The 139,023-nt window shown below is 54.8% G+C and overlaps 4 protein-coding genes across 6 annotated transcripts; 2 read left to right on the top strand and 2 right to left on the bottom strand.

Moving 5' to 3' along the window:
- The first annotated feature begins 3,863 nt into the window (after positions 1 to 3,863).
- Positions 3,864 to 16,627, top strand: IVNS1ABP (influenza virus NS1A binding protein). Its single transcript, XM_056109593.1, has 15 exons — positions 3,864 to 4,012; positions 7,349 to 7,510; positions 8,224 to 8,352; positions 8,436 to 8,605; positions 8,705 to 8,780; positions 9,046 to 9,219; positions 9,321 to 9,446; positions 10,473 to 10,580; positions 12,508 to 12,643; positions 12,761 to 12,982; positions 13,107 to 13,228; positions 13,313 to 13,439; positions 13,517 to 13,648; positions 13,731 to 13,904; positions 16,057 to 16,627. The coding sequence occupies exons 3-15, from the start codon at positions 8,242 to 8,244 to the stop codon at positions 16,308 to 16,310; spliced, it is 1,932 nt and encodes a 643-aa protein (XP_055965568.1). The 5' UTR covers positions 3,864 to 4,012; positions 7,349 to 7,510; positions 8,224 to 8,241; the 3' UTR covers positions 16,311 to 16,627.
- Positions 16,628 to 17,024: 397 nt separating this feature from the next.
- SWT1 (SWT1 RNA endoribonuclease homolog) lies at positions 17,025 to 52,495 on the bottom strand. The gene is made up of 18 exons (XM_056109594.1): positions 52,484 to 52,495; positions 51,838 to 51,927; positions 50,028 to 50,087; positions 47,921 to 48,469; positions 45,648 to 45,707; positions 44,354 to 44,483; positions 41,507 to 41,608; positions 40,601 to 40,789; positions 37,281 to 37,374; positions 36,250 to 36,392; positions 34,671 to 34,831; positions 33,552 to 33,690; positions 31,488 to 31,636; positions 30,320 to 30,480; positions 27,107 to 27,238; positions 18,902 to 18,968; positions 18,014 to 18,078; positions 17,025 to 17,309 (listed from the first exon to the last, which is right to left on the bottom strand). The coding sequence occupies exons 2-18, from the start codon at positions 51,916 to 51,918 to the stop codon at positions 17,204 to 17,206; spliced, it is 2,388 nt and encodes a 795-aa protein (XP_055965569.1). The 5' UTR covers positions 51,919 to 51,927; positions 52,484 to 52,495; the 3' UTR covers positions 17,025 to 17,203.
- A 4,840-nt stretch (positions 52,496 to 57,335) lies between these two features.
- On the top strand, positions 57,336 to 76,172 carry TRMT1L (tRNA methyltransferase 1 like). 2 transcript variants are annotated; one of them, XM_056109592.1, is made up of 14 exons: positions 57,336 to 57,433; positions 57,866 to 57,979; positions 58,993 to 59,060; positions 60,342 to 60,471; positions 64,810 to 64,933; positions 66,093 to 66,172; positions 67,414 to 67,645; positions 68,564 to 68,776; positions 70,194 to 70,384; positions 72,681 to 72,756; positions 74,013 to 74,179; positions 75,092 to 75,154; positions 75,660 to 75,786; positions 75,884 to 76,172. In XM_056109592.1, exons 3-14 carry the CDS (start codon positions 59,001 to 59,003, stop codon positions 76,095 to 76,097), a joined length of 1,677 nt encoding a protein of 558 aa, XP_055965567.1. In that variant the 5' UTR covers positions 57,336 to 57,433; positions 57,866 to 57,979; positions 58,993 to 59,000; the 3' UTR covers positions 76,098 to 76,172. The 2 variants fall into 2 exon arrangements, with proteins under 2 accessions (XP_055965567.1, XP_055965565.1); XM_056109590.1 differs by having other exon boundaries at positions 57,353 to 57,433; positions 72,678 to 72,756; positions 75,884 to 76,169.
- Positions 76,173 to 81,002: 4,830 nt separating this feature from the next.
- On the bottom strand, positions 81,003 to 97,171 carry RNF2 (ring finger protein 2). Of its 2 annotated transcripts, none has more exons than XM_056109588.1 (7): positions 97,047 to 97,171; positions 87,931 to 88,019; positions 87,222 to 87,382; positions 85,658 to 85,873; positions 84,286 to 84,558; positions 83,203 to 83,374; positions 81,003 to 82,956 (listed from the first exon to the last, which is right to left on the bottom strand). In XM_056109588.1, exons 2-7 carry the CDS (start codon positions 88,015 to 88,017, stop codon positions 82,855 to 82,857), a joined length of 1,011 nt encoding a protein of 336 aa, XP_055965563.1. In that variant the 5' UTR covers positions 88,018 to 88,019; positions 97,047 to 97,171; the 3' UTR covers positions 81,003 to 82,854. The 2 variants fall into 2 exon arrangements, with proteins under 2 accessions (XP_055965563.1, XP_055965564.1); XM_056109589.1 differs by lacking the exon at positions 97,047 to 97,171 and adding an exon at positions 91,530 to 91,609.
- Between the last annotated feature and the right edge of the window lie 41,852 nt (positions 97,172 to 139,023).

A 139,023-nucleotide genomic window follows, 5' to 3' on the forward strand; every position in this document is an offset into this window, starting at 1 on the left:
TGTGTGTGTGTGTTTGTGTGTGTCTGTGTGTCTGTGTGTGTGTGTGTGACAGTGCGTGTGTCTGTATGTGTGGTGCTGTGGATTCAACCCAGGGCCTCACACACGCAAACCAGGCACTTCCCCTCCGAATCCTATTCCAGAGCCAAATCTATTTATTTTGGGGGAGGGTGAGTCAGGTGGGCACAGACGACAACACTCAGGGCTGACTCCCGGCTCTGTGCTCAGGGCCCACTGCTGGTGGGCTCAGGGGCCACTCCCCACCCTACACTCAGGCGTCACTCCTGGTGGCTGAGGGGCCACAAGGTGTGTCGGGGATTGAGCTGGGTCTGAGGCAAACCCCCCACTTGCTGTATCTCTTCAGCCCACTCGGGAGGTCTCTGAAGGGTGAACAGAGATCATCTCTTAGAGATAACGGACGGAGGAGGAGGAGGAGGAGGAGGAGGAGGAACAAGAAGAAGAAGAAGAAGAGAAAGAAGAGGAAGAAGGAGGAGGAGGAGGAGGAGGAGGAAGAAGAGGAAGAGGAGGAAGGAGGAGGAGGAGGAGGAGGAGGAGGAGGAGGAGGAGGAGGAGGAGGAGACTGACCCTCAATGAATGACCCCAAGGGCAGCCGCAGTTTGATGCAAAATGGCCCCAGGGAGGAATGTCAAGAGAAGAAAACTTAGATAAGCCAGAAGCCCAGTTCTCTAGAACCTTCTAGAATTCCCCCCACCCCCTCAGCCCTCCCTTCCCCTTCCCCATCAGAAGAAGGGAGTTCTCCTAACTCTCTCCAGTTTATTTGGGGGTTACATGCAGCGGTGCTCAGAGCTGACTCCTGGCGCAGTGCTCAGGGCTGACTCCTGCCCGCAGTGCTCAGGGCTGATTCCTGCCCGCAGTGCTCAGGGATCATTCCTGGCAGGGCTCACTTTCCAACTGTGTGCCAAGTGAGCTTTCTCCCTTACCCCAGTCCTGCTATCTGCTAATGAGACTCAGTCTCTTGGCTTCCTCTTCCCGACACCTGCTCTTCCCGACACGAGCAGGCGGTCGGTTGCACCCAGCTCTGCCCGGTAACTTCCCTCCTTGGGTGTGCGAGTAGTTCCACACCCTGAATTATGCCGATGGCCCAATTGCTGGCGTTTTTGGAAGCGAGGAAGGTTTGCCGGGCTCCTGAAAACTGTCCCTTGCTTATTCTCAGAGATCAGGTGGATGGGTCCCAAGTTTGGGGGTTCCTTTCCCTTCCTTCCTTCCTTCCTTCCTTCCTTCCTTCCTTCCTTCCGTCCTTCCTTCCTTCCTTCCGTCCTTCCTTCCTTCCTTTCTTTCTTCCTTTTGGGTCCCACCCAGCGATGCTCAGGGCTGATTCCCAGCTCTGCACTCAGGAATCACTCCTGGTGGTGCTCAGGGGACCCTATGGGATGGCGGGGATCGAACCTGGGTCAGCCGTTTGCCAGACCAACATGCTACCTGCTGGACTATTCTTCCAGTCTGTCTTTCTTTCTTTCTTTCTTTCTTTCTTTCTTTCTTTCTTTCTTTCTTTCTCCCTCCCTCCCTCCCTCCCTCCCTCCCTCCCTTCCTTCCTTCCTTCCTTTTCCTTTCTTCGTCACACCCAGCAACGCCCAGGGCTGACTCCCAGCTCTGCACTCAGGGATCACTCCTGGCGGTATTCAGGGGGACCCTAGGGGATGCCAGGGATCGAACCCGGGTCGGCTGCGTGCAAGGCCAACACCCTCCCCGCTGTGCTACCGCTCCAGCAGAACACAGCATGATTCTAATGCTTATGCTACTGATTTTGTGAGACTATGATTTCTTTGTCTTTTTTTTTCTTTTTGTTGTTTTGGGTCCCACCCAGCGATGCTCAGGGCTGACACCCGGCTCTGCACTCAGGAATCACTCCTGGCGGTGGTCGGGGGACCCTAGGGGATGCCGGGGATCGAACCCGGGTCAGCAGCGTGCTAAAAAACGCTCTCCCATGTATGACTGCTCCAGCTCCAGCTCTGAGACTGACTCTCTCTGCTTTCTGAAGAATAATTTCTGCCTTTGGGATGCTGGGAATCGAACCTAGGGTCCCTCCAAGCAAAGCCTGTGGTCCGGCTGTTCGAACTGTCTCTTTGGCCCAGTCAGTTTTTGACTGCAGATTTCTTCTTTGGATTTTAGTTTAGTTTTTTGGGGGCCACTCAGGGAGGCAGTGCTCAGGGATCAGTCCTATGGGCCGTTCTCTCCTTCACAGGTTAAACACTTTTCGTTAAAACAATATACAATAGCTTCGCTTCCTTGGCATATTAGGAAACATAAGGCCAAAAAAAAAAAAAGACAAAAAAACCCCAAACAAAACCAAAAACCCAGAGACAGTGGTAAATGTTAGGATTTTTATTTTTTCTTTTAGAAAAACAACCCTGCTGCTGGAGCAATAGCATAGCCGGGAGGGCATTTGCCTTGCACAGGGCTGACCCGGGTTCGATCCCTGGCATCCCATAAGGTTTCCTGAGAACCACCAGGAGTGATTCGCAAGTGGAGAGCCAGGAGGAACCTCTGAGCATCGCTGGGTGGGACCCAAGAGCAAACACACACACACACACACACACACACACACACACACACACAACCCAAAACAACAACCCTCTTTAAGAGAGAATTTTTAGTTCCTGTTTCTGCAAGCAACTAAGAAAACCACCACTCCGGAAACAAGCTTCCTGGCCACAAGATTGTAGAATCAAGAAGCTGCCACGGAGGCCAGAGAGACAAGACAGCCAGGAGGGCGTTGGCCTGGCACGTGGCCGACCCGGGTTCAGTCTCCAACACCCCATAGGGTTCTCCGAGCACCGCCAGGAGTGAACACAGAGCAAGGAGTCAGCCCTGGGCAGTGAGCCCTGAGCACTGAGCAGGGAGTGAGCCCTGAGCACAGAGCCAGGAGTCAGCCTTGAGCACAGAGCCTGGAATGAGTTCTGAGCACAGAGCTGGGGGTGAGCCAGGAATCAGCCCTGAGCACTGAGCAGGGAGTCAGCCCTGGGCAGGGAGTGAGCCCTGAGCACTGAGCCGGGAGTCAGCCCTGAGCACTGCCGGGAGAGGCCTCTTACTAGCCAAACCCTATGAGCAGCAGCAAGAAAGCGTCCTGGGGCCAGTGGGGGGGGTCAGGGGTCTCGGGGTCCGGGGCGCGGTCAGGCCCAAGTCCTCGCGACCCCAACGCCCCGCCCGACCTGCAGGGCCCGGACGGGCGGGGTGGGGCCCCGGGGTCACCTGGCGATGACCTAGGTGGGCCGCGCACGTGGGCTAGCTGGGACTTGGGACCGGGTGGGTGGATGGGCGGGGCCTGTGGGAGTGGGGACTTTAGGGCGCGTGCGGGTGGGCGTGGCCAGCGCGAGGGGGCGGGGCTGTCGAGAGCGGGGCCAATCGGGCGCCTGTGGGCGGGGCCGGCGTGAGCGTTGCAGTCGGGACGCGTGCGGGTGGACGGGGCCGAGGAGAGGGCGGGGCCTACGAAGCGGGGCCAATAGGGCGTGTGCATGCGCGGAAAGCGGGCGGGGCCTACAAAGCGGGGCCAATAGGGCGCGTGCATGCGGGGAGGGAGGGCGGGGCCTACGGAGCAGGCCTATCGGGCGCGTGCGCGCGGGCCGAGGGATTGGCCCCGCCTTGAGCGGGCCAATCGGGCGCGTGCGCGCGGGCCGGGGAGGCGGGGCCGCCGTAAGCGGGGCCAATCGGGCGCGGGCGCGCGGGCCGAGGGGGCGGGGCCCGCGCGCGGCGGCGGCGGCGCGGCGCTGACGTCGCGGGGTGGTGACGTCGAGGGGCGGCGGCGGCGCGGGCGGTGACGTCGCGGGGCGCGGGCGGCGGCGGCGCGGCAGAGAGTCGCGGGCGCGCGCCGAGGCCGGAGCCGCGTCCGAGCTGCGCCGCGTGACCCCGCGACCCCGCGACCTCGCGACCCGCGACCCGGGTCCGCGACCGCGACCCCCGCGCGCCCGCGACCCCCGCGCGCCCGGCGGTTGGGCCGCGCCCGCCGGCCCCGCGCCCGCCCGAGATGAGCGTGTCCGCGACGCCCGAGCGGAGCCAGGTCGGCGGCCGGGGCGGGCCGGGGCGGGCCGGGTCGGAACCGCCGGGCGGGCGGCGGGGGGGCGCGCGGGCCTTTGTTCGGCCGCGCCGCCGGCCTTTGTCTGGGCCGCGGGCTGCGGCCGCCCCGGACGCGGGCCGCGCTGCCAGTGGTCACTCCGGGGGCCTGGGGGTCCCGGGGGGGTCTCGGGGTCCCGGGTCAGCGCCCAGGGGTCGTCCCGGGGGTCTCGGGGTCGCGGGTCGGCGCCCAGGGGTCATCTCGGGGTCGCGGGTCGGCGCCCAGCGGTCATCCCGGGGGGTCTCAGGGTCCCGGGTCAGCGCCCAGCGGTCATCCCGGGGTCTCGGGGTCCCGGGTCAGCGCCCAGTGGTCATCCCGGGGGTCTCAGGGTCCCGGGTCAGCGCCCAGCGGTCACTCCCGGAGGTCTCGGGGACCCCAAGCCAGTGCCCAGCGGTCACTCCCAGGGGTCCCGGGAGTCTTGGGGTCCTGGAGGCCCCGGATCATCGCCCAGTGGTCATTCCCAGGGGTGAAGGGGTCCAGGGTTTGTACTGCCCAGTGGTCACTCCTAAAGGCTTTCAGGGTCTTGGGGTCCAGGGCCTGCACTGCCCAGCGGTCACTCCTAAAGACTTTCAGGGTCTTGGGGTCCAGGGCCTGCACTGCCCAGCGGTCACTCCCAAGGGTCTTGGGGACCCCAAGCCAGCACCGAGCGCTCCAGTATGTCTTGGAGTTCCTGGCCAATGCCCCTGCCCGCTGGACACCGGTTCCTGCTCGCTTAGGGTCAGCACTGCCCAGCGGTCACTCTCGGCAGGTCTCAGGGTCCAGGGCTTGCACTGCCCAGTGGCCACTCCTGGAGGATCTTGGGGTCCTGGGCTGGTGCCCCAGCCTGCTGGACCCTGACTCCTGCTCCCTTGGGGTCCACAGTGCCCAGTGGTCACTCCCAGTGGGTCTTGGGGTCCCAGGCCAGTGCCCCTGCCCGCTGGACTCTGGCGCTGGACCCCAAGATTTGGACTTTTTTTTTCTTTGACCTGCAAAATATTTCCCCTTGAGCCGAGACTGGCCAAGGCTAGAAATAACCGGACTGACCGCCTCGGCGGGGTCAGTGTGTACTGCCACGTGGGCCGCAGGACGGAGCCCTGAGGGGGGGGTCCCTCCTCCACAATCCTGGCCATCTTGGGACCCCGCCGGTTTTATTTGGATTTTTTTCCCTGCAAAACTGGAGCCCCTGCGTGGCCTCCCTCACCAGCGCCCTGCAAACTGTGTTCCTGGAACCAGGGGTGGACGCGGTGGACGTTTCCCGTTCCCCGGCCTCTCTGCGGGGCCAACTGGGATGAGGCCAGGGTCTGGGGTTCTAGGAGTTGGAGCTTGGGTGGGATTTTGTTGGTGTTGCCTTTATCTCACTAGAGGGGCTGGACGGTGGGGGTGGGGGGGTGGGATTGGTATTTATATTGACTTTCTGTTCTTCCGGAGATTCAGTGGGGCTGGAAGTTTGGGTCACGTTGGCCACCAGGAGAGTCGCTTACTTGCCTGGACGCTTTGAGAGCGGGATAAGTTTCTTGCTGTTTGTGTTTTTGGCCTTTTTGGGTCCCACCCGGCGGGGCTCAGAGGTCCCTCCTGGCGCTGCACTCAGGACTCGCCCCCTGGCGGGCTCAGGGCACCCTCTGGGATGCCGGGGCTCGAACCCTGGCCCAGCAGGGCAAGGCCACAGCATCCTCCCCGCTGCCCTGTCGCCCTGTCTCGCTCTGGCCGAGAGTTGGGTCGGTTTTGCCCCAGTGACTCTGGCCAGAGACCTCGGAGGCAGGTTTGGGTTGGGTTCCAGTCCTGCGCGTCGTCTGGACGCTGGGGTAACGTGTCACCGGGCGGTGGATTCCCTCCTCCCGGAACCCTTTTGCGCCTCTCCTTTCCCGGGCCACATTTAGGAGTGAGTGAGTTCAGGAGCGGCTGAACTTGATTTGCCAAGAGACGTGGTTATTTGATCCCTGTTTTCATCTTAAACGTATTTTAAAGACTCCCTGAAGTCTTTCTTGGGCTTTTTGTTGAACTCTGGGGTGTTGGGTCTTTGCCCTTAAAAAAAGAGAGAGAAAGAAAAAAATCTGCCTGCTTTTTAATCCACACGCTTCTGAGCTCGAGTTTCATCCATCACACGGAGCAAGAGCTTTGAATTTGGGGCCTGATTCAAGGAAAACTGTTGGGGCTGGCTTGGGCCTGCTCGGTGAGGGGTGGGGGTAGGTGGGGGGACACCGCTGACCCGCGTGGGTGGTGACGCGGGCCCCCCTCCAGACCCTGCCCTGTGTGAAACCGAGCGGTGGTGGCGCTGCCTGCCTGCCGTCAGATTGGAGAGGGAACATGCCCCTTAGCTGGTGTCTGCAGGTGTCATTTGAGTCCCTGCCGGGTGAGGCAGCTTTAAGTCTCCGTGTCGTGGCGCTTCCGGGCTTCCTCGTGAAGACCCTCCGTGGGCCTGGAGTGCGGCTGCCGCCCCACTGTGTGCCATGCAGGAAGCGTCTGCCTTGGGCTGACAGGGTTTAAAGCCCGCCCCCACCGCCCACGGTGTTTCCTGTGCGTCCCCCTGAGGGGCCTGGGTGGGACACGTGTGTGGAGCTGGTTTAGAGGCAAGGAAAGGGCTTTGCTGGCGGCAGTGTGCGATGTCCTGAAAGCCGGCGAGTGGCACGGGGGTCCCCGCGGGGGCAGCCTCGGGGGTCTGCAGGGCTGGAGTTGGGGACAGGAATGGGTGGGCTTGAAGGGCCTCCGGATTCAGGCAGAGTGTTGCTCCCTCCATTCTGTTCAGGAGCCCTGGGCGAGGGAGGGGCACTGTGTCAGCTGGGGAGGGAGGGCGCCACCACGGGGCCATGGCCTGGCACGCGGCCGGCCCGGGTTTGATCCCCCGGCATCCCACAGGGCCCCCGAGCACAGTGTGGCCCCCAAACCCCAAAAAGCAAAATTGTAGAGAAGCCGGGAAGGGAATGGGCTGGAGTCGCCCCTGGGCGCAGGTCCGGCCAGGTGAGGAGGAAGAGGAAGGCAGCAGCCCGAGGCCACGTTTTAGGAAACTGCATTGTGACAGGGTGTTTGTGCCTGGGAAGAAGCCCAGAGCGGGGGCTGGGGACCCTGTCCCCTGGGTGGCGCAGGAAAGTGCTAGTGTTGATGTAGGTAATGCCCCTCCCCGGGGACCCCGCGGTGGCGCCTCCCAGGTGGGCTCCCAGGCGGCTCCCTGACTCTGCCGGGCCCCTGGGGTGGTGAGGGGTTGGCGGGGCGACGGCAGCTCCCCGCCCAGGCCCTGTGGGGTTTGGCGCCGTCCGAGGAATCTTCCAGCGCGACGGCCCCGCTAACCCGCAGTCTGTCTCGCCGCAGACTATGACGCACGATTATCGCAGAAGAAACTCGTGCCTCTAGCCCAGGACCCGGTCACGTCAGGTGGCGCCTGTGAGCGAGGGGGGCAGCGGCCGAGCGGGGACGCTCCTTCGCCTCGGGGTTACTGAGGGACCCCAGACATCGGTTTCTCCAGGACAGCGTGTGAGTGAGGGCCCCGGGCGGCGCGCGGTGACCCTCGGCTCTTGCGAGCACTGCCAGGAAGAGAAGTGGTCCGGGAGGGTCACCCCCAGCAATACGCAGGGCTTGCTCCGGGCCCTGCGCTCAGGCTTGTGGCAGGGCTCAGTTAGAGAGCGTTGACCACTGTGCTTTCTTTTTGGCCCCCGACTTGTTTCTTGACAAGAGCAGAGCCAGCTTTTGTAGAAAACCACGTTTTCCTAATTTTTCTTTTCTAGGGGTCGGAAAGATTAGCATAGTGGGGAGGGTTTTTGCTTTGCATGGTGCAGACTTGGGTTCGATCCCTGCATTGTCGAGCGTGGCCCCCACATGAAAAACAAAACTAATGTTTTGGGGCTGGAATGGGTATGGCGTTGACCTACGCGGCTGACCCAGGTTCGATTCCCGTCATCCCAGAGTCTCCCCGAGCACTGCCAGGAATAACCCCTGAGCACCGCTGGGTGTGACCCCAAAACCAAACCAAAACAAACCAAAAAAAAGCCCAAACCAGACACAAACTTAATGTTAAATCTGTTTCCCGGTTCCTGCAGTTTCCTGGGGCCTCAGTTGCTCAGAGCCGGGCTGGGGAGGCGGGCGTGGAGGCAGGGAAACTCACACCGGAAACCCCGACTCCCGCGGCCCACGTCCCGCGCTGTGTGAGGCTGGGCCGTCAGACCCGGCCCTCTGCTCTCCGCCTGCAGCCGGATCTCCCAGGAACCATGATCCCCAACGGGTATCTGATGTTCGAAGACGAGAACTTCATCGAGTCCTCCGTGGCCAAGCTGAACGCGCTGAGGAAGAGCGGCCAGTTCTGCGACGTCCGGCTGCAGGTACCGGCCCGTGCCCGTGGGGTGGGATTGGAGGCGGGGTCGGCGGGTGCCCACCGTGAGGGCCCTCCCCGCCTCTGTTGCAGGTGTGCGGGCACGAGATGCTGGCGCACCGGGCCGTGCTGGCCTGCTGCAGCCCCTACCTGTTCGAGATCTTCAACAGCGACAGCGACCCACACGGCGTGTCCCACGTGAAGTTCGACGACCTCAACCCGGAAGCCATGGAGATTCTGCTGAACTACGCCTACACAGCCCAGTGCGTGCGGGCGGGCCCTGGGCGCGGGGTGGCTGGGGGGTGGGGGTGGCGGGGGTTTTCACTCCGCCCCCCGGTTTCTGTCCCCCTCACACGCCCTAGGTTGAAGGCAGACAAGGAGCTGGTGAAAGACGTGTATTCTGCAGCCAAGAAGCTGAAGATGGACCGCGTGAAGCAGGTGTGCTCCCTTTCCGGTGCTCCAGGTGGTCCCAAAACTTCTTGATGGCCTGTACGTCCCTGTCGCCTCCGCCTCGGCCCAGAGCCGGGACCGGGGCGTGCTGCTCCCGGCCTGAGTCCTGGTCCCCCTCCTGGGGGCTGCCCAGAACCCCCGTCCCCGAGTCCAACTCTGCCTGTGGACACGCCTCGCCCAGGGCCAACGCTGCTGCCTTGGCGCCGCGACCGACCGTGCGAACTCCCCCCCCCCCCCCCCCCCGCCCCGGCAGGTGTGTGGCGACTACCTGCTGTCCAGGATGGACATCACCAGCTGCATCTCCTACCGGAACTTTGCCAGCCGCATGGGCGACTCGCGCTTGCTGAACAAGGTCGATGCGTACATTCAGGAGCACTTGCTGCGGGTGTCGGAGGAGGAGGAGTTCCTGAAGCTGCCACGGCTCAAGGTCCGGCGGGGCCGGCCGGGGTGGGACCCTCGGGGCCGGGGCCGGGTGGCAGCCCCCGGCTGACGTCCCGTCCCCCCCCCCCCCCCCCCCCCCCCCCGCAGCTGGAGGTGCTGCTCGAAGACAACGTGTGTCTGCCCAGCAACGGCAAAGTGTACACAAAGGTAATCGACTGGGTCCAGCGCAGCATCTGGGAGCACGGCGGCACCCTGGAGGCCCTGATGGAGGAGGTGAGCCGCGGGGAGGTGGGTCACACCACCGCTACGTTGTCTGGCCGCCCCGCGGAGGGGCCCCTCGGGCCTCTTGCTTGATTTCATAACCGTGACCCTCCAGGATTGAAATTTCGCTGTAGGTACCCCTCAGCGGAGAAACGGGGGGCCGGCGAGCCGCCGAGCTGTTTGTCGCGTCTCCCGCCTCCCGCCGCCTCCGCGCCTCTGCTCGTCACGGCCGTTGACGTCCTCCAACCTGGCGTGGAGCCGGCTCGGCCCGGCTCGGGGGGCGGCGGCGGGGGCGTAGTCGGAGCTTCCCTTCGCAGGTGTTGGCTGGCTCGCGGGCGCGGGGAGGGAGCCTCTAACGGTGGCTCCTCCCCGTTGGTCTCTCTCCCCGTAGGTTTCTTAAAGCTAGGACCCCGAGACCGAAGAGGCCCGAAGACCCTCAAGTGCCCAGGCACGGAACGACGTCGCGCCCGGCGCTCCCAGACCCGGCGGCCGTGGGCGGAGCGCCACCCGCCGCGCTAACGTGCTTACTCCCTACAGGACCGGCCCGCCGCCCGCCGGCCCGCGCCTCTCGGCTCGGCCGCTTTTTGGAGACCCCCGAGAACACTTTGGGGCCGGCTGGGGCGCACTGGCCTGGCCCCGGCCTCTGCCGAGGGAGCCGCCCGCGGCCTGTGCGCGTGTCCGCGTTGGTTTTGCAGCCGTTTTTCTTGGCGTCGCGTCTAGACGGGCGCGCAGCGTCCCCGTGAATGTCTGTCCTTCTAGCGTCCGTAGCTGATGCCTCTGAAAGTGCCCGTGTTTTTGGTTTTTGGTTTTTTTTGTCCTAATGCCGTGTAACTAGAAGCTCTGGGACGACGGAAGACGTGCTCGCTCGAAGCCTCCCAAGCCCGGCGTGAGAAGACGATTTTGCGCTGGACTTTTTTTGCCTCGACGATCTCGCCACCCGCGTGCCGAGCGTCTCTCTGCAGCTCGGGGTCCAGCCAGCACCGGAGGCGGCGCCCGGGCAGGCGGCCGCCACATGGGTGCCCTGTTGCTGTCTTGCAGGTTCAGACCCTGTACTACTCAGCTGATCACAAGCTGCTCGATGGGAGCCCTCTAGATGGCCAGGCCGAGGTGTTCGGCAGTGATGATGACCACATTCAGTTTGTACAGGTACACAGGCTGGCCGCGGCCCCCGGCCCCCGGCCCCCGGGCTGGCCAGCCGCAGCGCTCAGCGCTCGCCCAGGGGAGACGAGGGTTTCCCCGGCATCGGCAGCAGGAAAGGAGCGGCTGGCCTCGGTTTTCCCAGAGTCTCCGGGCTGAGGTGCTGCGTTTCCAGACAAGTAGCAGAGAAAGCCCAGGCTCCGGGCGGGGGGACTCGCCGGAGCAGTGCTCGGCCCCCTCCACACACCCCCGAGCCTGGACTTGTCGGTGGCCTGGTGGCCGGGTTGGCAGCAAAGGCGGGGATGCTGGCCAGGTTTCACATCTGCGGAACGCGGCCTCACAGGGAACCCCAGAGAGGGACCCCATGTGCCCGTGGCGCCCGCCCGGCCTGTGGCAGGGACTGTGCCCTTGGCCAGCCTGGCGTGGTTCAGCTCTGTTCAGGCTGCCACGAGGTCACCACTGTCTGCAGCGTCCGCTTGGCAGGCCGAGGCCTGGGGACGTGCCTTGGAGTCAGGCCACGGGACTGGGGTGGAGACAGCAGGTGCCCCAAGGGACAGGTAGCGGATAGAGTGGGGGCTGGGAACTCTGTGACATCACCGTGGGCCCGTGCAGGCCAGACCCAGGGCATCAGACCTTCCCTTCCCCACTAGGTCTGGGGCAGGCTCAGGGTTCGGCTCCAGGGCGGGGCGGGGTCGTGAGTACTTGGGGGGACCCCGGTGCCACTCTGCGGGGACCCGGGGAGATGGGGACGGAGATGCTGGGACTTCGGGGCTTGTCCAGACAGGCAGTGGCCGCGTGGGGCTTCCTTGCGCCGTGGCTGGGTCAGGTCCCTGGAAACAACCTCCTTTGGGGAGCCGGCCCATGTGAGCCGGCCCAGGCCCGGCGTCCACCCCTAGCACTGCTCTGGGAGCGGGGTGTGAGGCCGCCTGCGCCTGTCTCTGAGAAAGGGCAGGGCGAGGTTTGCGCACTCTGCAGCTGCAGTGACGATTGCCTTCTCCATCCCGTCTGCCCCCTTCCTGCAGTGTCACCTGGGTGTGAGTGTGTCACCCGGGTCCTAGCCTACTGTGAGCCATGTCCCCTCTGTGTCTGTCCTGCAGTGAGCCACGCACGTCACCCCTGTTTCCTCCTGCACTGAGCTGTGTCCTCTCTGTGTGTCTGGTCTTGCCGTGAGCGCATCCTCTGTCTTTGTGTCCTACTGCAGTGAGGCGCGTCCTCTCTCTCTGTCTGTCCTTTCCTCCCAGAAGGCCCCCGCTGGGGCTGCCGGAGCTCGGGACGGGTGCCGGGGCCGGTCACGGCAGCTGTGGGAGTGGGGGTGTCTGTCGCATCACTGGGAGCAGGGCCCCCCACATCTGTCTTCAGCTTCTGGAAGCTCTTGCTGGGTCGGGCCTGCAGTTCTGCTGGGGCACGCCGTCGTCACACCGTTCCGGGGGCTCCTGGGTCTCGGGCCCGCATGTGCCCCCATCCCCCTGGGGGGTTGGGCTCTTCCTGGTGGCTGTCCCGTAGGCCCGGGCTTGGAGATGCTTTTCTTTCTTGAGTGACTTTAAGGCGTTTTCCATAGAGTTGCCACATTTTACCTCGATCACGCTTCCAGCGGGACCAGAGTGATACTCCGGCGGGGAGGGCGCTTGGCTGGCACGTGGCTCCCCTCAGGCTTCCCCTGCGCTGGGCGAATCCGCACCCCTGGATCCTCTGGTCTTGGGTGTCCAGAGACCTCGGGGCCCCGAGTTTTGTGGCATCGGTGGCCTGGAGGGTAGCTGTGGCTCGCGCCCCCAGCCCGGGTCGCTGGCGGCGGTGACTCGGTGCCCAGTGGTTGGCGCTGGCCGGGGCGTGTCGGTGGCCTGCACGGCGGGCGCTGCCTGGGCCCACCGTCGGCCAGGAGCACAGGTGCCCTCGGAGCGGCGAGGCCGGGCGCTGGAGCTGCCTTTCGGTTTTGCAGAGGAAGCCGGCCCGAGAGAACAGCCAGAAGCAGACGAGCGGCAGCAGCGGCTCCACCGGGCGCCTCCCCTCCCCCACCGCCCCTCTGCAAAGCCCCAAGCACGAGTGGAAGATCGTGGCCTCGGAAAAGACGGCGAGTGAGTAGCGCATCTGGGGCCGGGGGCGTGGAGGCCTGCCCGTGTGCCGCGTGGACGCAGGCCGGCGAGCACGCCACGAGCCCCCGGCCGAGGCTCAGCCGCCCTCTGCCCCTGCAGACAACACGTACCTGTGCCTGGCGGTGCTGGACGGCGTCTTCTGCGTGATCTTCCTTCATGGGCGGAACAGCCCCCAGAGCTCGCCCACCGGGACCCCCAAGCTCGCGAAGAGCCTGAGCTTCGAGCTGCAGCCCGGCGAGCTGGAGAAGCCCATGGCGCCCATGCAGTACGCGCGCTCGGGGCTGGGCACGGCCGAGCTGAACGGGAGGCTGATCGCGGCAGGTAGGGCCGGGCGGGGGCCGGGCGCGGGGTGGGGCGTGGCGGGCGAGCCCTCGGCCAGCGCCTGGGTGGACCCTGGGCCCCGCGGCTGGCGCGGGTGAGCGTCAGCTGGTCTCTGCCCCCGCAGGCGGCTACAACCGAGAGGAGTGTCTACGGACTGTGGAGTGCTACGACCCGCACGCGGACCGCTGGGCCTTCCTGGCCCCCATGAGGACCCCCCGCGCCCGCTTCCAGATGGCCGTCCTCATGGTGAGCTCGGGGGTGTCCCTGCCCGGGGCCAGGGCCCCTCACCCCGGCACTCACCCCTCGGCCCTTCCTGTCCCCCCCGCCCAGGGCCAGCTGTACGTGGTTGGGGGCTCGAATGGCCACTCGGACGACCTGAGCTGCGGTGAGATGTACGACCCCGGCGCCGACGACTGGATCCCCGTCCCCGAGCTGCGGACCAACCGTTGTAACGCAGGTACGAGCCCTTGTCCCCCACGACGGCCCTGCCCGGCCCGGCCCGGCCCGGCCGACCGCTCCTCCGTCTGTTGGCAGGCGTGTGTGCTCTGGGTGGAAAGCTGTACATCGTCGGGGGCTCGGACCCGTACGGGCAGAAGGGCCTGAAGAACTGCGACGTGTTTGACCCCGTGACCAAGTCGTGGACCAGCTGCGCGCCCCTCAACATCCGTATGTCCCCGTGGGCGGCGGGCGGGCGGCTGGGCGGTGCAGAGGGTCACTGGGCCACTGACATCCCCCCGCGCGTGTCCAGGCCGTCACCAGGCCGCCGTGTGCGAGCTCGGCGGCTACTTGTACATCGTCGGAGGTGCCGAGTCCTGGAACTGCCTGAACACAGCTGAGCGCTACAACCCGGAGAACAACACCTGGACACTCATCGCGCCCATGAACGTGGCCCGGCGCGGGGCAGGGGTGGCCGTACTGGATGGTGAGTGGGGCCCGGAGACGGGCAGGGATGGACGCTCTGGGCGTCAGAAAGGGGAACCCGATTCTCTGGGGCCTTCAGCAGGGCACGGGGGTGTCCCCGGCCATCTCGGCCTCCCAGCTGAGCTCGGGGCAAGGGCCCGAGGACGCAGTGCTGGGAGCCTTGGGGCTGCGCCCAGGTGCAGGGACCACACGAGGCCCCACCTGCCACCCTGGAAAGTCTTGGAAGCAGGTCGAGCCCTTTCTGGGTGCTTGACCCGAATCGCACTCGTCTGGGGCTGCAAGTCGGCTGGAGTCCAGATTGGTGGCCCTGACGGGAGCTAGAAGCTGCTTCCTAAGCCTCGGCCCCGAACTCCAACTTACTTTCACAGTAGCGTTGGTTCTGCCCACCCCACGGGCTCCAGGCCCCAGGCCGCAGGCGGGCACTTGCCTGGCACATGACGGGCCCAGGTTCCGGATGAGAGTCTCCCAACCCCACCAGCATTGAGCACCGCGGGCCCGCCCCCGAGGCTCCTCCAGCAGGAGAGCTCAGCTGCTCTGCCGCTGGCCCTGGGTCCACTTGCCACCCCCGGCCTTGTCTGCTACTGGTGTGATTGGCAGCGCTGGCGTCTGTCTTCCTTTCTCTGACTCATTTCACTTATTCTGACCCCTCCCCCAGTTCGATGCCACTTGTGTAGCCAAAGGTGGGATTCTTAAAGAGGTTTTATTTTGTAACTTAAAAACTTGTAACTCCACTACCTCAACATTTCCTTTAACGATCATTGCTTTTTTTTTTTTTTGCTTTTGCTTTTAGGGTCATGCCCCGTGATGCTCAGGGCTGATTCCTGGCTCATGCGCTCGGGAATCACCCCTGGCGGTGCTTGGGGGACCCTAAGGGACGCTGGGAATCGAACCCGGGTTGGCCGCGTGCAAGACAAACACCCTCCCCGCTGTGCCCCAATCATTGCATTTAATTTGATTCGCTTTTGTTTAGAAAAGACTTGGAATCCACAGAAAACATCACTGATATATGTTCACACAAATACTATTTGGGCATTCTACAAAGATCGAAAGATTAAGCGTAAAACACAATTTGTGGGGCACATAAATAGAGTGGGGAAGTGCCCGCCTCGCACCAAACCAGAGTGACCTCTGGCACTGCATGTGGGTCCCTGAGCGCCACCGAGCCAGAAGTAAGCCTGGAGCACAGCTGGGCGTGGCCCCAAACAGGCAAAAAAGAAAGCCTTGTTCAGGGTCATCCGGTACATATTTTTTGAATATGGAAATTAACCAAAAAGCATTCTCCAATACTTTTCTTCCTGGAACCCAAACGTTGTAATTTCGAGTTCCTCTCCATTTCTCATATTTGGTTCCTCTGCTCCATTTTTTTACTTTGCTATATTAGTTCGCGAAGATATTTTCTCACCACAGCTTTTTGTATGGATTTATGTCATTCTGTTCACCCTCCAAATTGACGTCAGTCGTAGGGAATCGCACCCGAGCTCTCCTTGCAGCTACTGTGCTGTTCTTCTCCGTCTCTCTTCCGTCTAGCCTCTCCGCTTTCTTCCTTCGCTCAAGTTATAAGGGAAACTGGCACATACCGATGCACTCGTATTCCATCTGCAGTCTTAGTATTCTGCGTTCCCTTCCCAGCCTTCATGGACTATTCCCTCTTGGCGTCTGCAGCTGAATGCTTGCTCCTGTCCGGCTGGGGCCGTTTCCGGGCTGTCCAGGCGTGCATGTGGACGTCTGTCTGTCTGTCTGTCTTTCGCTGTTTGCATTCCTGGGGGAGCTGCCCCTGTCCCTGCTCTTCATCTCTGTCTTCGCTGCACTCTGCTGGCGCTGGTCGCTCCTGTGGGTTTCGGAGGGTGCCACACCTGGCTCGGTGCTCGGGGGTCACTCCCGGCGGGGTTCGGAGGACCGTGTGGGGATGGAACCCGCGTGGGCTGCCCATGAAGGCCAACGCACTCCCCACTGTGCTGCCGCTCGATCGGCACAGACTCCAGGGAGAGATCCTCTGGGCTCGCTGTGGGACTGGCGTCTCGCCGGCTGGCGACTCTTCCTTCCCTGGTCACGGGGGCTGGCACTTAAATGGTCCTTCCTGACCGAGCGCCGGGGGCTGAGGTGGACGGGATGGTTTCCAGGCTCTCCGCTGACCCCACCCTGTGTCTTCCCAGGCAAGCTGTTCGTCGGCGGCGGCTTTGACGGGTCGCACGCCATCAGCTGCGTGGAGATGTACGACCCGGCGCGCAACGAGTGGAAGCTGGTGGGCGCCATGACGTGTCCCCGCAGCAACGCGGGCATGGCCACCGTGGGCGGCACCATCTTCGCCGTGGGCGGCTTCGACGGCAACGAGTTCCTGAGCACGGTGGAGGTGTACCGGCCCGACGCCAACGAGTGGAGCCCCTACGGCAGGCCCGGGCCGCTCTAGCGGGGCCCGGAGGGGGCGGCCGCCTGGCGTGGGGCTCGGCCAAGGCGCTGTACATATTTTCTGTTTCGGGGGAGCCGTGCGGACGAGGGGCTCGTGTCTTTGTAGGATTCCGTTGGTTACTTGGTGTGGAGAAGTTGGCATGGGGGGGATGAAGCCCGAGGTTGGCGCCTGGCGGCCCCCTCGAGTGTGTGTGGGGCCGGGCGGAGGCCCGTGGGCTTCCTCGGGGCCCCTCGGCACGAACTGGAACTTGCTAACAAACTTATTTAACTAGATGATATTTTTGTTTTTATTAAAAGGGAGCCAACTTGCCGACCAAACCCGCCCTGGTGCTTGTCTGTCACGTCGGCCGGGCATTGGGTCTGGGGGGCGCGAGGAGGAGGACCGTCCCCCCTCGCGGGGCTCTGATCAGAAAAGGGAGCTGGGCAGGCCTAGGGCAGCCCCAGGCTCCTGGAAGTGACCACAGCCACAGCCCCACTGAGGGAGCCCGTGGGGGGAAGGAGCAGCCCTCGGAGGTTCTGGAAGCTTCCCTGTGCCCTACCCTGCTGGGGGCCCACCCGAGCGGCTCTGGCCGTGCCAAGGAAAGCAAAAACCCCACTGAAAATAAACTCTTTATTGTTTAGAAAAATAGATGAACATTCTAACAGAAAGCCTGGACCTGCGCAGGAGGGTCCCCGCCCCTGCCGCCGGGTGATGGCCTCGCTCTCTCCCGGGCCGGGCGCGGCCTCGTGTCTCCGCTGCGACACCCTGGCTGATGGTGCCTGCCCGGTGCTGTCCTGACCAGGGCCCCCGCCTGCCCAGCAGCGCCGCGCGCCCCCAGACACCAGGACAAGCCCACGTGGCTGCCCAAGGTGACTTGCCAGTGCCACCGCCGTGGCGGCGTTCCCCGGGAGGCGCTAAGTCGTGGGCGGTGGCCGGGCCCCCAGGCAGACGTGGGCGTGGCACTGCCGCATGGCGCCCTCCAGCTCCTCCAGCTGCCCACAGCCGATGGCCAGCTTCTCCCTGGGCCCGAGGAAAGGTGTGTTAGGGGCCTAGGGGTCCCGGCGACCCACACTGCCTCTAACCCAGGGCCCGCTAACCCTTCCAGGACTTGGGCACCCAGCAGGTCACCCTGCCGTCACCGTGGGGGCCCATGGGGGTCCACTCCCGCCTTCTCCCCCAGCTGCCCAGAAAATACCAGCAGAGACCCGAGCGCCAACCTCGTAGGGCTGGACAGCGCTGTCGCTGAACAGGGCCAAGCGGGCCCAAGAGACTTCTCCAGCAGGGCGCTTGTCGTGCCCACTGCAGACCCAAGTTAGAACCCAGGCACCACACGGCTCTCTGAGCCTGCCCAGGGGCGGTCCCTGAACGGGGTCAGGAGTGGCCCGAAAACTGAGCCCCAGGAAGGGAACCAGCGCAAAGGGCAGGGCAGACGCGGTCCCTGCTGCTCCCCAGCCTCTGAGTCTGTTTCTGGGCTTGGTGCTGGCTGCCGCCCGAGGCGAGGATCCGGAACCTTCCACCGGGTTCCCCTGCAGCCCCCGGCAACACCCTGTGAGTTCCGCTCACCTGGCAGGCCTCGGCAGCCTAGTCTCATGTCTCGTGACTGCTAGAAAGTTCTTTCTTGACCCTGAGGCTTCCTGACAATCACCCAACCAGAGGGAACAGCAGCTGATGCTGGGACCCAGACACCCTCCCCTCTCCTCCCACAGGGCAGCCATGCCACTTACCGGTACTCGGCCAGCGACACACAGTCGTAAAGCTCCCGGGCGGTGAACCTGATGTGTGCGTTGACCTGCAGGGAAGCAGGCCGCGGTCACCGAGGGGCCAGTCTGGGCTGCCGGGACACGGCCGGCACAGGGACACACTGCAGGGCGGCTCCGTGAGACACTGACCACCCCGGGCTCCAGGGGCAGTGGGGACCGTGGCTCAATGCCCGTGTCCAGCTACTTCCGGGGTCTGAAAGCCACCCCCATCTATGCAGACACCTGACCTGGGTCGCAGATGGCGTGTGAGGCCACGGCCATGGCCAAGCAGGTGACCTGCTGAGAATCCAGGCAGCCCCAGGAGCTGGCCACAGACGGCCGGTTCTAGTCAGAAACGTCTCTTAGGCGGACACGGGCTCGGACTCAAGACCATTTGAGTATTCGTCAGGACACTTGACATCACACTGAGAAATCCAAATCCCTGGACTGGGGCTGTGTGGCTCAGTGGTACGGTACGTGCCTCACGTGAGTGAGGCCCAGGGTTCGATCCCTGGAGCTTCAGGAAGTGCTGGATGTTATTTCTAAGCCGAACCTCACACTCTGAATCCAGGATCACAAAGACAAATGCTGCTTTTTTTTTGGGGGGGAGAGTGGGGGAATCCCACCCAGTGATGCTCAGGGCTGACTCCTGGCTCTATGCTCAGACTGACTCCAGGCTCTGTGCTCAGGGCTCACTCCTGGTTCTGTGCTCAGGGCTCACTCCTGGAGGGGCCAGGGGGTCTCTACAGGGTGCCAGCGTGCTCCCCGCTGCCTCCAGCTATGGTCACTCAGTTTCCCTGCAGCACCCGCCCCCAGGCTTGGAGGGTGCCTTGGCCAGGGCACGGTCAAGGCTGCAGGGCGCTTCTCTCTCACCTCATACTTGACCAGGGAGCTGTAGAGGGGCTCAATATCTTGGTAACTGCTGTTGGGGGCCAAAATCCTGAAAAGAAACAAAAATTGAATGAAGAACTGAGGGGGGGGGAGTGAAAAATGTTGATTTTCCCCTCCCTCCCCCCGGCCCCAACCATCTTCATGCTAAGAAAGAGAAGTTGCTGTTTTGGATCAGGAGCGATAGCCCAGAGTGGAGGGCGTTTGCCCTGCATGTGGCCGACCCGGGTTCGATCCCTGGCATCCCTTAGGGTCCCCCGAGCACCGCCAGGAGTGATCCCTGAGTGCAGAGCCGGGAGCAACCCCTGAGCATCGCCGGGTGGGACCCAAAGACAAAAAAAACAGAATTTGTAGTCTCCTAAGTGCGTGAAAATGTCTACACTCTATTTTTTTTTAAGAAGGATAAAACTAATTTTAATTCAGTGTAAGTTCAAAAGAGCATAATTCATGAAAGTAATGCTGCCTATTCAAGTTGATACTATATCAACCAAAAAACGAGCACAGCATTCTGAGGTGAAACTGAACTTCGTGTTTTAAATTAAGAGTAATTCGGACTTGGGCTGGAGCAAACAGAAAGAAACACGAGGAAAGTCTCAGGACCTGACAGGAAGTACATCACTAGAGAACAGGACAGCTTTTCTCTACCCTGAACTATTCTGCAGGAAAAACCACCAGCCAAAAACCAGAATTAGGTGTATTAGTCACTCAGAATAATAATAGCACCTGTTGGGGCCAGAGAGACAGATCAGGGGAGAAGGCGATTGCCTTGAGCGTGCTGACCTAAGTTCGATCCCCGGCATCCCGTAGGCTCCCTGAGCCCCGCCAGGAGTGACCCCTAAGTGCAGAGCCAGGAGTCAGCCCCAGAAACGCACTGGGTGTGGTGGTCCCCAACCAAATCATTCAAACAAACAAAAAAAATAGCAAGAAGACAAGAAATAAGCATGATATCACCCAACGTTTCCATTTAGCTGAATATTTAAAACAAATTTTTTTTTTCACTTTTTTGGATCACACCTGTGATGCACAGGGGTTAACTCCTGGCTCTACACTCAGGAATTACTCCTGGCAGTGCTCGGGGAACCCTATTGGATGCTGGGAATTGAACCCGGTCGGCCGCGTGCAAGGCAAACGCCCTACCCGCTGTGCAATCTCTCCAGCCCCTAAAACAAATTTTTTTAAAAAGGGGAAAAAAAGGACCATTTCTACCCCCAGGTAACAATGATCCACAGTACATTACAACCATGTCGGGCAGGGGGGAAGGGCCAAGACTTAGGGGGCTGGTGGGGGAAAGATTCCTGCCCAGATACACTCTGATGGACTCGAACCCCCTCCTCTTCTCCTCCACACACTGACGTCCGCCACAAGCCAGGCGCCATCGGGCCCCTGAGTGCATCCCGGTCAGTCCTAAGGCCCAGGGCAAGCAGCAAGTGACCAGGCCTGGGGCAGGCCCACGGCCAACAAGCGCCTGAGCAGACCCAGGAGAGAAGGAAGGAGGGAGAATCCTCGGCTCATTCTCCCTTTCAGTGACTCCTCCCCCTCCCCCTCCCCCCCTCTTCCTCCTCCTTTGCTTCTTGGAAACGAGTTTAGACATTAGTCCTTTGGGTGAGCCCCAGGGATTTTGTTTCTATGAAAACAACTGCTCATTCCAAAGGTAAACACGCACGAGGCAGATCCATAGAGAGAATAACACGTGAACAAAGGTTTACTCAGCTACCTGCTATTACCACCAGAATTAGACGACACAGAATTCCAATCCCCCCATCCTAGTCAATTCTACTTTTTAATTTATTTTTCTTTTTCTTTTTGGGTCACACCCAGCGATTCTGGCTCTGCACTCAGGAATCACTCCTGGCGGTGCTCGGGGGACCCTATGGGATGCCGGGGATCGAACCCGGGTCAGCTGCGTGCAAGGCAAACGCCCTACCTGCTATGCTATTGCTCCGGCCCCTATTTTTTTATTTTTGAAATTGTTTTGTTTGGGGGCCAAACTGGCAGTGCTCAGGGGATGCCAGGGAGCCAAAACAGGTCAGCCGCGTGCAAGGCAAAGAAATGAAATTTAAACCTTTCATTGCACTTTGGTTAAGAGAGTTCTAACAGTATCCAAATTTATCACTTTGATGCATAAAGTCACTGTACCTTCGCCACCACCATCCTTACTATCCCTTTTGGTTTGGGGGCCCTACCCCAAGGTACTCAGGGCTCTGTGCTCCTGGATCGCTGCTGGCAGGGCTTGGGGAACCATCTGAGGTGCTGAGGATCGAACCCGGCTTGGCCACAAGGAAGGCCAGTGCTATCACTCCAGCCCCCCACACGTGCGACTTCTAAAGAATTGTTCATTCTACAGGATATTCAATACTACTGGCAGCCTGGGTAGACTACAGTAACCTTTGTCAACTGGGAGCCGTAGAGTCCCCTGGGGCCCCCAGAATACTTTACGGGGCTCCCAGTGAAATAGCATAAATGAGAGAGCTATGCATGAACTGGGTGGGGGGTAGTCACAGGAAGGAATGAAGGTTGGAAGCGCCTGGAGATGGGGGTTAAGTTGCGAGGCCCCATAGGCGAGAACACGGGGACGAGAGACGTATGCTACGGGTTGAAGTGAGCCGGACTCACACCCTACAGAGGCCAAGAGAGGCCTTTGGCCTGGGAGAAAAGCGTCGCAAGCTCTCAGTCACAAGGCTGACCTCTGGGGAAAGAACGCGCAGAGATGATTTAAGGCCTTGCGTGCCCCGGCCCTTCCCCACACAGAAATTCCGGAGAGGTCAGCTTTCTCTCTCCCTCCTCCCTTTCACTCGGAGAGGGACAAAAGGCCGTCAGAAGGGGCCGGGTGACCACCGTCCTTCTGCGGGACTTCTTGGAAGCGTGACACAGTGAACCAATCAGCTCTCAGAAGCCGCAAACCGCGACTCCCCAAAACAGCTGTTTCCAAACGGCCAAATGTCTCTCTCCATGCTTGTCCTTCCGAGAGAGACGGCTGGACGATCACCGATTGATCAAATGCGAAAAAGATCATCCGTTTAAACCGGGAGGGCGGGGGTGGGTGGGCAGGCTTTGGGGCTGAAGCAATAGCACAACGGGTAGGGCGTTTGCCTTGCAGGCGACCAACCTGGGTTCGATTCCCAGCATCCCATAGGGTCCCCCGAGCACTGCCAGGAGTAATTCCTGAGTGCCTGAGCCAAGAATAACCCCTGTGCATTGCCAGGTGTGACCCAAAAAGCAAAACAAACAAACAAAAAACCCGGGGGGCAGGGGGGGGGGCTTTAAGATGGGTGTTTCTCTGTTTGACAAAATCTTCCCTCAGGAAAATTTTGGGATCAGAATCGGGGAACAGAAGGTGTGAACAGGACTTCATTTGCCGGCCATGGTGTATTTAAAAATCAAGTTGGATCTGAACTTTTTTTTTTTTCCTACCAGCACCAATCATAAGGCAAACTGCAGGCCGGAGTGACAGTCCAGCAGGGAGGGTGTTCGCCTTATACACGGTCGACCCGGGTTCAAGCCTCAGCATCCTAAATGGTCCCCCGAGCACTGCCAGGAGTAATTCCCGAGTGCAGAGTCAGGTGTAAGCCCTAAGCGCCACCAGGTGTGGATCCCTCCCCCTAAAAAACAAACAAACAAACAAAAACAACAAAACTTGGGGCAGTAGTGATAGCACAGCAGGTAGGGCGTTTGCCTTGCACGCGGTCGACCTGGGTTCGATTCCCAGCATCCCATAGGGTCCCCTGAGCACCGCCAGGAGTAATTCCCGAGTGCATGAACCAGGAGTAACTCCTGAGCATTGCCGGGTGTGACCCAAGAAGCAAATAAATAAAATAAAAACCCACAACGCAAAATGTTTCCATGAACACCCAGAGCCTGATGCTGTTACATGAAGTATCTGCATCTGCTCAGCACCCCAAACTGAGTTACGTGACAGCCTCCAGTTGGCCTTACTGCGCCCTCAGTTCTACAACTCTGAATAAGGAGAAAGCTCCAACTGATTCTGAGCCCACTAAGATGCTGTAAGTATTGAGCCTCGGGCTAGAGGTGACATCAGTAATATCTGCAGTTATCGTAACTCGTTTTCTTTTTTCTTCTTTTTTCTTAGTTATTTGTTTTTTTATTTAGTTCATTTGTCCTATTTCTTTACATACAATGTCACTGTCACTGTCCTCCCGTTGTTCATCGATTTGCTCGAGCGGGCCCAGTAACATCTCCACGGTGAGACTTGTTGTTACTGTGTTTGGCATATCGAAGACGTCACGGGGAGCTTGCCAGGCTCTGCCGTGCAGGCGAAATACTCTCGGTAGCTTGCCGGGCTCTCCGAGAGGGGTGGAGGAGTCGAACTCGGGTCGGCCAGGTTGGCCACTTGCAAGGCAAACGCCCTACCCGCTGTGCTATCGCTCCAGCCCCGTAACTCGTTTTCAAACGCAGAAATCGAGGGTGACCAGACGTGGGAAGTAACATCACGGAGGTTAGAGATGGCCCAAGTGCCCAGGGCCCTTCTGGGCCACGAGAAGGGCTGAGTGTGTGTCTTCCCCACTGGCAAGAGGCCGGCTACCACCATCCTGCTGTTCTAGATGAAAATAAGGGAATGAACTTCTTCGGCAAGAATGAAAGAAGGGCCAGAGAGAGCACTGGGGGAGTGAGCATGGCTCAGCCGGCCTTGATCCCCAGCTCCCGTCCGTTCGGCCTCAGCTGAAGGATTTTCTATGTCAGCAGGAAAGTTTTCATTCTCATGGGTACAGCTTTCTCTCAAAGCCGCAGATGAGGGGTTACATTTCCCACCTTTCTTCATCCCATTCAATGTTAGTTAGCAATCTTTCTTGTCCAGGGAGGCAAAAAAAAAGGCATGCTCTATCAATTTTTTTTTTTCTTTTTTGGGTTCCACCCGGCGATGCTCAGGGGCCGACTCCTGGCTCTGCACTCAGGAATTACTCCTGGCGGTGCTTGGGGGACCGTATGGGATGCGAACCCGGGTCAGCCGCATGCAAGGCAAACACCCTACCCGCTACACTATTGCTACGGGCCCCTAAATCAAATTCCTTATTTAAAAAAAAAAAAGACATGGGTTAAGATTAATCAAAAATTAAAGAACAAGCAATACTTTAAAATGGACTCATTTAAAGGTAAAAAGGTAAAGGCCCTCCCGTTGATCGTCGATTTGCTCGAGCGGGCCCAGTAACGTCTCCATTGGAGACTTTGTTGTTACTGTGTCTGGCATATCGAATACTCTCGGTAGCTTGCCGGGCTCTCCGAGAGGGGCGGAGGAATCGAACTCGGGTCGGCCATGTTGGCCGCTTGTAAGGCGAATGCCCTACCCGCTGTGCTATCGCTCCAGCCCGGACTCATTTACAAGTTTAATATTAAAAAAAAAAACTGTGCTCATACAGCTGGAGCGATCGGACAGCAGGGAGGACACTTGCCTTGCACACGGCCCAACTGGCTTCAATCTTCGGCATGTCATAGGGTCCCCTGAGCCCCAGTGGGAGAGCCTGAGCACAGAGCCAGGAGTCAGCCCTGAGCACAGACGAGTGTGACCCAAAAAAATTCAAAAGGAGAAAAAAAAACTGAGGGTCCAGAGAGAGAGAGAGTTCCACAGAGAGATTCACAGGCTTTGCGTGGATGGGGGCCTGGGTCTGATCTTCAGCACTGCATATGGGCCCCTGAGTTCTGAAGGGAGTTGATCCAAATATCAAGCCCAGAATAATACCAACCCCCATCCCCCAAAAAAAGATTTTTAAAAAACTCAAAACTTTTCTCCAATTTAGGGACAATAAGGCAGCAGATTCCAGAATTGCTTAAGAAATCTAGACTATTCAAGTTTAATACCAAATTCTAGGGATTCAGGAGAAAAAGCATGTTCTTCAGTATCTCTAAATCGTAAATCACATGGCACAAAAGCAAATAAGTTATGTTCTCTGCTGGCAATGTTGAACGTTAATGGAATATTTAAAATAGTTTTTGAGAGGGTGGGAAGAAATTTACATGTACAATGTTTATACTACGCATGTACTACACTTAACAGGAGGTCCTCTGCGCTCACCCAGATAAAGCAGATCCCAAAACTTCTCCCCCCACCATTTTTTTTGGGGGGAGGGGGATCACTGAGCTGAGAATAACTCAAAGGAAAACATGAGAAAGAGCCTAGAAATTACATAAGCGGAAATATTAGTTGTCTTTAATTTTTTGGTTTTGGGGTTACATCCAGCAGTGCTCAGGGCTCATTCCTGGAGGTGCTTGGGGGCCCCGTATGAGGTGGGGGGTGGGGATCAAACCTGGGTCAGCTGTGTGCAAGACAAGCACTTTAATCTCTGTTCTGTCTCTCGGGCCCAGTGAATGCTGCACTTCCCCCTCACTGATGACAGAATCAGAGATGGCCAGGGAGGGCATTTGCCCTGCACATGGCTGACAAGGGTTCAATCCCCAGCACCCCACAGGGTGTTAAGAAGCGAGACAGCGGTAAGCCCTGAGCACCGCCAAGTGTGGCTGAAAAAAAAATCAAGAAGGAAAACAGAATCAACACGTACCCATACACATGGAACTCGAAAGAAACATACCCGGCCCCATTCCGGGTTTTTGTCTGGTGCGCTCTGGCCCTGATTCTGTTTAAGGTTCCATGTACGCCCGGTGCGTGTTGACCCAAAGGTCAAGATCAAACAGCAAAAAAATGCTCTTGGGACTTTTCTTGGCTGGGGCCAGTCATCGGGGAGTCACAGTGCCCTCCAGTGGCGGCCCTTGGGCAGCTCACTCTTTTCTTCTTTTTTTTTTTTTCTTTTTGGGTGCCACCCAGCGATGCACTCAGGAATTACTCCTGGAGGCGCTCCAGGGACTCTATGGGATGCTGGGGACCGAACCCGGGTCGTTCGCGTGTCAGGCCAACGCCCTCCCTGCTGTGCTATCGCTCCAGCCCCTTCAGCTACTTTCGTGTGTTTTGGAGTCACACTCTGGGCTCAGGGTCACCCTGGCAGTGCGCTGGGGATGGAGGCTTCCATGGGATCTCTCAGGCCCTGGGGCCTGGAGGGGGGGGGGGGGGGGGCGGGAGGTCACACCCAGAGGTGCTCAGGGATCACTCTGGGGATCTGTGCTCTGGATCTGGTTCAGGACTGGCTCCTTACGCAAACCCCACAGTATTCTTCAGTCACCAAAATCATTCTCTCATTCAAGCAATTTTGGTATAGATTAATATATATATATGTAAAACAAAACAATAAAAACTCCTGCAAGGCTCCACGTAGAATCGGCCCTTGTTGAGGGTGACACACAAACTTATAATCTGTCTTCATGTTGTAATCATGCCAGGTTGGTAAGTTTCTGGCACTCTGAACATTTAATCACAGAGGTGTAATTCTCAAAGGGTCGAGACCAAGCCGGAGCCAAAGGACAGCAAGGAGGGCATCTGCCCTGAACGCGGCCAACCCAGGTCCTACCCCATATGGTCCCCCGAGCCCCGCCAGGAGTGATCCCGGAGCGTAGGGCCAAGAGGGACTCTTGTGCACCAAACACACAGACAAAATAATCCAAGGATTAAATGACGTGATTTCTCAACATCTTTTCAGTTTGGAGGAAATCAAGCTTGTTGCCAAATAACAGCATCTGCTTGTTTGAGAAGAGCAGGGATTACCGATCCCTGCTCTTCTCAAGGGATGTATAGTTATATAAAACATGGAAATAAAGGCCGGAGAGAAAGCTTGGAGGGGAGGGCGTTTGTTTGCCTCGCCCAAAGGATGCCCCGAGCACTGCCAGGAGTAATTCCTGAGTGTAGAGCCAGGAGTCAGCCTGGACCACGGTATTGTGTGACCAAAAGCAAAACCAAACAGAAAAGAAAATAAGGAAAAGAAAGAAAAGAACAGGGCTGGAGTGATAGCACAGTGGGGAGGGTGTTTGCCTGGCACACGGCCGACCTGGGTTGGGTTCCCGGCATCCCATAGGGTCCCCCGAGCCCCGCCAGGAGTGATTCCTGAGTGCAGAGCCAGGAGGAACCCCCAGCATCGCCAGGTGTGACCCAAAAAGAAAGAAAGAAAGGAAGGAAGGAAGGAAGGAAGGAAGGAAGGAAGGAAGGAAGATTTCTCACAAAACTCGCAGCCTGCTGTGTCTTGGCGCAGAAGAGAAAGAGGTAGGGATACAAATCACACTCGTTTCTGAAACTTGCTGGGGCAGAGAAACCAGAGGGAAGGAAGGCGGGGGACACGCCATCGGACTCCGTTTTACCTCTGGATTCCCTCAAGAATGTCCTTGGCGGCGGCCATTAACTTCTGGAGAGAGAGAAACGCCTCTTCCAAGGATGCTATTTTTGATGACACGGGAGGTGCGTCTGAGCCCAAGGCCTGGAACACTTCTGTGCTGAAACAGAGAAGGCATCTGGGTGAGCCCACGAGAGATCCTCTCTGGTTCACGCGCCTCATGCCCAGCACGCCAGAGAGCGTCTTGGATTCCTCTCGCCATGCCTGGCCACTAGCCTGGTAGTAAGAGACAGTCACTTAGGGACTGTCCGGCTCGTCAGTGAACTGGACCAATGAACTGTCCTCCCCTTGGTGTCCGAACTGAAAGCAAGCACAGAAGTGTGCCCCCGGGCCAGTCACAAGAGGAACAGGTGGGGATTTATACACAGACCCTCGGAATGTCAAGGACGCTGATACCAGGGCACCCAGGAGAAGCTAGAAAAGAGGGTCACGGGACTGCAGAGATAGCACAGCAGGGAGGGTGTTTGCCTTGCATGTGGCCAACCCAGGTTCGAGTCCCAGCATCCCATATGGTCCCCTGAGCACCGCCAGGAGTAACTCCTGAGTGCAGAGCCAGGAGTCAGCCCTGAGCATCGCCGGATGGGACCCAAAAAGCGAAAAAAAAAAAAAAAATGAGGGCCAGCTGGCATCTATTTGGCAAGTTCTACACCTCCCTTGTGTAATGCACGCAGCCTTCTTTCTTTAAGAACTTGAGGGGCTGGAGCGATAGCACAGTGGAGAGGGTGCTTGCCTTGCATGCTGCCAACCCAGGCTTCAATTCCCAGCATCCCATCTGGTCCCCTGAGCACCGCCAGGAGTAACTCCTGAGTGCAGAGCCAGGAGGAACCCCTGTGCATCGCCGGGTGTGACCCAAAATGAAAAAAAAAAGAACTTGAGAAAGAGATAATTGGCTGCAAACGATTTTCAGATGCCTGGACCCAGCTGAGACCACTTCAAGGGTGATCTCAGGAGGGGGCGGGCCAGCTCCCACCCTACCGAAGCCCCCAGGCACACCTACACCCCAACAGCCACCGCCATGCCCCGGGTCGGCCGCACAGTTAAATATTCTGGACTTTCTGCAGTTAAACAATTCTGGAGCATGTGGTCACATTTGCGGCCGCGTACCCTCTCTCAGCTCTCCGATACTAACATAACATGGCACGCAGGAGCACACCTTTTGGATGGGAAGATAACAAACCTAGAAGCCAACTCATCTCGACGGACAAAAACATGAACACGGAAGGCTTCGCTTGCAACAACCGTGCAGTAAACCCTCTGAGCAGGGCTGCATGTCCCTTTGGCAGATAACGGCAATTTTCACAAGCTTTCTTTGGCTGAAATACTTTTTGGATCCTTTCGTGAGCCACTGAGAGGGGCGAACTGTAAGATCAAGTCTTGTGGGCCCGCGACGGAGGCAGGCTGAAGAGGCGGTTGGGAAAATGGGGACAATGGTAGAAGGAGGTGGACGGGGGTTGTGGGGTTGGGGTTGAACACTGAGTGCCTGTGACAACTTTATCATGAGCAACACCGTCAACCACAGTGTCTGAAGAACTAAGGCGAGCAGGGGACGGAGAGCATCGAACGATAGCAAACTCCTGGCCTCTGACACCAGGAGGTGGGAAGGAAAAGAGGCCAGAGGCAGACAGGAAGTGATGTCAGGACTGATGTGGAGGGTCTCTGGCAGATAGGTGGGAGGGCAAACCACGCACGGTTAACACTGCTGTCACCAGGTCTGTCAACTACAAACAAAATAAGGAGAAAAAGAACAAGCAGAGTCACGATAAAGACTCCCCTTTCTCTGAAGAGGTTTGATGCAGATCAATGTTTGGTTATTTCTTTATGGGGCTACACCCAGCAGTGCTCTGTGTTCTGGGATCATGCCTGGTGGCCCTGGGGGACCCAAGGGGGTCCCGGGGATCACACTTGGGATCGTAGCATGCAAGGCAAGCACCCTCCCTGCTGTACTATCTCACCAGCTCAATGAATAGTTGTTTTTTTTTTAGAGGATCAAATGATAGAATATGAATTATCATGCAAGTATTTATTACCAACAAAATCATTTTTCCCCCCTTTTTCCAGTTTGTGGGCCATACCCAGTGGTGCTTAGGGCTCACTCCTGGCTCTGGACTCAGGGTGTCACCGTCCTGGTCCCTAAGAGGTTTATAATCCACAACAAACTGCTCTGGGCCCCTGACCCTGAATGAATCACCGTCTAACCCATGTAAGAGGCTTAAAATTAAGTCTATGAGGATTAGGGGCTTGGGAAAAAAGAGTGGGCAGAAGCAAGGCCTACTTTCAAAGGAATTATCCTCCACACTTTCGAAGCGCCTTTTAGGGAGAGACCTGGGAGACAGCACTGGAGGTGGGGGAAAGTGCTGGCCTTCCCTTGTTTTAAATCCCCAGCACACACACACGGGCCACTGAGCGTTGCCAGAACTGACTCCTGGCGCACACCAGAAGCGGTCCCAAACCAAAAGCAAATGCAAAGAAGAAAAAAAAAAAAGAAAGCTGTTCTAGGGGCCTGTTTAAAAACCTGCTCACACCCTTTCTCTGGCTCTATTTTACCAAGTCCTGGCATTTCTATGTGCAGGAGAGCAACATAAATAAAGCAGTCTACCTATGAAAATGCTAGTTTTGCTCTTCCTTACCAAAAAAATAAATAAATAAAAAGGACCAGAGATGTTGTCTTCCCTAACCCAGACTGAGGTTAAGGCCTTTGTCCTATAGCCTCTCAGGTGACCGTCCCTGTGTCTTGTGACCCCTCCGGTGACCGTCCCTGTGCCCTTGGCCCCTCAGGTGACCGTCCCTGAGTCCTGTGGCCCCTCAGGTGACCGTCACTGTGCCCTGTGGCCCTGCAGGCCCTCAGTGATGTCACTGGCTGGAACCTAAGCCAGGCTTCTCATTCTGGAATCACGAGTGATCCACCTGGAGAAGCAGGGAGGGGTGGGGTTGGCTTCTGTGGCTTTGGGCCATGCTCGGTGGTGTCTGCGGAACCGTGTGGTTCCCGGGATGGAGCCGGGGCAAGCGCCTGCAGCAGTCCGGACCCTCTCTCCGACTGAAGGGACAGCTCCCGGTTCAGCATCACCTCTGCTTCCCCTCCCACCTCCTGGAGGGGACGCAGCACCCAGATACCCCCACGTGACTCTGGGGGATTCTGACTTGCACCCGCACTTCAGCCCGACCCAGCTCCTGCCCAGGGTACCTGCTCTGATAGATGGTGGTCCAGACTTTCTCCAGGACGGACCAGATCTCCTGATGCCTGCTGGCCGGGGGAAGGGCAGGGGCCGAGCAAGCGGCCACTTCTTGGCTGCGGGACTGCCGGGCCGCTCCCCCCTGCCCGGTGCCCGCTGCCTTCACCTTCACCTGGGGAAGAACCGGTTCTGGGTCAGAGACGGCCCGTGGCAGGTGGGAAAAGCCCCCCCATTCTTGGAAGGGCTGGCGGGTCTCCAGACTGGTTAGTCCCAGAAAGATAGCAGAGCCCGGGCAGGAAAATAAAACAACAGGGGCTGGAGTGAGAGCACAGCGGGGAGGGTGTTTGCCTGGCACGTGGTCGACCCGGGTTCGATCCCCAGCATCCCATGGGGTCCCCCAAGCACCGCCAGGAGTGATTTCTGAGTGCAGAGCTAGGAGTCAGCCCTGAGCATCGCCAGTGGGACCCAAAAATAATAATAAATAATAATAATGTGAGGGGCTGGAGCCATAGCACAGTAGGGAGGGTGTTTGCCTTGCACACGCCAACCTGGGTTCGATCCCCGGCATCCCACAGGGTCCCCCGAGCACCGCCAGGATTCCTGAGTGCAGAGCCAGGAGTCAGCCCTGAGCATTCCCAGGTGGGACCCAAGAAAACAAAATAATAATAATAATAAATAAATAAAACAGTTTCTTTCTCACTGGGAGACCATCTGCCCACGTGGGCAGGTAAGTCCCACGCTGACACGGGGCTCAGGCAAATCTCGGGGCCCTGCTTGACGGGGCCAGAGAGAGAGCAAAGCAGGGAGGGCATCTGCCTTGTCATATGCAGTTGACCTGGGTTCAATCCCCAGCACCCCATAGGGTCCCGCCCTGAGCACAGAGCCAGAAGTCAGGCCTGAGCACTGCTGGGCGATAGCCCCTCTCAAAGCACAAACAAAAACAAGCCCCTTTGTAAGTCTGACAGCGTGCTAGACTCCACCATCGGAGCACTGTAGATGGAGCAGCCGTCCGACCAGGAGCTCCACGGATAGAAGCAGCACCCTCCACCCAGGGTGCAGGGTGAGGGCACCCGTCTCCCGGCCCGACAGAGCCAATTCCGAGTCGCAGGTCGGAGCCCCTTAACCCGCCCGTGCTCTGCTGAGGCGGCGGCTGGAGAGGGTTTTCCCAGGAGCCCTCACCTCCGAGAAGGCCTGGAGGAGCCCAGTCACGTGCGCAAAGGCCTGTGGGAGAACCCCGTCGTAGTTGGACCTCGCGCTGAAGGCCAGGAGCAAGGTCTTCGCGTCCTGGAGCAGGAACTTCACCGTCACCAGATCCACCGCCCTGTTTGCTGGGGACGGGAAGGGAAGGAAGGGTGAGAACCCGCGGCCTACCCGGTGTCTTGAGAACACCTACTGACAGGAACAGCGTCTACGCAGGAAGCGCACATTGGTGTCACTCCGGATTATCATGTCAGTGTTTGAACTTGCAGGGGGGCGGGTTGAGTTTCCCTCCCCGCCCCGAGCAGAGCCCCGGCAGCCGAAGACCTCCAGAACCAGCCACCACCATGCTGAGACCACTATCCGCACACATGAAGGTACCAGCAGAGGAACAAAGGCGTGCGGGTCCCAGGGCTGGGATCTCCAAGCCTGCTCAGATCAGGGCTGAGCATCCTCCACCCAGATCCTCCATCTTACAGGCAGGGGTCACACCCACCAACTAGCCCCCTGGCACCGTGTAATCCCATAAACGGCCAAGACCCAGAGATTATAAAACCCAGCTCCCAGAAGCGCGCAGCCGCATTTGCGGCCCCATGACATCTTATTATCTCATTCTTACTTTGGACACCCTGGCAGGCTACCGAATGTAACCTGCCCACACGGCAGAGTCTGGCAAACTCCCCGTGGCATTCCCAATATGTCAAATACTAGTAACAATGATGGGTCTCATTCTCCTAACCCTGAAAGAGCCTTGAATGTGGCACTTTTTAAAAAATCTCAGGGCTAGGACAAAGGAGACATTACTGGGGCCTGCTCGAGGCAATCGAGGTGTTTGAACCAAACACCCAGCGACTTAGGGACCAAGTCACAAGCACTTTGTATCACAATTCCACAGCTGCCACAAACAAAGAACATTCTGGCCATGAAAGGCGCCAGAGTAAAGGGACTGGCTCCAAACTCAGGCTTCCAAGGCTGTGGCTTCGCCAGGTGGGGACACACCTCACGAGAGAAAAACGAACTGAAGGGCTGGAGCAATAGCACAGGGGGGAGGGGGTTTGCCTTGCACATGGCCGACCTGGGTTCGATTCCCGGCATCCCATAGGGTCCTCTGAGCACCACCAGAAGAGACCCCTGAGTGCAGAGCCAGGAGTCAGCCCTAAGCATCTTGGTGGGACCCAAAAAGCCAATAATAATAATAATAACAACAACAACAACAATAGCAGCAACAATAATAATAAAGAGGGAAGGAGGCTGGAGTAATAGCACAGCAGGGAGGGCGTTGGCCTTGCATGCAACTAACCCGGGTTCAATCCCCATTCCATAGGGTCCCCCGAGCACTGCCAGGAGTGATTCCTGAGTGCAGAACCAGGAGGAACCCCTGAGCATCACTGGGTGTGACCCAAAAAGAAAAACAAAAAACAAAAACCAAAAACCAATAAAATGATGGCACTCCAGGATGCTCCCCTCAGAGTCAGCCCCGCTGAGAGGCTCCGGGCGCTCCTCACAGCCCCACTAAGGCCAGGGACTGACCCTCAAGTGCCACTGCACGCTCTTTCTGACCCCGGAGCCTCTGAACGGAATCTACGTTCTGTTGCCAAACAATCAGGAATCTTGGGGCTGGAGCAACAGCACAGCAGGGGAGGGCGTTGGCCTTGGCATGTGGCTGACCCGGGTTTGATCCCCAGCATCCCATAGGGTCCCCCGAGCACCGCCAGGAGTGATTCCCGAGTGCAGAGCCAAGAGTAACCCCTGAGCATTGGCTGGGTGTGACCCAAAAAGCAAAAAACAAAATAAAAACAAACAATCAGGAATCTGGGTCATGGCGGCAGCCATGCTCCCCGCCAAGGCCAGGAGACTGGCACCCCCAGAGTCAGCCGCTGGACAGAGAGTGCAGGGCGGAAGGCGCTGGCCGCAGAGTGGCCAAGCCTAGCTGGATGCCTGGCACTGCATGGGGTCCCCGAGACCCAGCAGGCGTGCTCCTGAGCACTGGCGGGCGTGGCCCCCCAACAAACCAACAAAACTAAGAGAGAGAGAGAGAGCACATACCTTTAGAGAGGTTATCATAGAGACTCTCAACGGTTGCCAGCAAGCCCTTCTCCACAGCCAGGCCAAATACGGCCAGCCAGTGTTTGCGAAAGCACTGCAGCAAGTGTAGCAGGGTCCAGGGCGGCTTCAAATACAGCACCTGCAAAGGCACACGGGCCAAATGAGCACTTGGGGTGGAGCCACAGCACAGCGGGGAGGGCGCATGCCTGGCACACAGCCCACCCGGGCTCGATCCCCGGCATCCCACAGGGTCCCCCGAGCACCACCAGGAGTGATTCCTGAGTGCAGAGCCAGGAGTCAGCCCTGAGCATTGCCGGGGATGGCCCAAAAAGATACACACACACACGCACGCACGCACACACACACACCCCCTCCGGCCAGGGGTCAGAGTGATAGCACAGTGGGGAGGGCATTTGCCTTGCACACAGCTGACCCGGGTTCGATCTCCGGCATCCCACAGGGTCCCCTGAGCACCTCCAGGAGTGATCCCTAAGTGCAGAGCCAGGAGTCAGCCCTGAGCATCGCCGGATGTGGCCCATACCACACTCCCCAAAATCAGCATCATTATTTGGGGGACTAGAGGGAGGGTGCTTGCCTTGCACATGGCCAGCCCGGGTTTGGTCCCCAGCATCCCAGAAGGTCCCCTGAGCCCTGCCGGGTTTGAGCGTGGAGTACTGCATGCAGATGTGACCTAGCTCCCAAAATACTAAGGTGACATTTTTAGCATTAAAAGAGAAATTTTCAGAGGTTAGAGCAATAGTACCACAGACGGCATTTGTCTAGCACACGGCAGTCCCAGATTTGATCCCCGGCATCCCGTAGGGTCCCCTGAGCACCATCAGGAGTGATTCCTGAGCGCAGAGCTGGGAGTCAGCCCCGAGCATCGCCAGGTGTGGCTCAAAAAGCCAGAAAAAAAAAGAAAGAAAGAAAGAAAGAAAGAAAGAAAGAAAGAAAGAAATGTTCAGAGCCAGAGAGAAAGAGGGTACAGGGTTAAGGGCTTGCCTTGCACGGGACAGAGCCAGAACCCCATCTAGTCCCAAGCACAGAGCCAGGAAGGACCCGAGCAGTGCCCAGACGCCGCCCCATGGCCCGAGGCAGGAAGAAGAGGCGAACGCTCACCTCTACCCAGAGGTCTCCGAAGGCAAGCTTCATCTCCGTCTCCAGGATCGACGACAAGGCTGAGCCGAGAGACTTTTCCAGCTGAGACATGAACTCGCTGAGCCGAATGCGCTCGGAGTCTGCGGCATCTTCCAAGGGGCGCCCTTCTGAGGGCTTCGTTTCTTAGAACAACAACAACAAAAAACCGCTTTCATTTGGAGGCTAGTAGGAAATCCGGCTCCAGTCTACCTAGCATCCTGCCACCAACAGTGAACACCTGAGGTGTTAGCGCCTAGATTTAAAAAAAAAAGAGAGCCTCTAACTACCTAGAAAACAAACCATTACACCCGGCAACACTCAGGACTGACTCCGGGTTCTGTGCTCAGGGATCATTCCTGGAGGGGACCACATGGGATGCTGGGGATCGAACCCGGGTTGGCCACATGCAAGGCAAAAGCCCTCCCTGCTGTATCGCCTCTCTGGCCCCATCAATACTTATTTTAAAACAGAAGTTAGAGGACACAGTTCAAAGAGGGTCGGGAGGTTTGCTTTGCGGGTGGGAGGCCCTGGGTTCCATCCGTGGCATTCCACGGTCCCCCGAAGCTGTGCCAAAGTTAACCCCAAACCAAAATCAAAAATAATAAATTAAAAACCAGTATTTAGACACTGAGAGACAGTAAAATTTAGAAATTACAGGGGTAGGGCGATGGTACAGTGGGGAGGGCATTTGCCTTCCATGCAGTCGACCGGGTTTGATCCCTGGCATCCCACAAGTTGCTCCGAGCACCGCCAGGAGTGATTCCTGAGTGCAGAGCCAGGAGTGAGCCCTGACCACTGGGTGTGGTTTCAAAACCAACACCAAATAAAACAAACTAAAAAACCCCCCCAGTGTTTCCCATTGGGTTACCAGGATAACAAGTCATTCATTTCTGGGTCTGGAGTAATAGGCCAGTGGGTAAGGTGCTTGATTTCACACGGCTGACGAGGGTTCAATCTCAGGTACCTCACAGGGTCTCGGAGCCGGCCAGGAGTGACTCCTGAGTGCTGAGCCAGAGGTAACACCCGAGCACTGCCAGGTGGGACCCCCAAACCAAAAGAAATCAATCAATCAATAAAACCCCAAAAAAACTCATTCGTTTCTTTTTTTTTTTTTTAGGAATCACTCCTGGCGGTGCTCGGGGGACCCTAGGGGATGCCGGGGATCGAACCTGGGTCGGCCACGTGCCAGGCAAATACCCTCTCTGTTGGACTATCTGTCCAGTCCCATGACATTATTATTATTATTATTATTATTATTATTATTTCTGCTTTTAGGGTCCCACCTGGCGATGCTCAGGGCTGACTCCTGGCTCTGTACTCAGGAATCATTCCTGGTGGTGCTCGGGGGACCATATGGGATGCTGGGAATCGAACCCGGATTGGCCGCGTGCAAGGCAAACGCCCGCCCCGCTGTGCTATTGCTCCAGCCCCAAACTCATTCGTTTCTATCATTTACACGTCAGCATAGAGTCCGGTTAAATATTTAACGGAACCAGAGGACTCCTTTTGGCGCTGATCATCTTAGTGGAAAAGGTGGATTTCTGCTGAAAAGGAAGCGTACCCGTTTTGGGGGGCGGCTGAGGCAGCCCGGGCTGGCTGGTGGCGGCGCTGAGGGTCGGGCTGCGGAACTCGGCACTCAATTCCTCCTTACTGAGCGACTTCACGCCGCTGATGAGGCCTTTGCTTCTTAGATTTCGATCATCCCTGAGGTCGGGGCGAAGAGCAAAAGGCGTTACTTTTGACGCGTGATTAAGCTGAATCGCGGACAACTCAAGATCCTTGAGTTCGCATCAGACCCTGGGGATTCTCGGCACACAGAAGTCACCCAGGAAAGTTTGTTTTTGTTTTGGGGCCACTCCTGGCAGGGGTTCAGGGCTGACTCCTGGCTCTGTGCTCAGGGCTGACTCCCAGATCTGTGCTCAAGACTCACTCCTGGCTCTGTGCTCAGGGCTGACTCCTGGCTCTGTGCTCAGGGATCACTCCTGGCGGGGCTTGGGGAGCACTCCCGCGGTGCTCGGAGGACCAGATGAGGCAGTGGGCATGGAACCCAGACTGGTCACATGCAAACACCTGCTGCACTGTCACGCCCCACTCCCCTTTTTTTGCGGGGGGACGGGAGGACGCGGGCGTTCCTTAATCTTTCACCACAACCTAAACATTCTTTCCCTCCTCTGTACGTTTTTTTTGCGCCATCTTACTCCAGTTTTATCCAACATTTCACTCTTTCAAGACTCGATCTTCAGCAGGCCACCTATTTTAAGAATGTCAGAAAGAACAGACTGTGCTTTCCTAGCAGAGCTAGAAAATTATGGGTGTCTTCCTGATCCTTGCTAAGATGGACAGAACAGGAAACAGAAGAATTCTTGAATTTAAGTCAGTGTTTGTTTTCGTCGGTCTGTGAGCCACACCCGGCTGTGCTCAGGGCTCCCCCCACCTCCCCACCGCCCGCTCTGTTCAAGGATCACTCCTGGCAGGGGTGCTGGGGAAGGAACCTGGCTGCCTGCAAGGAAAGGCCCTGAGCCCCTATGCTTGCTCTCTGGCCCCCTAAGTTACTGGTTTTTAAAGGAAGCGTAAAATGACCAGGAAACTCACGTGCACAGAACAACAAGAGAACAGGGGAATAACTCCTGGTACTGCAGGCAGCATTTTAACACGCGGTCGTCACTGTTCTCATCGCTCAGGCCGTCTGCAAATTTAGCAAAAGCAGCTATTAAGAAACGCAGTGGAAACCAGGGTCCTGCCGTAAAATCGAGGCGGGGTGAACAGGCCAAAAGCGCCGGGAAGCAAGAGGACTGGTCAGTGGTTGGAAATGACCGCCAGCGTGTAGGGGGCGGACGGTAGTTAAGATTGAGGAGACTCCAGTATGACAACAAGAAATGGACATGGGCCGGAGCGAAAGCACAGGGGGGAGGGTGTTTGCCTTGCATGAGGCTGACCCGGGTTCGATCCCCGGCATCCCATAGGGTCCCCCGAGCACCGCCAGGAGGGATTCCTGAGTGCAGAGCCAGGAGTCAGCCCTGAGCATCGCCGGGTGGGACCCAAAAAGCTGGAGCGATAGCACAGCGGTAGGGCGTTTGCCTTACAAGCGGCCAACATGGCCGACCTGAGTTCGGTTCCTCCGCCCCTCTCGGAGAGCCCGGCAAGCTACCAAGAGTATTCGATATGCCAGACACAGTAACAACAAAGTCTCCAATGGAGACTTATTCTACAATAAGCTAAAAATAATCCTACATCCACCCTGTCCTTGATAAGCTCAGCTGAAACCATGGTTTAAGTTGAGAATTAATTTGGGTCGAAGGGTGGTCGTTTAAAACGTGTCTAATCCTGGGGCTGGAGCGATAGCACAGCAGGGAGGGCATTTGTCTTGCACACGGAATACCCGGGTTTGATCCCCTAGGGTCCCCCGAGCACCGCCAGGAGTGATTCCTGAGTGCAGAGCCAGGAGTCGGCCCTGAGCATCGCCGGGTGGGACCCCCCCCCCAAAAAAAGTGTCTAATCCATCAGCAAAAAAACAGCTCGAAGCACATATGGGTGAGGAAAAATCCAGAATTTGCAACACGCTCCAGATTAATGCAGTACTTCAAGGAATTTTGGAAAAGAGGGAAGAAGAAATAGGTGGAAGTAAATTCTATGATTGTTGAAAAGGAGTTACAGGATAGAGAGAATTACTGCATTCCTCTCAACCTTTCCCTCTTACACATTTGAAAATTTTCATCACCAGAAGGAAAAGAGTGGGGCTGGAGCAACAGCACAGCGGGTAGGGAGTTTGCCTTGCATACAGCCGACTGGGGTTCGATTCCCAGCATCCCACATGGTTCCCTGAGCACCGCCACGGGTAATTCCTGAGTGCAGAGCCAGGAGTAACCCTTGTGCATCCCCGGGTGTGACCCAAAAAGGGGGAAAAAAAAAGGAAAAGAGTCTTTGGGTTAATACAGGTTGGCATGGCCAAGTATTTTCATCAGTCCAGTAAGTGATTATTTATTTACGATGATAGAGGCTCCTTTTCTCCAAAGGTTTAACACTGAAATGCATTCAAGGGGCTTCTTAGATTAGATTCACTCTAGGATAAATCCTTTCACATCACATGGTGGATATGAACCCCAAGGGTTTTAGGCTTCATCCCAGAATTCCCCCTTTTCCTCATTCCAGAGAAGCTGACCGTGCTCTTGCGAGCACTCCTAATCCAGAGTCACAATCACACCTATGGGCAGGCCTATACCTCGACCGCCCTCAGATGTGCTGTGAAGATGCGGGCAGCTCTGCATTACATGGGCCATGGGGACCACCAGTCTGGGGTCCCCTGTCTCCTTGTTCCTCTGCGGGGGAGACCGTGAGTTCTGGACCTGGGCAGACGACGGAAAGGGGGCACTGTTTCTTTCTATAGAGATTTTAACCAATTCTAGAACATTTAAAGAGGGCCGGAGAGATAGCACAGTGGGGAGGGCGCTTGCCTGACACACAGCTTTCCTGGGTTCGATCCCCAGCACCACATATGGTCCCCCAGGCCCGCCAGGAGTGCTCCCAGAGCACAGAGCCAGGAGGATGCCCAAGACACCACCCCAAGACAAAACAGGGGTTGGAGTGATAGCACAGCGGGGAGGGCATTTTCCTTGCACACAGCCGACCCGGGTTCGACCCCCAGGACCCCAGGTTCGACCCCCAGGATCCCATAGGGTCCCCCGAGTACCACCAGGAGTGATTCCTGAGCGCAGAGCCAGGGGGAACCCCTGTGCGTCTCCAGGTGTGACAAAAAGAGAGAGAGAAAGAAAGAGAGAGGCTGGAGAAATAGTCCAGCAGGTAGGGTGTTGGTCTGGCACATGGCTGACCCAGATTTGATCCCCGGTATCCCCTAGGGTTCCCCGAACACCAGCCAGGAGTGACAGGAGTGATCCCTGAGTGCAGAGCTGGGAGTCAGCCCTGAGCATCACCGAGTGAGACCCAAAAAGCAAAAAAAAAAAAAAAAAAAGGAAAAAGAAACAAGGGCTGGAGAGATAAAAATGGGTAAGGCACTTGCCCTGCAAGAGGCCAACCCAGATTAAATACGCAGCTCCCCAGCCCCCCCCCCCCCCAACTGCATGATCAGTCCTGAGCACAGAGCCAGGAATAAATCCTGAGCACTGCCAGGTGTGGCCCATAAACCAAAGCCCCAAGATCCCATCAAGCGCGTCCTGCAGTATCAGTGGGATCTTTTCAAACGGCTCCAGAGCCAAAGGAAGGGCAGGAAGGATCTACATCCCCGATTACAAAGACATCGTTTTGGGGCTGGAGCCATAGCACAGCGGGGAGGGCATTTGCCTGGCACGTGGCCAACCCAGGTTCAAATCCTGGCATCCCCTAGGGTCCCCCGAGCACCACCAGGAGTGATTCCTGACTGCAGAGCCAAGGAGTAAGCCCTGAGCATCACTGGGTGGGACCCAAAAAAATCACTGTAGCACTGTCCTCCCGTTGTTCATCGATTTGCTCAAGTGGGCCCACTACCATCTCCATCATGAAACTTGTTGTTACTGTGTTTGGCATATCGAACACGTCATGGGGACCTCGCCATGCGGGCGAGAGGGGTCTGGGTCTGCTGCGACCGGGTCTGGGTCTGCTGCGTGCAAGGCTCAGGCCCTATACCCAAAAAGCCAAAAAAAAAAAAAAAAGACAAAAACAAAAACAAAAACAAAAAAACAAAGACATCTCTTTGTATTAAAACAGGAGGCCCCATCCCTGACCTGGAACTGGAGAAGGGGCGTCAGGAGGCCCCTCTGTCAATGGACGGAATCACCCGAACGCTAGCTGGGACTCGCGGGCCAACCTCCCCGAGGCATCCAAGAAGCAGCCAAGTCAAAGCCCACCCAGCCCCCCTGTGCCCAGCCATTTCCCACCCCGGCAGCCTGCCCCAGTGAGGGCACGCGTGGCGTGACACTTACAGAGTTTCTGGGCTGCCAGCTGGAGGGGCTGACCCCAGAGCTTCCGATCCGGCTCTCGCAGCCCGTCGTGGATGAAGTGGACGGCGGGGATGGCCTTGTGCTGCACGTGCTTCAGCAGTTTCCCGTCCTTCATGCGGTCTAGCTCCTGGACCACCACCCAGGGAATGATCAACACGAGTCCGTCAAAGCCTGCGGGGCAGAAGGGTCTCTCGGAAGTCTGTCCCCAACTGCTGAAACCAACGCAGCAGGAAGCGTGGGTTGAGGAAAGCTGAAAGAGTTAAGTAGCAAAAGGACGAGGCACAGAGAGTCCAGTGGAAGGACCGGAGCGAAAGCACAGCGGGGAGGGCATTGGCTTTGCACGCAGCCGACCCCGGTTCGATTCCCGGCATCATCCCATAGGGTCCCCCGAGCCCCGCCAGGAGTGATTTCTGAGTGCAGAGCCAGGAGTCAGCCCTGAGCATCGCCGGGTGGGACCCAAAGAGCAAAACAAAACAAAAAACAAACAAACAAAAAAAACTTCAGTGGAGCCCCAAGAAGAGTGAGTTAACCAGGAAGAGGGGGAAAAAACTTTTTTTTCCCCCTCGGTTTTTGAGTAACATCTAGCTGTGCTCGGAACTTGTTCCAGCTCTGTGGTCACACAGATCACTTTATTTATTTATTTATTTAGCTTTTTGGGTCACACCTGGCGATGCACAGATGTTACTCCTGGCCCTGCATTCAGAAATTACTCCTGGCCTTGCATTCAGAAATTACTCCTGGCAATGCTCAGGGGACTCTATGGGATGCTGGGAATCGAACCCGGGTCGGCTGCGTGCAAGGCAAAAGCCCTACCCGCTGTGCTATTGCTCTGGCCCCAATAGGGGTATATTTTAAATCAAATTCCATAAATGCTTGTTTTAGAAATACCTGGGATTTCTGTGGTCTTCAAACTTTTAACAAATTTGAGGTGATTCATCAGAATATTTGTGTCAATGACAATTAGAAGCTTTTGGTCTGAAGCCGGATTTGCTAGAGGGTAAAAAAAAAAAAGAACAAAATTAGGTTTGGTGACAACGGAGAACAGAAAAAAATAATGCTAAAATGTTGGTATCACGGAATTTTGACAGCATTCTTTTGCTTTGTTCCGGGGCCACATCCAGTGATGTTCAGAGGTCATTCCTGGCTCTGCACTTAGGAATTACTCTTAGCCCTGCTCGGAGGACCCCATAGGATGCCAGAGACAGACCCCCAAGTTGTTGATATGCAAGGCAAGCACCTTCCCCGCTGTCCTATCTCACGTGCTACCAATTTTGATAGCAGTCTCAAACCAAGATAGCCCTTTGGTAGCAAAAATTTTCAAAAAGTATTTATTACAATCCACAACAGAAAGTACATTATACTCTATTTTATGACTGGGCTGGAGCGATAGCACAGCGGGTAGGGCGTTTGCCTTGCAAGCGGCCAACATGGCCGACCTGAGTTCGATTCTTCCGCCCCTCTCGGAGAGCCTGGCAAGCTCCTGAGAGGATCTCGCCTGCATGGCAAAGCCTGGCAAGCTCCCCGTGATGTATTCGAGTTGCCAAACACAGTAATAAGTGTCACAATGGAGACGTTACTGGGCCCTGCTCGAGCAAATCGATGAACAATGGGAGGACAGTGACAGTGAGTTTTATGACCACCCAATAGGACACTACAAATTGCTCATGGGTGGATTTCGAGTGGATTTTAGATGAAAAAAAAAAAACCCAACTTGCCACAACAGCGACAATGATCCAGCCCTGGGTTACTAGTCGCTGGTTAGAAATCATCAGCTAAGCGTCCGCCATAGTGGGAGGGGGGACAGGTGAGGGATACCAGGGACGGTGATGGTGGGAAATATACTGTTGGAACATTATACAACTGAACAACTTTGTAACTGTGTATCTCATTCAATAAAAACAATAATAACAATGTAACGGTTTATAGTCCCATCACTCCACTTCTTTCAATAGTGACATAGTTTTCAAGGGAGAAATGTAGAAGTCTGCCATCTCCTTGGTTAAGTTCATTTCTTCATTGTATCACAGTCACTGTCATCCCATTGATCGTCGAATTACTAGAGCGGGCGCCAGTAACGTCTCTCTTCCTCCCAGCCCTGAGATTTTAGTGGCCTCTTCTTACTCGTCTTTTCCCGACGATTCGAGGCTCTTTCAGGGTCAGGGGGAATGAGAGCTGTTGTCGTTACTGTATTTGGCATATCGAATACACCACGGGGAGCTTGCCAGGCTCTGCCCATGGGGGTGGGATACTCTCGGTAGTTTATTCTTAACAGAGAAAAATAAAATGTACTTAATTACTTTTAAAAAAATCATTAGCTAAGTTTAATGACAGGCCAGCTGAAATGTCTAAAAGATAGATCTGGGCAATATAAATAAAATAATAGAAGTGACCAGAGTGTGTCACTATAAGGCCCAGTATGTTAATGCACACACACACAAAAATAACTTTAAAAAATTTTAACAATGCAAAGTTAGTGTCCTACGACATTACTCCTTCAATAAAACTCAAAATCGGTTTTACACATCATCTGTCCTTTCCTTTCCCCAGCAGGAAGAATGTTCAAAAATGTTTTTGTTTGGAGCCACACCTGGAATTACTCCGGGCAGGGCTTGGGGGACCCCTATGGGATGCTGGGGATTGAAGCCGTGTTACTTTACGGAGATGTAACTGTTTTTAGTTTGGTTTAGGTTTGGGGGCCAGACCCTACAGCGCTCAGCGGTCACTCCGGGAGGTGTTCTGGGGATCTGTGGTGCTGAAGATCAGACCCAGGTGGACTGCGTGCAAGGGCTTGGCCACACTTTCCAGCTACACCTGTGGGGGCTTCCAGGGTTCAAACCTGGGTCTTGCATGTCGAGTACACACTCAGCCCCTAATTACCACTCCAGCCCCTTCAATGAAATTGTTAAAAGTCCTAATTAAGAGTAAAGCGGAAAGAGAACTCAAAACTCTTGAGTAGGGGCTGGAGTGATAGCACAGCATGTAGGGCGTTTGCCTTGCATGCAGAGGACCGGGTTCGATCCCCCCCATTCCCTAGGGTCCCCTGAGCCCCGCCAGGAGTGATTCCTGAGTGCAGAGTCAGGAGTCAGCCCTGAGCATCACCAGGTGGGACCAAAAAAGCAAATAAAATCAAATTAAAAAACAAACAGGGGTTGGAGCGATAGCACAGCGGGTAGGGCGTTTGCCTTGCACGCAGTCGACCCAGGTTCGATTCCCAGCATCCCATAGGGTCCCCTGGGCACCACCAGGAGTAACTCCCGAGTGCCGTGCCAGGAGTCAGCCCTGTGCATAGCCAGGGATGACCCAAAAAGCAAGTAAAATAAAATTAAAAATCAAAAACAAACAACAAAAAACTCTTAAGTACTTTCTTTCGGCAAAAAAAGCTGAAAGCTTTGTCTCATGATACCCAGAGCAAATGAGGATGAAATATTTGTCTTGTAACTAAAGAAAGCTCGCACACGTGATCATTTCAAACCAGCAGCCTGCTCATCTCAACAGTAAAGACACTGAATTAAGAAGCACATTACTTAAGAGGGACCAGAAAGTTAGGAAGGTTCTTGTCTTGCACGCATCTGACCTAGGTTCGATCCCCGGCAACCCATAAGGTCCCCGGCAACCCAGCAGAAGCGATCTCTAAGTGCAGAGACAGGAGGAAGCACCCAGACCCTGCCCTCCCCCCCCAACCAGGAAAAGGGCACAGGAGCTCTCTAAAGGCTGTCCCATCCATCGAGCGTGTACCGGCAGAGGGATGGACATCCTCTTCCGCCAGGTCGATCTCCATACTCATCAGCTCCCCTGGGGTGGGACCCGCCAGTAAATCCATACTTTTGCCCACCCTAGCAGCGTGAAGCTCTTCCACGATCTGCATCTATGGTGGAAAGGATCGGGAAAAAAAACAAAACAAAAGAAAACAAAAAAAAAACCTTCAAACTCTGCAGCCAAGTAATAACCAAGGAAAGCAACAGGCGGATGGTTCTTGATTGGCTTAAGAGAGATAGATGCTTTGTGAAAGAAAAGGATCTACAAATACAGGAAGGGGGCCGGGGCCACGGCACAACGGGGAGGGTGCTGGTCTTGCACTGACGCCCATCTGGGTTCAATCCCTGGTCCCCCATCGGGTCCCCAGAGTACTGTCAAGAGTGATTCCCGAGTGCAGGGCCAGGAGTAATTCCAGAGCACAGCCGGGCATGGCCCCCAGACAACAAATATTTAAAAAAAAAAAAAAAAAACAAGGGGCTGGAGCAATAGCACAGCGGGTAGGGCGTTTGCCTTGCATGTGACTGACCCGGGTTCAATTCCCAGCATCCCATAGGGTCCCCTGAGCACCGCCAGGAGTAATTCCTGAGTGCATGAGCCAGGAGGAACCCCTGTGCATTGCCGGGTGTGACCCAAAAAGCAAAAATAAATAAATACATAAAAAAAAAAAACCCAACTTCGCCTAGCCCGTGGGTCATCAGTTCCATGAGATGACCATTCAAAACAGAATATATTGATCCCCCATATTCCAGGGTCCAGAGCACCACCAGGAATGACTCCTGAGTGCAGAGCCAAAAGTTAAGTCCAGATGTGGCCCAAAAAAACAAAAATATTCAAACAGAGTAGACTGTCTCAGAAATGAAAACCAAAAAAATGTGTTTGAGTAAAGGCAATTCTTTTCCACACCGTTTTTTTTTTTTTATGCCGTCATAAAAACTGCACCTCCTGACTGAATGCATGTGGACATTCTCTTATTACCCAGATGCTCAGGGTCTCATTTTTTTTTTTTTTTTTTGGTCAAAAGATGGGACTGTGGGGGCTGGAGCAATAGCACAGCAGGTAGGGTGTTTGCCTTGCACACGGCCGACCCAGGTTCGGTTCCCAGCGTCCCATATGGTTCCCTGAGCACCACCAGGAGTAATTCCTGAGTGCAGAGCCAGGAGGAACCCCAGTGCATTGCCGGGTGTGACCAAAAAAAACAAAACAAAAAAGAAAAAGATGGGACTGTGGAAATGACCACTTCACAACAGCCACAGGAAATAAAGAGACCAGCGACCTCTTCATCTGTATCTTGGCTGCTCTTGGGCGACACGGAGGAGCAGGGTGCTTCGAAATGCTGCAATGGAAACGAAGAGAACTTTTAGCAGTGGGGAACAAAGCTGAGAGCAGAGAGACAAGGGCTTTGCAATGCTGGGCCGGGGCGATGCTGCTTAGGAAACTGGTCTGTGAACTACAACACTGACTGGCAAATGCTGAGGTGACGGGACAGCCTCAGCGGGTCTACAGCCTAGAACTCTGTAGAAGTGAGAAAAAAAGGAGCGATTTTTCTCCGAGGGTAACTGTGCATTGTGTACATCAAAATACCAGGCTTCCCGGGTCACGGCCTTTCGTTAGATCCTGAAAATCATTCGCCCTTGAGGAACTGGTGAGGAAGACAAAAGGACAAACCACACGAAGCTGATGAACAGCTATGAATAATCTGCTAAAAAAAATCTAGTCAGGATCAGACCGCTAGTCCAATGGGTCTTGCATGTGGCCGACCCGGGTTCGATCCCCGGCAACCCATAGGGTCCCCCGAGCACCGCCAGGAGTGATTCCTGAGTGCAGAGCAGGGAGTAACCCCTGTGCATCACCAGGTGTGACCCAAAAACCAAAAAAGAGAAGAAAATATATTTGTGGGTACCAGAGAGCTAGTACAGCGAGTAAGACGCTTGTCTTGCATGTAGCAGAGCAAGGCTTCATCCCTGGCACCACATAGGGTCCCCTGAGTACTGCCAGGGGGTCACTCCTGAGCACACCACCAAGAGAGATTCCCGAGCACCCTGGGGTGTGGCCCAAAACACCACACACCACCGAAAAAGGAAAGAAAATCTACTTAGTCCCAGAAGAATACTTACTTGCTGCATCTGTGACTAAAAAATGCAGACTCTCAGGCAAGGCTGCTGTCAGGAGAACAAGCCAGGGTGCTTGCCTTGCTCACAGCCGACCCGGGTTCAGTGCCCAGCACCCCACATGGTCCTCCGAGTCCTCCCAGTCCTCCCAGGAGTGATCCCCAAGTGCAGAGCCAGGAGTCAGCCCTGAGCACACTGGGAGTGACCCCCAAAACAAAAAAACCCTTAATACAAAAACCCAAAACTCCAAACCCTCCAAAACACAAAAGCAAGGCAGCTCTCAAACCTTTGGGGAGTGTTTTAACTCCACTAACTGCAGAATAATCATGAAGAAAAACAAAAATTCCCTCCCTTGGGGCTGGAGCGGTAGCACAGTGGGGAAGACGTTTGCCTCCCACATGGGTGATCCAGGTTCGATCCCCGGCATCCCATAGAGTCCCTCGAGTACCACCAGGAGTAATTTCTGAGTGCAGAGCCAGGAGGAACCCCTGAGTATTGCCCGGCATGCCCCTCCCCTCACCAAAAAAAGCAAAAAAAAAAAAAATCCCCTCCCCTCTGGCATCATGGTCCTACTAGTTGTCGCTTTTGATTTCTGCACTCTGGAAGCAAAGACACAGGCTGGAGCACTAGTACAGCAGGGAGGGTATTTGCCTTGCACAGACAGGCACCAGGTTCAATCCCCAGCACTCCACGTGGTCCCCAGAACTGACTGCAGGGATCCCCGAGCACAGAACCAGGAGTCAGCCTTGAGCACCTCTGGGCAGAGCCCCCTCCCCCCCAAAAATTAGAAAAACAAAACCCACAAAACTTTCAGCATGTAACACTCAGAAGTAGGTTACAAATTCTAGAATGTGTTAAGGTTAGGGTGCTTGTCTTGCAAGCAGCCGACCTGGGTTCAATCCCCGGCATCCCCTAGGGTCCCCCGAGCACCCCCAGGAGTGATCCCTGAGTGCAGAGCCGGGAGTCAGCCCTGAGCATCGCCGGGTGGGACCCAAAAAGCAATCAATCAATCAATCAATAAAGAGTGATGAACCAGGGACCTGGGCAATAGCACAGCAAGGAGGGCATTTGCCTGGCACACGGCTGACCAGGGTTCAATCCCTGGCATCCCCTAGGGTCCCCCGAGCACCGCCAGGAGTGACCCCTGAGTGCAGAGCCAGGAGTCAGCCCTGAGCATCGCCAGGTGTGCCCCCAAATCCAAAACCAAGGAAAACGCCAAGAAAAGCCTCCTAGCTCTGGTCTCTGTGCTGGGCCCTCGGAGAGACAGACGCTCCTCCCGCCCTTCCGTCCCGGCCTCTCCTTCCTCCCAGCAGAGAACACTCCAGGACACAGGAGGACGCGGAGGTGGGTCTGAAGTGACCAGCTGCACCTCGCCTGGAGTGGGTGGTCGCGAGCCGGGGGGACACTTCGAGGCCCGACCCTCCTGGCCCCGCCTCACCTCAGACACCTTCCCACCAGGATGCGGCTGGCTCCGGCCGCGAGGCTCCTGTTCGTCTCTCCCGGTCCACTCGCCAACGGCCGATGTGGACGCCGGCCCTGCCAACGGGAGTGCGCTCCGGGACTCCCTGGCCTTCGGCAAACCCCTCGGCAAGCCCCGGGAGTCTCCTGCGCCCTTTTTCTCCTCCCCCGCCTCCAACGGGGATCTGAAGGCGTTTGTCTCGGAGGGCTTCCGGGGGGAGTCGCGGGCCCGGACGGGGATTCTGAAGCTGATCCTTTTCCTCCTGGAGTCCAGGGGCTCCTGGCCGGGCGGGTCGGGACCCTCGGCAGCCTGGGCCCTCTGGAGTTTCTCCCAGACGCATTTCCTCGAGCCGCCCGGAGCTCCAGGGGGCTTCTCCTGCTTCGCCTCTCTTGTGACCGACTTCCTCTCTCCAGCCTGGCAGTCGGGCTTAGGGTCCTGCTTCCTCCTGCCAGGGGTCAGCTGAGGGTCTCGAGGCCTGCACTCGGGCGCTCCGCTCGCACCCTTCTTAGTCCTGTGCAGGGCAGGGCTCTGGGAACGGCCCTGACTCACGGCTGAATGCGAGGCTTCGTGATGCTTAGGGGGTCCTTGGGACCATGCTGCAACCTTCGCCCTCTTCCTGAGAGCATCCTCAGCTTCTATGTAAGGTCTGGAAAGCAGCAGAGAGCAGATCGTCGGACAGATGATACAAGATCACGTGCATTGGGGCCAGGCATCGTTTGCATCATCGACTTGCATCAAGAGAGCAAGAAAGGACCCTACTGAGAACGAAGTGGCGGGGCCGGGGGGAGTCCAGCCCTAGAGACAGGCTCCTGGAGCGACCCCTAAGTGCAGAGTCAGGAGGAAGCACCCTGACCACCAGCCCCCCCCCACACACACACACCCAAGAAAAGAGCACAGGAGCTCTGTGCCATTCACCCGGCCAACCCAGGTTCGATCCCCAGCATCCCACAGGGTCCCCAAGCACTGTCAGGAGTGATCTCTGAGCATAGAGCCCAGAGTCATCCCTGAGCACTGCTGAGTGTGGCTCCATCCAAAAAAAAAAAAATCAAACAAAAGAACAAACAAAAAGAACTCCCAGGGTCAAAGGAACAGTACGGGTGGAAGGCGTTTGCCTTGTATGTAGTTGACCTGGGTTCGATCCCTGGCATCCCACGGAGTCCCCCAAGGACCTCCAGGAGTGATTCCTGAATGCAGAGTCAGGAGTAACCCCTGAGCACCGTCGGGTGTGGCCCCAAAAAAACAAAACAAGAAACCTCTTCTGGTTGGGCCAGAGCGATAGTACAGCGAAGAGGGCATTTGCCTTGCACGCGGCCAACCCGGGTTCAATCCCAAGCATCCCATAGGGTCCCCTGCGCCCCGCCAGGAGTGATCCTTGAATGCAGAGAACCCCTGAGCATTGCCAGATGTGACCTCCAAAAGAAAAAAACTTTTTTTTTTTTTTTTGGCTTTTTGGGTCACACCCGGCGATGCTCAGGGTTGACTCCTGGCTCTGCACTCAGGAATCACTCCTGGCGGTGCGTGGGGGACCATATGGGATGCTGGGAATCGAACCTAGGTAGGCTGCATGCAAGGTAAATGCCCTACCCGCTGTGCTATTGCTCCAGCCCCAGAAACAAATTTCTTTCCAAATCAGTCTGGGGCAACAGTATAGCAGGGAGGGCGCTTACCTTGCACACATCCCACCCAAGTTCGATCCACGGCCCCCTGTATGGTTCTCCACACCCTGTCAGGAGTGTTCCCGGAGCACAGAGCCAGGCGTGATCCCTGAGCACTGTCGGGTGTGGTTCCAAAACCAAGAGAACTTTCTGGTGTGTCTACGCCAAACTGGAAAGAATAGTGAAGGAAAGGCAGGAGGAGATTTACCTTTTTGCTTCTGGTTTTCTTTTCACGGGACAGAACCTGAGGTCGGTGTGATCTGACTTCTGAGAAGAACAACAACAACAAAAAAACGCGGCTCCATTAGGCAGATGAGGGAAGGACAAGGGGAGACAGGGGTTTTCCACCCCGAGGGGCTGGGATTAAGGTGACACAACCAAGTGACACCGTCACTCACTAGCTTTCTCTTCTCCCCCGAGACACGCCTCACTGATGCCGCTGAGCTTGGACTTCTCGAACTTTCGGTCAGGCCTCTCTTCTCTCTCTTCTCCTAAGGTCGTCGTTGAGAGGGACAACAGTATAAAAGCAGGAAAAGCAGTCAAACTGAAGCCCGAGCGAGATGGGAGTGTCTCACGGCACTGATGTTATGAAACATCAGTCCTTCCGTGTGACAGCTACCGGGGGTCACGACTCTCGGGCACCAGAGTGATGTCTGAGGAAAGTTCCCAAAACAGAGCCCAGCAAACAAGGCAGCACACAGCCCAGGAACTAAGTGACTGGCCGGTGGTTGGCAGGGAGGACTGCAGCTGCTTTGTCCTTGGCGCTCTGCAGATGATTAAACGTGTAACGTTAATGTGTGATGTTCATCTTTGCCGAGCGAGTCTGCACCTTGTTAAGATAAGAACCTTGTGCATGGGGCCAGAGCGATAGCACAGCGGGGAGGGCGCTTGCCTCGCATGCGGCCAACCCGGGTTCAATCCCCGGCATCCCATATGGTCCCCCAAGCATTGCCAGGAGTAATTCCTGAGTGCAGAGCCAGGAGTGACCCCTGAGCATCGCTGGGTGTGACCCAAAAAGCAAAAAAAAAAAAAACAAAAACAAAAACAAACAAACAAAAAAAGAAAACTTGTGCGTGAATTTTTTGTTTAACGTGACTTGCATGTCAGGAGGAACCCCTGTGCATTGCCAGGTGTGACCCTGTGTGTGTCATTTTACAATAAAAAGGAGGCTGCAGAGTCTGAACAGCACTGAACAGCCTGACCCAGGCCTGCAGCCCTCCGAGTTTCACTCATTCCACTTGCTCGACTTTTCCTCCACGCCTCTGACCAGGCTCGATGGAGAAACAACATCTACATGTGACCCCGGAGGCACGGGACAGGCCACATGGAGAAATCAGAGAAATAATGAGCTGGGAAGTGACAGCCCAGTTCCGGCCGCGGAGGTGGCAGGGACGGGGACCAAAAAGGGGCACAGGCCAGGCGAGATGAGAGCTACAGCCCTAGAGAAAAGGAACCACGTGTGGAATGTCAGAACGGCAGGCTCGCCGCTGACCTTTCCTGACTGACCTTGGCCCTGCAAAGGAGGCATCCCCTCCAAGACATTCCAGAGATAAAGAACTGCTCACCCACCCACCTTTCTTTAAGAGTGGGAGGGGAGGGGGGCTGGAGAATAGCACAGGGGAGAGGGCGTTGGCCTGGCACACGGCCAACCCGGGTTCGATTCCCAGCATCCCATAGGGTCCCCTGAGCACCGCCAGGAGTAACTCCTGAGCGCAGAGCCTGGAGGAACCCCTGTGCATCGCAGGGTGTGACCCAAAAAGCAAAAAATAAAATAAAATAAAGGGGTGGGAAAGGGGATGAATTTAGGGCCCCCCCCCCCATAGCCTGCTTTCCTTTCCCCTTCCTCGAGGCCTTTCCTGAAGGGAATCATCTGCTGCTGGCCCAGCCTGGCTTCCAATCTTGGCTGAGTGCCCGCAGGGCCTGTGGGGCTGTTTCCTGCAAAGTAGAGACTCCCTGCTCCAGTCCCCATGGCCAGCCCTCTCCCCAGCACCTAAAGCCCCTTCTCTACTTAGTGACCTCGCCAAGGCCCGAGGGCGGATATGGCCTGCCAGCTGCCTGGCATGTGGCCGACCCGGGTTCGATCCCCGGCATCCCCTAGGGTCCCCCCAGCACCGCCAGGAGTCATTCCTGAGTGCAGAGCCGGGAGTCAGCTGAGCCTCATCACCGGTGGGACCCAAAAAGCAGAAAAACAAAAACAAATAAAATGGGTGCCTTGAGGGTGAGGAAACGGGAAATTCTTACGTCTTCGTAGAAGCCGGGCTCGGAGGCCGGGCCTTTCTTCTGGGTCTTCTCCTGCTTCCCGCAAGACTCTCTGGCGTACATTCTGAGAGGCTGGAAAACAGGCAGGCGAGACACCCGTTATCAGGTGGGGCTCGGGGACGCGGTTTCATGTCATGGGGCAGGGTCGGACCCGAGTCTGATCCCATCCCTGCCCCACATGCAGGATGTGCAAGGCACGAGGTCCCAGGTCAGACCCTCCCCCCCCCGCCGGTGACACCCGCTTGCCGAGGGCCAGCCCTGGTGCACCCCATGACCCTACGTACAGGCTGCAGGACGCCAGGTCAACAGGAGTTGGGGGTGGAGGGCAAAAGCACCTTGTGTCTTTTTTTTTTTTTTTTTTTGCTTTTGGGTCCCACCCAGCGATGCTCAGGGCTGACTCCCAGCTCTGCACTCAGGAATCACTCCTGGCGATGCTCGAGGGACCCTATGGGATGCTGGGAATCAAACCCGGGTCCGCCGTGTGCCAGGCCAACGCCCTCCCCGCTGTGCTCTCGCTTCAGCCCCTATGGATGGATCCAATATTGATCAAGGTGCTGAACTGGGTGATGGACCCAATATCATCATCATCATCATCATCATCATTATTATTTTGCTTTTTGGGTCCCACCTGGCTCTGCACTCAGGCATCACTCCTGGCGGTGCTCGGGGGACCCTAGGGGATGCTGGGGATCGAACCCGGGTCGGGCACGTGCCAGGCCAACGCCCTCCCCGCTGTGCTGTTGCTCCAGTCCCCTGTGTGTCTTTTTCGACAGGATGAAACACGTCACAGAGCCGGCTCGGCTTCTGAAGCAGGCCCGTCCCCGGGTCCCAGGCGCCACAGGGCGAGAGAGTGTGTTTGGGTTGGGGGTGAGGTGCTGGCTGGCTCCACTCCACCAGTGCCCGAATTGATCCCCCTGAGCAGAGTCCAGAGTCCTCTGGGAGCACTGCCGGGTGAGCCCGAAGGCCCGAAGCCAAGCAATGCCAAGCACTCGTGGTCAGCAGGGACTCCAGTTAGTCACAGTCTCGAAAGGAACGAGCATCTGCACCCACTGCCGACTTCCAGAAGGCTCTGAGGAGGGGCTGGAGCGAAAGCACAGTGGGGAGGGTGTTGGCCTTGCCCTCCCGGGGTTCCAAACCGGGTTCGATCCCCAGCATCCCACAGGGTCCCCTGAGCACCACCAGGAGAGATCCTCAAGAGCAGAGCCAGGTGTCGGCCACAAAACGGCCAAGAGTGATCCCTGGAGGCAGAGCCAGGAGTGACTGAGGAGAGAGTCAGGAGCCATCCCTGAGTAGCGAAGGGGCAATCCCTGACCAGAGAGAGAGCCAGGGGTCAGCCCTCAGCACCACCAGGAGTGATTCCTGAGGAGAAGCCACTGTCACGGCTGATCCCTGAGAAGAGCCAAGGGCAATCCCTGAGGAGAGACCCAGGGGTGATCTTTTAGGAGAGAGCCAGGGGTGATCCCTGAGGGCAGAGCCAGGATGATCCCTGAGAAGAGACCCCGGGGTGATCCCCGAGGAGAGTCAGGAGTGATCCCTGAGGAGAGCCAGGAGCGATCCCTGACCAGAGAGAGAGAGCCAGGGGTGATCCCTGAGGAGAGCCAGGATGATCCCTGAGAAGAGACCCAGGGGTGATCCCTGAGGGCAGAGCCAGGATGATCCCTGAGAAGAGACCCCAGGGTGATCCCCGAGGAGAGAGTCAGGAGCGATCCCTGACCAGAGAGAGAGCCAGGGGTCAGCCCTGAGCACTGTCAGGGTTGATCCCTGAGGAGAGGCCCAGGGGTGATCCCTGAGGGCAGAGCCAGGAGTGATCCCTGAGGGCAGAGCCAGGAGTGATCCCTGAGGAGAGCCAGGAGCGACCCCTGAGGGGAAAAGGGAAGACCCCTGAGGAGAGAGCCAAGGGTCAGACCTGAGGAGAGGGTCAGGAGCGACCCCTGAGGAGAGAGCCAGGAGTGATCGCAGAGGAGAGCCAGGGGCGACCCCTGAGGGCAGAGGCAGGATGATCCCTGAGGAGAGACCCGGGGTGATCCCTGAGGAGAGAGCCAGGAGCGACCCCTGAGGAGAGGCCCAGGGGTGATCCCCGAGGAGAGAGCCAGGAGTGACCCTTGAGGAGAAAAGGGGTGATCCCTGAGGAGAGAGCCAGGGGCGACCCCTGAGGGCAGAGGCAGGATGATCCCTGAGGAGAGACCCGGGGTGATCCCTGAGGAGAGAGCCAGGAGCGACCCCTGAGGAGAGGCCCAGGGGTGATCCCCGAGGAGAGAGCCAGGAGTGACCCTTGAGGAGAAAAGGGGTGATCCCTGAGGAGAGAGCCAGGAGTGATCGCAGAGGAGAGCCAGGGGCGACCCCTGAGGGCAGAGGCAGGATGATCCCTGAGGAGAGACCCGGGGTGATCCCTGAGGAGAGAGCCAGGAGCGACCCCTGAGGGGAAAAGGGAAGACCCCTGAGGAGAGAGCCAAGGGTCAGACCTGAGGAGAGGGTCAGGAGCGACCCCTGAGGAGAGAGCCAGGAGTGATCGCAGAGGAGAGCCAGGGGCGACCCCTGAGGGCAGAGGCAGGATGATCCCTGAGGAGAGAGCCAGGAGCGACCCCTGAGGAGAGGCCCAGGGGTGATCCCCGAGGAGAGAGCCAGGAGTGACCCTTGAGGAGAAAAGGGGTGATCCCTGAGGAGAGAGCCAGGAGTGATCGCAGAGGAGAGCCAGGGGCGACCCCTGAGGGCAGAGGCAGGATGATCCCTGAGGAGAGACCCGGGGTGATCCCTGAGGAGAGAGCCAGGAGCGACCCCTGAGGAGAGGCCCAGGGGCGATCCCCGAGGAGAGAGCCAGGAGTGACCCTTGAGAAGAAAAGGGGTGATCCCTGAGGAGAGAGCCAGGAGTGATCGCAGAGGAGAGCCAGGGGCGACCCCTGAGGGCAGAGGCAGGATGATCCCTGAGGAGAGAGCCAGGAGCGACCCCTGAGGAGAGGCCCAGGGGTGATCCCCGAGGAGAGAGCCAGGAGTGACCCTTGAGGAGAAAAGGGGTGATCCCTGAGGAGAGAGCCAGGAGTGATCGCAGAGGAGAGCCAGGGGCGACCCCTGAGGGCAGAGGCAGGATGATCCCTGAGGAGAGACCCGGGGTGATCCCTGAGGAGAGAGCCAGGAGCGACCCCTGAGGAGAGGCCCAGGGGCGATCCCCGAGGAGAGAGCCAGGAGTGACCCTTGAGAAGAAAAGGGGTGATCCCTGAGGAGAGAGCCAGGAGTGATCGCAGAGGAGAGCCAGGGGCGACCCCTGAGGGCAGAGGCAGGATGATCCCTGAGGAGAGACCCGGGGTGATCCCTGAGGAGAGAGCCAGGAGCGACCCCTGAGGAGAGGCCCAGGGGCGATCCCCGAGGAGAGAGCCAGGAGTGACCCTTGAGAAGAAAAGGGGTGATCCCTGAGGAGAGAGCCAGGAGTGATCGCAGAGGAGAGCCAGGGGCGACCCCTGAGGGCAGAGGCAGGGGTCCGCCCCAGCACCCCCGGGCGTGACGTATAAAGCCAAAGCTAAACGGGCGGACAGGCCGACGGACGGACCGACAGACGGGCAGACGGACGGACGGACGGACAGGCAGCCGGACCCCCAGCCCCACGCGCCGCCCGGGGCCGAGTCCGGCCCGGGGCAGCCGCCGCCGAAGCTCACCAGGCGTCCGGGCCGGGGCGCCGCGCGGAGCCTCCCGCTGCCCTCAGGAGCCGCGACGGGCCCGGGAGCCCGAGCCGAGCCGAGCGGGCGGCGGCAGCGTCCGGCCGCGACGAGCGGGCGCCGGGAATGGGCGGAGGCCCCGCCCCCGGCCCCGCCCGCCCGCCCGCGCAGCGCCTGCCGGGACCTGTAGTCCCGCGCGGAAGCCGGAAGCCGGAAGCCGGAAGCCGGAAGCCGGAAGCGGCGCCCGGGCCCGGGGCGGGGCGGGACTCGGCGAAGGCGGAGCCGGCCCGTCCTCCGCGCGCGGCGTTCTGGGAGTTGTAGTCCTGCCGCCGGAGGGGCGGGGCCGCCCGCCGGAAAGGCGCCTCCAGGGCCGACTCTCATTGGCCGCGCCGCCCGAGCCCCGCCCCAAGAGCCGCGCCTCATTGGCTCCGCCGCCTGGGCCCCGCCTCCCCGGCCGCGCGGGCCGCCGCGTCTGCGCAGTCGCGGCGGCGCCGTGACGCCTCCCGGGAGGAAGCGGCCGCCGCGCGTCGCGCTCGCCCGGGCTCCGTGTGCGCCTCCTCGGACCCGCCGCCGCCGCCCGCATGGCCGAGCCGCCCCGGGAGCCCGCGGCCGCCGAGCCCGCGCCCGGTGCCGCCCCCGACGACGCCGGCGGCCGTGAGTGGGGGAGGGGCGAGGGCGCCCGAGGACTCCCGGGCCGGTGCTCGGGGGAGGACTCTCGGCGCAGTGCTCGGGGAGGGCTCCCGGATCAGCGCTCGGGGAGTGCTCCTGGCTCAGTGCTCAAGGAGCACTTCCGGATCAGTACCTGGAGAGTACTCCCGGCCTGGTGCCCGGGGAGGGCTCTCAGATCAGTGCTCGGGGAGGAATCCCGGATCCGTGCTCAGGGAGGGCTCCCGGCTCGGTGCTCGGGGAGGACTCCCAGAGCAGTGCTCAGGGAGGATTCCCGGCCCAGTGTTTGAGGAGGACTCCTGGCCCACTGCTCGGGGAGGACTTTCGGATCAGTGCTTGGGGTGCACTCCCAGCCCATTGCTTGAGGAAAACTCCTGACCCGGTGCTTGGGGAGGACTCCTAACCCGGTGCTCGGGGGAGGGCTCCAGACCCTGTGCTCGGGGGAGGGCTCCGGGCCAGCGCTCAGGGAGGATTCCCAGCCTGGTGTTTGAGGAGGACTCTCAGATCAGTGCTCGGGGAATACTGGATCAGTGCTTGGGGAAAGCTCCTGGTTCAGTGGTCGGGGGTGGGGGGGGCTCCCAGCCTGGTGCTCAAGGGGAGACGTCTGGCGTGGTGCTCAGGGAGGACTCCTGGCCCAGCACTTGGGGAGGACTCGCCCCGGTGCTCGGGGAGGACTCCCAGATCAGTGCTCAGGGAGGACTCCTGGCCCAGTGCTCGGGGAGGACTCCCGGCCTGGTGCTTGAAGGCTCCTGGCCTGATGCTCAGAGAGACGTCTGGGTTGGTGCTCGGGGAGGACTCCCGGCTCGGTGCTCGGGGAGGATTCCCGGCTTGGTGCTCAGGGAGGACTCTTGGATCAGGGCTTGGAGATGTCTCCTAGCTCAGTGCTCAGGGAGGACTCCCGGATCGGGGCTCAGGGAGTACGCCCAGTAGTGCTCAGGGCTCACTCCCAGCAGTGCTCGGGGGGCCCTATGGGACGCCCGGGATCTCCTGGGCCCGCAGCCTCTGGGCCCCGCTCCACCCCGGGTACCAGGACCCCCGTTCCCAGGAGACCTGGGCGTCCCCGCCGTGCGTGCAGAGCCAGGAGTCAGCCCTGAGCACTGCCGGAGTGATCCCCTCACTCTCCCGCCCGCGCTCACGCCCTCGCCCTCGCCCCGCAGGGAGACACGTGTCCATCCAGAGGCACCTGGCCGACCTGGAGAAGCTGGCCTTTGCGGCCGAGGAGGACGTGGGCGCGGGCGGATCCTTGAGCTCCGATCACGATGCAGGTACGGGCGTGCTTTGCGGTTGGGGCTTTGCCTCCAGGTGCCGTCTCGATTTTCACTTGGTGCTTTTTGGGGGGCTGGGGGGAGTTGGGGGTCACCCCCAGCAGTGCTCAGGGCTGACTCCCGGCTCTGCGGTGAGGGATCACTCCTGGCGGTGCTCCAATATTGATCAAGGTGCTGAACTGGGTGATGGACCTGATCTCATCATTATTAGGCCCAATATCATTATTATTATTTTTATTGTTATTTTGCTTCTTGGGTCCCACCCAGCAATGCTCAGGGCTGACTCCCGGCTCTGCACTCAGGGATCACTCCTGGCAGTGCTCGGGGGACCCTGTGGGTGCCGGGGATCGAACCCGGGTTGGCCGCGTGCAGGGCAAACGCCCTCCCCGCTGGGCTCTCGCTCCAGCCCCTTGAGTTTGTCTTTTCCCCCAGGAAACAAACAGGCTTGCCCCTTGTGTCCCAAGGAAAAATTCCGAGCCTGTAATAGCCACAAACTCCGCCGCCACCTGCAGAATCTGCACTGGAAGGTCTCCGTGGAATTTGAAGGTGGGTTATCTTGACGCCGGCCGGAGTGAGAGCCCGGCGGGGAGGGCGTTTGCCTGGCACATGGCCGACCCGGGTTCGATTCCTCCGTCCCTCTCGGAGAGCCCGGCAAGCTGCCAAGAGTATCCCGCCCGCACGGCAGAGCCCGGCAAGCTCCCCGCGGCGTCTTCGAGATGCCAAACACAGTCACAACAAGTCCCGCCATGGAGACGTGCCTGGCGCCCGCATCGAGCGAATCGATGACCCATGGGAGGACGGTGCTGTGTTGTTGATGATTAATTCTGAGGCAAGGAACAGAGTAAGAATTTGTTGCTATTATTGATTATTAACAAGAAGTCTCAGCATGGAGACCTGCCTGGCGCCCGCATCGAGCGAATCGATGAGCCGCGGGAGGACGGTGCCATGGTGCCAGATACCACACCTCCGGCTGGGTGGGTTGGGCAGATGGCACGGCGGGGAGGAGGGGGGCAGCTGAGAGAGGAGCGCCTGGGTGAGCGGGGCATGTTGCCGAGGCCTTCCCGGAGGCGGTGGCAGCTCTCTCCGCGGGGCGGGGGAAGATCTGACCCGGGAGGAAGTGGGGAGTTGAGTTCTGAGAGCAGGACGCCCCGGGCGGGGGGCGGCCGACTCCCGCTGAGGAGTGACTCGAGCAGGACTTGAGGTTGGTGCAGCCGGGGCGGGGAGGGGGCAGGCGTTGGCAGGGGACGGGGTCCCTCCCGGAGACGATGAGGGGCGAGTCCCGGTTCTGCACTCAGGAACGCCTCCGGGGGGCTTGAGTCGGGTGGGCCGGGTGCGAGGCAAGCCCCCTCCCCACGCCAGCACCGCCCGCCCCTTCTCTGTCAAGGGCTCCCGGGCACGTCACGCATGTGTCGTCGGAGCCGGTCAGGCAGGACGCAGGCCGGGCGAGAGTGCAGAGGCTGGCACCCACCCGTGACCCCTCCCGGCCTGTCCTGGCGGCCTGCGGGTCACCCCCCGGTGCCCAGAGCAGGGCCCTGACCGGCCCCTCTTTTCCCTTCCAGGGCACAGAATGTGCATCTGTCACTTGCCCTGCCGGCCCGTGAAGCCCAACACCGTCGGCGGCGAGCAGGTAACTGGCGTCCCCTCGACGTGGGTCGGCCGTTCCCTCCGACAGCTGGAAGTCGCAGGATACTGAAGCACACGGTGTTCCAGAGGGAAATGGAGTGTGTGCGTGTGTGTGTGTGTGTGTGTGTGTGTGTGTGTGTGTGTGTGTGTGTGTGAAGCAAGTGGTGTTCCACAGGAAAATGAACTCTGTGTGTGTGTGTATGTGTGTGTGTGTGTGTATAACACATAGTGTTTCAGAGGGAAATGAATTCTGTGTGTGCATCTGTGTGTGGGGGGGGGTGGTTAGCACACATTGTTTTTGAGGAACGTGAACTCCTGTGTGTGTGTGTGTGTGTGTGTGTGGTGTGAGAAGCAAGTGGTATTCCAGAGGAAAATGAACTCTGTGTGTGTATGTGGGTATGTGTAGCAAAAGCGTTCCAGAGGAAAATGAACTGTGTGTCTGTGTGTAGGACACGGTTGTCAGAGGAAAATGAACTCTGTGTGTGTGTTCTGTCTGCATGGAGTCGTGCTGGGCTGTGTTTTTAGCTGATGCCCGCTGGGCCATGGCAGCCTGTCTGGACAGCAAGCCGCAGGCCGAGCAGGGCCTCCTTTCTGGAGAGCCAATGGCTCTACGCACACAGCATGTCACTGTCGATACCAAATTTGCCATTTTTTTTTATTATTATTTTGTTTTTTGGGTCCCACCCGGCGATGCGCGGGACTGATTCCCAGCTCTGCACTCGGGAATTACTCCTGGCAGTGCTCGAGGGACCCTATGGGATGCTGGGGATAGAACCCGGGTTGGCCACACGCAAGGCAAGCGCCCTCCCCACTGTGCTGTCTGTCCAATCCCATGACTCTTAATTATTATTATTATTGTTAATATTATTATTTTGGCCTTTTGGGTCCCACCCGGCGATGCTCAGGGCTGACTCCCGGCTCTGCACTCAGGGATCACTCCTGGCGGTGCTCGGGGGACCCTAGGGGATGCCGGGGCTCGAACCCGGGTCGGCTGCGTGCCAGGCAGACGCCCCCCCCCCACTGTGCTATCGCTCCAGCCCCCTGAATTTACCATTTTTGAGGGCCGTTAGTTACTCGTCGGTAATGAGTGGGGCGACCTTAGCTTGTCGTAAGACTAAACGGCGCGTGCAGGCAGAGGTGAGGAAGGACCGACCCCAAACCCTGCCATCGTCCTCACGCCACTCGCCCCAGCCTGCTCCGACGTGCTTCAGCCCGCCCCCTCCCCAATCGACTCCTTTTCTTGTCTCCCCGCTTGCCCGCTTGTGGGTGAACCGCCGTTGGCCAGGTGTCCGGTCAGATGGGCGCCCACTACCATTGTGTCATCTGCGCCGCGACGATCACCAGACGGACCGACATGCTGGGCCACGTCAGGCGCCACAGGAACAAGGGCGAGACCAAGTCCAGTTACAGTGCTGGTAAGTGGGGGTCTGCCGACAGACGGGCGAGGGTCTGGCCAGCCAGCGCTCGGGGTCAGTGGAGGGGTGGACTGTCCATACCAAGCCTTTGAGCGCTCTCCCTGGCCGGGAGTACATCTGGACTGTTCTTCCACATCACAAACATAAAACCAACGCCACGTGACGGAAACCAGTCACAAATGGCTGGCATGGGCTATCTCACAACGATTCGGAAAATAAATAATTTTTTTAACATTTTTATTATTATTGTTTTACTTAGCTACCCGTATTCAATGGGGCTGGAGCGATAGCACAGTGGTAGGGCGTTTGCCTTGCGAGCAGCCGGCCCGGCTGAGCCGGGTTCAATTCCTCCGCCCCTCTCGGAGAGCCGAGAGCATCTCGCCCGCATGGCAAAGCCTGGCAAGCTCCCCGTGATGTCTTCGATGTGCCAAACGCAAGAACAAGTCTCACAATGGAGACGTTACTGGTGCCCGCTTGAGCAAATCGATGAACAACGGGAGGACAGTGCAACAGTGCAGTGCCATTTTATTTATTTATTTTTGGTTTTTGGGTCCCACCTGGCGACGCTCCGGGCAGACTCCTGGCGGTGCTTAGGGGACCCTATGGGATGCTGGGGATCGAACCCGGGTTGGCCGCGTGCAAGGCAAACGCCCTCCCCGCTGTGCTGTTGCTCCAGCCCCACTATCATTTCTTCCTGTTTACTTCTTCCCCTCTTAATTCCTACCTCACAGATAAAGCTGGGGGTGGTGCCAAACCCAGACCTCCCACATGGACTCAGCCTCCCCCGCCCGCCCCCGCCTTTTGGCTTTTGGGCCATGCCCGTGTGCTCAGCACTTACTCCTGGCTCTGTACTCGCTCCTGGTGGGGCGAGGCCAAATGGGATGCGCGGATCAAGTGACCAGCTTGGCCGCATGCAAGGCCAGCCCTGTCCTTGATGCTAGCCCCCAATCCTTTGAGCTGCTGCCGCACCCCCCACCCCCCAGCCAGGCCAAGCCAGGGTACCTTCACCTCCAAGCATCCCATGACTAATCATGACTCGTGCATCAGGGACGTGTGTATTGTTGAAAGGAGAACGATTTGTGAAAGGCCGTGTTCATGATCCCGAGTGGGAGCCAGTTATTCCTGGCTTGCTGCTCCTGAAGCAGCCTTTTTTTCAGGAATCAAGTCAGCCTCGAAGCCCTAAGTATCTCCTTTGTGATTAGTCACTCCGTCTCTTATTTTTTTTTCAAAATTCAAAACAAAATAAAATAATTTGTTTTGGGGTCACACCCGGCAATGCTCAAGGGTTTACTCCTGGCTCTGTGCTCAGGAATGGTTAGTGGTGGTGCCCAGGATCCTATGGGATGCCGGGGGTCATGCCCAGGTCAGCCGTGTGCAAGGCAGGTGCCCGACCCACTCTGCTGTCTCCGCAGCCCGGACTTCTCTTTCTTTTAAGAATCGAACCCAATCTTTTTTCCAGCAGCATTTTCCCGCCAGCTCCCGGAAGCAAATGCAGCCGCGCGACGTCTTATTATCTCATTCCTACTTTGGGCAAACTGGCAGGCCACCGAATGTCACCTGCCCACACGGCAGAGTCTGGCAAACTCCCCGTGGCGTTCCCAATATGCCAAAAACCAGTAACAGTGATGGGTCTCATTCTCCTAACCCTGAAAGAGCCTCGAATGTGGCACTTTTTAAAATCTCAGGACTGGGACGAAGGAGACGTTACTGGGGCCTGCTCGAGGCAATCCACGAGCAACAGGATGGTCGTGATCGTGATTTTTCTCCCCAAGTCTGGCTTGAGGAGAGCTGAGGGAAGGCAGGCCACTGGGTGAGGTCTCCTTCAGGGCCTCAGGGTGGGATTATTACGGAGGCTCTCAGTGGTTTTAAGAGATTGCCCCCAAGGGTTTGTTCTAGGGGCTGGAGAGAGCTCAGCTTGCATGGCCTGTGGGAGATCCTTGGAGGGCTCTTAAGCCCTGACCATGGCTGGGTGGGACCCCAAAACAAACTTCACTATCCAAATTGATTGGTGTATTGAGAAGCGGTCATTTCCCCCCATGGTTTATTAGTGATTTGAAGTCCTACTTGAATGCTTCTGAGGTCTGGCCAGTTCCGGGAATAGTGGTTCAGCCACGGGGGCGGTAGGGAATTACCGAGCAAGAAACACTAAGGTATTAGCCAGGAGATTGAGTTGCCAGCCTCTAAAAAACCCAGATCTTCCACGATGATGATAATAAAAGTAATCGGGGGTTTTGTGCTGTGTTGAGTTGATGGATTGTAACTATGGTTACAGAAGTGTCTGTGCTCTTAAGATTTGGGGATGGAGAAGGGCTGGAGCGATAGCACAGTGGGGAGGGTGTTGGCCTGGCACATGGCCAACCTGGACTCGATTCCCAGCACCCCATAGGGTCCCCCGAGCACCACCAGGAGTGATTCATGAGCGCAGAGCCAAGAGGAACCCCTGAGCATCACCGGGTGTGGCCCAAAACAGAATTCCTTTTGTGGGGGGTCCCGTGTGGTTCTCTGGGGTCCCCTCTCAAGGGCTTCTCAGCCAGCCAGGCCTGCTCTTCAGTACAGAGACTCCGGTGCAGGGCTTGGGGTTCCCCAGACCGCCCGGTGGTGTGGGGGGACCCTGTGGTGTTGGGCACTGAAGCAGGTGAGGCCTGTGCCCGTCCCCAACCCCAAGGCCTTCTCCTCCCTCGCCAACTGATTCGGGGCAGGAGGTAGTTCTGTGGGTCGGGCACTGGCTTTGCATGAGGCCAGTCCTGCGTGTGGCCTCCCCCCCACGCACCATCAGGAGTCATCACAGAGAACCAGGAGGAAAGCTGGGCACTGCTGGGTGTGAGCCCCACACAACCCCACCCCCGACCCCCAAAAGACTCAGACTTTATTTATTTATTTCTAATGAATCACTGTGAGGTACAGTTACAGACTTACAAACTTTCGAGATTATGTTTAAACATACTGTGAACAGGACAGTGCTATGGTGCTATTGAATCACTGTGAGAAGCAGTTACAGACTTGCAAACTTTCGTGATTATGTTTCAGCATACAGTGATCGAGCACCCATCCCTCCACCAATGCCCATTCTCCACTGCCAATGGTCTCAGCATCCCTCCTGCCACCCCCACCTCATCCTCCCCCCGCCTCTGTGGCAGCCACATTCCCTCTTACTCTCTCCCTTTGGGTGTTGTGGTTTGCAATACCGGCATTAAGTGGCCATCCTGTTTGGTCCAGAGTCTGCTTTCAGCACGCATCTCCCATCCCGAGCGAGCCCTCCAAGCATCATTTATTTGGTGGTTCCTTCTCCATCCCAGCTGCCTTTTCCCCCAGCCCGTGAGGCCGGCTTCCAAGCCATGGGGCCATCCTCCTGGTCCTTATCTCTACTGTCCTTGGGTGCCAGTCTCCCATTCCAGTCTCCCACTCTGTATTCCACAAATGAAGACTCAAACTTTAAACTGAGTTATGTTGATTTTTAGAGATGGCAAGTCAGTGTTTCTATGGTGGGTATGTTGTTGTTGTTGTTGTTTTCTATCTAAGGTAACTTGTACTAACCAGTATTAGAAAGTTAAGCCATCGAAATTTACATACAAGTGGTACTCCATGGAAAGTATCATGTTAAGCGAAATGAGTCAGAAAGAGCGGGATAGACACAGAAAGATTGCATTCATCTGGGGAACATAAAGTAACAAAATAGGAGACTAACACCCAGGAGTGGCCGAGATAAGTACCAGGAGATTTACTCCATGGCTTGGAGGCCAGCTGCACATGCTAGGGGAAAAGGCAGCTCAGATCGAGAAGGGAGCACCAAATAAAGGGTGTTGGGAGGATCCTCCCAGGGTGGGAGAAGCATGCTGAAAGTAGACTCGAGACCGAACATGATGGCCACTCAATGCCTCTTTTGCAAACCACAGCACCCAAAAGGAGAGAGAGAGAACAAAAGGGAGTGCCCTGCCACAGAGGCAGGGTGGGATGGGGGGGGGGTGGAGGGGGAGGGATACTGGGATCCGCGGTGTGGGAAATGGGCACTGGTGGAGGGATGGGTATTTAATCATTGTAAGCTCCCGAGAGTATTCGATATGCCAGACACAGTAACAACAAAGTCTCCAATGGAGACGTTACTGGGTCCGCTCGAGCAAATCGATGATCAACGGGAGGGCCTTTACTTACCATAATTGAAACTCAAGCACAAAAATTTGTAAGTCTACAACTGAACCTCATGGTGTCTCACTGATAAAAATTTTTAAAAAAAGGGGGAAAAAAAGAAAGTTAAACCATCTACATATTTAAACACATATATATGTGTATTCTTTTAGATTATTTTGTATCTCAGTGCATTTTTTTCCCTTCTTGTTCCAGCTTCTGCTGCTAAACCAACTAATGAAATTTTGAAAGAGGCAGACACCGATGTCCAAGTCTGTCCTAACTATTCCATACCTCAAAAGACAGATTCCTATTTTAATCCCAAAATGAAGCTAAATAGGTAAGAGCAATTCAGCCTGCCGAAGGGTTACGGGCATTTCACATCTTCACGAGTGTCTCTTCTTCATCTTTGTGTTCCTAGAGTCGTAATCTAGGAAATAGTTTTGGCGGGGGCAGGGGAGTCATAGTTCTGTTTTGCAAACGTTTCTCTCATTCAGATAGAGAATGCGTCACTACAATGGGCATCGTCATTTTCTTCCCCTCCTGGTATTGGGTTTTCCCTGTTTTCTCTCTCCTGGGATTTTGAGCTTGTTTCCCTGCACACCTGGAGCTTGGTTCTGCCATACACACAAACACACACACACACACACACAGCTGCACGGCCAACAGGGCCTCCTGCACTGTAGGTTGGTTCAGACAGACACACACACACACACACAAACACACATGGCTGCACGGCCAACAGGGCCTCCTGCACTGTAGGTCGGTTAGGAAGCTGTCTCTCTCTCTCACACACACACATACACACACAAACACACACACACGACTGCACAGCCAACAGGGCCTCCTGCACTGTAGGTCGGTTCAGCCACACACACACACACACACACACACACATACAGCTGCACGGCCAACAGGGCCTCCTGCACTGTAGGTTGGTTCGGACAGACACACACACACACACACACAAACACACTGACTGCATGGCCAACAGGGCCTCCTGCACTGTAGGTCGGTTAGGAAGCTGTCTCTCTCTCTCGCACACACATACACACACAAACACACACACACACGGCTGCACAGCCAACAGGGCCTCCTGCACTGTAGGTCGGTTTGGCCACACACACACACACACACACACACACACACACACAGCTGCACAGCCAACAGGGCCTCCTGCACTGTAGGTCGGTTTGGCCACACACACACACACACACACACACACACACACACACACACACACACACACAGCTGCACGGCCAACAGGGCCTCCTGCTCTGTAGGTCGGTTCGGGCGCTGTCCCCTAAAACCTTTGTCAGCACAAGTTGGGTTTGCTCAGCCCCTGGCACTGGGCACCACGGACGGTCAGCCGCCTCAGAAAGGCTTTGGGGGCACCCGGGGGCTGGGCCCGCCTCTGGGTCCCAGCACGAATCTCCGCCCTCGGGCGCTGGGGCCCTCCCCTCGGGCGGGCCGCGACCAGCCCCCTCTGCTTCCTCCAGGCAGCTGATCTTCTGCACTCTGGCGGCCCTGACGGAGGAGCGGGCGCCCGTGGAGTGTCTCGACGCCTTCGGAGCCACCGGTGAGTGCGGGAGCTTTCCTGGTGCCTCGTGGTCGTGTTTTCGCAGAGACTGTTGATGTGATTGTAGCAGCGTGTTCGGATCTGAGAAACGGGAGGCCCAGTGTGTTGTGTTGTATTGTGTTGCGTTGTGGGAAATGGCTGTTTAATTGCTTTGGACCGGCCACGCACCAGCTCAATGACTTTGTGTGATGCTTTCAGGAGCCCTCGATTGGGTCCCCAGCACCACACAGCGGTGTCGTCCCCTCACCCCCCCCCCAGCACTGCAGGGCGTGACACCCCCCCCCCAAATCCAAGACTTAAATGAGACAGGACCAGTACCTGCCCAGTCTTGTGCGCCCAGACCTTCATTTCTCTCGTCCGGCCCCCCCACACCCTCCATCCCTGTTTGGGAACACCTCGTATTTAGCGAAATATTTCCTGTGTGCCTCTGCACGGTGACGGCCACAAAAGTAAGCTACGAGGCTTTAAAAAGTTAAGATTAAGGGCTGGAGAGACAGCACAGCGGGGAGGGCATTTGCCTTGCACGCGGCCGACCCAGGTTCGATTCCCAGCATCCCACAGGGTCCCCTGAGCCCGCCAGCAGTAACTCCTGAGTGCATGAATCAGGAGTAAACCCTGTGCATCGGCCGAGTGTGACCCCAAAAAACAGAAAACAAACAAATGACAGTGTATTCCTTTGATACACTTTGCTGTGCCCGCTGATCTGTTTTGGCTCCTCCCTTGGGGATGGTGCCCGAGTGTGACTGTCCCTTCTCGGTGAAGTCAGGATTGCGCCCGGTGCACACTGCCATCTGGCAGTGCTTCAGGGACCACCCGGGTGCCAGGATTGCACCTGGCGGGTAGGGTCCAGGCAGGGTTCTGGCCTGTGTCCCTGTCTCTCGACTGGTACAGTGTTGTCATGTGGCGCGGTCCTTCACCTGGCATTAAGCCCATCGCTAAGGAAGGTCTTGCTAGCATGTTCTTACGATGTGCTCTGTAAACGTGATGCCAGGGACTGAAAATAAATAAATAAAATCATGAACAATGCCAGCAGAGTATTTGACTTAGGGAACGTAAGAAAAGTCTCGTAAGTTTTAACGCGTCAGGCGTGTTTTGCGGTTAACGCTGCCTCGGTGGCCTTGTCGTGAGAATGTCAGCGTGTGGAGAACGTGTGTTTTTGCATTTCGTAAAGCTTGTTGTCCTGTTCCTGTTCTTTGATCATCGCCATTCACGAGCTCCTTTTCCTCCTTATTTCTTCTAAGGGATAATGGGATTACAGTGGGCAAAACATCTCGGGAGTGCAGTCAAGGTTACAATTAATGACTTGAATGAAAACTCTGTGACATTGATTCAGGAAAACTGCCACTTGAACAAACTGACAGTGGTGCTAGACACCGAGGGCAAGGATGAGAGCGCAGAAGAGAGCCCGGGGAAGGTCACGGTCACCAGGATGGACGCCAACGTGCTGATGCACTTGCGGGCGTTTGACTTCATGTGAGCGTCACGCTAAGCTTCCCGGGCCAGGGTCCTGTGGGCGCGAGGCCACGCTTGAGACGGTCGCCGTTGCTCAGTCAGGTGCTTGGGCCTTCCCCGGAAGTGCTCTGGGACGGGGCCCTGGTGGTGCTCGGACCACGTGGTGCTGGGGTGTGAACCCAGGTCTCCGCCTCTGGAACCATGTGCGAGGCAAGTACATTGGTCGGACTCAGGAGTGACCCCCCAAGCACAGAGCCAGGAGTAGTAAGCTCTATGTACCACCAGGTGTGTACCCCCAAGCCCCAGATAAAAAGTTACAGGACAGGGGCTGGAGTGATAGCACAGCAGGTAGGGCGTTTGCCTGGCACGCGGCCAACCAGGGTTCAATTCCCAGCATCCTATAGGGTCCCCGGAGCACCGCCAGGAGTAATTCCTGAATGCAAAGCCAGGAGTAACCCCTGAGCATCGCTGGGTGTGACCCAAAAAGGAAAAAAAAAGTAATTCCTGAGTGCATGAGCCAGGAGTAACCCCTCCCCCCCCAAAAAAGTTACAGGACAGATGATGGAGCTTGAGTGAGAGCCTGGATCCTTTTTTTCCTTCGTCCTTCTTTAATAGAACCAGAATGTTCTATTTAAAATAGATCTGTGGGGGCTGGAGCAACAGCTTAGCGGGTAGGGTGTTTGCCTGGCACGCGGCCAACCCGGGTTCCATCCCTGGCATCCCATAAGGTCCCCCGAGCACCACCAGGAGTAATTCCTGAGTGCAGAGCCAGGAGGAACCCTTGTGCATTGCTGGGTGTGACCCAAAGAGCAAAAAAAAATAAAATTAAAATAGATCAGTGAGTGCTTCTGGGGTCGTGTTTTCCTCGTTGGAACGCCTGATGCTGGGGGTTCAGAATTCCGGGAACATCTTAAATGCCCCTGCCTGTTCGGCTTCCAGACACCTTGACCCGTTCGGAACCTCGGTGAACTATCTGGACTCCGCGTTCCGCAATGTCCGAAACCTTGGCATCGTGTCAGTGACGTCCACGGACCTCAGCTCTCTGTATGCCAAGGCCCAGCACGTGGCCCGGCGCCACTATGGCTGCAACATTGTCCGCACCGAGTATTACAAGGAGCTGGCGGCCAGGATTGTCGTCGCCGCGGTGGCGAGGTGAGACCCAGGGCCAGAGAGCACAGCCGGGACAGTGCTGGTCTGGCCTGTCCCCTGAGCACCCCAGGGGTGGCCCCAAAACCAAAAAAACAGGGGGGAAACTGATTGTAGACATAGAAACCGGAATTTGCTTTATATTCTTTTCATCACCTGTTTTTTTTTTAACTTTTTAATTTTTATTAGTGAGACACCATGAGGTACAGTTGTAGACTTATAAATTTTTGTGCTTGGGTTTCAGTTATACAATGATCGAGGACCCATCTCTCCACCAGTGCCCATTTCCCACCACCACGGGTCCCAGCATCCCTCCCACCCCCCATCCCCCCCATCCCACCCTGCCTCTGTGGCAGGGCATTCCCTTTTGTTCTCTCTTTCCTTTTGGGTGTTGTGGTTTGCAAAAGAAACATTGAGTAGCAATCATGTTTGGTCTCTAGTCTACTTTCAGCATGCATCTCCCATCCTGGGAGGATCCTCCCAACACCCTTTGTTTGGTGCTCCTTTCTCTATCTGAGCTCCCTTTTTTCCCTAGCACGTGTGGCTGGCCTCCAAGCCATGGAGCAAAATTCCTGGTACTAATCTCGGCCATTCTTAGGTGTTAGTCTCCTATTTTGTTACTTTATGTTCCCACCGGGAAAGAAATGATCACTTGATGAGCTGTCAATCCTGGGAGGTGGTGTTACTTGTGAAACAGTGCACTCCCTGGGGTTTCTAGAAACCGACGGGCGACTTTAGGCAGCTGTTTCACATAGAAAGTTCTCGTAGAGGGGCCAGAGCGATAGCACAGCAGGGAGGGCGTTTGCCTTGCACGTTGTTGACCTGGGTTCGATCCCCTGGGTTCGATCCCCGGCATCCCCTAGGGTCCCCCGAGCCCCGCCAGGGGTGATTCCTGAGTGCAGAGCCGGGAGTCAGCCCTGAGCATCGCCGGGTGGGACCCAAAAAGGAAAAAAAAGTTCTCGTGGAGTGCCCTGGCTATGGAGAGCGCAGAGGCTGCCTGGCCAGTGGCTCCTCATCAGCCCTGACACGCTGCAGAGGACATGAGGATAGAAACGCGCCCAGATCGTCAGGTCAGGCTGGCGGCCCTCCCCGGCCTCCCAGCTTCCTCTGACTGGCTGGAGCTCCCTCGGCTTGTACCTGCCTAAGCCGTCTCAGTGGGACAGCCAGCACAGTCACGTCTGAAGGAAATCATGTCCGGCTGCAGAGAGTGCTGACTTCCTGTGGACGCTGTCTTTGCTGGTTTCCATTTCATCTCTTCCCTGTTGGGGCCGCACCCAGCAGGGCACCGGGATCGCTCCTGGCAGGGGCTCAGGAAGCATCGTGATGCCAGGGGTTGGAGCCGGCGGCCAGTTCCGAGGCCACCGGCGGCCTGGAGAAGGGGCGCCCCCGGCCAACGCCAGTAACGCGACTGTCGTGTGCCCAGGGCGGCCGCCCGCTGCAACAAAGGCATCGAGGTGCTGTTCGCGGTGGCGCTGGAGCACTTCGTGCTGGTGGTGGTCAGAGTGCTGCGGGGCCCCACGTCCGCCGACGAGACGGCCAAGAAGATTCAGTACCTGATCCACTGCCAGTGGTGCGAGGAGAGAATCTTCCAGAAGGACGGGAACATGGTGGAAGGTGAGTGCCCGCCTCGTGCCCGGCCCCCGCAGCTTGGGAGGAGGACACCTTATCGTTATTTTTTTCTTTTTTTGCTTTTTGGGTCCCACCCGGCGATGCTCAGGGCTGACTCCTGGCTCTGCACTCAGGAATCACTCCTGGCGGTGCTCAGGGGACCCTATGGGATGCTGGGGATCGAACCCGGGTCGGCCGCGTGCAAGGCAAACGCCCTCTCCGCTGTGCTGTCGCTCCAGACCCTGGTTCAGGGTCTTTGCTTGTGTTCGCCGGGCTCTGCTCTAGCCCTGCCCTGCCCGCGGGCCAACCATCACGTGGTAACAGTCCCGTTACCACCGTCACTCACTTTAGGAACGCAGTCCGCCCGCCTCTCTGTGTAGGATGCTCCGATCCTTAATCTTAGAAAAAGGCCCCGCGTGTTCCTGGCTGGATAGCAAAGCCATTGTGTCGGAATTCCTTCGAACTGCTGAGCTGCTACTATGTTGCAGGCCGGGTATCCCGGGGAAAGTTCAGCCTCCTGCCCCTCTTCACGCAATGCTCTTAGGATGGCAGGAGATTTTCAGTGGTGTTCAAGTGTCCGGGCAGACCCTCCTCGCCCTCCTCAAGCTCTGCTTTCAGAGTATTCCTCATACTGTCTGTGTTGTTGCTGTTTTTCAGTTAAAAAAGAGGATCGATCCGTTGGTGTTTTATTCTCATACTGCACTGAGGTTTGGAAACTTCTTGGCCTGAGGGCCTGTTGCGTGTGGGCTGGGGAAGTGTGGCTGGCTCCTTTCACTGGCGGCTGGTGCTCTTCCAGCCTCTCGCTCCAGGCACAGATCTGAGAACCCACCAACGTACCTTGTTAACTCGCCTCCATTCCAGTCTTGTTGAATGTTACCTAGACGCTGAATTTCATTATTGTCAGGGAAAGTCTTTCGTCGGGGAAGAGACAGACGCTCTCGTCTGGGAAAGTGGTTGTTGTTTTGGTTTGGTTTGGTTTCTAAGATTCATTGATTTGGTCGTTCAGAACAACTTTCTCACTATTGAACTATTCTGACTTCTTATAATACTCTAAAAACAGGTTCTATTTGCTTGTTTTTAAAATTTTTTAAAAATTTTTATTTTTTTCTGGCCCACCCCCAGCGGTGCTCGGAGCTTGCTCCTGGCTCTCACTCAGGTGACTTTTGGCAGCGCTCAGGGGACCATCTGGGGTGCTCACGTAGTTGCCAAACCTGGCTTGGCCGCGTGCACAGCAAGCACCTTCCCTGCTGTCCTATCTCTGTGGCTTCTCTTAGCTAGTTTTTTTTTTTTTAATTTTTTATCAGTGAATCACCATGAGGTGCAGTTACAGACTTACAAACTTTCGTGATTGCGTTTCACTCATACAGTGCTCAGTACCCATCCCTCCACCAGTGCCCATTCTCCAACAACAGTCCCAGTATCCCTCCCGCCACCCCCACCCCATTCCCCCATCCTGCCTCTGTTTTGTCCTTTTGTTCTCTCTCCGTTTGGGTGTTGTGGTTTGCAACAGAGATATTGGGTGGCCATCGTGTTCGGAACTTTCAGCCCTCATCTCCCATCCTGAGCGGGCCCTCCAAGCACCCTTAGCTAGTTTTTAAAGTGGGGCGAGGGTGAGGGGGTGTCACTGGAGAAAGTCCGGCGAGTGTCGGGCCTCGCGCAGAACGCTGTTGGCCTCCGGGTGCTCCTGACGCTGGCTCAGTCCCGGGTTCTGTTCCCGGCACCACCAGAAAGGGGGAAAGAGAACTGAACTCCAGTCTTTATTTTTCAGCCAGGGAGCTGGTGTGTTTGGGGCCAGATACGGTGCTGGGTCTTGCCAGCCAGGTGCCCTGTGCGATGTCGCCGAAGGAGTCTCCGTACTTCTCTCCTCGGGGCTGACCGTGACTCAAGCCTGTGGCACTTTCCAGCACCCCAAGTTTTCCAACGTATACGAGCTCTTCCAACCCAGCCTGTCCGCCGACCGTGCTCGGTCTAGTGAACTTGTCCCCAGCTGACTTTCAAATACAGAGCGGCTACAGACTCGGTCCCCCTTAAATCACGTCACCAGACTGGGTGACTGAAGTCAGCCCTCTGCAAGCGTTTCCACCTCTCCCATCACTGACGCTTTCCCCCACCAATCGGTGTGCTGAAGATTTCTAAGTGACATGCGTCACAGAGCTGGAAGAACTGTGTGTCTAGGAGTCCTGGCGCCGTGCCTGGCACATCTGGGCCCTAAGCATCTGGGCGCTGGGCCCACCCCTGTACGGGCCCTGACGCGCTAGGGGCCCTGCTCCCTCCACTCACTTTTTTTCTGCCTTCCCAGAAAACCCCTACAGACAGCTGCCGTGTCAGTGCCATGGAAGCGTGCCCGGGAAGACGGCCATCGAGCTCGGACCCCTGTGGTAAGTGCCCACGCCTGCCCCCAGCCCCCCACGGCGCCAGTCCAAGCGAGCAAGTGTCCGGTTTGCTTTTCCATCCGTTCCCTGCTCCTGTGGGGGGGGAGGGGGTGTGTTCATTTTTCGATTTTCCTGACCTGTTGTTCTGCTGGTTGTAAGCCGTGCTGCTGCTGCTGCTGCTAACTCATGGGCACCCTGGAGCACTGTGTGCCGAGTCTCCGCACACGTGCCCTGGTAACGGCGGCCCGAGAGCTGCGCCGTTTCTCAGCAGGCCCTTCCCGTGTTCACGCTGTTTGTTAGCGCTTTGTCGATCCTTGAGAAAAAAACAACACACAGGCCAGGGAGCTTGGTCCCACTAGGGCTGCGGGCCCAGGGTCAGAGCGCCTTTGCGAGCGCCACCAGGGCTGGCCCTGCGCTTCGTATCTTATTTCACATCAATGCTTGGCCATCTGCTGCAGTGGGCGGGACTCACGGGTAGAGCGGCTTTTGCTCGTGCGCCTCAAGGTGGACCTGCCCGGCCTCCCCTGCCCCCTCTGTGCCTGGGTCAGTTCCTGCTGCCACCTCTGTGGAGGGCTCAGTGGGTCCAGAAGGGGAGGGTCTGCCCAGCTTCCTCATGGATACAGCTGGGGTGGACCCCTGGCCTTGGTCAGTAGTGTGGCCAGGGCCAGAGGTCAAGGACTTCTTCCTTCTGGAACTGCATTTGCAGCTGAGCCTGTGATGGCCCCATTCGGCTGCAGTTCCTGCCCCTCTCCCTCCTCCGGACATCCCTTGCCCGCCTGAAGAACTGGGCTCTCGTTCATTCAGCTCAGACTGGAGCTGCTGAGTCTGCCTGAGGGTCGATTTCCCACGTTAGGGCAACGAATAGAGACTCAAAAGCGGCCGGTACGGGGCAGCGCCAGGAGGGGTCCAGGTTCTCCCATTTCCTCCATCCTTCTCGGAAGCACCTGGACCTCTGGTCTCGTCCCTCGCGCCCCCGCAGTAGGGTGCTGAGCCCGTGGGATGCTTTGTTCCGGCACATTCTCCACTGCTGCGTAGACGAGTCCCGGGGTTCAGGAAACTCGCATCGGCCTCACTGGGAACGGAATTCCCTGGCTGATAGTCCCAAGGTTTATGGAACTGGCACCGAGCAAGCCCTCGCCTTGAAACGAAGCCATGCTCTGTGAGGGGCGCCTTACGGTCAGACGCCGGGTCGTGCTTCAGTCCGGAGCCCGTTTCCAAAGAGCGAAGACTTCTCAAGTCCTTTGCGTCTCCTCCCATCTCAGGTCAAGTTCCCTTTTCAATACCGGCTTCCTCAAGAGGATGATGTTCGAGTCCCTCCACCACGTCCTAGAGGACATCCAGCCCCTCATCAAGACTCTGATCTTCGAGTCCGAGTGCACTCCGCAGAGTCGCTCCTCAGGTGTCCCCTCCGCCAACCTCAGCAAGCAAGGTGTGGGTTTGGCTCTCGGAGGTACTTGATCCTGTTCCCACGTCTCTGCTGCGGGAGGGCTTAGGGAGTTGCCTCCAGAACCCTGCTAGCAGGTTCAGTCACACAGCAGTTGGCGTTTCTGATTGCAGAGTTGGGGCCAGGACCTGAAACGAACAGTGATTTTCTTTTCACTCTTGGCTGTTAAAAGAGCACATTGTGGATTTAATTATTCTGCATCTCCTCTCTAGAAGGAGAACCCTTGGGTGATTCCAAGTGAAGGTCAGGAATTCTGGCAGTATCCATAAGACGTGAAAGTTAGGGGCTGGAGAGATAGCACCGCGGGGAGGGCGTTTGCCTTGCACGCGGCCGACCCGGGTTCAATTCCCAGCATCCCATATGGTCCCCTGAGCACCGTCAGGAGTGATTCCTGAGTGAAGAGCCAGAAGCAACCCCTGTGCATCGCCGGGTGTGACCCAAAAAGCAAAAAAATATTAAATTTAATTTAAAAAGATGTGAAAGTTAGATTCAGATTTCCTCCCAGGAAGGCGGTCACGTCTCTGCTGTTGTTGGCATCAGTCGGCTTCTGTAGTAGGGGCTGCCTGTCGGTCGGGGGCCCATTCGGCCCGCAGCTCTTGTGAGTCATGAGAAGTTCATTTCCATAGTCTGCCTGTAGTGGTAGAACCCTTTATGTAATCACAAGCAGCCTTGTGTAAAATCCTGAAAGCAGTGGAGGGAGGGCAGAAACCTTCTGTCCCAGGGCTCGAGAGAGTTCAGGACCAAGGTGTTTGCCTTGTATGCAGCTGCCAGGAGAGAACCCTTTGGGGCACAGCCCGGTGTGGCCCCAAAATGAAAGAGGAAATGTTTATTTGACTGAACTCTTCCTTGATGTCACTCTGTAAAATGTTCTGGTCTTCCCATTTGTCTTTATTTTAGAAGAATACGGTGTATTTATTAAAACTACAGACGATGCCGCAGCGGATAATTACGTTGCTCAAGGTACGTGTTCGTGTGTATGTGTGTGTGTGTGTCGCGTGCGTATAGAACTTATCAAAGCAAAGAGGCAGGTAGCTGACCTGACCTGTCAGAGGGGAGGAATTTCCTTTGGTTGCCACTTCAGAGGGCACTTTTATTGACCATCGTATACTGACAGAATAATTCTGTCAGACGAATGCAGTCAACATCAGAGTGAAGATTCCACTTGATTTATGTTGATTTCCCTCGCGAAAGATCTCTGAAGTCGTGAGGAACCATGCGGATCGAGATCTCATCAAGTTATGAGTGGAAATTTTGGTCTTAGTTTTCTCACAATTGCTCGTCAAGGGCCAGAGCCGTAGTCCAGCTACGGGGAGGGAGGGCACTTAGCTATCCCGGGGCCGATCTGGGTTCCACTCCCTTTCACCACAGAGGGTCCCCTGAGCCCCGCCAGGAGGGAGCACTGCCAGATGTGGCCCCCAAAACCAACAGTAAAGGACCGGAAGATCATCCTCGCTGTGTATTCCAGGAAAGAGAAGAAGCAGTGAGCCCATCACTAACGCGGCCAAGAGGCAGAAGAGCGACGGGAGTGCCGAGCACCCGCCCTTCTACTACAACATCCACAGACACAGCATCAAAGGCATGAACATGCCCAAGTAAGGCCGGGCGCAGGGCAGACCCCAGGGGGCGCTCCAGGCCCTCTGCTGGCCGGCCGGCCCCACCCACCCCATCCATCGGTCTCTTTTGCTGCAGGCTGAAGAAGTTCCTGTGCTACCTTGCCGAGGCTGGCTTCCGCGTGAGCCGGACACACTTCGACCCAATGGGCGTCCGTACCGACGCACCCCTGATGCAGTTCAAGTCCATCCTCCTCAAGCACAGCACCCCTACCTATACCGGGGGGCAGGTGGAGGGACCCATCCGGTCAGCAGCCGAAGACACAGCCGCTGACAGGGCCGAAACGTCCTGAGGGACAAGGCGGCCTTCAGTGGCGGGAAAATATTCGGGGCTGGTCTGCAGAAAGGAATCGTTTCGAATACAGCCGGTGGGGAGGCCGTGCTTTTCCATCTTTTTTTTTTTTAAAGAAAACATGAAAGTTGATTGGAACACTTCCTGTGACGTGAGTAGTTTATGCCGAGGTCTCTCAGCGGCTGAGAAAGTCCGTTTTCCCTGCACAGGGCTTAGAATTGTCCTTGATGCATTTGATCACGTGGTGTTGTGGTTTGGAATCCTGTATCGTGCTGAGGCACCGTGACCTCTGCGGCTCACACTGATTCCATTTGGGCATCGTTCCAGTGCCTCCGCCAGCTAAGGGTCCCTCCTCTCACCACCAACCCCTCACCCCATCACAGCTCCTCCCAGACGGTTGCTGTCCCATCAGTTTAAAGGGCGCCAGTGCCTAACACGTACTCCCAGGATCCTGAATGACCAAGAAACGCCACCAAATCAGTAACCAGCTGCTAAGGAACCACACAGCGAGGGTCCCACACACACCTTTTCCTCGTGGCCGAGAAATCCTTGCCTGACTTATATACGCTTTCTAATGTGTGGGGAGGGTCCAGACGAACCTTTTGAGAGTATCCGGGGTTTTGTCCAGGTGAGCAGAGACCATCTCCCTGTTAAGTGCTTGTAGCAGGCACGGGCGTGGTGGAGTGATCTTGTGCAGTGGGCCGATGGGGTGATCTCGTGTGACATGGTTGGTGCATGGGCCCCCCACACTTGGTTGTGCTACCTCTGACACAAACCTTGACCCCTTAGGAAGTGAGCGTCGTTCTGCTGTAATGTGCTGACGTGTGTGTGTGTGTGTGTGTGTGTGTGTGTGTGTGTGTGTGTGTGTGTGTGTGTGATTACCTAAGCCAACGTGACTATGAAAAACGAATCAGAAAAAGGCTTGTTCCCATGATTATTGTTCTTGCTTCATTTAAAATATAAAATTTTGGAGAAAAAAATGTTGGCATAAAGATTAGATCTCTGTCTTGAGAATTCAATCCTTGCAGGCAGCCAGTCCCCGGCAATGAATGCACCAGGTGTGGCCCCCCCAAAACCAAAAACAGACCAGCTGCATCTCTCCAAGTTTCGCAGATGCAAGAAAATTCTTTACAGTTGGTAAACTACGCGGGGTGCCCGCTAGAGGGGGTCAGCCCTTCTAAGGGTCCCCCGACTGCCCAGAACACACTGCAGGAACGCACAGAGAAACTGGCTCCCAGAAACGAGAACTGATCAACACCAGGTAGTTCCCCCAAGATGGGCTGGCAGTGCCACCTGCTCGGGCATCTTGGTCCGGGGCCAGTCACCCTGACATGGCAATGGCATCTGGACATTTCTCCCCAAAACATGGCGTCAAGGGCTCCCTGCCGAGGCTACCCCCACTTTCAGCTCAGGACTTGTGGGCATTTGAGTTGCTGGCTGTCCACTGGGGGGGGGGGGGGGTTTCTCGGGCCTTTGTGAGGTGTCCCTGTCCTGTGTCAGGAGGGAACAGGTCCTGCATTGGTTGGCCCAACTCTCCCAGGTCTGCCTGTCTCCCAGCTGAGGCTTCAGACTCCTCGCCAAGCACAGGCCCAACTGTCACCTGAAACTTGGGCACCCCTCAGGGACCCACCCTGAGAGCTGGTTTTGTAGGTGCTAACCATGCTTCCGGTCAGACCCAATCCTGGTCTCCCCCCAGGGGAAATGCAGGGACCTGGCTGTGGCCCTAGAGAGTTCCAGGTTCTGTGTCAGGTCAGGATTCTTACCCCACTGCTGCTGTTCACCAGCCCTTACCATCGTCTCCCCTGACTCCCAGGCAGCGGAGCCTCACCCAGCACCCCGTCACCCCACCTTCGTCTCCCTCTGCTAGGACCCTCTTGTTCTCGAGTCAGACCTTTAACCCCCTGGGGATCGCAGTGCTACCCCGATGCACACCTTCATGCTCTTGGACATTCGGGGGTGGGAGTTCCCTCTACTTGAGGTAACCTGGGTACAACAGTGTTGAGATGTGCCCCTCTCACCGACAGTCCCGACCTGAGTCACACCTTCATCCCCTATGAATCAGTTTTGCGACCTGAGGCCATGGCTCCATATCGTCTGTCTCCTGCTTGTCTCCTTTGTCCATCAATCTGGTGAGATCCTCCGGTGATTCTGAGGCCACTGGGACCAGATGCAGACGCGCAGATTCGTGAAACGACGCTTTCGCGTTTGGGGAGTTACGTGATCTGTCGGGACTTTTCCTAGCAGGTGCCACAAGCAGCAGCAGATTCCATCCCCATCGGTGGTGAACGAAGGTTGGCAGCCTCCTGGCAGAATGCCACGTTCACCAGTGTGGTGTGAAACCCCATTATTGATCTGCACATCCCACCAATAAGGAACCACCATCACAGTTTCCTGCGCTCACTGCCCATCTCTGGGGAGTCTTCCTTAGACCCGCAGAGGGAGGCAGGGGGTCATGTCCCGCCAACAAGGAACCATGACCACATTTCCCTGTGCTCACTGGCCTTAGAGTCACTTGTGGGCGGGATGCGCCACCACCGCAGCTTCGCAGCTCAAGCAGGAGTGGAGCTTTGGGGGAGAAATGAGGGCCAAGAACAAAGCCAGATGCAGAATGAGTCGGTCAACTTCAGGCCAAGAGCCTGGGGAGAACAGATCCCCCCTAAATGGTTTGCCACACCCTGAGGCCCTGCGAAGCTGGACTCCCGACTCATCATCAGTGCCCACGCAAAACGTGCTCAGCTCCCGGCCCAAGTCTGCTTGGCCGCAATTTCTCAGCCAAGTCACTTCATTTGGGTGGGAGGCTCGGACTGCTCAGGGCTATTCCCTGACACCCCCCCCCGCTCAGGAGTGACCCCTGTTTTGGATGACGTATAAGGAAGTGGCTGGCTGCACCCCTTGAAAATTCAAGCATGAATAACTTCAACTTGCCAGTGCACCCTGCTGACCCCAGTTCGGATCTCCAGCAGCACATTTGGTCCCCAACACCCCAATTCTTGCCACTCCTGAGCAGAGCCAGGAAGAGCCCCTAAGCACCACCGGCTGTGGCCCCAAACTACCCAGCACACTACCCCCCAAAAACCCCCCTCACACCAGCCCTGCCCTGTGTCCACGCCTGTGTGTGCTCGGAGAGTACCGCCCGCTCCACGTCCCTGGAGCAATGAAGGTGCTAGAAGTGGCATCCTGATGTACATTCACCTGGTTTTGCACAGTGCTATACCTGGCAGTGCTGAACCATATGGGGTACTGGGGATCGAACCCCAGTCGGCTGTGTGCCTTAGTCCCTGCACAATCTCTTGGGCCCCTGGGGTCAGCAATTTAGAAATGTGGCTGCTAATACTTGGCAGGGCGGGGTGTCTGCGCCGCCTTCAAATGGCGGTGCCTAGAGGCTGAGGGCCTTACCTTTCTCCAGAGACAAAACTCAGAGTGGATGGATGGGCTGAATCCATGAAGCACATTTGGTCCCCAACAGCCCCAAGAGTCACTAAAACTCTAAAACGACCTAAAAGCTCTAAAACGACCTTAGGAGGGGCTGGAGCAATAGCACAGTGGGTAGGGCGTTTGCCTTGCACGCGGCTGATCTGGGTTCGATTCCCAGCATCCCATAGGGTCCCCCACGCACCGCCAGGGGTGATTCCTGAGTGCAGAGCCAGGAGTGACCCAAAAAAAACAAAAATAAATAAAACGACCTTAGGAGAGAGACGATCTCCCCGGCAGTGGACGCCAGCACCCCCAGGGCGGACAGGCAACCCGGACTTTGGTTGCAATGAGCGTCTGTCCTCAACACCATCAGGAAGAGTGAAGGGCAGTCCGACACACGGGAGGAAATATCGGCACAGTGTAAATCTGAGAACCGATTCCTACCCAGAAAAAAAGAATCCCTAAAACTCAACACAAACAATCCAGGGCGAGTGACAGCACAGCGGGGAGGGCACTTGCCTTACATGCCGCCAGCCTGGGTTCGATACCCATATGATCCCCCCCAAACGCCACCAGGAGTGGATCCCTGGGCCCAGAGCCAGGAGTCAGCCCTGAGCAACAGCCAGGTGTGGACTACAATCCCTGCCCCTCCCCCCCACCAAAATACGTGAGGATGTGGAGATGTTGGAATCTCCATAATTACCGATGAAATATGACGTGACCACTGCGAGAAACAGTTCAGTGGTCCTCAAAACATTAACAACAGGGCTCTGGAGATAGTCGACGGGGTGGAGCCCTTGCCTTACACACCTCTGAACCAGGTTCAACCCCCAGCACCCTGTGCCCCACCAGGAGTGGTCCCTGAGTGCAGAACCAGCAGGGCCGGAGCGCGGCCCCGAACAAACAAAAAACCACACAAAAGAATTAACAACAGATTTATCGTGGGACATCCAGTAATTTCGCCCTAGGCAGATACCCAGAAGTATCTAAAGTAAGAACTCAGACACAGGTGTACAAATATTTACAAGGGCATTATTCATAACCGTAAAAAAAAATGTCCATCAGAACACGTATGGGCGAGAAGAATGCGGTACAGACCCCCAGCTGTTCACAGGAAGGAGATTCTGACACTCTTAACACGGATGAAGCTCTCTGACATGACACCGGGTGAGGTAAGGCAGACACACAGGACGATTATTACATGTAATTCTACTTCTAGGTGTAAAAAAAAAAAAACGCGATTCAGAGAGTGCAGACACGCGCCTACACAGACGGGGGGCGGACACAGGACGGTTTACACTTGATCAGAATCAATTTGAACTGAACGCACCCCAAGGCGCTGTGGACGCTTGGTGAGGATTTGCAGCAGACAAGGCAGTCACAGACGTCACCTACGTCATACTCGAAGAGACCGTGGTTTGGTCGTGATGGCGAATGGAATCCACCCACCAGAACACACACACTCACTCGCAAACAGTGCTCTCAGTCCTCCAGCCAATGCCTACAACTGTATTTTGCAAAGGGGGTTACACAGCCAATGAATCCGGCAAGGATGCAAGGAGTTTACTTACAACTTCCCATACTGACAGATGAGAACACAGATACTCTCTAAGCACAAAGCTTATATGCACAAAGAACTTCTTGCTTAAAGACAAAAATCTCAATTGGTCATCACAATGGGAAATTTGGTTACTGAATGCAACTCCTAAACTAACATCACCAATAAAATCTAAGCAGTTCTAGCACAAAACCAGGGTTATAGTCAAGTGGACATGCATTAGTAATCTACACACCCCAACATCACACCAGAAAAAGCAATTCCGTACAAAAAGTTCCTTGATTTTTGGTGGTTTTCAAATATCATGGCACGGGTTACCCAAAGGAAGTGTAAAAACCGATTCATCAACCTTTTCAAGAAAAATGGTAAAAAAATCCAAGTAAAAGCCTTTGTTTGCAAATTGGGCTGAAGAGTGAAAATACCAAGCCGCCCCGATCTGTCAAAAAATGACAGAGAAATAGTCACAATAATTGGACAGGCCTGCGGGAGAAGGTAGCCTAGAGGGTGAATCCCTCCGGGCCCAATCCCGTGCAGGGGCTGTTGCTCAAGGCAGGCCCATCTCGGAAATACTGAGATGGCAACTTGGAAACGTAGCTGCACACGGGGCAGGGCGGAAAAAAGTACACACGCGTCGGCCCAATTCGGGGCCTGGGTGCAGAGAGTCTGGACCCCAACACCCGACAATGTCCGCTGACAGTCAACGACATGGCGAAGGACAGGTCCAGGAGTGTCGGACACGGACACAGATGTCACTGTGCAAGGGTCGTGGCTGGGAGGACAGCGACGGGCCCCTCATGCTCCACACACTCTTCAATGCTGCCACGTGCCACGGGAGTCGTGAACTGCCACGGTGACGAGGAAGAAAAGAATTTAGGAAGTTCTGAACATATCTTGTACTTTTCATTCAAGGCTAAAGTGCAAAATATCTCCATCTTGTGGTATTTTAACAGGGGAAAAAAAAACTATCCAATACACATCATAAAGAAACTCAAGTGGACAGGTAGAACTAATACCAAAAAAAAATTTAAAAAAAAACACCTCTTTAAATATATACTTGAAGACTATTAAGACCATCTGAATCTTTCTTTAGTGAAGTCTGTAAGTGAACCAAGTTCTTCTAGAACTCGAGATACTGTTTCCCAAGATCGTGCACACCAAAAGTAGAGGGGAAAGAATGGAAAAAAATAATAACAACAACATTGCATGACAATGGACACCAAGTTCATAAAGAACTTTTCTTAAAAATGAGATATTATGGAAGAAAATACCATGAAAATAATAATCCTATGAGAATTGTTTGTCAAGCACGGTAATTTGAGCCTTGGTCTTCATAAAGATACAACAGCGTATATAGAAAACTATAAATATACAAGAAAGACTCCAGGAAAAAAAGTCCAAATACACATTATTAACATTCTGGAGGCCTAAAAAACTTTTCAAGGGAGGGAAAGGGTGGCCAACTGAATTTTTACTTCAGAGAACAGAACTCTGGCAAAACTCCTGGGTCGAAGGGCGCTCCCAAGCGGAACCATACTTTGTGAAAACACAACTGAGATCTTGTTTGTTAAAGGAAAGAAAACGCATCAAGCTCACTGCGGTCCCTTCCCGAAAGGAAAATATTAAATTAAGGGGGGGAGAGTCGAAGAGTGTAAACAAGTCTGGCTCAGAAAGGAAACCGGACGACGTAGCAAAGGTTCTGTCCGTAGAAGTCACGACAGCAACAGCTTTAATAGGAAAGAAATGCGCTATAAAAAAGTTCGTCCGCAGGCGCGGCTGCAGTCAAAGCTCACTTGTGTTCCTTGGTAGGTGCATAGTAAAGTTCCATGGGCTTGTTCACTTTCCAGTATTTCTCACTGACCAGCTCCAGAGAAAAAGAGCCATTTAGGACCTACAACGGAAACACAAGGAGCTGTCAAAAGTGCTCAGAGAAATGGAACAAACAAACAAACAAACAAAGACTGACGCTTTTAGAGGGGAAGAAAAAGAACCTCAGGGTGGACCGTGTCGCTCCACAGTGGGAACCGCCAAGGGTATGAGAACGTTAACGGCTTGCTCTCTGGGCCCTGCCTCCCAGTCCCCTCAAACCCCGGCCCCTTTGGGTCTCAGTGGGTCTGTCCAGGGCTCCAAGACTTACGGTGAACTGGCCACTGGCCGTGGCGATGTAAATCGTGTACTGCTTCTCACTGGCCGTGTCGAGGTTCATTTGGTTCGATTCCCCTTTGCTCCGAAGCTCTTCCAAGGCCAACCTCACGGCCAGGTACTTGGACAAGTGATCAACGGTGGCGTTCCCCGACGTCTTTATGTACCTGGCCAAGAGGCACGCGGGAGAGAGTACATGTCTCGGTGACTGAGCCACGGTGCCCGCAGGCGAACCCAGCCCCTCCCGGAACACTCGTTGGCAAAAGGGGCACATCTCTGGCTGACACAGTGCCAGAGGCGGAGGGCAGACGGGAGCTACCAGAGCTCTGCCTGCCTGAACGCGGGGTGGGACACGCCACCGGGAAGGGGAAGCTTGGGGGGAGGAGAGACCAGACCGCAGGGGTGCGAGGTGCAAGCCAGCAGGCAGCCTGGGATGGATCCTGGAACACGGTGCCAGGACTCTGTCCTGAGCACTGTGGGTGTGGCCCCAAACCAAGCCAACCAAACCCCCAAAAGAAGGCGGAAGAGCCCGGGGTGGGGTGATCCTTTGGAAAGGACGGCACCCCATCTGCTCGCTCACACCCCAAGTCTCGGTGCTTCTTGGGTTCACTGGGGCAGCTAGAGTCAAGGCCATATCCAGGCCAGTGTGAACTGTGGCACTGACTAGCACCCCGGTGTCACTGAAGGAATTCAAACGACACAGTTCCATCCCCAACACCACACACTAAGATTACCAGGATCCCACCAGGAACGAGCCCAGAACACGACCAGGCATGGCCCCCAAACCAAAAACAAACAATGGGGCTGGAGCGATAGCACAGTGGGCAGGGCGTTTGCCTGGCACACAGCAGACACGGGTTCGATTCCCAACATCCCCTAGGGTCCCCTGAGCACCACCAGGAGTGATTCCTGAGTGCAGAGCCAGGAGTCAGCCCTGGGCATCGCCGGGTAGGACCCAAAAAGCAAAAATAAATAAATAATAAATAAAAAAAACCGCCCCATCCCGCATCCTGGGGGCAGATGTGCTCAGCAGTGCACAGGACACAGGGCACCCCCTGGGGACCACCCGGCACCCCACCTGGTCTGCGCGCTGTCGTCCTTCTCCATCAGCGTGGGGTGCGGCCTGAACACCAGCTCGATCTCACTGGCACCATCCAGGACCGGGTCCATGGCCACGGCGGCGTTGCCGGCGTCCAGCTCCAGGCCCGAGTCGTCGGACGTCTTGGTGCGCTTGGTGCTGGGCCCCGCCTCCTGGTTGCTGTGCGTGGACGCGTTGCTGCAGTGTGAGCTGTCCCCGTTGTCCTCGGCGCCACTGCCATTCTCGATCTGCTGCTTCTTCCCACGCTGCAACCTGGGGACAGGCCCGCAGGGGCGCAGTTTAGGTGAGAATGAACGACCTGGGCATGGGAACCCAGCCGAGCTGGTGAGAACACTGGGGGCTTCCCTTAAGGGCTTCATCGTGTGTGTGTGTGTGTGTGTGTGTGTGTGTGTGTGTGTGTGTGTGTGTGTGTCCTCAGTGGGAACCCCAAGGAGCGTCTGGTGTGCTCGCCCATGGGGTGCATCTCAGGTGCAGAGGGTGGCGTGTGGGGGAAGAGCTCAAGCAGCCTTGGGCTGGAGGCCCATCCCCCCACACACACCTGCACACATCCTCGGGGTTGCTCAGGGGAGCGGGGCTGAGCCCAGCCAGAGTTGGGGTGCGCGGTCTTGAAACCCTCCCCCTCTCCTCCAGATGGGCACTGGGCTTCCCTCTGGGTCTCTGGACCACACTGGGCTGCGCTCAGGGGACCATGACATGGTGCCGGGGACTGAGCCTGGTGGCCACTTGAAATGCAAACCTGAAACCTGATCACCTGGCTCTGGGGGCGGTTGGGGGGGGGGGGCCTGCGTTAACGGCTTTGGTATCCGAGACCGCGACCCACAGGGCTTGCAGGGGAAGCTATGCAGTGGCCTGTTTAACTTCCGGGGAGTCAAGGAGAGCCAGGACGGGATCCCCAGAACAGAGCCCGGCCGCACAGCCGGGAGATGGAGCCAGGCAAACCCAAGCAGGTGGGCGGTGGTTTCGATGACAGTCAGAGAGATGGGCCTGGGAGATTCCTCAGACTACAGAGAGGGCAAGGGGGGACTCCGAGGTTCCAGGCACAGCAAGGGGGGCAATGCAGGGGCCACCGCGGGACCTGGGTGAGAGTCCCAGGTCCGGCCCCACAGAGCTCAGGAACCAGGAGCGCCCAGGAGCTGGGGGTTCACTGTCCACTTTGGAAAGGGCCACCTGGTGGCAGCAGGGTGTCCTGTAGGGACACTGAACGGGGCATGAAAACCAAACTAGGGGAGCCTCAACACGCAAGGGGGTCGACGTGATGGCTGTGCGCAGACCTGACACTTCCGGAGCAGAGCGGGGGGGGGGGGGGGGGGGGGGGGGGGAGGGGCCGGGCCCCGCACACGCCCACACACACCGGTTCATGGCCTGGATCTTCAGCCCCTCCTCGATGCTGTGGCTCAGTGCCTGCTGGTTGTTGTGCTTGCTGATGCGGGCCAGCACCCGCTCCTGGTGTGCCTCGTACTCGTCCCGGCTCGGGTAGATCTTGCTGATGAGTGCGTCGAAGTTGGGGTCGGGCCGGAGGGACCGTTTGGAAACGAGCTTCTTGCGACACGTCGGGCATTCTTTATTACTGAGGGCAGAGAGGGAAAATGGAAAGGGTCAGGCCCCCGCACGAGCCAGACCCCAGGACCTTTACACGCGACGCACGTTTCCTTGGGCCAAATCTCGGAACCCCTTGAGCCCCACAGCGCTGCTTTCCCGTTCTTCCTCGAAGCCACACCTGGCAGCACCCCGAGAGGCTACTCGGGGTGGGTGATGCTGGGGATCAATCCAGAGCCTCCTCACAATCAAGCCTCGCCCCGTTCAATCAGTGCCCTCCAGCCCCCCGTGTGGTGAGTCTGAAAGCCAACGCCCTCTACTACTTCCCACTACACAAATACACAAAAACTCCTCCAAGGATGTTTTACTTTCCCTAGTTGGGGGGCGGGGGAGGGTCATCTGTGGCACACCCAGCAGTGCTCAGAGCCTCCTCGTGTCTCTGTGCTCAGGAATCCCCGGCAATACTGGGAAACTCTATGTGGTGTTTGGAGCACCCTGGGCTGGGCCACATGATAAAGCCAGGGCCTTAAGCCCGGGTCCCTCCCCGCAGTGACACTTCAGAGAGAACCATCTAAGAACCACCTAGTCTTGCCAAATCACCATGTTTCCGGTTAGAATATCGATGCCAAACAAAGAAAAATGAACCATAAACGATTCAGTGATGATGTGGACGCTTTTTACTAAAGTCCCTTTCACAGGGATATTACAGGATATTTGTGCTTGTTATCTTGATAGCTTGGGGGATTTGGGAGGCCATACCCGACAGTGCTCAGGGATCACTCCTGAGGGGGGCTTGGGAAAACCCACCCTATGTACTGCCAGGGAATGAACCCAGGCCCTCCACGTCTGGAGCAAATGTCTCAACCCTGTGCTACCTCTCTGTCCCGAGGAAATTATTTTATATACTTAAGCAGCTGAACAATCATCTTACAAGGATAAACAAATTGACTAAATCGGGTTTTTTTTTGGGGGGGGTTATACCCAATGGCGTTCGGGGTATGCACAGAGATCACTCCTGGTAGACTCAAGATGCTGGAGACAAAACCCGGGTCAGCAAGGCAAACGCCCTTCCTGCTGTCCTATCCCTCTGGCCCCAAGTCAATCGTTTTAAAACACAGACTGACCAATAATGAAAAGCCACACTCAGACGCATCTCAGAGCTCGACTCTTTGGAAAACGTCTTTCTCGGAACTCGGCCAGCACTGGCAGCGCAGACAGTCATGTCGCCAGGTTCTTCCCATCACAGAGGGGGTGTCTCTGGCACCGCCACCCCCGCTCCACGCACCCTCTGTGCAAGGGGTTCACGGGCCAGGTACTCACACGCTACAGAGGGATTTCACTGCCAAGCCCCCCTCCTGCCCACCGGGAGCGGTGCCCACCCGCTGCGCAGGGCTGTGATGATGCAGTCGGCGCAGAAGCGGTGCAGACACTCCTTGGTGGTCATCGTGTTCTTCAGCATGTCCAGGCAGATGGGGCACATGAGCTCACTGTGCAGGCTGCGTGGCGACACCACGATCTCCAGGCCGTCCGTGATCGCCTCCTGGAAGAGACCCCCCCGTCAGCCTGCGGGGGCGCTGGGGCCGCGTGCCAGAGGCCCCGGCTCGGCCGGGATGCGCCCGAGCAGGGAAGGAAGCAGCCCCCGACCACCCCCAGGAGAGACCCCCAAGTCCCAGGAAGAACAATCACAATCACAAGCCCCGCTTTTCCAGAAACGGATAGATGGGTGGGGGTCAGAGCAATAGTCCAGTGGAGAGGGCACTGGCCTTGCACACAGCCGACCCAGGTTCAATCCCCGGCATCTCATACCCAGTGGCAGTGCTCAGAGCTGGCTCCTGGCTCTGCACGCAGGGATCACGCCTGGCAGCTTCGGGGAACCACGTGGGATGCTAGGGGCTGAACCGGGTCGGAAGCGTCCAAGGCAAACGCCCGACCCACTGCTCTGTCTATCCACTGGACAACATTTTTCGGAGAAGCCAATCTAGGCCCAGCCCCAGGGGTGCTCCCCTCACTCCCCCTTCCCGGCTGCGGGGTGCGCATCCCACAGCAGCGCGAGAGGGTCCCTGCGGGCCAGGCCCCTCTTGGGCTCACCTGCGGCGTCCGCTGGAGCTCGTACAGGCTCAGCTCCCAGGTCTTGCTCAATGGCTGTGTTCCGTTCGTCTGCACGGCCTGAGACATGGCTGGGAAGGCAAAGGGGAAGACGCGTGTGTTGCCCAGCTGATAGCGGTGGAAGAGGAAGTCGGCTTCCAACCCCGACTGTGGGGAGCAGGAACTTAACTCCCAAGGAGGAGAAGAGCAAAAAGGCCCTCACAGTGCCTCAACGCCTGCAAGGAAGGGTAGGCGTCCAAACCTCAACACCCCGAGGCCCAAAGCCCTGGGGTCCCGCTCGTCAAGAAACATTCCGGGACCTCGGTGCCTAACTGATCGTTTCCATGACTTCCACCCACTGCTATAATGCTGACCACCCCCCACCCCAACCCCAGCTCAATAAAATATACAACTGGAAGGATCCTGGGGCTCCAACTCAAGGGAATTGGTTATTTACAGAATGGTACACACACCAGAAACTTCCTATGATAGGAAAAGACACAACAGGGGCTGGAGCGACAGCACAGCGGGGAGGGCATTTGCCTTGCACACAGCCGACCCAGGTTCGATTCCCAGCATCTCATAGGGTCCCCTGAGCACCGCCAGGGGTCACTCCTGAGTGCAGAGCCAGGAGTAACCCCTGTGCGTCGCTGCGTGTGACCCAAAAAGCAAAAAAAAAAAAAAAAAAAAAAGGAAAAGACACAACATTGGTCATAACTCCCAGGAAACTCTAGGGATTCAAAAATGTATCCATTTTAGGCTCTCAATAAAACACAGTTCAAGGGGACCAGAGCGACAGCACAGCGGGGAGGGTGTTTGCCTGTTATGCGGCCGACCCAGGTTCGATCCCCGGCATCCCACAGGGTCCCCCCAAGCACCGCCAGGACTGATTCCTGAGTGCAGAGCCAGGAGGAATCCCTGAGCATTGCCAGGCGTGACCCAAAAAGCCAAAAAACAAACAAAAGAAACCACAGTTCAAACTGTTCCACACAAAACCAAAAGGCCCGACCTCCAAAAGGACACACATCAACATGTATGCACACTCAGAACTGAGTGCACCATTTTCCCCCCATGCCCTGAATTTTCCACAATTAAAAAAATTCTCAAAAAAATTAAAGGACCACCAAAATCCCAGTATTTAATACTGAGAAACTCATTTTTTTTTTTTTTGCAATGCACAGGGGTTACTCCTGGCGGTGCTCAGGGGACCATCAGGGATGCTGGGAATCGAACCTGGGTCAGCCGCGTGCAAGGCATACACCCTCCCCGCTGTGCTCTCTCTCCAGCCCTCTCTTTCCTTATTCGTAACTTCTGAGAACTGAACCTACACCTACACCATCCCATCCATGCAGGAAGGACCAAGGCTGGCGGAAGCAGGAATCGAACTCGGGACCTCACGCGTGCACAGCAAATGTTCAACTGCTGAGCTCCACCCTTGGCCTGTGCCCCGAGTCCTCTGGAACCCCTCCATCACAGCTAGCCCCTCCCAAACCAAATGAATAACCCCTCACTGTGTAGCGTTTTCTTTCTTAGAAACATCAGCGTCATCTGTTGTCTTGGTTCTCCCAGATGTCCCTCAACATATCTGGTCCACCTCCCCCCTTCACAAGAAAAAAAATAAATCTTTTAACGGGAAAAACAACACCCCCACACCGCCCCACAAGTGCACCGGAGGCTGATTGCCCCTGGGATTTTGGGGGGGGGGGGGCACAGGAAGGGATGTGGGAGGGCCCACTTTGGGAAACACTGCTAATTGGTCCCACAAGTTCACACAAAAGTCTTCGGCATAGGGGCTGGAGCGATAGCACAGCAGGGAGGGCCTTTGTCTTGCATGAGGCCGATCCGAGTTCAGTTCCCAGCATCCCACAGGGTCCCCTGAGCAGCCAGGAGTAACCCCTGAGCACTACCAGGTGTGACCCAAAAATGAGAAAAAAAAAAAGGCTTCAGAATAATCCCAACTGGCGTTACTATCATGATCACGATCATCCTCAGAGCAGGCCCCAGTAACGTCTCCTTCGTCCTAGCCCTGAGATTTTTTAAAATGTGCCATATTCAAGGCCCTTTCAGGGTTAGGAGAATGAGACCCATCATTGTTACTGGTGGGGGCAGGAGACTGCACTGTTCTCTTCCGGGAGCTGGTTTTTAGTCTCCGAATCTTGGCCGTAGGTGGGATTACACGGCGCCAGGGGGGCCAGTTGGTGGGTGTGACCCCCGCCTACTGGAATTTGGAGGATCTGGGTGGAGGATTTGGGCCTATTATGACATCTTATTATCTCATTCCTACTTTGGACAAACTGGCAGGCTACCGAATGTAGCCTGCCCACACGGCAGAGTCTGGCAAACTCCCCGTGGCGTCCCCAATATGCCAAATACCAGTAACAGTGATGGGTCTCATTCTCCTAAAGAACCTTGAATATAATCTCAGGGCTAGGATGAAGGAGACGTTACTGGGGCCTGCTCGAGGCAATCGACGATTAACAGGATGATTTGTGATTTGTGTGACTGTGACTGTTACTGGTATTTGGCATACTGGGTACGCCATGGGGAGTTTGCCAGACTCTGCCATGTGGGCAGGTTAAATCCAGTAGCCTGCCAGGTTGTCCAAAAGTAAGAATGAGATAGTAAGATGTCAAGCGGCTGTGAATACCAGCATTACTATCACATCTGGAATATCCAGGGCTGCAACATTTGCTTTCCATGCTAACATCACGCAGAGTCGGGGGAGGTGGCATGGCACTTCATGAGACGGGCCAACCCCGACAGTAAGTGAGAACACAAATGTAACCACGACAGGACACTACGAACAGAAGAACGTCCTTGAACTACTTCAGACAAGGCTTCACCGCGGCCTTCACGCCTTTCCCCACTCACTGACAGGTAATAGGGCAAATCAACTGACCCCTAAGTGTCTACAAGCTATTTCCAAAGCACCTTCCTCCTCATTCAGGGAGGCAAGTTTCTTCCCAAACAAATACTACTGTAAGTGTTCAGATCAAGCTGAAAAAGCGCATTAAGACTCGATCATAGTGGGGGACCAGAGATAACAAGGCCTGTCAGGTGCTCGCCTCGCACAGGACTGACCCAGGCTCGATCCCAAGCAACCCGAAAGGTGCGCCCAAGCTCACCAGGAGTGATCCCTGAGCACAGCAGGGTGTGGGATCAAGACAAAAACCAAAGGGGGAAAAAAAACCCTCAACCACAGACATCAATTTCCATCTCATTTACGCCGGAGGGCCAAAGAGTAGGGCTCTTTGGTGACAAATATAGAGGGTAAATTTATAATATAATTTATATGTAAAAAAAAGCCAATTTCCAATGAAGAGTCACACAAGGTGTCTGGTTTCCTGCTGAGACTGCCGAGCTGCAGGTCACCCCCACGAAGTCCTGCCCCGTAGGGGGGAGTTCCTGTGTAACCATCAAGGCCAATTACAGGGGCAGGGGGCTCACCCCCACACACCCAGCCTCAACTCAGAAACTTTCTTTCAAATACGCGAACTCCAAGGGCAGCAACCACCACCACTACCAACCCCCTGCCCGCCGCCACCCGACCACATTCCCACCGATGTCCCCAACGGTCCCCCAGCCCCTAGCCCTGTATTCACAGTGGCGCCTCCTGTCTACGAAACCTTTGACCTAGGGCTCAACTTGGGTCCTTCAAAATGGCCCAGGCCGGAAGGGCTGTGCTGTGTTTGTTTAAAGAGAGGTGCAGAGACTTGCTCAAAGTGGAATCACACACCAAGAAATCAGCTTCCCTGCCCCAGGTTCTTTCTGTTACATACAACGACACTTCTCTTGCCCAAGTATGAAAGAGAGCCTTCTAGAAACTATCTGGCCGGACTCCAGGGGAGCCCGACCTGGCTGGATGTCTCGGTCGGGTCAAGGGGCGGCAGCAGCAAGGCCACAATGCAATTACTGGCAGGGAGGCTAAGATCTCTCGCAAGACCCACGGGGGTGGGGGGGGTTGGCAGAAAACTCGGCCAGATTGGAGCAGTCAGAGGCCATGGGGACCACGCCAGGGTGGAGGGAAAAGAGGGGACTAGACAAGTCAGACCCTCAAGAGATGCCGCGGGGAGCTGTTGAGAGGAAAGGGGGGCCTGTCCTCCCTCCCCCAATAACAGCTGCGGGAGCCCTAGGCTGCCACATTTTTAGCGGCGAAGAGGAGACGGGTTTTGGGGAGCCATCCAAAGGAACCCTTTCATTCCAAGTTCTGGAAGGGGAGTGCGTGGGAAGTCTGTAGTCCGACCTTCTCTGGGTCCTGGCCCGGGCAAATCAACTCATTATTTTATCCTCCAATTCTCACATCTGGAAATCAAATCACCCTCAACCGAACTATTGCAAAACGGCCTCAAAAAAGGGGGGGAAATCACTTTACTCAATATGGTAACTCCCACTGGCTAGCACAAAGACAAGGGTCTCCTGGCCGTCTTCCTGGGGCACAATCTAGAAAGGGGTCAGTCTCCACAACCCTGAGGGCACGATCCACCATGGCAGGGCAGATCCAGGAACCAGACGGGATCCAAGGAGAGCTTCCCTTAAGCTGGTTGCGGGGGGGGGGGGGGGGGGGGGGGCAGCGGCGACTCAGCCAAGAGGGGCCCATAGGCTGCTCCAGCCCAGAGACGGGTCAGTGAACTCCAACCCGATTCCTGGCCCCAGGCTGAGTCCCTGCTGAGACTGGAAGCCCAGATGGGCAGAATGTGCTTCTCCATCTCCCTCCCACCTGGCCGCCTCTCCTATGTTCCCCAGTCCTGTGCTATGCCCCCCTTAGAATGTCCTGGGGGGGGGGGGGGAGGGACTGGCTGGGAAGCACCGGGTCAGGGCATTCCCTTCCAGATCCCAGCAGCCGCCAAGACCCCCGCTTCAGCCCTTAGCACCCACAACTCGCCCTGCAGCGCCCCCCTCCCCGGCCCCCAAAGCAGAACCAGGTCCAGAAGAGCGTTCCAAGTTCCCAGCCAAGGGCTGCGGGTGATCTTCCTGCGCCCGCCTGCATCTGACCAAGGCCCCGTGTGGAATCTCCGCGACACTCGGAGGGGGCACAGGGGATCCCAGACACCATCCCTCACTGCAACTCTAGCCTTCCTGCTCGGCGCTCACTCACCGAAGGCCCAAAGCAAAGCAAGTGGGAACTCCTCTAGCTCGGAGACCCCCGTTGAGGACACAGAGTCTTTAGAAGTGCCTTTAACGTTTGGTGATTTTAAACTCGGCGGCTGGGAAAAGCAAAGGGAGGAAATGGGAAATGTTTCACTGACATTCACTGTCTCCGCCCAGCCGCTCACCCCACAGCTGCTTGGTGGTTTGTCTCCGTCCCCCTGACACCACGTGAACTGTGACTGGGCAGGCAGACGTTTGTGGGGTATTCGACCTGGCCCCCGAAATGCCAGTTCTATTCCAAGGAGCGAAAAAATATGGCCAGATCCTGTCCAACGCTAAAAGTCCAACGCCAAGTTCTCCCTTCCTCGGGGAATTCTCTAGAATGATTCGACAGTAAAGACAGTTTGACCCCTCCCACTGTGGGGGTCTTCCTCTCGTTTAGCAGCCAACCTCTCTTCCATGCCTCCCCACTGCCCTGCCCAGGGAAGGGAAGGACAGGCAGGAATCGGGGACCCAACCAGGCTATTGACGAGCGACCTCGGGTTCTTTTTCACAAGGTTCTTTTCAGCAGAGTCAATGCCCTCAACAGACAAGTTAATCTGAGACCACTCAATTTCCAAAATAATCAAAAAGACAAGTGTTCTTGATCCGACTTAAGAAACTACTTCTTGGGACTGGAGAGATAGCACAGCGGGTAGGGGGTTTGCATTGCACGCGGCCGACCGGGGTTCGATTCTCAGAATCCCATGTGGTCCCCTGAGCACCGCCGCCAGGAGTAACTCCTGAGTGCAGAGCCAGGAGTAACCCCTATGCATCGCCGGGTGTGACCCAAAATAAAAGCCAAAAAAGAAAAAAAAAAAAAGAAACAACTTCCTGGGGTCAGAGCAATAGTACAGCAAGGAGGGCCTTGCATGCAGCGGACAGGGGTTCGATCCCTGGCATCCCATAGGGTCCCCCGAGCACCGCCAGGAGTGATTCCAGAGCGCAGAGCCAGGAGTCAGCCCTGAGCATCACCCGACGTGACCCACAAAACCAAAAAATAAATGAAAGAGAGACTACTGCCTAACGAGGACCAAGTGGCACATAATGGGGGTAGCATTAATTCATGCTCTAAAAAATGTGGGAGAAGGCAACTTTCAGGCATTTTTCTGGAAGTTTTAGTCAAGCTTGCCCACTGCATTGTCCCCTGAGAAGTGAAGAAGTTTGCTTCCAGGTCTGGAGTCCTTCCTCCAGGAGACTGAACACTGGTTAACACTTGGACCCTTAGTAAAATTCGGGGGTGGGGGTGGGGGCTGGAGCGATAGCACAGCAGGTAGAGCGTTCGCCTTGCACACAGTCGACCCAGGTTCGATTCCCAGCATCCCATAGGGTCCCCTGAGCACCGCCAGGAGTAACTCCTGAGTGCAGAGCCAGGAGCAACCCCTGTGCATTGCCAGGTGTGACCCAAAAAGAAAAAAAAAACAAAACAAAACTCGGGGGTGGGGCTCACTTGCATTCTCCGCTCGGGGTCTACACAAAGGCGAGTGTTCGATTCCACGACTGAGGTGACCAGATCGGGAAGGGTCCACCAAACTGAGCTCCCTCCAAGGACTCCCGGAGACGGGAAGCAACACCCGGGGCACGCACCCCTTCAGGGCAGGAAAAAAAGTGCCTTTGTGCCCCCTCAAGTGACACAGGGATGGGGGGGGGTGGGGGCTTGCAACAAGCGCAGAGCTTAGTTTCTCCAGATTTCACAAATGAGCCTTTGAAGAAATCAGGCGCCTGAAGTCGCGGTCGAAATACTGCGGCGATTTCACATCATCCTGGGGTGATTCCTTTCTCTCTGGAGGGACCCGTGTGCGAAGCCAGCGAAGCATCTGGCTGTGCATTATTCCGCTAGAACCCTCTCGCCTGGGCTCAGGGCAGAGACAGGGCGGGTGAAAGCTGCTCCAGGAGAGCCCGGAACCTTCTCCAGCCAGCTCGCCCACTGCAGGGCACCCGCAGAGCCAGGGTCGAAATCCAGGGCGTTCTGATTGCCGGCACTGGCATCGCCGGGGTGGGTGGAAGTGAGACTTGGTCCAGAGGGAACTTTTGAGGACCAAAAGCGTTTTTTTTTCCAAGTGACTCAGACCCCAGGAGTCTTTTCAGGTCCTTCTCCATCCATTCCCCCCCCCCCTTTTTTTTCTCCCACCCACCAGGATGACCGACCTCCAATGTGGATTCCTCTCCAGGAGTCAGACCTGAGGAATTCACTCCAGACCTCTTTTTTTTTGGAATCAATGAAATCTCATACCCACAACCATTTTTTCCCTTAAAAAAAAAAAGAAAAAAGAAAGGAGGGCTCGAGCAATAGCACAGGGGGGAGGGCGTTTGCCTTGCATGCAGCCGACCTGGGTTCAATTCCCAGCATCCCATAGAGTCCCCCAAGCACCACCAGGAGAGATATCCTGGGCGCAAGCCAGGAGTCAGCCCTGTGCATTCCTGGGTGTGACCCCAAAATAATAATAATAATAATAATAATAATAATAAAAGAAGCTGTTAAGTTGTAATTATAAATGGGAAAAAATCATTCAGAAAAAAGTAATAATAATCTAAAAAAATGCACAATTGAGATCGGTTTGGTATTTTTTTTGTGGGGGGGGGAACGCCACCACACCTGGTGACTGATGCTCTGAGATGATGGGGGAGGGGGGTGTTGGAGAGAACCAGGGCTCGGCCCCATGCCCCTCCCCTCTACCTCAGAAACCTGTTGAGCCTGACAAGATGATTTTTTTTTTGCGGGGGAGGGGGCGACACTGGAGGGGGAAAGGGAACACACACATGTACTCACAGACACATGCACACACTCACACGCATGCACTCACACACATGTACGCACATAGATACATGCACTCACACACCCACTCACACACGCATGCACTCACACACGTACGCATAGATACATGCACTCACACACGCACATAGATACATGCACACACATACGCACACACACTCATACACATGCACTCACACTCACACGCACGCACTCACACATGTACCCACATAGATACATGCACTCACACACACACACACTTGCACTCACACACGCACTCACACACGCACGCACATAGATACATGCACACACACACCCACTCACACACGCACATAAATACATGCACTCGCACACTCACGCACGCACTCACACACGTACGCACATACGCACATAGATACATGCACTCACACACGCACACACACACATGCACTCACACACACGCACTCACACGCACGCACTCACACACGTACGCAAATAGATACATGCATTCACACACACGTGCACTCACACACACATGCACTCACACACACTCACACACACACGTCTTGGCTCCCACCAGACTCCTTTCTCCAGCTCGGACCCAACAACCCCGCGGGGGTCTCCACAGGCTCTGAGGCGAGGCGAGTAATTCGGAGGCGACTAACTCGGCATCTCCTCAGGGGGGCGGAGGGAGGCGGGTGACAGCGCGTCGGGACCCCCGACCCTCCCGCGACCCCCCCCACACCCCCACCCTCCCGCGCGCGCCTTCCTGACACACCCCGGGGTGTCCCCCACCCCCTCCTCCGCCCCTCCCCCAAGTCTCCGGCCTGAGGCGACGGTCGCCCGCGGTCGCCCACCCTCCTCCCCCACCCTCCGCGGGACTCCGGGCGGGCGCCGCCACCCCCAACCCGGGGTGCAGGGGGGGAGGGTCGGGACCTCCCCCCTCCCCCACAGCCCCCCGCGACCGCCGCAAACTTCGGGCGACGCTGAGGCGCCGTCGCCCCCCCGGAGGCGACCGCCGCGGTTTCCTGAGAAAAAGAGCAGCAGCGCGGGGGGCGGCGGGGGGCGACGGGGGGGCGACCAGGAGGCTCCGGCCGCCGCCTCACGCGCCGCCTCAGCCGCCTCAGCCCCCTCAGCCGCCTCACGCGCCGCCTCACGCGCCCCCTCAGCCGCCTCAGCCGCCTCCCGGCCGGGCCCCCCGGGCGCCCGAACAATGCGGCGCCGCCCGCGCCCGCGCCCCCGCGCCCCGCGCCCCGCTCACCGGCTCCGGGCCCCGCCGGCCGCCGCCCGGCCGCCCGCGCCGCCGCCGCCGCCGCACAATATGGCGAGCCCGGGCGTCCGCAATGGAGCTCGGGAAGGACGACGGCGGCCGCTCAATATTCATGAGAGACCGCGGGGGAAGCCGGCGCGGCCGGCGCGGCCTGCGGGGAGGGACGGGGCGGGGCGGAGGAGGGAGGAGGCCCCGCCCCCGGAACCGCCGCCCACCAATCGCGCCCCGCGGCGCGCGCGGCCGACCAATCCCGCGCCCCGCGGAGGGCCGGGCCCCGCCCCCTCCGCGGGACAGGCCCGCCCCCGCTGTGGCGCCCTCCGCGGGACCTCCTCGGCCCCTGGGCCCCGCCCCGAGCGCCCTCTGCCCCGCCCCCGGCGCCCGCTCCAGCCAATCCCGCCTGCCGGAGGCCCTGGTCCCGCCCCCGAGCGCCCTTCACCCCGCCCCCGGCACCCGCTCCAGCCAATCCCGCCTGCCGGAGGCCCCGGCCCCGCCCTCTCCTAGGGCCAAGCCCGCCCCCGCTGTGTCGCCCTCTACGGGCCTCCTCGCCCCCTTAGCCCCGCCCCGAGCGCCCTCCGCCCCGCCCCCGGCGCCCGTTCCAGCCAATCCAGCGCCTCCCGGGACTCCCGCCCTGCTCCAAGCGCCCTCTGCCCCGCCCCCGGCGCCTTCTCCAGCCAATCCCGCGCCCCGGAGGACCCGGCCCCGCCCTCTCTCGAACCGCCCCCGCTGTGTCGCCCTCTGCGGGGCCTCCTCGGCCCCTTGGCCCCGCCCCAAGCGCCCTTAGCCCCGCCCCCTAAGCATTCTCCAGCCAATCCCGCTCCTCGAGGGCCCCGGTCCCGCCCTCTCCTAGGGCCAAGCCCGCCTCCGCGGTATTGCCCTCAGCGGGCCCCCTCGGCCCCTCGGTCCCGCCCCGAGCGCCCTCCGTCCCGCCCCCGGCGCCTGTTCCAGCCAATCCCGCGCCCCGGAGGCCCCGGCCCCGCCCTCTCTCGAACCGCCCCCGCTGTGCCGCCCTCCGCGGGCCTCCTCGGTCCCTTGGCCCCGCCCCTAACGCCCTTGTCCCCTAAGTCTTTTCCAGCCAATCCCGCTCCCCGAAGGCCCCGTCCCCGCTGTATCACCCTCCGCGGACCTCCTCGGCCCCTTGGCCCCGTCCCGAGCGCCCTTAGCCCCGCCCCCTCAGTCTTCTCTAGCCAATTCCGCTTCCCGAAGGCTCCGGTCCCGCCCCCACTGTGTTGCCCTCGGCGGACCTCCTCAGCCTCCTGGCCCCGCCCCGAGCGCCCTCTGCCCCGCCCCCTCTGGCTCTCCAGCCAATCCTGAAGCCCTCCGCTGGGCTATACGACCCACAGCCACGCCCCAAACTCGCGGGGTCTCACTCCCGCAACTAGTGTTCTGTGGGGCCTCGTAGGCCCCGCCCCCGAGGGCTGTGTGAGCCAATCAGGTCCCAGGGCGCCCCCCTTCCGGACCAATCAGAGCCCCCCCCCGGGCGCCCTCTGGCACCTTCGCCGCCTCAGCCCAGCTCGTGGTCTCCTGCCCCTGAGGCTCCTGACTGGGCCCGTGTAGCCCCGGGACTTCTCCAGCCCGCACTGGCTGGACCGGCACCAGAACTTGGGTCTCTTGCCCCGCACGACGGTGCGAGCCTTTGCAGGCCTAATAGGGCTGGTTCTTGAGGAGAAAAAACGGCCTTGGGGTCCCGAAGCCCCCCAGGGCCCCTCAGGTCTGTCAGGGGCCCCTGAGGCGGCAGATCCTCGAGGACCACGAGCGACAACGGAGTCTCTACGCGGCCAACTCCTCACCCACCTGCACCTCAGAAACGCCCCCCAGACGCCCCCAAACGCTTGTCTCTTCAAGGGGACGTTTGGGTCACCACGTGCTGAGAGGATTCCACCGTCGCCGGACTTTGCGCCTCCCCCTCACACAGATGCGGTCCTGTGGGGGGTCACCCGTGAGGCACTAAAGACGGGCCTCAGGCGCCGTCCCTCGAGCAACCCCTGTCACCTGAGGGAGTGACCCACCGAGTCACAGTTCCCGGCCTGCCTCGTGGGACGCAGCTTCCCAGGTACAGACCACGGAAGGGGCCACGCCAGGCTCCTCGGGGTAGGCAGGTGACACCAACCACACGGTCCCTTGGTGCGTCCCAGGAATCACGCCATCCCCACGTGGCTTCGTCTCCCCGCTCTGCACACCGAGAGGATCCATGTGGCCCTGAGTCATAACCCGCACTGACGCTCACTCTTTGAGTCACTGTCACTGTCCTCCTGTTGTTCATCAATTTGCTCGAGCCCAAAAAACGTCTCCATGGTGAGACTTGTTATTGTGTTTGGCATCTCGAATACCTCATGGGGAACTTGCCAGGCTTTGCCCTGCAGGCGAGATACTCTCGGTAGCTTGGCAGTCTCCGAGAGGGGCAGAGGAATCGAACCCAGGTTGGCCACGTGCAAGGAAGCATCCTATCCACTATGCTATCACTCCAGCCCATCAGTAGAACAGAAAAATACAGGTGTTGAAATAATATTAAATCCCAGGGACTGGAGAGACATGGGAAAAGCAGTTGCCTTGCATGCGACACACCCAGGTTCAATCCGCAGCATCCCACACCCACCAGGAATGGTTTTTTTATGTGGCACAAAAACAAAATATAAATATAAATATATATATATATATAACCCACTCACTTAACTGTGCCTCATGATGTCTCACTAATAAAAATTTTAAAAAAAAACCGATTCATGTGGGATAGAAAAAAATATTTCATTCCAAAAAACAAAACAAACAAAACAAAAAAGAAGTCACCAGAGAATTAGTGGGAAAATGGAAAACTTCTGGGATATGTAGATTAACTCCAATTGATAAACTAGATTTCTGGCACCCATTTTTTTTTATTTCTTTATTAGCCTTTTTGGGTCACACCCGGCAATGGACAGAGGTGACTCCTGGCTCATGCACTCAGGAATTACTCCTGGAGGTGCTCAGGGGGATCATACGGGATGCTGGGAATCGAACCCGGGTCTGCCATGTGGCACCCATTCTTGATGTGGAGAATACTACTGAAAAAAATTAATGAAACTCATTATATTTCACCTTTGAAAATTTGATTCTCCGGGGCTGAAGCAGGTAGGGCACTTGACTTCCACTTGACTGACCCAGGTTTGATTCCCCAGCACCCGATTGAATCCTCTAAGCCCCCCAAGAGTCATCCCTGCGTAGAGAGCCAGGAGAAAGCCCTGAACACAGTCAGATGTGGCCAAAAAACATTTTTTGACATGCAGGACTCTGGGTCTGTATTAGTCAGGAAAGGTTATGTTATGATGTAGTAACAATCACTGTCACTGTATCACTGTCATCCCATTATTCATCCATTTGTTCGAGCGGGCACCGGTAATGTCTGCATTCATCCTAGCCCTGAGATTTTAGCAGCCTCTCCTTACTCGTCCTTCACAATGCATTGGAGGCTCTTTCGGGGTCAAGGGAATGAGATCCATCATTGTTAACTGTGTTTGGCATATCGAATATGTCACGGGAGCCTGCCAGGTTCTGCTATGCAGGTGGGATACTCTCGGTAGCTTGCCGGGTTCTCCAAGAAGGAGAACTAGGACTGTAAGAGTTTGCGTGGCTGCGTGTGCGGCCGCGTGCTTCTGGGAGCTTGGTTTAATAGTCTCTGGATCTTGGCTGTTGCTGTATGGGATTTCATGGCGCCAGGGGCAGTTGGCGGGTGTAACTACCTAGCTACTGGAAAATGAGGGATACCGGGGGAAGAGGCCCAGTCCTGATCTGAGCAGGCTTGGAGATCTCAGCCCCGGGACCCCCGCACCTGGGTTCCTCTGCCAGGTGCGTGAGGCTCGTCCTAGCATGTGGAGAGTGGCCTTGAGCATGGCTGTGGCTGGGTTCCAGAATTTTCGGCTGCCGGGGCTCTGCTCAGGGCGGGGAGGGAATCTCAACCCGTCCCCCTCTGAGAGGCCCAAGTGAAGACAGCCTGGTGTGCAGGCAGGAGACCCTGCATGTAGTAACAAAAAGACCCCATATCTCCATTCCGTCCCCCCATAAAAGTTGATTGCTCTCACTTCATGTTGCATGACAGGTAACACCCTTCTAGGGTGTTTGCCTGGCATGCCTCCTGTATAGTCCTCTGAGCACTGCCAAAGCCCTGAGTGCAAAGCCCTGAGTACCATTGAGTGTGGCCCCCTAACAACAACAAAACTCACCCCAAAACAAGCTATACCTGTAGTTTAAGGTGCTTGCCTGGCATGAGATTGATACCACTTTAAATCCCTAGCAGCTCCTTGTACTGCTAGGGGTCACTCCTAACATTCTGGGGGCACAAACGGGAGCTTCCCAGGAACCAGATAGACAGGGCCCACTGTGTATCGCTGGAAACCTCAGTCTCCATGGTGTCTGTCCTGGCTTGAAATGGAACCATCATGGCCCCCAATCCTTTGACAAAACTCACAAACCCGTTTCGTAGACCTCTCTATTTTGTTGCTGTTGGGTTTTGGTTTGCTTTTTTTGTTGTTGGGGGTCCACACCCAGAGGTTCTCAGGGCTGATTCTTGGCTCTGTGCTCAAGGATCACTTCTGGCTGGGCTCTTGGGACCATTTTATTTTATTTTATTTTATTTATTTTTCGCTTTATGGGTCACACCCGGCAATGCACAGGGGTTGCTCCTGGCTCTGCACTCAGGAATTACTCCTGGCAGTGCTCGGGGGACCCTATGGGATGCTGGGAATCGAACTCGGGTTAGCTGCATGCAAGGCAAATACCCTACCCGCTGTGCTATTGCTCCAACCCCTCTTGGGACCATATTGGGTGCCCTTCTCATTGACCTATAGCTCCAGCCCTAGGCTGATGCATTTGTAAGGAGACTGGATTCCTTGAACAGTCAGCTGCCAGATACCACAAACAATCTTCCAAAAGTTTTCTATTGTTCTAGAGTGGCCTTCCCCAAAGGTATATAAAGTTTGGGCTCTTTCCCTTGGACTGATTTCCCTGGCCCTCTCCCCAGTTTTCATTCCTTGGCGCTTAATCTCAAGTGGCCTCAAGTTCTACTTCCAAAAATATACTTTCTGCGCTTGTTAAGAGATGAGTCATATAAATCAGATAGACTCCCCATTTTCTTCCCCTTTACCGGCCAACATCGCTGGACCCACGGCAGTTGTACGATTCATTCTTCCAGCTAGATTTGGGAACGTGGGTTGGGCCACACCCAGCAATGCTCAGGGCTGACTCCTGACTCTTCTCTCAGGATCACTTCTGGCAGTGCTCAGGGGACCACCCTAGGGGGTGCTGGGGATCGAACCTGTCTTGGCCACGTGGAAGGCAAGCGCTCTACCCACTGTTTATATATCTCCTGCCCCTCGAATGGACACTTTCATTGATTATGTAGCACTGTCCTCCCGTTGTTCATTGATTTGCTCAAGCGGGCCCAGTAATGTCTCCATTGTGAGACTTTTCATTGATTATAAATTTAGCTGTAGATCTTCAATGGCTGTTCAGACCTCCTGGACATCCACCTGCTGGCCTTGTTTGCATCTGTGTTTGGATCTGTATGCCCTTTGATATAAAGACCTCAGGCCCATGAGAATAAAAGCATGTAGGCACAGAGCTTACAGAGAACCTTTGTAACCAGCATTTCCCTGAATATTCACTATGGTTCTCCACCTTGTTTTTCCAACTTCCTCTATCACAAAAACTATGTCTGTGGTGAAACTAACTTCGAAATGGCAAAATCGAAATAAAACCCTTAGCCGCCCAAGTCTGAATCCTCTGCATTTTCTTTTTTACCCAAGTTCTTTTTAAAAAAAAATTTATTTATTTGTATTCAATTTATTTTATTAAATCACTGTGAGATACACAAAGTTGTTCACGGTTGGTTTCAGTCATCACTGTCACTGTGACTGTCCTCCCGTTGTTCATCGATCTGCATGAGCAGGCCCAGTAACGTCTCCATTTTTTTTTTTTGAGACTTGTTGTTACTGTGTTTGGCATACTGAATATATCGCAGGCGAGATACTCTCAGTAGCTTGCCGGGCTCTCCGAGAGGAGTGGAGGAATCGAACCCGGCTTGGCCAGGCTGGCTGCGCGCAAGGCAAACGCCCTACCGCTGTGCTATCGCTCCAGCCCATAGGATGTTCCAAACGTGCACTTCAACCAGTGCACATTTCCCACCACCAATGTCCGCAGTTTCCCCCTTGCACCCATCAACCTGCCTCTATGGCAGAAACTGTCTCCCCATCTCTCTCTCTCGTATATTGTCATGTATATTTCTTTACCTACTTTCAGCCAGCATTCAGTTCCTGTCCAGAATAATCATTTCCGACTACCATTGTCATAATGGTTCTTTTCTCTGTCCTAACTTCCCTGCTTACTGGGGCAAACTCCCAACAGTAGAACAGTTCTCCCAGCCCTTGTTTCTACTGTCCTTGGATAATTGTCTCTGTCACTGTCACGGTCACAGTCCTCCCGTTGTTCATCGATTTGCTCGAGCGGGCCCAGTAACGTCTTCATCGTGAGACTTGTTGTTACTGTGTTTGGCATATTGAATAAGTCACGGGGAGCTTGCCAGGCTCTGCCGTGCAGGTGAGATACTCTTGGTAGCTTGCCGAGCTTTCCGAGAGGGGCAGAGGAATTGAACCCGGCTCGGCTGGGCTAGCTGCGTGCAAGGCAAACGCCCTACCGCTGTGCTATAAGCCAGGGACAATTGTCTCAGACTATGTTTTTTTTTTTAATATCCCACAAATGAGTGGGATCATTCTGACCCTCTCCTTCAGGCTCATTTCACTCAGCATGATATCTCCATGTCCGTCCATTTATAAGCAGATTTCATGACTTTTTTTTTTCCTGTGCTACCCAAGTTCTATGTTGCTTCCTGGGCCACTCAACACCCACCTTTCCTAAATGTGGGAAATGCCTTCAGGCTTCCTTCTGTAAAGAAACTAGGCATGCTATTCAATATAAGTGTCGATGGACCCAATTTATTGGCAGAAAACCAGCAGGTTTGGGCTTACCTGCTCTCAAAGAAAATAAAAGTCAGAGGTGGTTTGGAAAAGGGATTGAATGATCATCTCTCTCCGTAAGCTTGTCAAAATAGATCTACTCAGCCAGTTAGTTGCCCTCATTTTTGATGTGTTGGACTTGCTTTGAAAAGATTAAATTTTGGGGGTCGGAGCTGATGGTACAGTTGCTGAGCTTAACTCTTTCTTTGTTTCTTGGGGTACGGAGGGATGGATTTAGGTCACACCCCAAAGTACTCAGGGATTATTCCTGGCTCGGGTGTTCCTCTGGTCATACTCCGGGTACGTGGGATCAGGTACATGCAAGCAACTTGAGCCCCACACTATCCCTCCAGCCCTTCAACTTTTCTCTCTCTCTTTCTCTCTCTCTCTCTCTCTCTCTCTCTCTCTTTTGTTTTTGTGCCATATCCGGTGACACTTGGAGCTGACTCCTGGCTCTGCACTCAGGAATCACTCCTGGCAGTGCTCGGGGGACCCTATGGGGTGCCGGGGATTGAACCCAGGTCAGCCACGTGCAAGGCAAACGCCCTCCCTGCTGTGCTATCGCTCCAGCCCCTCAAATCCCAAAGTTGAAAGTGAATTTTTTTTGTTTTTATTTTGGGGCCACAACTGGCAATGCTTAGGGCTTACTCCTGGCTCTGCAGTCAGGACTTACTCCTGGCAGTGCTCAGGAGACCCTATGGGATTCTGGGGATCAAACCCTAGTCAACCGTTGGCAAAGCAACACCCTTCCCGCTGTCCTGTCACTCCTACCCTTGAAAATGGATTTTTATTTGTGACACAACACAGGGCATTTCTCTTTTGAGACCCTTGACTTGGTAATCTATTTAGTCCTTTGTTACTTTTTTAATTCCCAAGACCATCCAAATCTTTGGTGCTATTCTTTTTGCTTTGCTCTTGTTTTGGGGGCCACACCCTGTGATGCTTAAGGGTCACTCCTGACTCTGCACTCAGAAATCACTTCCGGAGGTGCTCGGGGGACCCTGTGGGGAGCTGGGGATTGAACTGGGGCCAGCCACGTGCAAGGCAAACCCCCTCCCTACCTGCTGTGCTAGCGATCGCTCTGGCCCCAAACTGGTCCTCTCCTTAAGTGTTCAGCTTTGAGGATGAAATAAAATGAGCCAGGCTTTTTCTACAGTTGGGGAGAGCCAAGAAATATTGCTGTTTTCCTCCCATGGAGATCCGCAATCCTCTTTATACATTCCAGATGTGGCCATGTTCTGCCAAACATCTGTCAGGCTGTTCTGTAAAAAAAAATCCCGAACTCACTCATGTTTGCAGAGTCTCGAGAATTGAATCCGAGCTTTTGTGTTCCGAGGCTGTCGAAATGCTCAGCCGTCTTTGGAGCAATCATGGAGGACATTGCACTGCAGATGTGATCTTGATAGCTTATTTCAGATAGACCCTAAACTATGATTTAATGGTTGCTGATCTCGGTTTCCAAAAACACTCTCTGTCAGGGCTTTCTCCCTTTTCAGCCTGTTTTCCTGCAGGCGATGAGATATGTGCCTTGGCTTTGATTTAGGAACATCAAGAGTCAGCCTGGAAACTAGCAAGGAATAATTACAGTAACAAGGAATAAACCATCAAAATTGGAACTCAGAACGAAAATGGAAATTGCTCTTGGGGGAAAAAAAGCAGTGGGATAGGACAGATGGAAGAAGGCAAATTATTTCAATCAAGTTACAGCTCTTGCAAACTCCCCTTGACATTCTGCCCAATGGGGAAGGGGAAAAAAGCCTGGTGCGAGAATGTTTCGAGGTCATACCTCGCAGCACTCCGGGGTCACTCCTGGTGGTGTCCAGGGGACCACGTGGCACCAGAGATTGAATCTCACATGTTGAGTTCTCTCCCCAATGCTAGAATAACTTTTTAATTTTTATTGTGGGGCGGGGGGCGCACACACGGCAGTGCTCAGAGGTTACTACAGGCTCTGCACTCAGGAATCACTCCTGGCAGTGCTCGGGGGACCGTAAGCAGAGCCAGGGATCAAACCTCGGTTGAGGGGGCAGCTGGAGCGTTAGCCCAGCGGGGAGGGCATTTGCCTTGCACGTGGCCGACCCGAGTTCAATCCCTGGCATCCCATCGGGTTCCCCGAGCACCGCCAGGAGTAATTTCTGAGTGCAGAGCCAGGAGGAAACCCTGAGCATCACTTGGGCGTGACCCCAAAAGCAAAAACAAACAAACCAACCTGGGTCGGCCACATGCAAGGCAAACACCCTTCCCGCTGGACTGTCACTCTAGCCCCTGAATAATTTTCTTTTTGTGGGTGAAAGAGTGAAGGGTAAAGACTCCCCAGTCTAACACAGTTCTGGGTAACTGAAGGGTGGGGAGGGGGGTGGATCTACAGTGCTCAGGAGTGACCTCTAGCAGTACGAGGAACTGCTAGGGATTTAAACTGGTTTCAATCTCGTGCCAGGCAAGCACCTTAAACTACGGGTATAGTATGTTTTGGGGTGACTTTTGTTGTTGTTGTTGTTGTTGGGGGGTCACACTCAGTGATGCTCAGGGCTCTGCACTCAGGGGTCACTCTTGGCAGTGCTCAGGGGACTGTTCAGGGGCCTGCAAGGCAAACACCCTACCTGCTGTTCTGTCACTCCCGCACCCCGTGGGTATTGTTCACTGTCACTGTCACTGTCCTCCCATGGTTCATCGATTTGCTCGAGCGGGCCCAGTAACATCTCCATTGTGACACTTGTTACTGTGTTTGCATATCGAATATGTCACTGGGAGCTTGCCAGGCTTTGCCGTGAGGGCTAAGATACTCTCGGTAGCTTGCCGGGCTCTCCAAGAGGGGCTGAGGAATCGAACCCGAGTAGGCCAGGTCGGTCGCGTGCAAGGTAAACGCCCTACCCACTGTGCTATCGCTACAATCCACTAATGATTGAAAACCAGTCAAAGACAAGGTAAGTGGTAACATATGCTCTCTAGTTCAATTCCCAGCATTTCCAAAACAAACAGGAAAAGAATCTTCTGTTTTGGTAGCTGGAGAGAGGGCAGGGATTCAGGGTCCTGCTTGTAGACAGATAGCCTTGATTTTCTATTTTAGCCTGGATTTTCTATTTTCTCCCCAGTGTCATTTCTCTGAGCTCTGCCAGGAGTGATCCCTGAACATGGCTGACTGTGGCCCAAACCTCTCCCCTGATACCACCCCCCCTAAAAAAAAAAAGGAGTTAAAAGAATTGCCAAATCCAGCTCACGGAATTTTATCTTATTTTAAACTCCTTCAAGATTGGGAAGCTCTTGGTGTCTCTCCATCTGCTCCATCGTTAGCGTGTTATTCTCCAAAACAGCAAACCAGTTACTCAAATCTACCTTAAAGTGGGTTCTGACTTAGGGAATGAAAGCCTTCCCTCAAGCTAGCCCCTGAGGTTCTAGGTGTGAGATTCAGGACGAAAAGAGAGCATATTTTTGAAGATTTTAATCTGCCCTTTGAACATTTTTGTTTCAGCATTTTGTTTTTTTTGGATTTGTTTGTTTGGGGGCCACACCCAGCAGTGCTCAGGACTTACTCCTGACTCTGTGCTCAGGGATCACCCCTTGGGGAACCATGGGGAGTGCCGGGGATTGAACCCAGGTCACCGGCATGCAAGGCAAGCGCCCTTCCCTCTGTACTCTCGCTTCAACCCCTGTTTTATCACTTTTGTTTAACATTATTATTATTTTTTAATTTTTACTAGTGAGACACCATGAGGTATAGTTGTAGACTTACAAATTTTTGTGCTTGGGTTTCAACTATACAATGATCGAGTACCCATCCCTCCACCAGTGCCCATTTCCCACACCGCGGATCCCAGTAGCCCTCCCACCCCCCACCCCACCATCCCACCCTGCCTCTGTGGCAGGGCATTCCCTTTTGTTCTCTCTCTCCTTCTGGGTGCTGTGGTTTGCAAAAGAGACAATGGGTGACAATCATGTTCGGTCTAGAGTCTACTTTCAGCATGCTTCTCCCACCCTGGGAGGATCCTCCCAACACCCTTTACTTGGTGCTCCCTTCTCTATCTGAGCTCCCTTTTCCCCCAGCGTGTGCGGCTGGCCTCCAAGCCATGGAGCAAAATTCCTGGTACTAATCTCGGCCACTCTTGGGTGTTAGTCTCCTATTTTGTTACTTTATGTTCCCCAGATAGTAAGCATGAATCTGCACATTGGAGAGAGAAGTAAAGGAAGGAAGAAATGCACCTCTCCTGACACCTAAGGATAGTAGATACACGGGACAGGAGGATTGCTCCATGGCTGGAACCCTGTCTCATGAGCAAAGGGGAGAAGGCAGCTGGAATAAAGAAGGGATCACTAAGAAAATGATGGCTGGAGGAGCTGGTCGGGATGGGAGATGCGTGTTGAAAGTAGACAAAGGACCCAACGTGATAACCTCTCAGTGTCTTTATTGCAAACCGTAATGCCCAAAAGGAGAGAGAGAGAGTGTATGGGGAAGCATGTCTACCATGGAGGCAGGGGGAGCGTGGGAAAGGGGGGTATACCAGGGATATTGGTGGTGGGGAATGTGCACTGGTGGAGGGATGGGTGTTTGATCATTGTGTAATTGTAACCCAAACATGAAAGCTTGTAACTATCTCACAGTGTGTCACTGTATCACTGTCCTCCCATTGTTCATGGATTTGCTTGAGTAATGTCTCCATTGTGACAATTGTTACTGTGTTTGACATCTCGAATATGCCAAGGGGAGCTTGCCAGGCTTTGCTGTGAGGGCAAGATACTCTCGGGAGCTTGCCCGGCTCTCCGAGAGGGGCGGAGGAATCGAACCCGGCTCTGCCGGGCTGGCTGTGCACAAGGCAAACGCCCTACGCTGTGCTATCGCTCCAACCCCATCTCACAGTGATTCAATAAAATTCAATAAAATTTTTATAAAATCCTAAAAAATAAATGCGCCTATCCCATGGCTAGTCCAGGTTTAATCCCAGCACCCTATCAGCTCCCCCACGTCCTGTCAGGAGTCAGGAGTCAACTCTGAGCACCTCCAGGCATGACCTGCCAACAGCAACAACTTTAAATAAAATTCTCGGAGAGCCCGGCAAGCTACCGAGAGTATTCGATATGCCAGACACAGTAACAACAAAGTCTCCAATGGAGACGTTACTGGGCCCGCTCGAGCAAATCGACGATCAACGGGAGGGCCTTTACCTTTACCTTTAGTAAATTTGATTTAAAAATCATTTTAAAAAACCCTATAATAAAAAAGTTCAATAAAATTCAATAATAAATCAGAGAGTTCTCAGGTATCTATCATGATCTTGGGATTCCACGCTCCTACGAATTTATATCCCAGGGTCTCAGAGGGAAAAAGCAGGAGTGCTTTGTACATTCACTTCCTGTCGGTTTTCTCAGGACTTTCTCCCGCCTGATTTAGCATGTCAGTGCCAGAAGCCAGGAGCCCTTGTAGGCTGGGACCCTCAGGCTTGCAATTTCCATTACACACACACCCACACACACACACACCCCTCCACCCCAGGAATTCTTCCCCAGACTCAATACATCTGGTGTCTGGGACCCTCAGGCTTGCATTTCCCAACACACACACACACACACACACACCCCTTCAGGCTTGCATTTTCACACACACACACACACACACACACACACACACACACACACACACACCTCTCCAGGGGATTCTTCCCCAGACTCTGTACACCTGGTGTCTGGGACCCTCAGGCTTGCATTTTCCTACACACACACACACACACACACACACACACACACACACACACCCCACCAGGGGTTTCTTCCCCAGACTCTGCGACCTTCAGGCTTGCATTTTCCAAAACCACACACACACACACACACACACACACACACACACACCTCCACACCAGGGGATTCTTCCCTAGACTCGATATGCCTGGTGTCTGGGACCCTCAGGCTTGCATTTTCCTGCACACACACACATACACACACACACACACAGGGATTCTTCCCCAGACTCAGTACACCTGGTGGTGAGAACTTGGCAACAGAGCGGCTCTCGAGACAGACACTCCAACACTCCACCTTCCTCCAGCTCTGGCTCTGCTGACCCAAAGGGGCCCCAGCAAACACCCACCCTGGCAGCAAAGGGGGCCAGATTGGACCTCGCTCGAGGCCTGCGGGAACGGGTTGAGATGCACAGATGGTTTATTCCAAGCGTCTCGAGTTGGAGCAAGTTGGAGCAAGAATGCCGGGGACCCGAAGGACAGACCAACATGCCTAACACGAGGCTCTGGACCCAGGGACATCCCCAGACTCTCTGCTCCTGCGCCTCCTCTGGCGGGGAGGATGAGGATGGAGGCGAGGAATAGGCCAAGCTGCCCAATGGCCCTGGAAGCAACGGCCACGTTGGTCCTCACGTGCCACAGAGCTGCAGAGCTGATCCACAGACAGTGCGCTCCTGAGTCAGGCTGAGGGAAGGAGAGGCTCATCGTCAAACGCTCAGGGCCCCGGGGCCAGGAGGGCGTTTGCCTTCCACGCAAGCTGACCTGGGTTCAATCCCCGACATCCCACGTGGGTCTCCTCCCAAGAGTGATCCCTGAGCACAGAGCCAGGAGTAAGCCCTGAGCATCCGCAGCTGTGGCCCCCAAAAGCCAAACAAGCAAACAAGGACTGAGGGTCAGGGCCCGCAGAGCCGGCCAAGGTGGGAACGGCCCCAGAGCAGGGAGTGGATCAGACAGCAGAGGGAGCGGCCAGGGGCCTGGACGTGGCCAGCAGGGCGGCTGGCAGCTGGCTCTTGCCCTTCCCAACCCCCCCTGGTTCTCTGACGTTCTCGCCCTCATCTTTTTCATCATTTCCAGACCAAGTTTTGCAATGGCTCAGGGCTCACGCTTGGGCCCTTTCTTCTTCCTGGATAGCCTCGCGGGGCCAGAGAGCTATCCCAGGGGTCCCTGGGTGATCCCTGGCTCAACCCTCAGTACCCCACAGTCTCCTAAGCACCCCTCAATTCACCTGAGGCTCCCACCCACATCTAGGGCTCTCCCACTGAGCCTGCCCCAAGGGCCAAGAATGGCTGTATCACTGTATCACTGTCTTTTTTCTTTTTTTAATCATATGGTTTTAATCTTTTCTTTTATTGATATGGTATATTATGTTGAGTTTTAAACCATTCTTGCCGAAGTCATGAAATTTACATACAAGTGGTACTACATGGAAAGTATCATGTTAAGTGAAATGAGTCAGAAAGAGAGGGACAGACATAGAAAGATTGCATTCATCTGGGGAACATAAAGTAACAAAATAGGAGACCAACACCCAAGAGTGACTGAGATTGGTACCAGGAATTTTACTCCATGGCTTGGAGGCCAGCCACACATGCTAGGGGAAAAGGCAGCTCAGATAGAGAAGGGAGCACCAAGTAAAGGGTGCTGGGAGGATCCTCCCAGGATGGGAGAAGCATGCTGAAAGTAGACTCTAGACCGAACATGATTGCCACCCATTGCCTCTTTTGCAAACCACCGCACCCAATAAGAGAGAGAGAAGAAAAGGGAATGCCCTGCCACAGAGGCAGGGTGGGATGGGGGGGATGGGGGTGGGAGGGATACTGGGATCCGTGGTGGTGGAGGATGGGCGCTGGTGGAGGGATGGGTACTCGATCATTGTATAACTGAAACCCAAGCACAAAAAATTGTAAGTCTTAACCCTGGCTCTGCGCTTGGGAATCACTCCTGGCGGTGCACAGGGGACCCTATGGGATGCTGGGAATCGAACCCGGGTCATCCACGTGGCAAAGAAGTGCCCTACTCATGGACTATCTCTCTGGCCCCATGGGGAATCCTATTTAGACACATGACTCTATGCACCCCCAGGTTTCTGCTCCAATTTTTCTCCAAACCTATGGACTTATAGAAGTCTCTAGAAACTTCAGGACCTTTCCCAATATCTGCCCAGCTTTTTTTCCCCAACCCCTCCATAGGCATGTCTTAGGCGGATCTCACAGTAAAATGACTAAACTGGTCCTCTTCTTTGAAGTATAAATAAAGAGCTGGTGAGATAGTAGAGCATGTAAGCTCTTGTCTTACATGTGACTGACCCAGGTTTGGTCCCGGGTATCTCACAGGGTCCCCTGAGACCTGCCGGGAGTGATCCCTGAGCACAAAGGCAGGAGTAAGTCCTGAACACTGCCAGCTGTGGTCCCAAAGTAGCAGAAGAATTTTCATTTGAAATAGAAACAATGGAACAACATATTCTGATTAATAATGAGAGCGTAGCCATAAAAGTTCTTTTTATCATAGTTGTAATATTGTTAGAGCTCTGTTTGGTCCTGGGGAATGAAAGTCAATTATTGTCTATAATGACTTTATTTTTTTTATTTTTTTATTTTTGGGTCACACCCGGCAATGCACAGGGGTCACTCCTGGCTCTGCGCTCAGGAATCACTCCTGGCGGTGCTCAGGGGACCATATGGGATGCTGGGAATCGAACCCGGGTTGGCTGCATGCAAGGCAAACGCCCTACCCGCTGTGCTATCGTTCCAGCCCCTATAATGACTTTAAACCACATAAACAAGTCAAAGGAAGAGTTCATATTTTTATTTTATTATTATTATTATTATTATTTTGCTTTTTGGGTCACACCCAGCGATGCTCAGGGGTTCCTCCTGGCTCTGCACTCAGGAATTACCCCTGGCGGTGCTCAGGGGACCATATGGGATGTTGGGAATTGAACTCCGGTCAGCTGCATGCAAGGCAAACGCCCTACCCGCTGTGCTATCGCTCCAGCCCCTATGGCAGGAACTTTTCTTTCTCTCTCTCTCTCTCTCTCTCTCTCTCTCTCTCTCTCTCTCTCTCTCTCTCTTTCGCTCTCTGTCTCTCTCTCTATCTCTGTCTCTCTGTCTCTCTCTCTATCTCTGTCTCTCTGTCTCTCTCTGTCTCTCTTTCTATCTCTGTCTCTCTTTCTCTCTGTCTCTTTCTCTTTCTGTGTCTCTCTGTCTCTCTCTCTCTCCTTTGGGAACTATGGTTTGCAGTACAGGTACTGAAAGGTTATCACGCATCTCCCTCTCCCTCCTTTCAGCACTCAGTTCTTGTCCAGAGTGACCAATTCCACCAATCACTGTCTCACTGGTCCCGTCTCTATCCTAACTGCCCTCCCCTGCCCCCCACTTGGGGAAAATTTCCTATCATGGACCAGTCCCCCCTGGCTTGGAGGCCATTATTAATTATACACCAAGGATTATTAATTACACACCAAGGGTTCAGGATTTACAACTCTCCCGGGACTCCTGACATGGCCTTTTTTTTAGCTCAGAAGAATTGTAGGAAATTCACTGCCACATCAAGAGCTGGCGGCCTCCTTGATTCTCTCTCTCTCTCTCTCTCTCTCTCTCTCTCTCTCTCTCTCTGCTAAGCATTTCCATAGGCATCGTCTGATCTTTGCAAAAACGCATGGTCAAAAAAGAAAACTCTCTGCTGTTTCGATGTTGTGACCATCACGATTATCTGGTGATAGATTTGCAAATAGAATTTTATTTATTTATTTATTTTTTTATTTGTGCTTTTTGAGTCCCACCTGGAGATACTCGGGGGTTAGAACTGGCTCTGCGCTCAGGAATTACTCCTGCGGGGCTCTCGGGGGAACCCGAGATGGGATGCTGGGGATCGAACCCCAGTCAGCCACGTGCAAGGCAAATGCCCTCCCTGCTGTACTGTCACTCCGGCCCCAGCAAATAGAATTCTAAAGCATAGTGGGGACTGGAGAGATAGGACGGTGGGTTGTTTGTGTGTGCAACTGACCCTTACACTCAAGCCCCAGCACCCCGTAGGGTCCCCTAAACCCCACCATGAGTGATCCCGAGCACAGAGCCAGGGGTGAGTGCTGAGAACAGCCCTAACATAAACACACCAACAGAAACAGTCGGAAGGATGGTGTTGCTTTACCGACTCACTGACGTAATAGTGGGTGGGAAGCCGAAGTCTTGAGCATCATTCCACAGTGCTCCCTCATGCCCGTGACCCTGCTTTAAGTGTTCAGAAAGTGCTTTAAATCTTGAGCGAAAATGAAAGACTGGACAGATGCAAGTGGGTACTTACTGTGCTTTTGTAATAATCCCCAGTTCCTTTGACCCTGGATTAAAGGGTCTGCAGCATAGGATGCCATGAAAGAGTGCGTTGGTTTGGGGGCCAGAGAGACAGCACAGCGGGGAGGGCATTTGCCTTGCACGTGGCCGACCCGGGTTCAATCCCTAACATCCCATGGGGTCCCCCGAGCACCACCAGGAGTGATTCCTGAGTGCAGAGCCAGGAGCAACCCCTGAGCATCGCCGGGTGTGACCCAAAAGCAAGCTCCTCCCTCCTGCAAAAAAAGAGTAAAGAGTGCGTTGTTTTTTCCTTTCAAAGATCATTAAAGGCAGCTCTGTAGAGACTACTCATTGATTTCATTTGGGATTAGTGGTATTCAGGGCTTTTTCCTGGCTCTGTGCTCAGGACTCAGTCTTGCAAGGGGCTCCAGGGACCATATGGGGTGCTGGGGATGGAACACAGTTTGGCTCTGTATTAGACAAACACTTTGTACTCTCACGCTAGCTCCCATCTTCCAAATGCGTTTATATGTTGGGTGGTTTCTCATGCATGGCGGAGATTTAAGACGATAAATGTGTGTGTGTGTGTGTGTGTGTGTGTGTGTGTGTGTGTGTGTGTGTGTCATGGCGTCCTATGCTGCAGACCCTTTAATCCAGGGTCAAAGGAACTGGGGATTATTACAAAAGCACAGTAAGTACTCACTTGCATCTGTCCAGTCTTTCATTTTCGCTCAAGATTTAAAGCACTTTCTGAACACTTAAAGCAGGGTCACAGGCATGAGGGAGCACTGTGGAATGATGCTCAAGACTTCGGCTTCCCACCCTGCGATAGCACAGCGGTAGGGCGTTCGCCTTACAAGCGGCCAACATGGCCGACCCGAGTTCGATTCCTCCGCCCCTCTCGGAGAGCCCGGCAAGCTACCGAGAGTATTCGATATGCCAGACACAGTAACAACAAGGTCTCCAATGGAGACGTTACTGGGCCCGCTCGAGCAAATCGATGATCAACGGGAGGGCCTTACTTTACTTACTTTATATATATATATATTTATTTATACATATACACACACATATGTATATGTATATGTACCACTGTAGCACTGTCCTCTCCTTGTTCAGCAATTTGCTCGAGCGGGTACCAGCAACGTCTCCACTGTAAGACTTGTTGTTACTGTGTTTGGCATATTAAATACGCCATGGGGAGCTTGCCAGGCTCTGTCGTGCGGGCGGGATACTCTCAGTAGCTTGTCGGGCTCTCCGAGAGGGAGGGACAGAGGGATAGAACCCAGGTCGGTCGCATGCAAGGCAAACTCCCTACCCTGTGTGCTATCCCTTCGGTCCATAGATATATATGTATATATGGGCTGGAGTGATAGCACAGTTGGTAGGGCATTTGCCTGGCACGCGGCCGACCCAAGTTCAATTCCTCTGCCCCTCTCGGAGAGCCCGGCCAGCTACCGAGAGTATCTCGCCCGCACGGCAGAGCCTGGCAAGCTCCCCGTGATGTATTTGATGTGCCAAACACAGTAACAACAAAGTCTCACAATGGAGTCGTTACTGGGCCCGCTCGAGCTAATTGATGAACAACGGGAGGACAGTGATGTGTATATATATATATTTATATATATGTACATATATTTTTTTTGCAGAGGGGAGGAGAGGGATAATTGCATGCCATCTAGGGTAAAGAAATGGTGCCCCTAAGTCAAGAATGGGTACTTTTAGTGGTTCTGAAATGTCCTTTCATGCTAGTTAGGTAATGGAGTACAAATTCTCCCACCAATTTAACTGGGAAAAGCATTAATTTCTCTGTGTTTAAGTGTGTGTATGTGTGTGTGTGTGTGTGTGTGTGTGTGTGACACCTGGTCATGCACTCAGGAATCTCTCTTGGCGGTGCTCGGGGGAGCCTATGGGATGCTGGGGATCGAACCGGGTCGGCTGCATGCAAGGCAGACGCCCTCCCTGCTGTGCTATCGCTCCAGCCCCACCCCTGTTGTGCTTGGGGGACAAGGGGTGCTAGCTATTAAACCCAGGGTTCCTACATGCAAAGCCCGTCCTCCAAGCCGTTGAACCAGCTCATCTCCGAGATGCTGTTGAAACATTTGGCTTTGGCAATGCAGCTGTTTTTGCTTTGGGAAGGGCCTACGCTGTTCTCAGGAACCCTTCCTTACTCTCAAGCAGAACATGCTTGGGAAATAAGCTCGGATATGTAAATATTAACATTGACGCATCCCCATTCTCAGCTGGAATGTAGACATCGTGTTTAATAGCTGGAATTCGAGAACACATTCCTGCCTCCTGCCATCAGCTTTTTTTCTTTTTCCAACTGAGGCTTTTAAAAATCAGGATTTTTGGAAGAGGCGGGCCAGAAGTCACTTAAGGACCTCTGGTGAGAGGCTTGGACGCTTTGGCTTGTTACAGAGTGAGGATCAAAACCATAAAGATTAACTCTGTGTGAGTACGTGACCTAAACTATCATTTTAAAAACAGTTAATAAGTGATTTAAAACGAGTATTTTTCAAAGTATCACTTAATTCTTGAAAGTAATTTCATTTTTTTTAGATAATTTTTTATTAGCGAATCACCGTGAGGTACAGTTGCAGACTTACAAACTTTTGTGCTTGTGTTTCAGTCATACGATGATCGAGTACCCATCCGTCCACCAGTGTCCATTCTCCACCACCAATGATCCTAGTATCCCTCCCACCCCCCATCCCCCCATCCCCCCCACCCCGCCTCTGTGGCAAGGCATTCCCTTTTGCTCTCTCTCTCCTTTTGGGTGTTGTGTTTTGCAATAGAGGTGTTAATTGGCCATCATGTTCTGTCTCTAGTCTACTTTCAGCATGCTTCTCCCCTCCTGGGAGGATCTTCCCAACACCCTTTACTTGGTGCTCCCTTCTCGATCTGAGCTGCCTTTTCCCCCAGCATGTGAGACCGGCTTCCAAGACGTGGAGCAATCCTCCTGGCCCTTATCTCTACTCTTCTTGGGTGTTAGTCTCCCATTCTGTTATTTTCTATTCCACAAATGAGTGCAGTCTTTCCATGTCTGTCCCTCTCTTTCTGACTCATTTCACTGAACATGGTATTTTCCATGTTGATCCACCTATAATGCAAATTTCATGACTTCATCTTTTCTAACAGCTGTTAGAAATTTCATTTTGAGGCTATACTAAGATGAAAACTTTTTTCCCGCAGGGTCGCCTTAACGTGAGTATTTCTCTATTGCTACATCACCTCTTTTTCTTTTTAATTTTCCAAAGCCATACGACGATTAATAGAGAAAAAAATTTCTCCTAGCCAGGGCTTTATCTTGGAATAGCCCCGAAACAAAAAAATTAATTCAAACACCGTTTGAGAGTTGTCATTGTTCCCATTTCTCTCAACGAGAGAAAATTATCTTGAAAATCATTAACTCAGCAAATAGGTCTCTTGTGAAAGTATTTGTGATTTAGTTTTCAGTTTCTTTAAAATTTATCAAACTGGATTTGGTTTGGTATTCAGGCCACACCTGGCAGTGCTCGGGGCTCATTCCTGGCTCTGTGCTGAGAGTCCTCCCAGGCAGGGCTCGGGGACCCTATTTGGTGCCACTCACGCAAGTGCAAGGGTTCAGGTCTTTATTATTTATTTTGTTGGGTTTTCAGCCACATCCAGCTATGTCCAGGGCTTACTCCTGGCCCCATGCCCAAGGGTCTCACTTAGCAGGGCGCAAAGGATAAGATGGAGTGCCGGGGATGGAACGCAGATCAGTCACGTGTGAGGTAAGCATCTTACCTGCTGTCCTGTGTCTTTTGCCAATACGAGTTTTTTTTTTAGTTGCTCACTTGAACAGTTATTCACAGAAAACCAAAAGCAGTGGATTATACCAATAAGATGTACATTCAGACATATACTTCTTTTTTTAAAAAAACTTTTATTAGTGAAACACCATGGAGTACAGTTGTAGACTTACAACTTTTTGTGCTTGGGTTTCAGTCATACAATGATCGAGTACCCATCCCTCCACCAGTGAGCATTTCCCACCACCACTGATCCCAGTATCCCTCCCATCCCCCCACCCCCCCATACCCCCCTGCCTCTGTGGCAGGGCATTCCCTTTTTTATGTAGGAGTACTGCTATTTATTCAGCCACTGATTAGCTGATTGAATTGGGCATGAATTCCACCTTACTTTTTTCTTCCATTTTTTATAATTTTATTTATTGAATCACTGTGAGAGCAGTTACAAACCTTTCGGGTCTATGTCTTGGTCATACAATGAAACACCCGTACCTTCACCAGTGCCCATTCTCCACCACCAAAAACCCCAGTATACCCCCATCCCACACCCTCCCCGGTACCTGTGGGGCAGATGATTTCCACGTGACTCTCTCTTTACTTTGATCACATTCAATATTTTTACACCAGACCCACCATTATTATTTGAGATTTTACCCCAACACTCAGATCTGCTGAAAAGGCAACAGTAGACAATTTGTGTTCTATTGCTGGTTATGAATAACATATGATGTCACGTGGCTGCAGTAGTGGCCGCGTGATTTTGAAATTCCGAAATTTTAACGCTTAAATCTGGAGGAATTTCTGCCAAAACCTGCTGGGTTCCGAGACTTGTTTCTGAGCCTGGCTTGATCATGGCTGTTAAGCAGCTTGATCAGGAGCCAGAGAAGCCGTTCGTGGACCATGACTTGAGGTCTTGTTGGGGTGGGGAGGACAGGACCGGCTCCACCCCCATCCCATGAGGCCCCAAACGTCTCGTCACTGTGGGCCCAAGCCTGACTGTCCAAAGGCCTCTGGAGGATGGCGTCCACCAAGCCACCGAGGGGGAGTAGGTGGAGGGACAACACCCTTTCCCCTCTGGGGTGGCCTGGCGACAGTAACCTACTGCAGGGTCTGGACACATTTTAGTGCATTCCCTTTTGTTCTCTCTCTCCTTCCGGGTGCTGTGGCTTGCAAAAGAGGCATTGAGTGGCAATCATGTTTGGTCTATAGTCTACTTTCAGCATGCTTCTCCCATCCTGGGAGGATCCTCCCAACACCCTTTATTTGGTGCTCCCCTCTCTATCTGAGCTCCCTTTTCCCCTAGCATGTGCGGCTGGCCTCCAAGCCATGGAGTAAATCTCCTGGTACTTATCTCGGCCACTCCTGGGTGTTAGTCTCCTATTTTGTTACTTTATGTTCCCCAGATGAATGCAATCTTTCTATGTCTGTCCCTCTCTTTCTGACTCATTTCACTTAGCATGATACTTTCCATGTAGTACTCTTGTATTGGGCTGGAGCGATAGCACAGCGGTAGGGCATTTGCCTTGCACACAGCCAACATGGCCGACCCGAGTTCGATTCCTCCGCCCCTCTCGGAGAGCCTGGCAAGCTCCCCGTGACGTATTCGATATGCCAGACACAGTAACAACAAAGTCTCCAATGGAGACGTTACTGGGCCCGCTCGAGCAAATCGATGAACAACGGGAGGACTGTGATCGTGACCGTGACCGTGACCACTTGTATCAGACACACATTTGTTAAAGTTAGAAACATCATGGATAATTTAGAAAAACTTCAAAGAAAGCACCCTATCAGGAACTAGCAGTAAAAAAAACTCAACATCTGCCTTAAAAAGACTGACTCTTGGCTCTGTGCTCAGGGATCACTCCAAGCGGGGCTCAGGATGACATTTGGGGTGCCAGGGATTGAACCTGGGAATTAAACCCCGGTCAGCTGTGTGCAAGGCAAGCACCTTCCCCATGTCCTGCCTGTGTTTCATATTTCAAGGAATTTTCACTGGAAGGTTCACGGTCACGGTCACAGTCCTCCCGTTGTGCATCGATTTGCTCAAGCGGGCCCAGTAACGTCTCCATCGTGAGACTTGTTGTAACTGTGTTTGGCATCTCGAATACGTCACGGGGAGCTTGCCAGGCTCTGCCGTGCGGGCGAGATACTCTCGGTAGCTTGCCGGGCTCTCCGAGAGGGGTGGAGGAATCGAACTTGGGTCGGCCTTGTTGGCTGCGTGCAAGGCAAACGCCCTACCGCTGTGCTATCCAACCCTAAGGAAATAGACTTCACAGAAGTAGTATTAGCCATGTTCACTGTCACTGTCACTGTCCTCCCGTTGTTCATTGATTTTGCTCGAGCAGACCCAGTAACGTCACCATTGTGAGACTTGTTGTTACTGTGTTTGGCATCTCGAATATGTCACAGGGAGCTTGCCAGGCTCTGCCGTGCAGACAAGATACTCTCGGTAGCTTGACGGGCTCTCCGAGAGGGATGGAGGAATCGAACCCGGGTCGGCGGCGTGCATGGCAAATGCCCCCCTGCTGTGCTATCGCTCCAGCCCCAGTGCTGTATGGTTTTAACCCAACGCGTGGTTCCATTCTTGACACTCGCACTAACAAGGAATAGCATCCCTTGATAGGATTACGCTCTTTCGGGGCCAGAGTGACAGCACAGCGGGGAGGGTGTTTGCCTTGCATGTGGCCGACCTGGGTTCGGATCCCTAGCACCCCATCAGATCCCCTGAGCCCTGCCAGGAGTGATCCCTGAGCACAGAGCCAGGAGTCAGCCCTGAGCACTGCCCCAAACAAACCCAAATCCAAAGCTTGTGCGTTGATCTCCCCTTTGAAATGAAACACCCGACCCTCCGACAACGTGGGACGTAGAAAACAGAGCTGTGGGGAGGGAAAACATCGCAAATCCAAGCACAGAGGAGAGTGCCAAGGCCTCCCAGTGCAGAGACCTCCTTGTGGTCTTTCTGCCTTGGTTCCTGGGCCCTCACATAGAGAATCACCTTCAGACTGAGACTTCTCATGCTGTGTTGATGTGAATCTACTTCTGATCTTGCTTGCTTGGATTTTACTAAAGTTAAGTACTTGTCAATTGTTATTTTTCTGTCCTGTACAAATGTGATTGAATAGGTGAATCTACCTTTTTTTTATGGGTTTGAGACACCACCTCCCCTCCCCAGGGATGCTCAGGGCTGACTCCTGGCTCTGCACTCAGGGATCACTCCTGGTGGTGCTTGGAGGACCCTATGGGATGCCAGGGATCGAACCCTGGATGACCACGTGCAAGGCCAACGCCCTCCCCGCTGTGCTATCACCCCAGCTTCAATGACTGATTTTTTCTCCCGAACTTTTGACATCAAAATCAAAGTGAACCAAACAAAACTGTGGCAGAAGGTACCAGATTTTGGCAAGTGACTGTCGTGATGGGTTTTGCAAGTATTTTTAATTAATTTATTTTTAAAAGTGAATGATGGTGAGACACACAGTTTCAAAGTTGTTCATGAGGGCTGGAGCAATAGCACAGCAGGGAGGGCTTTGCCTTGCACGTGGCCGACCCGGGTTCGACTCCCAGCATCCCATAGGGTCCCCCGAACACCAGCCAGGAGTGATCCCTGAGTGCAGAGCCAGGAGTCAACCCTGAGCATCACCGGGTGTGGCCCAAAAAGAAAAATAAAAGTTGTTCGTGGTTGGGTTTCTGTCATGTAATGTTCCAACCCCCGTCCCTCCACTGGGGCACATTTCCCGCCACCAGTGTCCCCAGGTTCCCTCAGTTACCTTCCCCCCACCTGCCTCTATGGCAGACACTTCTCTCTGCCTCTGTTCTCTCTCTCTTTCTGTTTCTCTGTCTTTCTGTCTGTCTCTGTCTCTGTCTCTCTCTGTCTCTGTCTCTCTCTGTCTCTGTCTCTGTCTCTGTCTCTCTCTCTCATTTCTGCAAGTATTTCAGTAGGAGGGCAGGGGAATGATATATCTCCCCCAGTGCTGATCTATCCTCGGTGCGAGGGTTTCTGTGGAGTCGATTATCCTGTCTTGGGCCAAACAGATTCATGAATTCAAAGGCGGCATTAGCAGCGGAGGGCACCGACCACATGCCCAGAGCTGGCCCACCGCGAGCAACTTGATTTTCTGTTGCCTTTTTGAACTGGACATCACAAGGGGGCATCACGCAGCGTGAATAATACCCTTTCAAGGCTTCAGGAAGACTGACAAAAGGGAAATGTAAAAAGACAGCGTGAGCTCGAATGCTGACATCCATAAAGAGAAGAACGGTCCAGGTTACAGAGGGCACGGTCCGGGGAGATGGGACAGGGGCTGGGGGGGGTAAGATTTGCTCCCCAGCACCACAGATGGACGGTCCCCCGAGCCTTGCTAGGAGTGACCCCTGAGCACAGAGCTAGGAATAAGCTTGGGGCCTCTGTGGTCCCACTCTGTCTCCCAGAGCAAGTACGACGAAAAAGATTCCACCCCAGGGACCAGAGCAATAGGCCAGCAGAGAGGGCACTAGCCTTAACTGCGGCCAACCCGAGTTCAATCCCCGGCATCCCATAGGGTCCCCCGAGCACCACCAGAAGTGATTCCTGAGTGCAGAGCCAGGAGTCAGCCCTGAGCATCGCCGGGTGGGACCCAAAAACCAATCAATCAATCAATCAACCAATAGATGAACCAGGGACCTGGGCAATAGTACAGCAGGGAGGGCATTTGCCTTGCACGTGGCCGATCTGGGTTCGATCCCCAGCAACCCATAGGGTCCCCCAAAGCACCAACAGAAGTGATTCCTGAGTGCAGAGCCAGGAGTCAACCCTGAGCCTCGTCAGGTGTGGCCCAAAAACAACCCCCCCAAAAAAACCCCAGAAGATTCCACCCCAGTTAGCATGAACTTGTGGGCGCTTCCACTATGACCCAGATCAGCAACTCAGTTCTCTGATGTGTGCCCCGACACAGAGGAAGCAGGATGTGGAGAAAGGAAGAGAAAATCGCGGTGTATCACACAGTCAAAAGGCACTTCTAAAACTTTGGTCTTATCCAGGCCTTGTGACCCTTTGCAAAGTCCAGATTTATCCACCAGAAAACTGGGACACGTGGTCAGTAGATTCTGGACGCCCGTGGTGTTCCCAGTTGCGTGTCCGCTCTGATTCTCCCTGAGTTTATTCCGAGAGGGCAGTGCACGTTCTGACCCAGTTCCGTGACTTTTGAAATCTCGCCTAAGTTAGGCAGGACTGGCTGGGCCACCTTGTGATAATAAGTAATGATTTGGCACAAAGAAACGATTGATATGGGGTTATCGCGATAGCACAGAGGGGAGAGCGTTTGCCTTGCACGAGTCCGACCCAGGTTCCCATATAGTCCTCTGAGCACTGCCAGGGGTAATTCCTGAGTGTATGAGCCAGGAGTAACCCCTGTGCATTGCCAGGTGTGACGCAAAAAGGGGGAAAAAAATGAAACGGTCGGTGTGACTTCCGGGGCTGCTGGTGTGGACCTGGAAGTTGGATGCTGGCCTTCCTCTAGTGACCAGAGGTTTCTTCACAAGCCTGTGTCACCTGTGATTTTTGTCACCTGTGATTTGTCACCTGTGATTTTTCAGTTGAGTCATCCAAGCCTAACTCCAGAGAGGGAGGGCAAAAAGGAGAACAAGAAACGAAACGGAGATCTGACGTAGTCATGTGAGCCCATTGCTGGAAGGGAGGCTGTGAAACGCGGAGATGATGGCTTTTGGAATTGGCGGGGAGGTCATCACACCCGGTGGTGCTCAGGGCTGACTCCCGGCTCTGCACTCAGGAATCACTCCTGGCGGTGCTCGGGGGAACCCTCTGGGATGCCGGGGATCGAATCCCAGTCTGCAAGACAAGTGCCCTCCCCACTCTGTGGCCCCCAGATCTGCCTACTGGGCTGGAGAGATGGTAGCGTGGAGAAGAAACTCGCCTGGCACGCAACCCACCCAGGTTCAGCCCCTCTTATGGCATGTGGTCCCCCAAGCCCACCAGAAGTGGTCCCTAAGCACAGAGCCAGGAGTAAGCCCTGAGCATTACCGAGGCTTCCTCCTGACTAGCTTGATGGCCTTAGCCCCTTTCATTCCTCAGCATCTCCCCCCGGCCAGAGGCCTCGACTGGAATTTAAAAGCTGGACTTCTCCTCGTTTGACCCGGTAGGAATTGGATCAGCTCGGTGGTAACACTACAGCGTGTGAAGCAAACAAGTAAGCAATTGTCACCTGTGATTTTTCAGTTGAGTCATCCAAGCCTAACTCCAGAGAGGGAGGGAAAAAAGGAGAACAAGAAATAAAACGGAGAGCAAGTTTTAGGGCACGAGAATGGAAAAGAACTCTGAGGGGGAATTTTGAGAGACCAGAGGTGGTCCCAGGGTGGACATTGACTTGCAAGGGAGAAATCACCTCTGCTGATAGAGGAGAATTGTGTGCATTTGAGTGGACATGCTTTTTTTTTTTTTAAATGTAGGAGTACTGCTATTTATTCAGCCACTGATTAGCTGATTGAATTGTGCATGAACTCCACCTTACTTTTTTTTTCATTTTTTATAATTTTATTTATTGAATCACCGTGAGAGCAGTTACAAAGCTTTCGGGTCTAAGTCTCGGTCATACAATGAAACACCCGTACCTTCACCAGTGCCCATTCTCCACCACCAAAAACCCCAGTATACCCCCATCCCACACCCTCGCCCTACCTGTGGGGCAGATGATTTCCACGTGACTCTCTCTCTACTTTGGTCACATTCAATATTTCGACACCAGACCCACCATAATAATTTGAGATTTTGCTCCAACACTCAGATCTGCTGAAAAGGCAACAGTAGACAATTTGTGTTCTATTGCTGGTTATGAAGAACATATGATGTCTTGTGGCTGCAGGAGTGAGTGGACATGCTTTAATGCAAACGTCTAGAAAATGTTTCATTGAAGGATCGCATCGTCTGTTTCATAGTTGAGTGATTTTTATTCTCGTGTATTTTATGCTGCAAAATTAATTGCTGCTGGGGTGTTTATTGATGTGTGGAATACTTTTTTTCCTTTCAGTTTTGGGGGCTCACTCAGCAGTGCTCAAGACTTACTCCTAGTTCTGTACTCAGGTCATTCCTGGAGATGTTTTTGGGATCAAACGTGCATGGCACTTTTTTTTAATTCCTCCTTTTTATTGGTTCTACCCTGAGGGACAGTAACAAAGCTTTCATGTTTGAGCTTCGATCATACAGTCATCAAATACCCATCCCTTCACCAGTGCACGATTTCCACCACCAGAATTTCCAGTATCCCCCCATCCCACCCCTCCCCCTGCCTGTGTGACAGACAGTTCCACAATACTCTCTCTCTACTGTGATCACATTCAATATTTTGATATTAGTCCACCGCCACTCAGACCTGCCGAAAAGACAGTGCTAGACAATGTGCTTTGTGTTGCTTGTGATGGATAAGATATAATGTTGCATGGCCTATCTATGTTGATGGACATTGATGGATGTTGATGGGCATTGGTGGACATTGGTGAACACTGAAGGACATAGGTGAACATTGGTGTATGTTGATGGACATTGGTGTATGTTGATGGACACTGATGGAACTTGGTGGGCATTGAAGAAAGTTGATGGACATTAGTGGACGTTGATGGACATTGATGGATGTTGATGGGCATTTGTGGACATTGGTGAACCCTGATGGACATTGGTAGATGCTGATGGACATTGATGGACATTGGTGTATGTTGATGGACCCTGATGGAACTTGGTGGGCATTGAAGAAAGTTGATGGACGTTGGTGGACGTTGATGGACATTGGTGTATGTTGATGGACATTGATGAATGTTGATGGGCATTGGTGGGCATTGAAGAAAGTTGATGGACGTTGGTGGACGTTGATGGACATTGATGGACATTGGTGTATGTTGATGGACATTGATGGATGTTGATGGGCATTGGTGGACATTGGTGAACACTAATGGACATTGGTAGACATTGGTGTATGTTGATGGATATGTTGATGGACACTGATGGAACTTGGTGGGCATTGAAGAAAGTTGATGGACATTGATGAACATTGGAAATTGATGGACATTATTGAACTTTGGTGCACCTTGGTGTACATTTATGGACATTGGTGGGCTTTGATGGACATTAATGTACGTTGGTTGTACCTTGGTGGACATTGATGGACATTAGAGTATGTGGATGGACATTGATGGACATTGATGGACATTGGTGGACATCGGTGGACATTGATGGACATTGGTGTATGTTAATGGACATTGGTGGACCTTGGTGGACGTTGATGGACATTAACGTACGTTTGTTGCACTTTGGTGGACATTGATGGACATTAGAGTATGTGGATGGACATTGATGGACATTAGTGGACATTGATGAACATTGATGGACATTGGTGTATGTTAATGGACATTGATGGACCTTGGTGGACATTGATGGACATTGGTGTATGTTAATGGACATTGATGGACATTGGTGGACATTGGTGGACATTGGTGAACATTGATGGACATTGGTGTATGTTAATGGACATTGGTGGACCTTGGTGGGCATTGAAGGATGTTGATGGACATTGGTGGACATTGGTGCACCTTGGTGGACATTGATGCAATTGATGGATGTTGACGGACCCTGGTGGACATGATGAACATCTGGTTCTGCCTCTGACTCCCCAGTAAAGCGCATGTCCCCCCTGCAGCTCGGGGTTCATCTCTGAGTTCTGAGTAGGATTGCTGGACCCCATGGTAACGCGGGATTTTGAGCCAGTTCTAGGGTGTCCCTCCAAGTGAGGGCGTCTTCTTTGTCTCCTCTGGGTGGCTGGAAAGTTGAGTGTGTCCAGTCCTCTGCGGTGCTCATTCCAAATCCTTCCAGCCTCTTCTGGGCGCTGAGGGCTCCATGCTATGCCGTACCCCAGTGGCGGGTCTTTCCATCAGCTCATTGGCTCTGTGCTCAGGGCTCACTCCTGGTGGTGCTCAGGGCTCACCCCCGGCTCTGTGCTCAGGGCTCACCCCTGGCTCTGTGCTCGGGGCTCACTCCTAGTGGTGCTCAGGGGCCTGACCCTTTGAGATGCTGGGGATCAAATTTGGTTGTCGACATGCAGGGTAAACACCTTTCCTCTCTTGATTCCTCTGGCCCTTCGACTGTACATTTTTAATCCACGTAGATAGAGGTTTTTAACTTCTTGCAGTTTTTGCCACACCAGACCATGCTCAGAGCTTACTCCTGGCTCTGCACTCAGGAGTCACTCCTGGCGGTGCTCAGGGGACCCTGTGGGATGCCAGGGATCGAAAACAGTTGGTGGAATGCAAAGCAAACACCTCCCTGCTGGACTATCTCTCCAACCCATATTTCATAAGTATTGATTTGTTTCTTTTCTTTTGTTGATATGATGGACCATGTTGATTGAATTCCGAATGTTAAACCATCCTTGCATCCCACTTGGTCATGGTGTATGATTTTTTTTGATGAGTTGTTGAATTCTATTTGCTAGTATTTTGTTGAGAATCTTCGCATCCGTGTTCATCAGGGATATTGGCCTGTAGTTTTCTTTTCTTGTGGTGTGTTTGTTTCCTTTTGGTATTAGAGAGAGTGTTAATTAGTTTCTGCTTTTGATTTCTAGTTGGGTGCAGAATGTATGTCTGTTAATGGCATTTGTAAATGTTGCTTGATCTTCTGTAACCTCCCTAAGGTGTTTCTTTTTTTTTTTTTTTTTTTTTTTTTTTTTGCTTTTTGGGTCACACCCAGCAATGCACAGAGGTTACTCCTGGCTCATGCACTCAGGAATCACTCCTGGCGGTGCTCGGGGGAGCATATGGGATGCCGGGGATCGAACCCGGGTCGACCGTGTGCAAGGCAAACGCCCTCCCCGCTGTGCTATCACTCCAGCCCCTCTTATTTGTTTTTTAAACATAATTGTTATCTAGCAAAATTTTCCTTGACTTCATTACCCAGCACAAATCAATAAACTTATGGCGTCGGTAGCATACTGAGCGCAGTGATACAAAACATCTGGAATGACAGGCTGTATAATGAGAAACTTGAATGCAGCCATTTGAGTGAGGATAGTGCCCGCCTTCTCCACAGGGAGTCAAATTCAGAACAGCAGGGCTCAGGGGCTGGCGCGATAGGACAGCAGGGAGGGCCTTTGCCTTGGACGCAGTCGACCCGGGTTTGATCCCCGGAATCCCGTAGGGTCCCTGAGCACCGCCAGGAGTGAGGCCTGAGCACCGCTGAGCATGATGACCCAAAAACTAAAATTGAAAGATGAAACAAAGGAGAACTTGAGAGCAGAAAGAACTGCCGAGGGGGCTGGCGTGATAGCACAGCAGGGAGGTCATTGGCCTGGGATGCAGCCGACCTGGGTGGTTCGATCCCCAGCATCCCTTAGGGTCCCCCGAGCACCGCCAGGAGTAATTCCTGAGTGCATGAGCCAGGAGTCCACCCTGAGCATCGCCGGGTGTGACCCAAAAAGGAAAAAAAAAAAAGAACTGCCAAAAGTAAAAACATTTGCAGGACCAGAGTGATGCCTTCAGGTCACTGTCACTGTCACTGTCCTCCTGTTGTTCATCGATTTGCTCGAGTGGGCACCAGTAACATCTCACAACAAATTGTGAGACTTGTTGTTACTGTTTTTGGCATATCGAATACATCACAGGTAGCTTGCCAGGCTTTGCTGTGTGGTATAGCACCGAAACCAATAGTACAGCCATTTGTGGGGTTCGGCAGGGTGATACCATTTCACCAAAACTCTTCAGTGCCACCCTCGAGAACATCATGCGACGACTGGAATGGGAAAACATGGGAGTGAAGATAGATGGTCGGCAACTACACCACCTCCGCTTTGCTGATGACATCGTTCTAATAACACCAAACATCAACCAAGCGGCACAAATGCTGAACGACTTTGACCGTGAATGTGGAAAGGTCGGACTACAGCTGAATCTTGTGAAGACAATGTTTATGAGAAACAGCCTTGTTCCTGACGCTCCATTCGCTCTCAACGGAACCACCATCTCCGAATGCAACAGTTATAGATACCTAGGTCGAGAAATCAACATGATGAATGACCTGGCACCTGAGTTGCGCAGGAGGAAGAGAGCGGCTTGGAATGCCTTCAAGAGCATTGAAGAAATAACTAAAAGGACAAAGAACCTCCAGCTACGAGCACATCTCTTTGATTCCACTATTCTTCCTGCATTAACATATGCCTCAGAGACCTGGACCCTACGAAAACAGGATGAGAACGCTATTCGGGTCTCTCAAAGAGGAATCGAAAGAACTATGCTTGGAATATCACGATTCACTCAAATGAGAGATAGAATCCGGAGTTCTGATCTTCGTCAACGCTCAAGAATCAGGGACGCTGTCTCATTTGCCAAGACATCAAAAATCAGATGGGCTGGACACGTAATGAGGTTTACAGACAACCGCTGGACTAGAGCCATTACTGATTGGATTCCACGAGACATCAAAAGATCACATGGACGCCCACCTATAAGATGGTCAGACTTCTTCGTCAAGACCCTAAATGATTGGTTTGAGGCTCTACATGTTCCTAAAACGAACAGATACCATTGGGCTACGCTAGCACGCAACCGGGATGAATGGAGACGTTACTGGCACCCGCTCGAATAAATCGATGAATAATGGGGATTAAGTGATTAAGTGATTGACACAGACACCTGTGGGTGGAGCACTGTTCAGGGAGCAGATTTCATCCTGAGTTGGGATGTGGAGGCTCCCGGGAAAAAGCCAAAGTGTGTCTCTTTATGTCTAAAAATTTTCATATGCTGAGTTTTATTCTCCAACCTGAGTTTTATGCCCCAAAGCAGATGGCTCTCAGTTGTCCCAATAAAATACCCAGCCACTAAAAGTGCTTCCAGAAATGACCCTGGAACAGTTTAGTACATTTGTTAACTCACACATGAAACACCTGGGCTCTGACTGCCTCCAAACTCATGGAGCTGGTGACTCATAAGCCCTTGGGAGTGCTCAGGGGGATTTATGGGATGCCAGGGATTGAACCCAGGGATTTGAACCCGGGTCAGTCGCATGCAAGGCAAATACCCTCCCCGCTGGGCTATTGCTCCAGCCCCTGTCCACACTTTCAATACCTCAATTTTATTTCTTTAGAGGGGTCTTAGGGTCACACCCGGCTGTGCTCAGGGCTCACTCCTGACTCTGCACTCAGGAATCACTCCTGGAGGTGCTCAGGGGATGCTGTATGGGGCTGGGGATTGAACCCGGGTCATGCATGCAAGGCAAATGCCCTTCCTGCTGGACTGCTGCCCCAGCTTGTGTCTTGACTCAATTTCTTGGTTTAAGCAAGAAGCTGAGGGCTGTCTGTTGTCTACAAACAAGTGCAGTGGTTTGGCAGTGGTTCCGTCTTCTTCCGTCTTTTTGTGCCTTGAGATGTAGATGATAGCACAGTGGGTAGGGTGTTTGCTTTCATGCACGCGGCCAACCTGGATGGTTCGATCCCCAGCACCCCATAGGGTCCCCCAAGCACCGCTAGGAGTAATTTCTGAGTGCAGAGCCAGGACTAACCCCATGTGCATCACCAGGTGTGAGCCAAAAAGAAAAAAAAAAGAAAGAAAGAAAGAAAGAAAGAAAGAAAGAAAGAAAGGTAGATGAGGTTTGCAGAGTAGTAGCAAATCATTGACTGTCTTCTTCTGAGACCTAATGCTGGTCTAACCACCGATTCAGGGGTGCCGGGTTATCCCAAGTATTTGGTAACTGATTCCAGTATTTGGGCAACTTTCTGGAAAAATGCAAGCAAAATTTAAGGAACTATCTAGAACACCCTTCCCAATGTTTATGCCAGTTTATTTGTATTTATTGATTAACCAAGGGGCTGGAGCGATAGCACAGCGGTAGGGCATTTGCCTTGCACGCGACCGGCCCGGCTGACCCAGGTTCGATTCCTCCGCCCCTCTCAGAGAGCCCAGCGAGCTACTGAGAGCATTTCACCCACACAGAAAAGCCTGGCAAGCTACTCATGATGTATTCGAGATGCCAAACACAGTAACAACACATCTCACAATGGAGACGTTACTGGGCCTGCTCAAGCAAATCGATGAACAACGGGAAGACAGTGCAGATGAACCAAGAGCTAGAAACAACTTTAGTGCCCCAGAGATGATTGTTGGAGGAGGAGATACACACACACACACACACACACACACACAACACAATTGAGTAAAGAGATTGGGTAAGAGACGGAGGTCTGTATACACAACGGAAGTCCTGCCATATGTAATTTTATGGCTGGACTCTGGGTCCAGAGGTGTACGCAGAGTCAAATGAGTCACAGGACCGAGTGCTATGTCTTTTTTTTTTTCATTTTATAAAGACGTTCACAATATTTGATGACATTTAATATTCCAACACCAATCCCACCACCATGACACCTTCCCATCACCATATTTCGAGTGTTTCCATCCCGAACCCCAACCCCTGCCCCCAAAGCAGAACCGAAATAATGTAATATTTCCCTCTAACATTGGTTGCTCCTGCTTTGAGTCCCATCAGGTGTGGTCGGTACTCTTGCAGTCTGAGTAGGGTTTGAGGTATGAGATGTCCAGGAAAAGGTTCCCTCGTGGGTGAGACTCGGCCCAGGCATGTGGAGAGCGGCCATGAGCCTGGCGGCGGTTGAGTTCTGGAGGTTTTTGGCTGCTGGGGCTGGGTCTCTTGAGGTGGGGAGGGGTCTCACTTGCATCACTCTGGGGTGCCCCAAGTGAAACAGCCTGGCGTGAGGTCCGGTGATATGGTTATGGCGAGCGTCATGTTGCTCCCTTCCGAGAGAAGGACACGTGATCTGAATGGAGGCCGATGACGAGATTATCTGGTGCCAGCCAGAGGTGGCTTATGGGCGTGACCTCTGGATCGCTGAAGGCCGGGGAAGCAGGTGGATGATCTCCACTCCCGGTCCCGTTGAACCCAGAGTTCTCAGTCACAAAGTCCTGCATACCTGGGTTTTCTGGGGGTTCCCAAATGCCACATCTTAAGTGGTAGAAGTCACTGTCACTGTCCTCCCGTTGTTCATCGATTTTGCTCGAGCGGAACCAGTAACGTCTCCGTTGGAGACTTTGTTGTTACTGTGTCTGGCATATCGAATACGTCACGGGGAGCTTGCCAGGCTCTGCCGTGTGGGCGAGATACTCTCGGTAGCTTGCCGGGCTCTCCGAGAGGGGCGGAGGAATTGAGCCTGGGCCTACCGTGTTGGTAGCCGTGTATAAGGCAAACACCCTACAGCTGTGCTATCGCTCCAGTCCAGTGGTAGAAGTAGAAACCCTCAAACAGAACAAATGACTGAACTGACAAGTTAGTGGATGCCAGGGGGAAGGGGGCAGGGACGGGTGTGCAGGTCAGTCAGAGTAAAGGGGTCGAAAATAGGAAGGAAAGCTTCAGCCTTTTAGCAGTGGGCTCAGTGTGACATCGCTGTTGGCTTAGAAGGATGCACATTTGTACCTTGTGGAACGTCATCAGCGACTAAGACTTTGTGGTTTTTCCAAAAGACTGTAGCCCTGTAGCACCATCCCCCCATTGTTTCATGATTTGCTCGAGCGGGCCCAGTAACGTCTCCATGGCGAGACTTGTTGTGACTGTGTTTGGCATCTCGAAGACGCCGTGGGGAGCTTACCAGGCTCTGCTGTGTGAGTGAGGTACTCTCGGTAGCTTGCCGGGCTCTCCGAGAGGGACAGAGCAAGGCAAACACCCTACCCACTGTGCTATGGCTCCAGCCTCAGAGGACCTGGCCATTCCTGATGCCCAGCCAAGAGCCCAGAGGCTCCCCACTTTTGTGACCTCTGACCTTTGCTTCTCAGAATTCCAGTGCTTGGAATGTGTGTGTGTGTGTATATATATATATATATATATATATATATATATATAAAATGATCACGATCATCCTGTTGTTCGTCGATTGCCTCGAGCAGGCACCAGTAACATCTCCTTCGCCCTAGCCCTGAGATTTTAAAAGAGCCATTTCAATGCTCTTTCAGAGTTAGGAGAATGAGACCCATCATTGTTACTGGTATTTGGCATATTGGGTATGCCACGGGGAGTTTGCCAGACTCTGCCATGCGGCAGGATACTTTTGGTAGCCTGCCAGTTTCTCCAAAGGAAAAAATAAGATAATAAGATGTTGTGCGGCCACAAATGCAGGCACGCACTTCCGGGTTTTATAGTCTCTGCATCTTGGCCGTTGATGGGAACAACCTGGCGCTGGCAGCAGCTGGTGGGTGTGATGCCTACTTACTGGAAGATGAGGGGGGTCTGGGTGGAGAAGGCCCAGTCCCAATCCGAATAGGCTTGGAGACCTCAGCCCTGGGACCCACATGCCTGAGATATATATATATATATATATATATATATATATATATATGGCTGGAGCGATAGCACAGCGGGTAGGGTGCTCGCCTTACAAGCGGCCAACATGGCCGACCCGAGTTCGATTCCTCCGCCCCTCTCGGAGAGCCCGGCAAGCTACCGAGAGTATTCGATATGCCAGACACAGTAACAACAAAGTCTCCAATGAAGACGTTACTGGGCCCGCTCGAGCAAATCGACGATCAACGGGAGGGCCTTTACCTTTACATATATATATAGATATATATATATATCTATATATATATCAGACTTAATGATCTGGGATGCTCTGGCAGAGTTAGGGCCAGAGACCCTAGTGCCTTGACTGCAGCATCTTGGGGGTGACCCTAGGCCCGGGGGCAGGGTGTGGCCCAGACAACAGTTTCCCGCAGCCCTGCCGTTTCCAAAAGACTGTCACTGTCACTGTCCTCCCATTGTTCATCAATTTGCTCGAGCGGGCCCAGTAACATTGTAAGACTTGTTACTGTGTTTGGCATATCGAATATGTCATGGGGAGCTTGCCAGGCTTTGCAGTGCAGGCGAGATACTCTCAGTAGTTTGCCAGTCTCTCCAGGGCTGAGGAATCGAACTCGGGTTGACCGTGTTGGTTGCGTGCAAGGCAAACGTCCTACCCACTGTGCTATCGCTCCAGCCCTTCCAATAGACCCCCCCCAAAAAAGAAGAGATTAGAGTCTCAAAACACAGAAACTCAGATCTGGGGGCCACAGTGCTTACTCGCTGGGTGATTTTCTGCTATTTGGGGATCGTGTCCTCAGATCACTGAGTTTTATCTCGCCTGGGTTGCCTCTTAATTAAACTGATCCCCACTCAGGCTGGAGAGATCATGTAAGAGTGAAGGGGCTCGCCTTGCGTGTGGCTGACCTCAGCTTGCTCCCCTGAGCACTGAGCACAGAACCAAGAGTAGCCCCGAGCACTGCAGAGCAAGACCCAACCGTCCCCCATGCCCCTGCAGAAAGGTCTATAATTGCTCGAATGTTTATCAATTCTCACACATTTTAGAATTAAGTGACATAATTTATGTGGCCCTGACTTTAATAAGAACCATATAAAAATGTAGCCGTTGTTTCATTGGGGCGTCAGGGAGGCAGGGCGGGTGAGGCCTCTCCCTGCCCTAGGGAGCAGAAACCTCCAGAACTCAACCGCCGCTCATGGCCGCTCTCCACACACTTGGGCGAGCCTCACCCACGAGGAAACATATTCCTGGAGGAGGCTCAGCCCTACATCTCATCCCTTACACCAACCCATATTCCAAGATACTGCACCACATTTGATGGGGTTTAAAGTGGAAGGCATCCTGAGGCTGGAGAGACAGCACAGCGGGGAGGGCGTTTGCCTTGCATGGGGCTGACCCGGGTTCGATTCCCAGCATCCCATAGGGTCCCCTGAGCACTGCCAGGAGTGATTCCTGAGTGCAGAGCCAGGAGTAACCCCTGAGCATCGCCGGGTGGGACCCAAAAAGCAAACTAAATAAATAAATAAATAAATTCTGGAGTTTTAGTCACCTTGTCTTGCTTTTAAATTATTAATCCAACTGGAGCAATAGCACAGCGGGGAGGGCGCTTGCCTTGCACGCGGCCGACCTGGGTTTGATTCCCAACATCCCATATGGTCCCCTGAGCATCGCCAGGGGTAATTCCTGAGTGCAAAGACAGGAGGAACCCCTGTGCATTGCCAGGTGTGACCCAAAAAGCAAAAAATAAAATAAAATAAAGTAGAAGGCATCCAATCTTAGAGGGAAATATATTTATACACACACACACACACGCACACACACACACACATATGCACACAAGGCTCAACCTTTAATAACATGTTAGTGATCTCTTGTAGAAGGGTTTAAGGGCCCTTGGGTGAAATACAACAATCTTCATACTCTTTCCTCTAAGGAAAACTTTCACGGAGCATTTTCAGCCATTCATTCATAACAAACAATACAAAATAAATTACTTCGGTTCTGCTATTGGGGCAGGGGGTGGCGTTCAGGATGGAAACATCTGAAATATGGTGGTGGGAAGGTGTCATGGAGGTGGGACTGGTGTTCAAATATTAAATTTCATCAGATGTTGTCAACTACTTTTTAAAAATTAAAAACAATTTAAATATAGTCATTAAGTCTACAAAATTTCTGCCAGTTGTATTCTGCTCTTATCCAAACTCTGCCTTTCTGCCTTGCTTCCTTATTTAATCGCTGCAAAATTGAGCTAAACATTTGAATCCGATGAATCCAATTTTTTTTCTCAAGGAACTAAATGGGAGTACTGTATTTGTATATATTCAGGTCAGGCGGCGTGGATTGTCTTGGCAGCCTGGGAGCGAGCTGCTTTTCGGTTTGAATTGAAAATGAGTGTGTGTGCAGAGCCCGTAATTAATCAAATGTCCCGCGTGGAAATAAATCACTTTCAAAACCCGGCCCTCGAGAGTGAAGAACGAGGAAGGAAAGAGAAGAAAATTGTTATATATCGTGCTAAGTGCCGCTTGTTGGCACGGGCTGCAAATCACTCAGAGCAAGCCGTGTTTGCTTAAGACAGGCTCCAATCAATTACGGGACGGGACCGGTCCAGTTAGAAACGGTTTGCTCTCGCGGCCTGGCGCCGTCTTTAAAGCCTCCTTGGTCAAAATGCTTTCGGCGCGGAAGGAGGACAGAAATCCAATCCCGACTTGCTTAACCAACAAAAATGAGGAGGATTTATTGTTTTTCTGGGAGTGGGAGAGCCGGCCTTCAGCTAATGAGACGTCAGCGGAGAATGCTTTGCTTTCAATCAGGGCCTCCCCGTGGGGACAAGTGTCCAGCAGCAGCTCATGAATCGCTTCTTGCAGTCGGTTGGTTCCAGGCAGAGAAAACCCTCCGTTTCCCGTGACAGAGAAAAACCCCCAGGGAGAAACTAACAGGCCCCATCTGGAAAACAACAAAAATAAGAGACGTAATGGATTTTTGAGGCCCGCCTGCTCCCATGGTCGGTCACTCTTTCTCCTCCCTCTTCTTTCAAAACGAGCTGCGTTTGGGGTTTCTTTTTTGTTTCGTTAACACGCCCGGTGGTGCTCAGGGCTGACTCCTGGCTCTGCGCTTAGGGATCACTCCTGGGGGTGCTCGGAGGACCCTGTGGGATGCCGGGATTTGAACCTGGATCGGCCGCGTGCCAGGCCTACGCCCTCCCTGCTGGACTATCTGTCCAGTCCCATAACTATTATTATTATTATTATTATTATTATTTTGGCCTTTTGGGTCCCACCCAGCAGTGCTCAGGGGTTCCTCTTGGCTCTGCACTCAGGAATCACTCCTGGTGGTGCCCAGGGGACCCTATGGGATGCTGGGGATCGAACCCGGGTCGGTGGCATATCAGGCAAACGCCCTCCCCCCTGCACTGATCTCCCTATTCCTCTGGGCCAGAGTAGTTTTTGTTTAGGTTTTTTTTTTTGCATTTTTTGGTCCCAGCCGGCGATGCCCAGGGCTGACTCCTGGCTCTGCGCTCAGGGATCACCCCCGGCGGTGCTTGGGGGACCCTGTGGGATGCCGGGAATTGAACCCGGGTCGGCGTGTGCAAGGCCAACGCCCTCCCTGCTGTACTAGTGCCCCAGCCCACCCCCCCAAAAAAAACTATCCTTTTTGCTGTGAGCTAATCATAACTCAACGTTAGATTATAATTGCGTTAAAATCACTTGAAGTTTAGGGGCTGGAGCGATAGCACAACGGGTAGGCCATTTGCCTTGCACGTGGCCAACCCGGGTTCAATTCCCGGCATCCCATAGCGTCCCCCGAGCACCTCCAGGAGTGATTCCTGAGTGCATGAGCCAGGAGGAACCCCTGAGCATCGCCAGGTGTGACCCAAAAAGCAAAAAAAAAAAAATAAAATTCACTTGAAGTTTGGGTTGTTATTTTTTTCCCCCTCCTCATTGTTTTGTGTGTGTGGTAACAAGGGTTTAGGTACATAAACGCCTGGTTGTGGTGCTTGTATTTTTACTTATTTTTTTTCTTTTAGGGGTCACACCCGGCAGTGCTATGGGGTTCCTCCTGGCTCTGCACTCAGAAATCACTTTTGGTGGTGCTCGGGGGAGCCTATGGGATGCTGGGGATCGAACCCGGGTCCGCAAGGGCAAATGCCCTTCCAGTTGTGCTATTGCTCAGGCCCTCGGTACTTGTACATTTCTGTTCATTTGGTTTGGTTTTGGGGCCCCTCCGGGTGGTGCTCAGGGCTCTCTCCTGACTTCACTCAGGAATCACTCCTGGTGGTGCTGGGAATCGAACCTGGGTCCACCGCGTGCGAGGCAAGAGCTTTCCCGGCCTCCAGCCTCGGCCTTTGCCCTTTATAAATGGCAAGACTGGCAAGGGGTGGGGCGGGGGAGGGGGGTCAGTTTTTGGTACCCACCTGAGTCACCCGGAGCCAGTGCTGTTGATCAGGCACTCTGGGTGTCCGCCTGGGCTGTTGTTAGTCGTGTGAACGTTCCTGGGTGCGGTGCCCCTGGAGCTGCAGGCTCAGCCGTCAGGATCAAGCTGGACACCCCCAGAGGCGCCGGGAAGAACCCAGTCCTTGATCTCACAGCTGCAAGGCAGCTGCTTTAGTCCCCCGAGCTGACCCCAGCGCCCCGCCCTCCCCCACAAAGGCAGCACTACCAGAACCTTCCTGTCTGTCATCTTAAAGGAATTGGGAATGGGGGCCAGAAGGATGCACAGCGGGGAGGGCGTTGGCCTGGCACGCGGCCGACCCGGGTTTGATCCCCGGCATCCCATGGGTCCCCCGAGCACCGCCAGGAGTGATTCCTGAATGCAAAACCAGGAGTCAGCCCTGAGCATCACCAGGTGTGACCCCAAAAAGCCAAAGATTATCTCACTGTCACTGTCCTCTCATTGTTCATCAATTTGCTCGAGCGGGCCCAGTAACATTGTGAGACTTGTTGTTACTGTGTTTGGCATATCGAATACGTCACGGGGAGCTTGCCAGGCTTTGCCGTGCGGGCGGGATACTCTTGGTAGCTTGCCAGTCTCTCCGGGGCTGAGGAATCGAACTCGGGTTGGCCGTGTTGGCTGCGTGCAAGGCAAACGCCCTACCCTCTGTGCTATTGCTCCAGCCCATTAAGTATATATTAAGTAATATTTATTAAACAATATTAAGTAATATGTAAGTATATATTAAGAAATATATATTACATATATTAATTAATATGTACATATATATTACTGAGCACAGAGCCGGGAGTCAGCCCTGAGCACAGAGCCAGGAGTCAACCCTGAGCACAGAGCCAGGAGTCAACCCTGGGCATCGGAGGACATAACCCCAAAAAGCCAAAGATTATCTCACTATCACTGTCCTCTCATTGTGACATTGTGAGACTTGTTTGGCATACCGAATATGTCACGGGGAACTTGCCAGGCTTTGCCATGCGGGCGAGATACTCTTGGTAGCTTGACGGGCTCTCCGAGAGGGGCGGAGGAATTGAACTCAGGTTGACCGGGTCGGTCGCGTACAAGGCAAATGCCCTACCACTGTGCTATCACTCTAGCCCCTGGAGTGATAAATTTAAATTAAATTTAAATTTTAAAAATTAAAAAAAAAAAAGGTGTCAGAAGCTGTTGGGATACGCTCTTTGCATCATGTAGATTTCGCCCCTTGCGAGAAATTTAAAAATCTATTCTTCTGGAAAAAATCTATTTTTTTTTTTGCTTTTTGGGTCACACCCATCGATGCACAGGGGTTACTCCTGGCTCATGCACTCAGGAATTACCCCTGGCGGTGCTCGGGGGACCATATGGGATGCTGGGGATCAAACCCAGGTCGGCTGCATGCAAGGCAAATACCCTACCCGCTGTGCTATCGCTCCAGCCCCGAAA

Source organism: Sorex fumeus, unplaced genomic scaffold, assembly GCF_029834395.1.
Source record: "Sorex fumeus unplaced genomic scaffold, SorFum_2.1 ptg000317l, whole genome shotgun sequence".
NCBI classification, from domain to species: Eukaryota; Metazoa; Chordata; class Mammalia; order Eulipotyphla; family Soricidae; genus Sorex; species Sorex fumeus.

What these genes read in the sequence shown, in the direction of transcription:
- IVNS1ABP (XM_056109593.1), top strand. Translation starts at nt 8,242, where the DNA reads ATGATCCCCAACGGGTATCTGATGTTCGAAGACGAGAACTTCATCGAG. An exon ending in TCCAGATGGCCGTCCTCATG is followed by an intron (nt 13,229 to 13,312) that starts GTGAGCTCGGGG and finishes CCCCCCGCCCAG; the next exon opens with GGCCAGCTGTACGTGGTTGG. An exon ending in GACCAACCGTTGTAACGCAG is followed by an intron (nt 13,440 to 13,516) that starts GTACGAGCCCTT and finishes GTCTGTTGGCAG; the next exon opens with GCGTGTGTGCTCTGGGTGGA.
- SWT1 (XM_056109594.1), bottom strand. Translation starts at nt 51,918, where the DNA reads ATGTACGCCAGAGAGTCTTGCGGGAAGCAGGAGAAGACCCAGAAGAAA. An exon ending in AGCCCGGCTTCTACGAAGAC is followed by an intron (nt 50,088 to 51,837) that starts GTAAGAATTTCC and finishes CGACGACCTTAG; the next exon opens with GAGAAGAGAGAGAAGAGAGG. An exon ending in ATTCTTGAGGGAATCCAGAG is followed by an intron (nt 18,969 to 27,106) that starts GTAAAACGGAGT and finishes GTTTCTTTTCAG; the next exon opens with GATTTTGGCCCCCAACAGCA.
- TRMT1L (XM_056109590.1), top strand. Translation starts at nt 59,001, where the DNA reads ATGTGCATCTGTCACTTGCCCTGCCGGCCCGTGAAGCCCAACACCGTC. An exon ending in CCCAAAATGAAGCTAAATAG is followed by an intron (nt 64,934 to 66,092) that starts GTAAGAGCAATT and finishes TGCTTCCTCCAG; the next exon opens with GCAGCTGATCTTCTGCACTC. An exon ending in GTCGTCGCCGCGGTGGCGAG is followed by an intron (nt 68,777 to 70,193) that starts GTGAGACCCAGG and finishes TCGTGTGCCCAG; the next exon opens with GGCGGCCGCCCGCTGCAACA.
- RNF2 (XM_056109588.1), bottom strand. Translation starts at nt 88,017, where the DNA reads ATGTCTCAGGCCGTGCAGACGAACGGAACACAGCCATTGAGCAAGACC. An exon ending in AAGATCCAGGCCATGAACCG is followed by an intron (nt 84,559 to 85,657) that starts GTGTGTGTGGGC and finishes GCCTGTCCCCAG; the next exon opens with GTTGCAGCGTGGGAAGAAGC. An exon ending in CGGCCAGTGGCCAGTTCACC is followed by an intron (nt 82,957 to 83,202) that starts GTAAGTCTTGGA and finishes TTTCCGTTGTAG; the next exon opens with GTCCTAAATGGCTCTTTTTC.